This window comes from Ammospiza nelsoni, chromosome 4 (assembly GCF_027579445.1).
Source record: "Ammospiza nelsoni isolate bAmmNel1 chromosome 4, bAmmNel1.pri, whole genome shotgun sequence".
NCBI classification, from domain to species: domain Eukaryota; kingdom Metazoa; phylum Chordata; class Aves; order Passeriformes; family Passerellidae; genus Ammospiza; species Ammospiza nelsoni.
Genome location: NC_080636.1, coordinates 75,599,155 through 75,743,333, shown reverse-complemented (window position 1 = coordinate 75,743,333; position 144,179 = coordinate 75,599,155). Strand labels below are relative to the sequence as shown.

General features: G+C 41.8%; 4 protein-coding genes across 5 annotated transcripts; 2 read left to right on the top strand and 2 right to left on the bottom strand.

Annotated features, from left to right (window-relative positions):
- Positions 1 to 33,252: 33,252 nt before the first annotated feature.
- On the top strand, positions 33,253 to 41,136 carry SCRG1 (stimulator of chondrogenesis 1). Its single transcript, XM_059471003.1, has 3 exons — positions 33,253 to 33,288; positions 37,839 to 38,104; positions 39,644 to 41,136. The coding sequence occupies exons 2-3, from the start codon at positions 37,866 to 37,868 to the stop codon at positions 39,696 to 39,698; spliced, it is 294 nt and encodes a 97-aa protein (XP_059326986.1). The 5' UTR covers positions 33,253 to 33,288; positions 37,839 to 37,865; the 3' UTR covers positions 39,699 to 41,136.
- Positions 41,137 to 43,024: 1,888 nt separating this feature from the next.
- SAP30 (Sin3A associated protein 30) lies at positions 43,025 to 50,066 on the bottom strand. The gene is made up of 4 exons (XM_059471002.1): positions 49,481 to 50,066; positions 48,116 to 48,238; positions 45,399 to 45,497; positions 43,025 to 43,358 (listed from the first exon to the last, which is right to left on the bottom strand). The coding sequence occupies exons 1-4, from the start codon at positions 49,787 to 49,789 to the stop codon at positions 43,236 to 43,238; spliced, it is 654 nt and encodes a 217-aa protein (XP_059326985.1). The 5' UTR covers positions 49,790 to 50,066; the 3' UTR covers positions 43,025 to 43,235.
- Positions 50,067 to 61,044: 10,978 nt separating this feature from the next.
- Positions 61,045 to 63,442, top strand: HMGB2 (high mobility group box 2). The gene is made up of 5 exons (XM_059470375.1): positions 61,045 to 61,269; positions 61,690 to 61,859; positions 62,027 to 62,172; positions 62,260 to 62,434; positions 62,911 to 63,442. The coding sequence occupies exons 2-5, from the start codon at positions 61,710 to 61,712 to the stop codon at positions 63,058 to 63,060; spliced, it is 621 nt and encodes a 206-aa protein (XP_059326358.1). The 5' UTR covers positions 61,045 to 61,269; positions 61,690 to 61,709; the 3' UTR covers positions 63,061 to 63,442.
- An 8,866-nt stretch (positions 63,443 to 72,308) lies between these two features.
- On the bottom strand, positions 72,309 to 143,967 carry GALNT7 (polypeptide N-acetylgalactosaminyltransferase 7). Of its 2 annotated transcripts, none has more exons than XM_059470771.1 (12): positions 143,730 to 143,967; positions 112,610 to 113,064; positions 98,154 to 98,320; positions 91,174 to 91,304; positions 90,861 to 90,940; positions 88,482 to 88,664; positions 85,100 to 85,217; positions 83,056 to 83,178; positions 80,804 to 81,022; positions 78,571 to 78,669; positions 77,169 to 77,297; positions 72,309 to 74,550 (listed from the first exon to the last, which is right to left on the bottom strand). In XM_059470771.1, the coding sequence occupies exons 1-12, from the start codon at positions 143,853 to 143,855 to the stop codon at positions 74,413 to 74,415; spliced, it is 1,968 nt and encodes a 655-aa protein (XP_059326754.1). In that variant the 5' UTR covers positions 143,856 to 143,967; the 3' UTR covers positions 72,309 to 74,412. The 2 variants fall into 2 exon arrangements, with proteins under 2 accessions (XP_059326754.1, XP_059326752.1); XM_059470769.1 differs by lacking the exon at positions 88,482 to 88,664 and adding an exon at positions 88,162 to 88,344.
- Positions 143,968 to 144,179: the final 212 nt, after the last annotated feature.

Below are 144,179 nucleotides of genomic sequence, written 5' to 3'. Positions count from 1 at the left end.
CATTGTGTTATTACAATAGTAATACTGATGTTAAAATGATCAGCAAATGCTAATTTCCAAGAACATTTTTTGAGATGGATCAGTTTCTGACTTCCAGTGCATTGTGCTATAAATCCCAATACCTAGCTGAGTTATTGCTGGTTTACACCAGGGTAACAGAGAAGATTTTGGTCTGGATATAGCCTGATGAGCAGTAATCACATCCTTCTGCTCCCATACCACAGGCCTCATCACTCCAGCTAAAGGAAAATTTTCATTTGTTTTGATTAATGCACAATTCTTGCTCAGGACTAATTTAGACCATGCAATGCTGAGAAGGTTCTAACCCGACCTTTCAAACACACGTGGGGGAGGCCTTTTGGAGAGAAGCAATTTATTTTACCTGTAGTTACCCCACAATTCCAATTTTGTGGAAATTTTGTGTCCTCTCACAGTTGAACAGAAAATAAGAATTGGAAAAATGAAGTTTTAGCGGTATTTGCCCTAGAAAGAGCTCAGCATTTCAAGTTCCCTACTTGAATACTTTATATCTGTCATGCATGTGTATTTTGGCATGCAGAGAATTATATTTCAAACCCAAACCACACATTTATCTCCAGTAATCATCAATCTTTGGTAGACTTAAATCTGAACTTCCATCTCATTAAAAAAAGCTGAACCCAGGTGGGGTTTTGCCTGGTTTTATGTTTCATTGTAAAAACATTGCATGCCCATACTCAGAAATACTCAGTGAACCAACCTTTAGCAGGCAAGGCTTTTTTCTAGTGGTCAGGGAAATAAGGTTCTGCTCAGCAGGGATGACAAGCGCACTGGTTTCTGTCCTTCCTTAAAATACTTATCTTAAAAAACATCAAGACTGACAATATTTATTGCCAAAAATAGAACTTTTAACCTATCCTAACATGTGAAGATATTGTGGTTTCCAAGCTGATACTTGACTTATGGGTTTTCTCCATAATTTTCTAGATCACACTTCCAGCTGATAGGCAGGATTTGAGTGCTTGACTCCTCTGATCTGCATCTGATATCTCTGGGTGGACACAGCAGGGTCTCTGCAGCATAACTGCATTTTCAAAATTCTCTCAGGGTCAGGGTCTTACTATTTACCTCTGGTACCCTCAGATTCTTCCTAATAAAAATTGTGAGGACTACACTCTGGCACAAATTAGAACATTAACACCCTCCCAAGACACGGACATTTGATTTTTCTCACTTCTGCACAAGAAATAATATTTTGTTCTGTTGGTTTGCATGCAAAAGCTGGGATTTTAAAATTACTGTTATTATTGTTATTTGAAAGGCCCAAGAAGAGAATTTTAAAAATATTTTAGGATGCGGGGGCACATATTTTCTTTAATTAATCCAGTTCATTCAGATTGGTGAAAGGTGTTTAAACCAAGGTAGAATATTTGACAGGCTTTGGAATCATGATCAAAAGTGTGTCCCTCTTCAGTGCAGGTTAGAAGCAAGTTAGAGCAGCAAAATGTTCCTTTACATTTCAAACACATCAGAAGGCATTCACACCATAGCACTGAAAAAGCAGAAGAATCTATGTAGAGTAAGGCTGCATTCTGTGCCTTATAAGTATCTTTGTAAGGTTGTCCATAAGGGAGAATTAAAAAAAAAAAATGTTTTAAGCCTCCTTATGCTTGCTAATGTGGATTTTCACTGATACAAAAGTGGAATTTGTCTTTGGCAAAGGGAATTATGCTCCCATCTACCTTCTGAGACTAAAGAAGAGTGATAAATAGCTCTTCTCTGAAGAGTTTGCCTTAAGAATAATTACCCAAGACCAAGCTGTCTTGCAGGATTGACTTTTGCAGTGCTTTCCAGTCTGTGGTATAGCTTTACCCCATCTGTATCACAGGCCAGTCCATGGAACACAGAAAATTTAGTTCTAAATAAGGGCATTATTCAATTATCTACAAGATAATTGTGTGACATTAATACCAGTGCTGTAAACCTGACATCCCCAAAAAAGAAATTTTAGTCCTATTCAGGTTTAAAGGTGCTTTCTTGGATTTGTTTTCTGACTGGTTCCTGAATCTGTAGTACACAACTTTTACTCATGAAGAACCAGGTACCATCCATGGAGTATCTGAACCATTGGCCCAGTAGTAAGCTTGCTTTGAAAATACTATGTTTGTAACAATTATAAAGACTTCATTCTCCAACATTTTAGTGGGGCTCTAGCTGCAGGTATGGTAAACTGATTATTGCTATTGTTCTGCTCTTTGTGCTGGGCCTGTGTAGCAGTGAAGTGATGCATAGAATACACTTCCAACTTTTCCCTCTATACTTTAACGTTAAAATTAGATAATTGTGGGCAATATCAACATAAAGATGTATTAATTACCCCCCCCAAAAAAGTTACTGAAATGCCCTATACTATGATGGTCCAACTTAAAAGTAGAGGATTTAACAACAGAAAATCAATTTATTAAGGCAATTCTTATATGCTCTGTTACTTATATTGACACTTATTTCCTTTCCTGTTGCCTTAAGAAAAGAAAAAACTCTTCTTTTCTTCAAAAGCACAATGTGTGCTCCAAAACCATCCCAAACTCTCACTGCAGTGGAGAAGTAGCAGCCAGAAAAACAGTACAGACCAGATTTGTGGTTTGTACCTCATTAGCGGGAATGATGAATGGGATCAGGAAGTCCCATATGAATCAGATGGCCTGAGTGATCTCTCCAGTGTTCTGGAGAGATGTTGTGTTCATAAACATGCAACCCAGTTGCCATAGTGCAGAGATCCAGCGTTAGCACATGGGCCTTATTTATTTGCGCTGAGGCCTGGGGCCGTGTCAGAAATGAAGACAGCAGTGTTCGGGTTCTTCACTCAGATCACTGATGGCATTGCTGCTTGATCACTCTGAGTGGCGGCACAGCAGCCCAGTTTACTGAGCGCAGAAGGCTCAGGGTGCTCCAGTTCTGCACCCCGAGAGGGGCCCAGCTCCTGTGCACCGCTGTCTTGGCTGAGGCAGCTGAGTGGCTCCACAGCTGCTTCACAGGCAGCGCCAAGCTGCCACCTCAGAGGGCAGGGAATAAAAAGGGAAATCTGGCTGATATTTCAATTTCATCAGACATTGACAGCGCTGATCCTGGATAGAAAATAAATCTATGCTTCACAGCCCCTCATAACAAGAAAACAGGAATTTCGTTACCTGAAATATTCCATAATTTTACATACCAGAGCACGTGGAAATTTTGTGACAGTAGAGGATGACAGAACTGACTCACCATGAATAAATAATTCTGCATCCACCTTCCCAGGTTCCCATAGTTTCTAAAGCTTCCAATGTGCAAAAGTTTCACCATTTTCTAGAGCTTTAGGACACACTTACCTTCTATTTAATTTTAAATTTCTGTCTTTTAGGCCATTTACCAAAGAAAAATATTTGAAACTTGCACGCCTGATAATAGCCTTTGGCTCAGGTTTTTTGGCCATTGTTACTGACTTAAGGACTGACTGCTGAAATCTGGTTTGAGGGGAGGAAAGAAAATAGGAGACAAAACACGGCAAAAAGCCTGCCAGGCATAAATTTTGCTTTCCTGAATGTCTGTGCTTGCAATCAGCACCTTAAAAAGTTCTGCTATGATCATCAAGAGATGATGTCTATCAATCAGTCTTTAAACACTGTCCATTAGGTTCTCCTGTTGAGGATGTAACTGAATCTACAATTCCCTGAAGGCTGTTTTCAGTCCATTTTACAGCCAAAGGAGAAATAAGGGAAGTTCTTTTGCCTTCCAATATATGAAATGGTGGGGATCAAAGAGATTAGTATCATGGCCTAAAACATTATTTTTTAGAGCTATAATAGAATCTATACTGCTACTTCCCCCCCCCCCCCCCCCCCAGAATAGTTTAAAAAATGAATCAAGTCACATGGTACTGATGTAGAATATATTTGCAGATGTCACCCCTTAGTATAAAGACTCGATTTCTAAGTGTTTTATTTTCTGGTACTGTAGGATTTTATACATTCATGCGAAATGCATTATATTATTCTCTGAGTTCAGATTTTTTCCAGATGACAGGTGTTACTTTTATGATGCCCTGAATGGAATGACAGAGTAAACTGCCCTGATTTATACTCCATCACAAGCAGTGATACTGCTGTCACGACTGCTGCTCTTTCTCATTACACCACGTCATGCACTCCCTGGCCTAGCAGTGAAATAAGCTGCAGCATTCCCAAATGCCAGCAACAGGAGTTGATGCCCATCGTGTGTCCTGCTCATTCACCCTGGGAACTTTTCCTTTTCAGACCTCAGTCTATAGTTCCTCTTACGGATGGTTTCCATTCCATTGCCTTATCTGGGGTACACACGGTATCTCATTCTTCATTTTAGATGTGCTGTTTGGAGACAAGCACCAAAACAATAAATCATGGGGCTCGGTTATTTTTAGGCCATATTTTCGAATCAACATTGAGACTTTTTCTGAAGAACCTGCACAAGGAACTTATTGTGTGCATACACAAATAAATGACACAATTCAATGGTTTAATACTATCTGCCAAGTTAAACTACTGCAGAGCAGCTGTGTACATTTAAAATGATCCCTGGCACTTCTGAAGAGTTCATAAATCAGCAGCAACATACTTTCTTCCAATTAAGAGGGTTAAAGGAAAAAATCAGAAATTAATGTGTCTAGGACATAAATGACATCTCTATACACTTGTGAATGTGAATCTGAAGAAAAAAAAAGAAGAAAGCACTAAAGCACTTCTTTTTACAGTACTAGGATTATAATAATTTTAAAATACCCATTTTTGTAAATGTTTCAGTTGTTGTCAGAAGCATTGTTTTAAGGAGGCTTGCTTGAAGCAAGCCCTTGACATTAACCCAAATCTATTGAAGAAACGAATGACAGTCATCAGCCAAGCCACAGAAGTACTACACCAATGCCTCAAACTGAGGCTCCTTCCAATAAGAGTAACATGAGAAATACACCCTGTATGGGCAGTCACAAGTCATCTCTTAGAACTCTCTCTGAAAGCAATTACTGAAATACTACTTATTGCTCTAAAGAATCACATTGTCTAGTTCCACTGTCTAAACTTTCCTGACAATCTGCTGGCATCATTTGAATGTCCAAAGTTGAAGGGCCTTGAAGGGAAGCCAAATAAGGAGCAGCTGAGGTCACTTGGTCTGTTCAGCCTGGAGAAGAGGAGGCTGACAGGAGACCTCACTGCAGGTACAATTTCCTCATGAGGAGAAGAGGAGGGGCAGGCACTGATTCTCCTCGCACAGGTGACCAGTGGCAGGACCTGAGGGAATGGCCTGAAGTTGTGTCAGGGGAGATTTTGGATGGATACCAGGAAAAGGTTCCTCACCCGGAGGGTGGTTGGGCACTGGAAGAGGCCCCTGGAAAAGGTCACAGCACCAAACTTGAGAGAGTTCAAGACGTGTTTGGACAAGGTTCTTGGGCACATGGAGTGACTGCTGGGGCTGTTTTGTGCAGGGCCAGGAGATGGATTCAATGACCCTTCTGTGATCCTTCCCTCTCAGGATACCCTGTGATTCTGTGGGCAGCAGCAACCACCACACAACTGCTCAGTGACTGTGCCGTTGGCTCGTGTGCTGTGCTGTAGCAAACACTGGAAATGCAAAGGTGCAGGGGGATACAGTATAGGTAAATGAAGGTGATATAGAGTGTAATCTCATCCCCCAATGAGTTGCAGCTGGACCAATTACTAAAGATTAGGAGCAGGCCTGATCTTAACAGGCCACACCTGTAGCCAATAAGAACAGTGGTATAAAAGAGTGGATTGGCAGGATCTGGAGTCAGATGGCTGCTGCGAGGACCAGAAGAGTCATTGCTTAGAGGTGCTGCCTATGGGAAACCTTGAGGAGGTATGAAAACTCTGAGGATATGGAGCCCTTGCACTATAACGAGAATAGAACTCTTGATATATAAGACAACACAAAGGCATCACTGAGTCTTTACCACCTATGCCAGTATCTTCTATTTGCACTTCTTGCCTTCTTCCTGTGCTCCTGTGTCCTTTCACAGCAGTTAGTTGTTCTCTTGCTGTAGCTGGATCTTCTTCCCAATCATATTTGACGTAGTTTGTCTCTGTGACTACATGCATTAAAAATCTGTGTTTACATCTAGTTTGGACCTCACTAAAGGAGGCAGAAGGAAGAATAAGCGCATTAATAAAAAAATATTTTACAATTTTAAAAAAACCCTCCCCTTCCTCCCTTTCTCCACTGAATGGTGTCTGCAACAAGCTTCCCACTTCTACAGTGCTGCAGGACACACTGCTCCTGCACAGATGCAATTTGAGGAACACATAGGTTGGGAGGGACCTCGGGCATTCACCTAGAACATTCTCATGCTCAAAGAGGGTTTTTAGAGCAGATAGTGAACACCTTATCCAATCAGGTTTTCAATATCTCCAAAGACAGGGATTGTACAACCTGTTCCAGGGTCTGACAACTCCTTATACTGAGTTGGGATTTCCTGTTTTCCAGTTTGTGTCTGTTGCCTGTTGTCCTTCTACTCTGCACACCCAAGAGGAGGACTCAATCTTCTTTATACCTTCCTGTTAGGAAGTGATTCCCAGCAGTGGGCATCACAGAAAAGAATGTCATTTGTACAGTTCATTTACTCAAAATCTAGTATTTCCATTTAAATACTTCCTAGGATCATAATTAGCTCTCTCTACACTTTAGAGAAAGGATATCTCCTTTCACTCTGTGCTCTGGCAGAGGGGAGAGCTGATATATGCCTAATTGTCAGTGTGTCTGGAGCAGGCTTGAATCTGTTTCCTGTTAACTAAACCATTATTGCACATTTGAAACACAGAATCCATGTTGAAGTGTGTCCTTTTGTTTTAAACTTATAGCAATGCAAGCCATTTTTGTGGTAAACCAAGCGTGGAATGGATAAGGTTTGGAGAACTGGGAGACAAGTCTGGGTCAATGCTGCTGCACATTGCCATAATGAGTCATAACATCATTTAGCTGTAACCCTTCAACCAGTGCATAAAAATTTCAGCATAGTATGATGCTAATTTAATAAGAAATAAAAGGCTGGCTTTAATACAGATTTGTAAAAGGTTTTGCAAAAATGCTGTATCATTTCTTGCATGGCATTATTTCCTGTGCCAGCAGTCTCTGGTGACAATGATATGTCTGACAATTCAGACAAGGAGATTTTAGGCCTGGAAAACTCTAGGAACTGAAAAACGAGACACTTCCAGCCAACAGCACAACCCTCTGGAAAGCTGTCAACCATTCAGGACTGCTGTGGTACACTTTGCACGTTCTTCACAGCTCTTCATTTGACAACAAAGAGTTCCTATTCTTCAGGTGAAAGTTGATTTATGTACATAATATGTGGGTGTTATGTGGACACACTTCAGGGGGGGAGTCAGGTGAATCCCACCCATCAGCTGGGAACATCAGTGTGTCCCTCAGGGCTTCTGTGGAGAGGATACTGCTCATTAAAATAAATGGTTTTCATGACTAAGGCTCTCTCCCATTGCTGCACTCTTTTCCAGCCTCTGCAGGAGCAGTCAGAGGATTTGCCTCTTCCATGCTTATGGGGACAGACCAGTCATGGTGTACTCTACAAGCGTTATAAAAATGATTGCTGTCATCTTTGTGTGGTTTCCCCTCCACCTTGGATCTAGTCAACAGAAGTTTCCAGAGGGGGCATCCTGTTGCCAGCAAACCAAACTGGGTAATGATGGGAAAGCTAATGGAGTTTGTAAGTTTCCAGTGACAGAGAAGTGGACAGACTGGGTGTATCACTAGTACAAAAGTAGCGGAGAGGGCTGAGACAAGAAATGGGCTTAGACACCTCAGTCGCCACTGTTAGATCCCTTTCTCAGCTGCAGCTTGCCCAGAAGCAGCACATTAGTACCTTGGTACCCCTGCAACTTATCAGGCCAGATCTGGACAGCATTGACCTGCTTTAAATAGAGAGCAGATAGGCACAGATAGGCCGGGTTTTTATGTAGCTGAGCCTAGCCTCTCCTGAATTCTAGCCAAAATGTCACAGGTCAGGAAACAGCACAGAAAGCAGAGTTCAGGTGATACATTGCTGTTTATATACAAAACTCTGGTTTCACAATATTTGCTAGGGTGGGCCCTGTAACATCAAGTTCAACTGCCTTCCTGCTTTTAAAAAAATTTTTACAATTCCCTGGCAGCTACATCTGCCAGGATTGCAGGAGGGCTCAGCTCCCTTGTTAGCCAGCCAGACAAACAAGCATCCAGAGAAATTAGTGCCCAGATAAGAGGCTGCAGGAGGCCCACAAAAACCCATCCTACCCTGTGGCCGGGCTTCCATTCCTCACCAGCAACAGTGCAAAGTGCCAAATGGTTCTTTGTGGTGCCTTCACAATTACCCACTAGGGCAGTGCTTTTTAGTGTCTTTACCCCCATTGCTGGAGATGCACCTGAGGATGCCATGCAGAGGGGAGCCTCTCCTGCGGCACTGCAGGAGGACAATGTTTAAGATCCCTGGTGCTCTGTGTCTAGATGTGCATGATTCCAGTTGCAGGGTCTTCTCTCCTAGGCCAACCCAGCTTTCTCTGTGCACTGCCTGGGAAGATGGAGAGCATGGCAACTGTCCCAGAGAGCAGGCACCTAAAACTCCACAGCCAGGTCCTCCTCTGGCCCTAATAGTTAGGAATCAAACTCCCCCTTGGGAAGAAAAAAAACCCCAAACGCCTAAAGTTTAATGTGATAAAATGCTTCATACTTTCCAGTAACTAAATGAGTAGGAAATGGAAGAATTTCCATTCTGGAAAGTTGAGGAATTGTTATTAGTAAATGCCAGTAATGCAGAGTTTAAATTTCTGAGTAAGTCTGTGTTTATCTTGGGGAAGATAGTAGAGCTGATGTGTTTTCTAGATTTTCACGGCCCTGATGAAGTAATATTTTGCAAATGTTGTTTACAGTTTCTGTCTTAGGAAGCTGTATTATGTATATATGTACGTATACGTATATCTCCTTAACAAGACATTCTATAAGGAATCCAAATAGCATGTAGAAAGCTAAAAATGCTTTTGTAGATTATACATCTTTCTTTGCCAGCAAGTGTCTGACAGAGATAAGAGGTTTCTGTTATTTTTATGGTTATTTTTTTACTTTACTGTCACAGCCAGCAGGTTTAAGACACAAAATTTCGATTAAAGCACAAAATATGCAGACTTCCACATAAAGAGTAGAATGATAAACTCAAAATGCTTTGAAATTATCATAATTATGCCCAGTTTAAAAAAAGGACACACTTCAGAGCTGTAGAGCAGCACATGGCTAGATGGAAAGAAAATTCCACCAAGTATTTTATCAGCTGGCTGCCATTCTCTGTATGTGAGCCAATAAAAACGGATAATTTTATTGAGAAGCAATAATTTCCTCTACATCAACTCTTGCAAGCTCTATTACATCAAACCCCAAATGTGCTCACAGAAACACAACACCCTTTTAAATGTTTTCCCAAGATATGATGCAGCCATTCCATCTATCATTTGGACCCCATCATTTTATCCAAACATGCTCAATACTGAGGAGGCAGAGGGCTGAGCTGCAGATAGCAAAAGGACTGCAAGCTTCATAAGGCTTTACATAATTTGTTTGTTTGTTTTTCATTTTGGGGTTCAGCATAGTGAGCTATCTTGGATGTGCTGTAACACAGCTCTAAAAGGTAATGGCAGGGAGAGCACAATTTTATTGAACAGCTCTTGTTACTCAGCGAAGGGATGTGAAAAGCTTTTCAACACAGGAAGCCGTAGTCACTCCCCTGACCAGAGGCATCACTTCAAACCAAATTAAATACAAGTTAGCTGACTGCAAGAGCAGCACCTGCATGTTCCCAGAACCAATAAGCTCTTGGTCTCTGGGACCTGACCATGTGAACCAAAATGGGAATAAAATAATTTCTGATGACCTTGGAAGGCATTAGACCTGGCCAGCAACCATTTATGCCTTTATTGCAAAGCTTTGCTGATGTGTGAATTTGAATATTCTCCCATTTTGCAGTTGGCTGAGATGGATAAGAGGCTGTCTCTTTGACTCATTCCAATCCATTCTTCATTTATTTTTTGTCCATACAAAACTGCACTAACTGCAGGCACTTAAAGGCCTCTGAAACGCTAACTCAGGAGTTTGGTGGAGGACAAAGTCTGTGCTATTGAAGCTGACTGAACCCATGGAAACCATGAAATTATCCAAGTCAGTGCCGCGCAAATGTTGACTTATCTCACCTGAAAAACCTCATTCAGCTCTTGTTCTTGTTCTAACTGCTTACCACGAAACTACCCATCAGGAAACAGCCCCAAACCCTGACTGGCTCCTGGAACTACATGTCAGCAGCTGCTCAGCAGCCAAGGTGCTGGGAAATCACACTGTATCCTAATAGGAGAGTGCTTAGGAAACTCTGTTCTTAGGGTCAAGAATTTACACTTGTTTTCATTAACCAAAAACTAAACCTTCAGTCAGGATTCTTTGTTTAAAGCCCATAGAAGGAAAGCCACAATGCTTTTTACAATATTTGTGGCCAAATATCTATCTCCATCAGGAAAACCCCCTCAAACCTGGGAAAATATGCAGCAGGAAAGTATGTCTTTCTTTGGTTTTGATCAAAAGCTTTTGATGCAGCTGAATCAGGCACCAATAAGTGAACACTGATCATACCAGGAGAAGGAAAATAGCTGTGGACACCAATATGAACAGCCCTGCTGTATCATCTTGTTTAATGATCCCCTGCTTTTCACTTGATATTTACCTCTGTGAAGCTGAGTTCCATCCCCCAGTGATACATCTTCCTTTCTTCTTCCTGCAGACCCAATATACATGATAAGCTTCATTAGTCAAAGCAAAGTTTTCTCCAATTTGTCTGCAGCTGCAATTCCTGTATAACATAAAATTAAATAAGCCATGCAGTGGCTTATTTAAGATTCCAACAGTACATAAGCAGAGTACTCAGTTTTCTCAAGGGTACCTAGCCTGACCATGGGGACAGGGGGATGGAGCCCTATCACTGAATCCCTGATCTGTCTTTACAAAGGCCCACAGTGATTTTAAGAGGTGCTGGCTCTGTTTTAGCTTGACTTTGAGCCTGTATTTCATGGTGAAATAGGTCTCCATGAGCACTGGCAGTCACAGTGTTGTCTCTGCACTGATCATTGCAGGTAACTGCAGTGCCACTGGCAGGAGAGGGCAAACAGAGGCAGTGAGAGGAGCTGCCATCCTGTTCTGCCTGAGAAGAGAGAGACAAAGAGGAGGAGATGCTCCAAACGCTGGGCTTGGGTGTTGCTTTCTCTTCCCTTCACCGGACTGAGCCAGATTTAGACACACAGTGTTCTGAAGGAAAGTTAAAAAAACAAAAAATTTAAAAATGAAAGGAGTTTCTGCAGAAAAATGTTGAAATTAAATAGTCTGGCTTTTCAAATGTTTCCTTCATTTTTTTGAGTGAAAACATTGCTAGGAATTTAACCTAAAGCCTCAGATAGTTTCAGTCAATCCAAACCTGCATTTCAGGGAATAGAGATACCTAACATATGTCAGTGCAAGGCTGCTGACCATTTTTCCCAACAGAATACTGGAGATCTCATATGTCACTGAGAGCTTAGAGTAAAACAAATTTCTTTTTGTTTTTAGCAATTTCCTTCAGTGCTCAGCGGATTACCCTGTCACACATTCAACAACTTGTTTTCATATTGCTACAAGGAATTGTGCTGTATGAAATTAATGTAATAAAGTGTATTCTCAGCTTTTATTAAGCTCTCTTGGCTGAGGAAATATCAATACTTAGTAGGAAGATGGGGGAGGGAATGTAGGCACAAAGGTTTCACTTTCCTCTCTTCTATCTTAAAAAAAAAAAATTAAACTAAAGTATTTAGTTTCATGAATGACAGATCAATTCAGCTGGCCAGATTCTGCTGAGTACCAGTTGCAATCACAAAGATTTCAAGCTTCTTATGCTTTGAAGTTAACAGAGCTGGCACAGGCAGTGCTATAAAAAGAAGCAAATAACCTGAAAGAAATGTAAAGGCTACAAATACTGTTTAATGAAGTGACTTTGGAAACGCCTATGAGAGCAAAGTAATTAAAACCCAGGCAGTAGGGAGAACAGGAAGAAAACTGAGAAGAAGTAATTAATTTAAAACATTATGATGCTTCTTGTTGAAAATTCTGTAATTTTCACAACACAGCAGAAGCTTGAAGTAGTGCCTTGTCCCCTCAGGATGCTGATCTCTGCAGGATATAGACACCTACCCAATAAAGTATATATAATAGATGAATAAAAGAAACAATTGTTTCTACTCCAGCATGATGGTGTGAGGGTGAACTTTGATGGCATCCTAGTAAAACACATAACATTTATTGCTGTGATAAACTGCTCTTGAGGGAGTGATTTCCCTGCCCTCCCAGCTGGAGCTGTCGTGCTGCAATGACAGAGTGGGTAAGGAAGGGACGGAACAATAGAGAAGTCAAGGAGCTGGAGCCTGACCTTAACAGAGTGGGTGGTATTTGCTGCAGTCCAGAAAAGCAAATAACTCACTCAAAGGTGATAGATTTTACTGGGCAGTGGAAATAACAAAGCTGAGAAATAAAGTGGAGCAAACATGGTATGAAAGCATATTAAAGTAATTGAAGGAGGGGATTTACTTTTCAATAGATTTGGTTATTCAGGAGAGAGAGAGAGGAAAAAGCAAAAGAGGGGTGAGAGAACAGAGGAAAGAGGAACAGAAAAAGAAAAAAAGAGAGAAGAATGAAAAAGGGGGGAAAAAGGAAAAAAGAAAAAAACCCAAGGCTCACAACTGCAAGGTGTTCTTGATTAAATGCATCACTCAGTGACATGTCCAAAACACACCAACCCGCTTCATGGAACACCTCGCCTGACAGCAAGGGTGTAATTGAGTAGTTGGTACTGGAAAATTTGTTTCTGTTTTCCCTTTTTGGGACTAGAGACTGCAGGGACCTACAGCCTACAGGAGCAACATCCTTCATGGTCTCTATCTCAGTCAAGAACATGCAGGAGCAAACCCAGGTTTCAAAAACACGGGGAATTTTCATTTAATTTTTTTTTTGTTTGTTTTGCACATGAGTATGTGTAGAGCTGGTAGTTACCTGTCTGTTTTACTCATTCTTTCCCATTGCCCTCTTTTCCTGAGCATGAGAAAGGGCAGAGTTCTACTCACTGATCTAAAAATTTAAGACTTGCTTTGGTACCAGTGACTTTAATCCAGTTGCATTTGTTGTGTGCAGACAAAACATGATATGGATTGCAATATGTATGTTGTGAACTTGAAAAGGTGTCAGTTTTGCAAAGCTGAAATAAATCAGTGACTTGATTGACTGAAGAGTGGTATTGTTCAAGGACATTCTGTTTGTTTAGCAAAATATCACGCTTTGACAGGAAAAAGTAATCTGACTGAAAGAAGGCATGGAAGTTCCAATAAATTACAGATATGCAAAGAGAATCAAAGAAAAAAAAAAAAGCATCAATGTAGTGAAGTTACAAATTTATGTCTCTCATAAATGATTTTAAAAGGAAGGTAGAGAAATTGATAAAGTATCCTTTGTCTATTCTGCAGGGGCTTTTTTTCTAAAATGTGTGTTATAAAAGATTCTTTCACTCAGTTTGAGGCACTTTTATAGCTCCTGTTCATATTGCATTAAAGTGCTTCAAAACAGAAAGGTATTTAATTTTACAATGTACTTTTGAGAAGCAGATGTCTCTTTTGCCTCCATGTTACAGAGGGGAAAACTCAGAGAAATATTCTGAGTCAATGCAAGATGGGATATGTACACTGATAAAGCACAATGAATCTGGAAATTTCTGGGTGAGAATGTGATTTTCTGGTCACCCTTTCTCCAAGAATAAAAGCAACTGCCTGTTTGAATCCTTTATTATTATTTTTATTATTATTGTTATTGTTATTACTACTACTACTACTGTACAAAGGTGTTGCTGGAGCCTACAGATATCGAAATGTCTTCAGACCAGCAGACAGGAAAAAGCTAATGCATGAGATGTTGATAGGGCATGACAGCTTATACACTGTCAATTCCCAGGGGATAAGGACCATGAAGCAGCTGCTGGCCCCTGCAGAGGCTGTGTTTTGTGGCAGATTCCAGTGCTTTGTGGCATGAATCAAACCTAAAGATGGACTTGACTGAAGAGAATTAGAAGTAGTGTTACACACTGGGACTGGCAAATTGTCATCATCTTCAGACTGTTCTTTACTCAGGGTGATGAAAACCAGGGGCTGTGCTGATGGTCACTGAAGGGGTCCTCAGATTAGATGTTTCTAAGCACATTGAAAAGTTTTAACTTCCTTGTGTTCTAGACAGAATGATAGGGCAGGAGAATTATTCATTAAGTCACATAATTAATTATAAGGGTATGGCCGTATACCTCTGCTGTATAACTATGCCATGATTAAAGCAGTGTCTCAAAAAGCTCAGTGGCAACCAGCAGCTTTCTCATCTCACATGCTGCTCCATGATCTCCTCTTCCTCCCCAGGCTCGGAGGCATGCAGGGAGTACTCAGCCACCAGAATGCTCTGGAGCAGGCTGCAGCACCCACACTACCACACTGTGCCACTGCATTCCCAGGGGTGGTCTCCCCTTCCTCAGCAGCAGAGCTAGCCCAAATATCCTATCTTTAAAGGAGGGAGGGTTAATGTTAGTTGGGACTAGGGAACATTTGGAGAAGCCCAGTGAAAGCCAAGGCAAACACACCTGAGATGTGCTGCTCCCCAGGACACTCAGAGGCTCATGGCAAAATTGCTTCTCACACACCCTTGTCTCCATCTTCCTTTTCCCTTACCTGTCAGCTTTGAGAATCCCACTTCTCAGAATATTATCCCACTTCTCAGAATATTATCCTACCTTTTTTATTGCAATTACCCTGCAGGTCAGCCACAGGCTCCTTGTCCTCCACTCAGAAGCATAGCATGGTATAAGCAACCTCTTCTGGAGAAAGAAAAAAAGAGAAGATCACAGCAGCACAAAGACATAGATGAGATGTTCTGTGCACATCTAAGAGGAGCATGACTTCCAGCTGCAGCAAGACAGCATTTTATTTTGCATCTCTAGATTACATTAGTGCATCTTGCACTGCAGAGGCAGTGCTAGCAGGTTGCTCATTCTTTGTGCAAACTGCAGACACCCACCAGGCACAGAGCTCCTGCAAGACCTCTTCCCCTTTGATCCCCACCCCAAATGGTGTGCTACAGCATAGCTCTGTAAACATCATCAGTCAAATCAGCACTTTTTCTGTCCAATTAATATAATTTTCTTTTTTTCATACTCTATTTTAAAAATAGATGAAATATATATGCTTACATATTTATTTATTTATTTATTTATTTACCAAAGTAGTTTTTATTAATGAATTCTTTATGTCTTACAACTCTTCTGGAGCTGGTAATTTGCCAGAAATATTATAATGGAAATATGCCATGAAATGCTTTAAAACCAATTTATAATTAGTTTTTTGTCTTTGCACACAGTCATACAAAGACTTTAAGTGTGCCAGTTGTTTGAACCAAGTTCCTTTAATCTTTTCATCTGTACCAGAACCAAATCTGCACCCAATCTGAGCTGCACCAATAGCTGTGACTGCTTAGGTAAGTCATATAGTATCGTCTTCTCCAGTGAAAAAGCACTTCTCTGTGGAAGGGAGACATAAATCTCCCCAGAGAGTGAATTTCAAACCTCTGGGCTGCTGGACCACCACAATGCTTGCTAAAAGCAGACATGAAGTAAAGAGCCTGCATTTAGGAATGGCACAGATGGCTGAGACAATTCCTTCTCCCCTCCCGCTCAGCTCACTCCAGGTATTGTTCAGCCTTGGACACACTGACAGTCTCGGGGAACTTGTCCTGTCTGATCTGGGCTGGCAAAGCTGTTCTGGGCTCTGGTCCCTCAGCAGGACCCCCTGGAGCAGAGGGAGCTGCAGGTGAGGTTTCTGTAGGACACAGCCCCTCTTTCTCAGCCAGCAACCAGCCTGCCTGGCAGGGGAATCTCAGCACGGTGGGATGGTTTTCCCTTCCTGGTGGAAGGTGGACAGTTTCTCTGTCAGAAGCACTACACTGCAGCCAGTTCACTTTTAATATTATTTGTGTGCACATGTTCAGTAGGTCCTTGTGAATGCCACAGTGAGACTGTGATAGAAAGTACGTATAAACCAAAATACGCAAAATAAGTAATTTTTCATAATTCAATATGACATCCTTCCTTTAATTTAAACCTAATCAGGGAATAAGAAACTAAAACCAGCTGTAAGCATTCACATTACATCTCTCCAGGGAAATGTACATAAAGTTAGGATTTGTTTTCACCCAATGGAAATTTCGCGATTTCACACAGCCACTCTTTTTGTTTAAGCTGCTTCTTTATTACATTTTCCATAACAGAATTTACAGCCTCCACAAAATAAAAAGCAATTCTATGGCATTTTCCTTGCCTTACCTTCTCCTGCTCAAAACATGAGAAGATTAAACACATAAGTGTTTCTAGTAATCTGGCTATCTCAGCCATAAATTCAACAGGCAGGAAAGATTTTTTTTATCGGTAAGATGTGCCTGGAAACTCTGCATGGCCCAGCGTGGTACACACATTTCTTCTTTTTTTCTTTTTTTTTTACAATTCTTAAGGTAAATAAGCTTTTAGGAAACCACATCCAAGGGTGTTTTAAAGCTCTCTTCTCCCACCTACACCAATCTTGGCCAGCAGTGCAGAATTAAAACCCGTGGTGAGCTCAGAAACGAACACTCCCAAAACTTAAAATGTTCCACGGAGCAATCCAGTAGGGAGAGCAGGAGGGAATGCCAGCCCTGCCAGCACAAAAGCACACAGCCCCAGACCGTGGCCATTCCACAATTGCTCAGCTGTTGAAGGCAGCAGGGAGGGGCCAGGCTGCAGCGTGGGACAAGCAGAAGCCTGTATCCATCCAGCGGGAAGCAATAATCTGATTACAGCCCTCAGTCCCTCTGGAAGCTGGTCCCTACGGAAGCTTTAGGAAAAGTGCTCTGCTGTTGAAGCTTGCTCAGAGAAAGTACACAGTATTTGGGAACAGCGATGCCTCATGAGTCCAAAGTTAATGCTGGCAACAGCCTCTTAATCTGTGCTTCATAATCAGGCAGAGTGAAAGGCTGACCCAAGGCAAAGTTTAATGATCCAGGCTGGCAATTGGAGCTATTGGTAACAATTAGTTTTTCTGCAAATGCGCTTTCCATGGTGGGAAGTGTAACTATTAAATTTCCAGACATTTTTAACTACATTTTTAAAAATGTGACATTATCATCTATAAATGCTGAATGAGACCATTCCCTGAAGTTAAATGCAGGAGTAGTGGCAAGACCTTGCAGAGAAAAACAGCAGATGCAGTTGTGACATTTGGCTATGATCACAGAAATCACAGTGTTTTCTTCTTCACATATGGGAGGAACTTAGGGGAAAAAATTTCCCTCACGACAAAAGGCTTTGAACATGACATTGTAGAGGAGGGAAATCACAATGTAACAAACTGGCATTGCCTGAGAGCCTGTTGCCAGGAGTGGTGCTGTCCAGGTTTAGCAGAGGACAGACACAGGTCTTGCCAGACTAATCCCCCAAGGCAGGTACCTGCTGAAGTTAAAATGAGCACAGAAACAGGGCCCATGTGCTGTGTTTGAGAGCCCAGGGCGCGACTTTGGTGCGAGGCAGGGGGAATTTTGCAGCCACCGATTTCCAGGGGAGCATCAGGCACGGCTGGATGCTCCTCCCCACGCCCGGAGGCGCTGCCTCTTCAGGGTTGCAGCCAGATTACACCAAGGCTTTGAATTTCTGACACACTCAGGGGACAGAGTGAGGAATGAAGGTGTCCCTCGCACTCGGCAGGACTAACAGCACCCCGCTGCCCCATGTCAGTGTGGTGAAATCCCCCTGGAGGTCACTGGAGCAGCACCGTGCACCTCTTACTGTACACCTGCAACAGTAATGCTGGAACTGAAGTGTTGACGTGCTTTTCACTAGGACAAAAAAGTGCTTGTTGTTGGAGTACAAGACAGTTGTGGGAGGAAGTGGGAATTAGGCAGTAGAAGGAAAACAAGAGAAAGACACCAGCTAGGAAAGGCCTGGCTTTGCCCTGTGTATAACAATTGCCCAGAGAGTATTTCAGGTTTTATACACATGCATCATAAAACCGGTGAATTTTTCTTCTGTGTTTGTGGAACCTCCTTTTGTCTTTTTTTTTTTCCAGCAGCAATTACATAGTTAATTCTAAAGGAAAATGAAAAGGAAAGAGAAATGGAGAAATATGAAAAGTAGACACTCTAAAGCATATTTTCCAAGATCATTAATATATGCCTGGAGTATACAGAATAGCAAATTTGGACTGGAGGCAAGAATTCATGGCCTCCTAAAATACAAATTATCATGTCTTAAAGATGTAGTCTAGAAGAGTTAGATTTCTAGTTAGAAAAGACAAAAACATTTAAAAAATTCAGATAGCACAAATGCATTTTAGGTATGGTAGTGCATAAGCTGAAAAATACTTCTGACCTATATAATAAAATTAAATTATTGCTAAATTAATTTGGAACCTATCTAGGCTGCAGAATTGTTCTTAAGAAAAATATATACACTTGTACATATATATATATATATAATAGGCATAATCCTGTGTATGATACACAAACATTTATAAGACTTTGTCAACCACTACTGATAAGGTAGCTTCTCTCAAAAATCCTAATATGCATGTACCCCATGTAGTTCGAATCAGGACAAGTAAATCAAATACTATTCATGAACAAACACAGGTACATGCAATTCTTAAAACTAGTTTTATCTATTATTCGGACATTCCCTCTTGTGTGGGTGGTTGTTTTCTCTGTTTGTGTTTTCTCTTTTTTTCCTTTTTTTTTTTTTTTTTTTAAGCCTGGAAACTGCCACAAAGAAGTCTGGCAGCTATAACCTCCAGCTAACTACTAGCAAATGCTAACATGCTGTAAAGTGGAACGTTTATACAAGATCCATCTGGTGCATACAAGTAGGATTCCAAGATTTAAAGCCATTACATTGTGCATGTGCATTTACACCTTCACCAAAGTTGGCAAAAAGAGTAGATTTTACCCCATGACTCCAGTAGTAAAAGGAGTGGTGTGAAACATGTGCTGACCTACGCTCCTCCATCCAATTGTAGTTATTATATACTGCTCCTTGGCATGTTACATCCCAGGCTTCATGCCAGGAATAAATTAGTTCAGTCCTGAACTTGCCTATCAGAAATTAAATAGTACAAGAGTGAAACATGCCTATAAAGGATTAGAGTAGCTGAGTGTTTTCTTTTGATCAGTCTCACAGATTTAAAGAGGCACTCCACCGGGTCTGGTAAACCCAGCAATACTCCCATCAAAAGGACCTCTCAGTTGATTCTTTTTGCAATAACCGAGCAGTAAGGAGGGAAAAATGGCTTTGAGCTTTTTGCTATTCCTCGTGAAACTTAGACTTCCTCAGCCATATGCCTCAGTTTTTAGTCTTTTTTCAGCGGGTACATTCCCGTCCCCTCCGGCAGAATAGACCTGGGTTTGTCTGCAATATTTTGCGTTGTGTTTATAGAGGAGGTAGAAAAAAGAAATGTGAAGAAATTAAAACAAAGCATGCAGAGATCAATGACAAATCATTGATTTGACAAATCATTGACACTACCATCATGCTAAAAAGAGGAGGGGGGAAAGATTGAAGGGAAAGGGTACATTTACACTAGCAGAGAAATTCAGGCTCCCATCAGAAGCAAGCCCCGATGCTTAAGGCATTCGCTCGTGCCCTCTGCCGTCTGTCCCGGCGAATTCCAGCGCGGACTGACCGCCTCTCCCGCGGAAAGCCCAGGGCTGTCTGTGTTGGGTGGGTGGGTTCCTTGAGGAGCGGGTTGGGTTTGCCCGGCTGCGGGAGCGGCGCAGCGGAGCTCCCGCACGGCCTCCCCCGCACCGCCCCGCACCGCCTGTCCCGCACGGCCTCCCCCGCACCGCCCCGCTCCCGCACCGCCCCTCACTTCCCCCGCACCGCCCCGCACCGCCTGTCCCGCACGGCCTCCCCCGCACCGCCCCTGCACCGCCTGTCCCGCACGGCCAGCCCCGCACCGCCCTGCACCGCCTGTCCCGCACGGGCAGCCCCGCACCGCCCCTGCACCGCCTGTCCCGCACGGCCTCCCCCGCACCGCCCCTGCACCGCCTGTCCCGCACGGGCAGCCCCGCACCGCTCCCGCACCGCCTGTCCCGCACGGCCTCCCCCGCACCGCCCCGCTCCCGCACCGCCCCTCACTTCCCCCGCACCGCTCCCGCACCGCCAGCCCCGCACCGCCGCTCCCGCCCCGCTCCCGCACCGCTCCTGCATCGCCTGTCCCGGCCCGCACCGCTCCCGCACTGCCGGCCCCGAGCCCGCTCCACTCCGCGCCCGCCTCGGCCGGACACGCCGACACCAGGTGGCACCAAATAACAAGTTTCAGCACCGTGCACTGGTTTAGCTTGTTCTGTTTCATGGTTTTGTTGGTTTTTTGTTTTGTTTTGGTTTTTTTTTTTTTTTCCCCTAAATTGGTGGAAAGGTCCCGCAGAAATGTGTGATAGCGTAAAAAAATAGGCAAAAAAAAAAAAATCCAAAGAGACAAACAAAACCCCCCAACCAAACAGGCAAACCCAACCAAACAGCTTTGTTTGTTTGCCCTAACAAACCTCAGAAATAATCAGCGGTGAGCTCACCAGGAGCAATGCCTTCCTCTAAGTGCTGACTGGGGAGGGATGGAGGGGCAGACAGGCAGACAGGCACAGACAGCACATGCTAAAAAGAGGGGGGGAAAGGTTGAGGGGAAAGAGTACATTTACACTAGCAGAGAAATTCAGGTTCCCGTCAGAAGCAAGCCCTGATGCTTAAGGCATTCGCTCGTGCCCTCTGCCGTCTGTCCCGGCTTTACCTGCCTGTGCAGATGCTCATTCCAGGACATGGAATGATAGTTACAGCAGTAACTATCTCAGCAGCTCACAAAAACCCACATATTCCTCCTGACTATCTGCTACAACGTCACCAGATTCCTGAGTGGAGCTCTCCTTGCCACCACCGTTTGATAACACTGCTCAATCAGATCTTACCATGCCAAAGAGAGCAAGGCCAGTGTTTTGGGGAAGGAGAAATCCTGCTTTTGGGGCATGGAATTGCACATGGGACATGCTGGACAGCCAGCAGACGTGATTTGTACCTGTGCTTTGGCCACCTGGACAGTTCATTCTTTGCAAAGCTGAAGTGCATAACTTTACATGCAGGGCACAAAAATGGGTCATGCTCTCAAAAAAGGGTGCTGCTTTCTCCCTGCAGGATATTGCTCAGAAGACCAATGGCACAGGAGGATGAAGTGGCTGGTTTGCTTCTTCACAGAATCATAGAATAAGCTGACTTGGAAAGGACCCACCAGGATCATTGAAGTCCAACTCCTGGCCCTGCACAGGACAGTCCCAAGAGTCACACCATGTGCCTGAGAGCATTGTTGAAACACTTCTTGAGCTCTGTCAGGCCTGGTGCTGTGACCACTATCCTGGGGAGCCTGTTCCAGTGCCCAACCACCTCTGGATGAAGAACCTTTCCTTAATATCCAACCTAAACCTCCCTGACACAGCTTCATGCTGTTCCCTCAGATCCTACTGATGGCCACCAGAAAGCAGATATTGCTGCTTGCCCCTCCACCTCTCCTCTTGAGAAAGTTTTAGACCCATTTTCCCAACATTTTCATAATAAACTGTAATTTTAGAAGCACTGTAACTGTGCCTGATATGAAGGCATTGCACCGTGGGTGTTTCACAGAACCATGAAACTATTGAAGGGGACTTTTGGAAGCCACAGACTGCATTTGTCTAGCTGAAAGAAGGGTTAACTTAAGCTAGACCAGGCAGTTCAATGTCTTCTGCTATGAAGTTTTAGAAACCTCTCAGGTGGAAATCCCACAGCACCTCTGCTTTTTTCAATCAATATAATGAATAATGCTATTCTGGTTGGACTCTGTGTGTGTGTGTGTGTGTGCACAAGAAAAGCACACTCAAAGACCACCATGTTGGCTGTTGAAAAGTCACAGTACTGCTGCAGGTGTACTAATGGCAAGGAAAACCTGATTACACAAGGTTAATAAAATTATTTTAATTATTGTCTTTTACATGTGCAGGTGTTCCATCTGATATGAATGATTTAATTTCATTTCCTTTGCAGGATGCAAAGGGGAGCGATCAGAATTTAAATATTCACAAATTCCATAGGACAGAGGCTTCTCATAAACTCATAAGCAGAGACTTAACCAGTTTCTTACAGAAAAAAAAAAAAAATTAAGGTGTTATTAGAGACTGTCCAACAGATGAAGCTTGGATATCCCAGCTGAGGGTTGCTCTCCCTCAGAATGAAAACACAGCCTGTCTTTAGCAGCTCTCAGAGGATTCACATCCCCATTGCCTCAGGGCAGAGCAACAGGGAGGGCTGGGCTGTGGGAGGCAGCATAAAATAGACATTATCTCTAAAATATGGATGTTTGTACTATACACACACTCTGTATGGCCACTGTGCTATCAGACTAACCCTATGGACAGATTCACATTTATCCTGATGTAAGTTCTCCAGGCAATGGAAAGTCTGGGGTGTGATCAGCACTGTCAGAACAAGCAAAGAACCAGCACAAAGTCACACATGAGCCACCTGTCTGATCAGTGAAAAAGGTTGTGTTCAAGTCAGGCTTTAACTAATAAAAACAGCTTTAAAGGAGAGTTAGTTCTGAATGAAGTCAAACAGCCTGTTTAAAAATGTCATTAACGAAAGCTAGTTCTAGATTTTAATACTTACCTGCATTTGAAGATGAAGTTGTTCAAAGCTGATTATACAAACCTCATTCACTGCCTTCTCATGTAGTGATGAGGTACAATTTCTGCAATCTGCTTCTTGTGATGCCTCTTTTTCCTTTCTTATTTGCACTGCTGGGGTACAATTTAAATCACAGCTATCAGAATCTCTGCAAACTAGATGTCTTCAGGCCATCAACTAGACCATGAACTTTAATTTATTTTTTTAATCTTAATGAATAATCAGGTAGGATTACTTTTAATTTTAATTTTGTTTTCTTAAGTGGCAGAACTGTCATCCTTCCCAAATTCAGTACCATTAGGGGTTCTCTCTCTCCACCACTGAACAGACAAAGTGCCCTGCTGTAAATTCCTCCCTTTAAGCAGAGGTTCAGGAAGGATGGAAGGAGTGATGCAATTCTGCAGTCTTCAGGCTTAATACCTGCAGGTCAGGATCACTGTTCAGGGTGATGGTGATGGGTATAAGAAATTGAACACCAGCTTCACTAAATGGTAACTTTTTCTCCTGTGGCAGTTGCATTTTTCTACAGCGGCCATTAATATCTAAAGCAAATAATTATTTAGGTTATGTTTTTACTTTTCACAGGGTGAAAAAGTTTAAAGAATCTCTTTTCCTTACTAGCCCAATCTCCCACTTTCCTACTCTGAAATTGTTTGGCTCTCCAACAAACAAATTCTGCTCTCCCTCCATCCACACATAGTTCCATAAAAGACAAATTAAAATAATTTAACATTGCTTACATGAGGAAAAGGTGGCAAGATTGCACACCAATCACACAGTATGGAGAACTGGGGATCAGATTCCTCTGATAAAAGATCAAGGGCGTATTTCTACAAAGCCTGAATGAAAAGTTCAAGCAAATCAAATAAAGAACTTTTCTCAGAGAGCTATTTGCATGAACATGACAAGACCATGTTCTTGTGTATTACGTGAACTTAGACACTTTCAATGACAATGATACTGTGTTTGCCTCCTGGAATCAAAACATTACTTTATATTCTACAGAAACTTGCTATAACTTATCACTTTTCTTTGTAAACAAACCCAACTAATTTTCAAGAGATGTTTAATAACATGCACAAAACTAGCTCTGAGAGCCCTGAAAACCCTAGTATATTTAATCCATAAGATCTCACATGATGGACATAGACTTTATACCTTCCTGAACTCTATAGTCTTTCTTTACATTTTAATCTTGTGCAGGAACACCTCCTCCATCATCAGGCAACTGTATTACACGTTACACTTTATTCTTTATTCACAACCCCTTTTTGTTAGAAATCTCATTTCTTCAGGAAAGCCATCAAGGAAGGAAGTTCCTCAGCATTCTGACTGCCCCTTTCACACATGTCTTACATACTTTTAACAATGCTAACAGACCAAGGGCATCAGTTCCAGGGAGCTGGTGTGGGGTAGCATTGTCCCTCTCCTCCATTAGCCACCCCAAGCAGAACCAAGCCTTGGGGTTTAAATTTAAGACAGCCACTGAGCAGCCAGTGCCAAAACAACCCTATAAATGACATGTAACCTCTTCAAAGCATAAACTGTGAAAATAAAAGCCCAAAGGAATAAGTGACTTTTTAGAAAAATCATTACCCACCTAGTGATTAAGCTTTACCAGCTAGAGATAAGTGGTGGTCACTCCAAGGCTGATTTATTCCTCTCAGAATCCACCTTTGGTATGCTCTGTGCTGTTAACAGCATTCATAATTTTACATTTTAAATGCCTTGGGCGTCTGGGTGGTGTTGTCTGAGCTTTACATGTGATAGGACAGTGATAGAACTGGAATAGCAAATAAAGATAAGAAAAATTAGTAAATCAGCTATGCTTAGGTTTGTTTTCCACATTCAATTAGACTCATCAACAAGTCATATGAAATCAGAAATGAATCCTTATCCAACAGGAGAACTTATGAAGTCATTAATTAGGTTAGATATAACATGTAGAATTTAAGCAAAGAAAAGAGCATTGCAGTAAACACTTCAGGAGTATTCAAACCATAAGACTTCACACTTTTCATGAAATCCAGCTTTATAGAATACAATTAACAACAAATTACTTTCTTACTGGATAACTAAAAGCCCTCTAGAACTGGCAGAATGAGAGCTAGGATTTATGTAAACCTTTCTATGTTTATTAAGTTGGTGAGAAAGCAAACCCAAGAAATTTAATGCAAAGAGCCTTCAATCATGAATTTCTCATGATGACTTTATAAACACTGAATATTCAGCACCTAGAAGTCAATTTGCTGCTTTGAATGCCAATTATTTCCAGGTTTGCCAAACTGTACAAGCTCTTTTAGTGACAGTTTATATTTCAGGGTACAAAACCAGTCCCTTTTGTGCATGCTAATGTGCTGGTACTGACAAAAGCAATCTGGTAACGCTGACTCTGAATTACACAAGTTCAGCAGTGAGGAACAGCATTGACAAGAGGGGTTAAAAGGAAGTACGACTCAAATAATCATTTTCACTTTAGTTGTGAATCCCAGGGAGACATTCCCATTACAGCACAACAAACCCAACAAAAATATGTAGGAAACAGGGACTGGGTAACCTTTTGAACTGTTTTAACCGGCCCTCTCCCTAATGAGCATGCCTCAAGAAATGTGAAGAATTCTCATGCTTGGGTTGTCACCCTGTGGACAGAAAGACTTCTCTGCAATTCTTTTTACTATTAAAATAGAAAACATAAACCAAAAAGAGCCACAAAATGTTAATCATCTAGTGGGAAATCTACTGCAAATGTATGTCATACAGACTATTACATTTTTATGCTAAGATACATGCACAAAAGCCAGATGAAACTGTTTCTATAGTTTACTCCTATAGAGGTGTCTGGCAAATCTGACGATGAAATATTTTAAGGAGAAAGGCAATAAGCTCTTGGATGACCCTGCTTGGCAGGAAAGTTGGGCCAGATGAGCCACTATGGTCCCTTTCACCCTTACCCATTCTGTAACCCTCTGTAGGAAGTCCTGATTAATTTGGTGGTGAATGGGCTTAAGGGGATATATAGAAAATATTAATTTTATATAAACATTTACATAAATACACACATGTCAAATTATGTTTTTTATTGTCCATGTGTTGTGTATATCTTAAGCTTAATAAAAGCCAAGGTTGCAGAAGACAATAGTAAATAGTTTACTTGCTTTTGCTTTATGTAAAGCTGTCCTTTTTCTTGGGCAACTTATTGTCAAAACAGGCTGAACTCTACTAGTTCTGTATTGAAGAGTTGAATAATGTTCACCCAGCACTCTACTGTAAGGTCTTGCTAACACAATCAAGAGGCAGTGCAAAGATTATAAAGCAATAATTCAGTTTTAGATATTCTGAACATGATGCTTTAAATCTCTCTTGAAGCAGGGAGAGTCCGGAAAGCATTTTTGACAATGCTTTGGATTAAATTTTCAGTCATTCCAGCAACCAAGGAAGACTGCATAAGAAGCAGCTGAGGACCTGTGTGTACACATATGTTATATACTACATAAAAGATATCTTGTGAAGATGCATATTATTTTCAAACCTTGTAAAACAGAGATCTACTGTAAGATGATGTACAAAATTAAATGCAAAGTTAAAAGCTCTGCAAACTGTCTACAGTGATAACAAGAAACATGCGACAATGAAGTAGTCACCCAAGTACTTTTGAAGGAAGTATCAAGACCACTGCTCATGGAAACCAAAATATACTTTATTGACTTAAGTATCACCAAAAGAAGCATATAAATACATCATTGTATGACTTGTTTTCCTATTGAATTACCATATATAAATATTGAAAAATAAACTTATATCAGAAGAGTAATACACTTAACCGTAGTGACCAAGGGGAACAATGTAAAAAGTATTGATTGCAAGTTCTACACTCCAGCAAGAGAATAATTGTCATCCCTGTTCAGCTTCTGCTCAGAAATAAAGATTGATTAGATGAAATTAATTTTTCCACAAATAACATTCTTTGTGGACTTTTCTGTATTATGATGATGGTAAACTACACAGTAAGTGATCTCCTTTAGCAGTTAAAGCTGACTAAAAATCAGCTGCACTGACATATGTTACAAATAAGGCCCTGTTATTTTTCTCTGTTGAGTGTCAAGCCTAATATCATTCAAAAAAAGGTTTCAGCTGTGATTTACAGTTTTGTTACCCAAAAGTCTAGGACCACTCTTTCTCAATGCAATTTGTAGCTTGTACATATAAGACACTGAAGTTTTGTTTTGAATAGAATAAAAGTCTGAAATTAAAAGTGATTTCAGCAAAATTCCTCTTCATTCATTACATTAAAGAATAAAGGCAGTATTTATTTCACCTAGGGCCCTCAGTATACTTAACCCAGCCCTTCCAGCAGCAAAGCACTCTGTCTCTCTTCTCATGGAGAATGAGAAGTGCTCCTTCTGTGGAGATGCTCCTCCGTTGATTTCCATCCTCTGATAGAGCCACGTCTGCCTGAGAGCCAAAGGCTTATCTTTCTAAAATATGTTTCAAAGAGCTGCAGAATGCAGTGTCAGCCAGCAGCAGTAGTGCTTGGGTGAAACCTCCAAATTCCTTGTGGGGGGCTTCATTTGGGGTACACACATAGGTGTAATGAACAAGTCTCTACAGACTTCATCTCATGAACTATGAAACACCAGAGACACCATTAGCTCTATCAACACCAGTGGACTTGCTAGCTATTCTGTATTATCCCCAAGCTGGTAGCATTTGCTATCATTAGCTGTAGGATTCATAAAGACCTGAAAAAAAAAAATACCTGCAGCTCTGCTCAGGAGCTACAGCCCTTTACAGGTACAAAACCTTTGTAAATAAATTTGAAGCTACCAAGGGACCATGCAATTGAAGCTAAGGGTAATAATTCCTTGGATGAAAGAGTCCAGAGGGACAATTTTGCAAAAATAAGGCAAATACTCAAGAATTGTAACTATTACTCTATGTTAGTTATTAGACAAACAAGTCCTTTTCCTGTCAATAAAGATCTAAAATGAGCTCATTATTACCTATCAACAAATGAAGAGGTTCTATTGAGATTCAAAGGCAGAAGACCTTTCAGCTTTTATACCCCAAAACTATTCCTGGCAGGTAAGGCAGGTGGAAGAACATCACTGTGAGATGAACTGTGACTAAGTCTAAGAGTCATTCAGCTTTTATCACAGCATCTGCAGTTTTCAGAAAGATTTTGGAAAAAAACCCTCATCAGAGGCTCCTAAGGAAACTAAATTTTCTATTAATACTTAATGTTCAGAAATTAATGATGGCATACACAATCACTTGCCACAACACAGGGAAGTTGCTGCTCTTCCAGGGCATCTGGGCTGTGACCTGACAAAAAGTGATAGGGACAAATAGGGAGTTTGCAAACAAAAGATTTGCTTTGTAAAACCACAGTTACACAAGCTCACTCAAGATGGTGCACTCGGTACAGGTGATTACAGCTCAGAGCCTATGCTGCACTGCTAGCTGATTTTCATTGGAGTGAGGAGCTGAAATCACAGAGCAGATGAGGTTCAGAGAGACCTCTGGAGACCAAGCAGTCCAACATTCCTGCGGGCAGGGTCAGCTACAGCAGCTTGGTCTTAGCCTGAATTCAGCTGAGGTTTATATCTCTGAGGAGATCTCCACAGTCTCTGTGGTCACTGTTTTATCCTCCTCACAGATAAAAAAGTTCTTTAGATTTTGAGGTGGAATCCCCTGTGATCAAGCTGGTGTCCATTGCCTTTTGTCCTGTCACTGAGCACCACTAAGGAAAGTCTGGCTCCTTTTTTGCCCAATCCACATCAGGTATTTTTAGATGGAGAGATACACACCAGATCCTTTCTCCAGGCTGAAGACTCCCAGCTCTACCACAGGCTTTGTACAATAGATGCTCCAGTCCCTCAATCACCTTTGTGGCCCTTCACTGGTTTCCCTCCAGTTCATCCACATTCCTTTCACACTAGCTCACTCAGATCTGGACTCAGCACTCAGCGTGTGTCTGACCAGTGAAGAGGAGAAGGATCACCACCCCAGCTTGCTGACAGCACTCCTCCTCTTGCCAGGGTACTGTTGGCTTTCTTTTCTGCAAGGGTCCACTGCTGGCTCATCCATGCAGGCATGGATTTCTAGACATCACACGAACAATATCTGTGATGGCTGGGCATAGTCTCTCAATTAAAAATCATTTTTCAATAACACATTCAGACTCATTTGCCAGCTTGAGACACCAAACTTTCTATATACACGCTTAAAACATTGACTCATTTGGCCTGTCTGAAATTAATGCTTCATTACATCAGCAGGTTCTGAGTATACTGCATCCTCTTTGCCTTCAGAGAAAAAACCAGCAACAGCCTGAGCATGCCAAGAGGCCATTGATCTGAGGAAATACACTAAAAATGCCTTTGATAGCCCAGTACTTTGGGTTTCCATTTTAACCAAGCACAGATTGCAACCTGCAGAAAAAAAGTTGTGAAAACTGACAGTAAAACCAGTAAGCCAAAAATCAGAAAGAGAGAGAGGAAACAAAGGGGTTTTGCAGAAAACAGCAGCTGGAAGTAATGCAGTGCCCAAAAACAAAGGCATGAAATAGAAGAAATGCTGGATGAACAAGAAGTACAGAACAAACAATGAAGGTGTTCCAGAAAACTCAGGTGAATCCCCCAAGCTAATGCAAGTACAAGGTATAAAACAAATTATCAGATGCAAGAATTGCAAAGGCAATTGTAGAGTATTTAACAGCACACTTTCTTTAAAATAAAAGAAAAAAACAAGTGAACAAATGAAAAAAATTACACAAAATAAAAGCGCAAGAACAGCTTCCAATTACTTTTTCTGACCGATATAATAAAATTTGAGTCATGAAAAATGTGACATGAGGGGTGTAACGTGAGATACATTCGTTTTACACTTATGTATATTTGCAAAATGAACACATAAGACTTTTATCTTTTCTTAACAGCCCATTGTGCTGATGATAAAATCCCAGGTCCCTAACCCGCTGTGGTCTGTAACAAATGGTGACAGCAGTTAATATCTTAGCTCTGCTGGCACTGTCATTACCACTGGCATTATGTCTCCATTTATGCATCCCTACAATACATATATTCCTTTATAATCTTCAAGTACAGTTTTAGACTGCATCATCTGCCAAAATCAGGTTCTGGGGCTCCTTACAGATCTCCTCATATGAGCTCTATGTATGAATGAGCCAATTAACTCAAAGGTAAAGTGGTATCTTTTAAGGAGATTTACTGTGAGTGGAGATGCACTGCTATTTCTCACTGTCAGCCTGAAAAGAGCTTAGTGTTGGTATCAAGGATACAAATAAGATGCAAAGTGGTTTTCATTGACAGCAAAAAGCTAAACCTGTGTGGTTCACGTTAAAAATGCAAAGCACATTTTAGAGTGCACTGAGTACTTAAAAATAAAAGAAAAAAAGGAGAAAAATATCATTTTCCCAGGGCATGTTACACAAACTTAGTCTAGAATAATGCTACATGTCAGAGACAGCCATGCTTTTGCAGCTGAATTTTAATGCTGCCTTTTCTTTCTTCTGTCTCACCCTACCAGGGGCCATTCTCCTTTGAAAACTACTTCTCTCTTACAGATTGCTGCTGCTACCTTGTCACACCCCCTCCTGCCTCCATCTGCCACTGCCTCCTCATGGGCCATCACTTCTCACTGACTTCAGCCTGGGGAAGAGGAAAAAAAACCCCAAAGGAGCTCTGCTTTGCATCCTACCTCTAATAATGCCATAGCTCTCCAGACACAAACAGGGATACGTGTACATCTAAAAGATTGTCTCCAAATAAAATGAGTCAAACACAGCTCAGGATTTCTCTCTCTGCACAGATGAAGGAGGGTGAAAAAGCAAGATTTCCTTCTGGTTCTCCTGTAGATCCCAGATGCCATGGCAGGGAACAAAAAGGCTGCTGCAGTTTTCAATGGCCCTCTGTCAGAGCTGGCGCCCTGCCAGCCTGTGCCAGACACCGGCTGCTGAGCCCACCGGGATGTGGGGCTGGGCAGAAAGGCCCAAGGAAACTGAGAATGAAGAAAAGGCCTTCAGGGCTGGAGAGACAAGGAGTGAGACAGGCAGCAGAGAAACAGATATTCAGGGCAGTGGGTCAGGGGCAAAGAGGAGAAAGGGAAAGAAGGCAAGATCTGGAAGTACTGCTATGCACTTTCTCCCAGTGCAGGCTCCCCAGCCCTTCCAATCATTTCCCACACCCCACTTTTAACTCCTTAAAGAGCTGTTTTACAGCAGTCATAGTGACTTCCTTTTGGGTTGCATTTCACTGATGAAATTCCTCAAAACTTTCACTTCCTCCAGATCCCACTTTGCTTCTCAGTCTCTACTCCGTAGCAGCATCACAAGGGAGAAAACTTCCTCTCCTTCCTGGAAGTTTTCAGTGACTGAAAATATCATACATGGAACTATGGAGGAGAGCAAAAAAAAAAAAAAAAAATTACCAGCCAAACACCAACTTTGTTTGAACTGTCTTTTCTCAAAATGCAGCAAGACATCTCCTGAAGAAAACTATCCCTCACATACTCCAATTTACAGACAAAACTGCCAGCTCACTGGACTGCTGTCCAGACAGGGCTCTGAAAAAATGTTCTGAAAACACATATGTTCCCTGGAAAACACAAGAAAACTTAAAAAGAAAGCAAGTTAATAATCCTAACACACTTTTATTACACCTTCTGACAAAAACTTCAAATTATCCAGACCAGAATTTATTTGCAAGTAACTAAAAAGGCATTCAAATCCAGAGCTTCGGCACGCTATGCTCTCTCTCCCTTCTCCAAGTTTTATCCCTGCTGCTGTGCTTGCCCAGCAGGCTCCCAGCCTGTTCCCTGCTTGCTCCCACGGCCAAGGCTGCCCTGGAACACCGCGTACTCCCGCAGGCATCACCGTCATCTCATTTAGGGCACGGAACGCTGGGGCCACGCTCTGCACCAGGGAGGAATTTCTGGAGCAAGGCAGAGGCAGCAGCAGGCATTTTGTCACCCTGGAAAGGCAAGGCTGTCCTGCTCTGACAGCTGCTGCCTGCAGCTATCTCCTCCCTCCCCTTTAAGGTGCCATGTTCGTGTAACCACAGCGGCACAAATGTCCTTCCTCACGTTTCTAACCAGAGGCAGAGGCACAGCCATGCACCTTGCTCCTCCATCCCAGCTGCCCATCTCCAGCACAGAGGGGGAGCACGCTGCTGGATGGGAGCACCATGAGCAGGCAGGCTCAGTTTCCAAAGGTTTGCTTCTAAATAGGTGTGCCATTTACCCATTCCCTTTGCTGAGGCAGCAGAACATGGGACGTGCACTTACAGAGGCCTCACTTCTGAAGGAGGGTGAGCAACCACCAATAAATCAAGCTGAACAAGCACCAAGACATCAGATTGTAAACTGAGCCAGCTGAGCTGGGGCACCTTTTTGCACTCCTAACAAACCTCTGTACTGGAAGCAGACCAACAGACAGAGAAAACTAAACTCTTACAACATAACATCAGAATCAAAACAACACGCACAAGAGAAATATAAGAATTACAGCTCAACAATCATCCTTCTCTATTCCCATGGTAAAATAGGTCCAGGATGGCTGCAGTAGAACAAGAGATAAATTGCAAGAGAAATATGAGGACACATGCTTCACCCTCAAGACTATTTTCTCATTAGTACATAATATTTCAATTCCATTTAAGATTCTTGTTTTTATGGTACCAGATAATTTGATTAATCTGAAATTAGTCTAAAATAACTTCCTCTGAAATACTCTTCAATGTAATGCTTTACCTCTTGATTAAACATTGTTCAGCAAAGAACTTGATACGTGGCATCATTGAGCATGCTGTACTAGAAATCTGGTTAAAATAATCAAGGGGTTTTTTTTATTATGTCATTTTCAGAAAACTTGAAAGGATCCCAAAATCAAAACTTAAAGCACTGCATGAGGTTGTTGAGTAGGTCTGTTCTTGTCCACCAAATGCAAAATAGTACACCTGCATAGAAACCATGTTTTTCTGGCTGCACAACCCCAGAAAAATGTTCCTTCCCATTTCCCCCAGCCTGATCACACTCCAGAAGCAAGACACAGGTATTCCACAGAATCTTTCCTCTTCTCTTGTCCTGGGTGTTATTCTCTTGTCCTGCTTTGCTCTTTGAGGAGACACCTTTGCATCAGAGCCTATACGAATTACCTGTTTCCTGCTGGAAGGGGTGTGTTACATTTTTGCCCCAAGACTGGGCTGGCAGTGACTGAGAGAGGAGCCCATGCTGTGACCCACTGCTGGAGAACAGCGCTCGTCACTCACAGGCAGAGTAAGGACAAACAAAGGGCTGTTTGTACAGCGTCTCCCATCAGCCCTCCCTCCCTCCTCTCATCCCAGCTCTAGCTCTCTCTGGGCACATCTCACAGGATACAGCTGCCAAGAACGTGGAAGGGAGTGAACCAGAAGATTAAGGTACGTTTTGCTACTGCAATTATCCTTGTCTACCTGCTCCTTCTAGTTACAGATTACAGAATTAGAAATACATATGGGAACATGCAGAAGAAGATTTGGGAGAAGCTGTTATATTGCAGGCAGCAGGTACCGTTCAAGGCAGTTGCATGGCTGGGATCCAGATCAAAATAATTCTTTTACTATCTTGCTTTTCTTCAAGGTTGGATACTCCATACGAACATCTGAAGTCACTAAATATACTATATTGCCTCCCAGTGCTCAATATAATATGGAGAGAGGTGTCTTCACAATGAATGGCTGTCTTAAAGAAAACTAACTGAGGTTTCATGAGAACTCAGTTTCTGGAAAGAATCATGGTATTGATGACAATTACAAAGCAGTAATTCAAGGAATTCGTTCTCAGTGGAATAGCTGCTGTCCTTACAGTGCACCAACTGTTCAAGCAAAATAGATGTAACAATTTCTTTTAATGGAAAAAAATCCTTCACAATATTATCAATTATGCAGTTCTTGTGTAATGATTTTTTAGTAATGCACTAATAAACCTAACTATCAAGCACTAACACCTAAATACTAAATACTCGGCATTTTACAGGTGCTTGTGAAAGGCAAATTTGACAAATAAATAAACACCAAAATACATTTCATTTTGAATAAGTGAAACAATTTTAATATATATATGCTTTTGAAGTGCAACTTGTTAACCTGGCACACGCCACTGGACAAACTGGAAAAGAACATACACCAAAAGTGTACACATTAATGTATTTCTTGTTTTCAGCATTAGGCAACTAGAAATACAACCTATTTAAGGGGGAAAGAATGATATATTTAATGAAGGATTGATATTTTTAATGGTTGATGGACCCACCTAAAAATATTTCTGTTTTCCCAACCACGCAGGATCTCTAGAAGTGCTGAAACACACATTTTGTGCCATTTCTCAGTTTTCTCTCTTTCTAACACCTGAGCTCCTACTGATACTGTGTGACCTTTAAAGGACATCACTTCCATGAACTATTACCCTGCTGTTCTTGGACAAGGAGGCTGAGACTTGGGGTTTTCTCTTCAGTGTGATTACCTCTGCATCTAGCGGATCCAAAGATTAGATGGTGCCAAATTGCCTGGCAAGATCCTGCAAACACTCTCAGCTGAACAAGCAAAGACAGCACTAATTCCTGACTCATCATGCATATTCCCAAACTAACCATTTTCCTCTAGGAAAAGCTCCAAAGTATTTCAAAGCACTTGTATTCCCAGGTGCATTTGGTGTTAAATCTTACTTACACCACGTCAAAATAATCAAAATAATTAAATGAAAAGAATTTTTGCAAATACAAGGAGCTCATTTTCGGTATTTTTATATGGCTCTACTCCTGCTAGAATTTGAAATGATAAAATCTTGATAGAGCAAGCTGGTCAGGCTTAGCATGCCTGGCATTGCTATCTTTTCAGAAGGCTTTATAAAATAAAGGACTTTAAGAGGATTCTTGCTGGCAATGAACGAGTCTCTGAGCCACATTAGTGATTGGATTCGTTCATTGAATTTTCCTGACTTGTTTTATGAGAAAAGCCTATCTTCTGTGCTATGCAACAGCAGACAATGCCTTTGACAGTCATTTTGAAATAAACATGCACATACTAGCTCTGTTCTTCACCCAGGCAATCAGTGACACTCCAACATCTGTTCAGCAGCACTCAGGAAAAGAAGTTGCAGCAGTGTGTCAGAGAGAGATGCTGCATCTGAAAGGTCTGCATCGATCCTGTGCAGGGAGCTGATGGAACACTGAGCTCCTTGGCAATCCTTCATCTGCAAATAGGGACTGCGCTCCCCCAGGAAACAAATACCCTTTTGAAGAAAGGCCTTTTCACAAAAAGTTTCTGTTTGGTTATGATCTACAAAAAAAAAAAAACAAACAAAAAACAAAAAACAAAAACAAACCCAGAGGAAATATTTAAGCAGAAACAAAATTATAATATTTTTTTCTGAATAATAACAATGTTTATAATTGGTAAAATGCATAACTGGTCAGAGGAGCTGTCTATCCATAGCTGTCCTGCATGTTGACTTAGCTAATACTGATTTTGGCACCCACCCATAGAAAATCTTCTGATGACACACTACAGCAATATCCTATTATTTTTATTAAATGGCAAGTAGTGAGTTACCTTAAAAATCACCTTTAAAATGTAGGCCATGATTTTTGAATCTTGCAGTTTGACAGAGTACAGAGAATGCACCTATTTTCAGGATGAATGTGCCTATTTTTCAAGAAGTGAATTCCTACAAATTTTGAGGAGGTAGGCAGCTGGCAACAGAGTCAAATGAGCATTTAAGTTGAACTCCAGGTAGGGAAAGATCACCAGAATTATTAGAAATTTAAAAAAATTCACAAGAGCAAGGTATCATGAATGCCTCATCCTCAGTAGAAGAGCACAGAATAATTCAATCAGAGGAAGCAAAGGCATAAACCCCCGGCTTCCTAATTTTCTCTTTCATGGAAATTTTCTTCCATTAAATACTTAAATAATTAAGCCAAACTATTTGAACAGAAGATTAAATTTTACTCCCTGACACTGGCATTTATCTAGGTATAGTATCAATAATTTTTTCTCTTTACGCATTAGACTTCTCTGAGCAAAGCCCTCATAACTTAAGTGTTTATACTCCTACAAAATAAACCCATGAATATAATAATACAGATTCTACACTCAAGTCTAAAAAACACCAGGCAATGTTTACTTTATTTGAGTAGTAGTTTTGAAGTCTAAAACTAATAAAGACAATATGTAATTCAATACTGCACTCTGAGGTAATTAAAAATAGATCCCCAAGGCTCCATAACTAGTAGTTTATAGGAGTCTTCTACTAAGAGTTCCCATACAAGTTCATGGAAACTAAAAGGAATTATTCAATGAATTTTGCTTCTACAACAGAAGCCAAAAAAAGCCCCAGAAGAGCTTATTCTCACTTCACTCATGTTCCTTAATATATTGGCCACTTTTTAATGTTTTATTTTGCTACTGATGTTCAAAAAAACCCAAGTTTAAATATAAAAATAAATAACCAAAAAGCTTTGAGTTTTTGCATTTTATCCCTAATATGAATTTCAATTTCCAGATTTTCTTACATTTTATTCATTGGCTGAAGAAATGGAAGATAAGATAGCTATAGTGGCAAGAAAACTACCTGAGAAAAATGACTAAAAAATACTGTAGATTTATATATTTAAAATTTTACTGTTTGTTTTTCAAGGGTGATCTCAACATTTTTTACAAAGTAATTCATATTATAGTCACATCTACAGCTGGCATTTTTTTCCTTATCTAGATAATAGCTCTACCATCTTAACTTCACCTTTGATAGTCTTTGATTAGATATTGTCTTGCACCTTCATAGTCTTTGATCAGATGTTGTCTTACACATTATTTTTGGGTTAGGCCATTCTAATCTTCAGCCCCACAATGAAGACCAGAGCTGGCCCATAACATTGTGTCAGAGCACCAGTTCCAGAGTGCCAACAAGATGAAGGACAGCAAAGTCTTCCTTAAGTCTTACACAAGAAAAATGAGTATACAGGGAGAGTGCTGGGCAGAGCTGGTCATTCTTTATTTTAATTTTCTGAGCAGAATTCCTGTTTAAATTCAGTTAAGATAACAGGTCCGTTTTGTTTGAGCATAAGGAAAGGTAAAAAACCCACTCTCCTAATATCAATAAAAATTCAGCTGAAATATTGTTCAAAAGCCTATTTTGAAAGTGAATGCAAGTTCAAGGATCCAAAGCTTTGTGGCATGGTCAGACTGTGCAGGGCAGCACAGAACAGCAGAGCCCACATTAAACAAAACATTGGAAAGCCTAGTGGCTAGCAGGAGAGTTTTGCAAGGGATAATTTATCCCACCTTTTAAAAAGCCAGTTAAACCACAATGACCTCCAGTAGCAAGACTCAACTAAGCAGTCTGCAGTACTAAAGAAACCCAATAAGGAAGATTCTCCTTAGTGCTGTATGATACCAGAGGCCAGGACAGCAGCACGTGGCACCACTGCAGACACTGCGTAATGCCTCAGCTTCTCATGCAGCCCATGACACAGGATTCAATCAGCAAAAAGGTTTTCTACAACTCTGATGGGGAAGGATGCTATTTATTTTATGTGAGTGACTCTTGTTTTGACAGGCAAGGTGGCCAGGGAGGCAAGGACACCCAGCCAGACATTTCCCCCTGGTTTGGTAGCAATCGATACAATCACTTACATCGCCAAAAAAACACAGCCAGCTCAAAGCAATTTTCTCAAGGCGAGAGGCCAAAGAAACAACAAAATTGCCAGCATCAGAAGCTTCAATTGGCAATGAAAGGATTCCCAAGGTTGTACAGAAAGTAATGAATATCAATTCTGCTGCAATATTATTTACCTCCTAGGAGAGTACACTCTCCAGCACTCAGGCTCAAATGACCGAAACTTCATAGGAAAGAGAAACGCAAGGCAGGAAGCAAACGAGGGAAAGAGCCCTGTTCAGCAGCAATAGTGTGTCACATACCTGTTTCTCTTTAGCACCCTGCTGTGGGAAGCCTGGCCAGCATGAAGATGCTCTGGGTGCTGCTGCTGGTGCTGAGCTCGGTGCCGGGTGCCCCCGCGGTGCCTGCCCAGCGCCACTCGTGCCACAAGCGGCTCCTCCGGGAGCACGGCTGCCACAGCGTCCCCGCGGGCACGGACAGCCTCCGGCACGTCCACGATGCTCTGCCACACCACTTCTGGGAAGGGAAGGGCTGCCAGGTCATCTGCTACTGCAACCTGAATGAACTGCTCTGCTGCCCGAAGTAAGATCACGCTCATTTCATGTAAACTCACATAGTTCTTCACAACTGCGTGTTATGTTTCCATCATTTTTATTTCCATCAGTTTCCATACGCAGAATAGGCTATCATTTTAAAGCAATTCCTCACTTCAAATGGTTTGAAATGATATCAAGATATAGCCAATTTTCTGTTACTGTCAGTTTTGAGGATTTGTTTTTCAGGGGCTCACCTAGGACTTGCTTAGCATATTTTGTAAACCTTCCCGTCCTATTAACAGGGAATTCGGCATTTGAATCACCCAACTTTTGAGTCCTCTGTTTGATCCAAACTAAGAATAACTACATCAAACACTTATTCTGAGCATTTTACAACGAAGAAGTTTTCAGGACCACAAAAAAAATCCTATTTGGTTCCTGCTCCATGGAAGAGAACTGTATTGCTATTCTAAACTGCATGCACATAAGCTGAACAAGTAATTCTGTAAAAATAGCTGTTAAAGCAGAAAAAACAAAAGAGGGGCACAGGGGTTCACATACACTTGTATAAGGCAAAGCAAAGATTGAGCCCAAGAACACCAACACCTCCCTGGCTTCCTTGCACTGCCGACAAAGTTGAACAGTGAAGTTCTCACTGAATTTTGGTTTTTGTTGCTGTTATATAGAAAGAACATTACTGAGTTAAAGAAACACCATCAGCCCATACTGGTTTTAGGTAATAAAATGTATCAAGAGGTGTTATTTCATTCAGCTCTTCAGCAACATCTTTTCTTCAGTAAATTTGGATTAGAAATATCAACAGTTCAAAATTTACTAATACTTCAGAGGCACCATATTGTGATGGCATTATATATGCAAGCAAAAATTATTTTTTTATATATGCTCCTCTTAATACTCATTTCTCAAGTCTCCTAAAATCCAACAAGGACAACTTTTCAGCACTCCTGTAGGGGACTCAAGTTGAATCAAACGGGAAAGACTTCTAAAGATAAAAACTTCAAACTGAGAGCAGGGTTTAAGTAAGATTTTCATCTTTCACTTTCCCTAAAACCAGATATGGTGTCCTCACCCTGAATCACACTTTGGGTCTCTAGCTTCAACCCTTGAGCAGCATAGTAAAGCCTCTTCCTTTGATAAAAATATGGAAGAAAATACTCCTTCCATCACCCTGAGGTACACAAGACCTGCTTTTATCTGTGCTCTCAGGACAAACTGCACTAAAACAGTATGTGTGCACATGCCAAAGTCCTTTATTTTGATAATATAACCTATTCAGTAAGTTTATTTTCTTAAAGTTAAAATACCAGGGTGGAGCTCTGCCACCCATTCAGCCAATGAAGGTTTGGCCATTGCTCCCACAGCAGGCTGGCAGAGGTAGAAATGCAGGATCTTCATCCAGACCTGCAGCTGCATTTGCATTGCTGGAAGGACATCCCACAAACACAGTAATCCCACATATATCATGATACATGCTAAAAAATATCCACAGTGGGAAATGCATGTCATATTAAAGCTCTAATAAACCAGTGATCTAATTGTTTAAATATGTGATCCTATCTTTCAGGGATATTTTCTTTGGACCAAAGATATCTTTTGTGATCCCCTGCAACAGTCAATGATTTGAGTCTGCAAGTGAAGATAACAGACATCATTCTACCATCATGTAATCATGTTTTTAAGGGTAAAACAAAACTACACCAACAAAAAACCTTCCTTTCTAATCACAAGCCATTGCCTCATTTTATACTGTAAAAAGAATTTCCTTTATAGAGTATCAAATACCTAAGAAATTTTCTTTTCTAATCTGGTAGCTGACCTAATTTCCATAAAGCCATTTCCATGGTTTAACAGACTGTACAAGCTCTTAATGTATCCTAATATTGCATACCCCAGCAAAAAGCATAACTCTTCTTACTCAGCACAATATCCTTAGTTAGTTTGGACAAATAAACTTCAAGCCTAAGCCTTCATGTTGTTAGGAACATGACTCTCACAGCAACTTATGGCAGTGCAGCTTCCTATTCCATTATTGCCATCACACTTTTAATGCCATTTTAAGCTGAAGCCACTCAATCCCCAGCACTTCTGAAGTAAAGCTCCCATGTTCTCTTAAGGCATCTTAAAATACATGCACATACAAAAGGCCTGTACTTCCATATCTGAAAGTATTTCACTGAAATAAAAAAAAAAAAAGAGTAAAAATTGACATCAACAGTACTAAAGCACACTTGGGTCTTGTGTCTACCTGGTCACCTGCCTTGACTGTGCAATCTCTAAACCCTTAAATTGCTTAATCTTAGCAGTGAATGTTTAAAAATATTAGAACAATATATTTTTTATTCAAGCTCTGTTTGAAATACAGTACTCCAAAGCAAGTTAAAATGCTGGCCTTTTTAGGCTAGCCCTGTAAGGCAATAGCTACAGAAAACACAGAGATAATCATCTTAATATTTAAGAGGTATTGTGATCTATGAGATAGATACAGAGAGATAAATTTTGACCATTATATGGCAATCTGTATTGGCAGGTGTTGAGAGGTGACCACATAATTTTAAGCAGTCACCTGAACAAGCCAGGCTTACAGGCAGCAAGCCTGACTTGCTGCTTTACACAAATAAACTCTTTAGCTATCAAGCCAGTCCCATGGAAAGTGTGCAGCACTGAAGGAACTGTGCAGTCATCTACCCAAAAAATGTACTTGCACTGTTCACCCAATACCCTTAGACCTTGGCCCAAACTGCTATCACCAGCTTACCATGCTTCCTTCGCGTGTCAGTATAAAAGATCACCATGACTGTTCTTGTTAGTAAACGAGGGTTGGATACTGGGGCAGGGGGTGATTATACACAGCCAATAATAAAGTAAATCTGTGTGTACTATTTTTGCCCTACTGACTGTTTAACAGTTTGTCACCAGGCTTTTTAAGCCTCATTTGTGTAATTATTCAAGCAGAATAATTTGGGCTTCCTACCAAATAATCAGTTGATAGTAAAATAAACCCCATAACTCTGGCAACCCAGTGAAAATATCCAAAGTCAGTGCTCTGCAAAAAAAAAAAAAAAACCCAAAAACTTATGGTATGTGCTCTTGTGTAAAGTCCTCTACAAGCTTCTAGCGTAGGTAAACTTCTGTTGTTTGTGCCATCTAGTTTCTACAAGAATCATGTTGTATATGCCTGGCATTCACAGCTTGGCAAACAGCTGTAGCAAAAAATGTTAAGGTAGATACAAGGCTGGGTACTAAAGTTGGTGGCTTTCAGTTAAAATTTCTTCCAAGACTCCTGGAAAATCCACAATCCACAACTTTGCCACTTTCCACAGGCAGCAAGATAGAGTCGCTTAAGTTACTACTTTAAAACTGACAAATAGAAACTTGCTTTTGTTTCTTTCCCTACTCTTCCTTCCCTCACACAATTTCATCTACAGGTCCTGCCAGGCCTAGGTGAGAACATTCAACCCTGTCATGCATTCAGAACAAAACTCTTTATCCTTTGGATGTCCTATCCATGACTAGGTTCCCTGGCTTTTTATGCAATTTGCACTTTGAAGGTAAGAAGCTTGAAAGTGTTCAAAGGACATTTAGTAAACAAATTGACAGTCCCTATAGTGAAATGGCCATGAAAACATATCTTCAAAGAAGCAGCAATTTTAGCTGTCACTAGCTAGATATCACTGTCCTGAACTTAGGCCAGCACTGCAGAACTGTGTTGTGGAAATAGATAAAGCAGTACAAGTGAAAGAAATCACACCATTGGGAAAGCAGCCAGTCTGAGGTTAGGGTTTATCATCATTCAGTTCTATGCAAGCCTCACAGGTCAAAAAAAGCAAAGTGAAGCATCTTAGTTGTAGTGATGCCTGCAGAGTAGTAATTTACAAAAAAACTCGAAAGATTAACATCAAGCAGATTAGATCACAGACATACTGCTTTCTTATTTTTCCCAAATTAAGGAAAAGCTTATAAACATCTGATAAGGTTGGGAGTTGCAATGAATGCTAACTGGACCAGCTGAAGCCATGTCCTCCTCAGTTTTAAGATAAAAACTATTTTCCCTCAGCTGTTCATTCATCCTACATGCTTAAGTAGAAAGAAATAATTTTCCATACACCACACATTTAGATTGACAAAATAGTTGCAATACAAGAAGTCATTCATAATACCATCTTCAACATCAGAGATTTCTAAGACAATCAATTAAAAGCCTAAGTATTGCTGGATATTATTCTCCATAAGCTACCATGGGTTCTGGGTTTATTGAGAGGGGGTTATTCCTTTTAGACAGGCCTGAGCTAATCCATGCAATGGAAAAGAAGCAGTGTGCCTGTTAGAAGAGGCTGTATTGACCCCACACAGGCTCAGCTCTCATTCTCCAATTAAGTTCTTAGCAGCAGTCCATGCAGACAAATGGAGAAGTCAGCAGGTAAAGGATTTCTTACCGAGTCAAAGGATTTCTCAGCACAGCAAGCTGCAGCAGTCTCTTCATCTGTACTTACAGCTTTGAAATTCAAGAGCTGCATTTTTTTCCATTTTAATATAGGAGCAGGAAGGCCTCAGTGCTTGGAAGCACGTATCTCAGCAATGACACAATGAATAAACAAATCAAAAAATCCTCCAATACTTGTTTCCAAAGGGGGAAAAATTTGTTACTCAGCCATTTCTGCCCAGCTAAGAACAGAACTGGCACTTAAAACCTTTTACCTTAGGAAAAAGAACTTATTGCCAAGTCTGCTACAGTTGTTTTTTTTAAAGGCATTGCATCATAAGCACTTGAGGCACACTTATAAATATATCCTTGGCACGTTTCAATTGAAAAATATTTTAATATTATTACATAGTTCATTAAAGCTTAACTATTAGGTACAAGTATCATAGAATCGCAGAATATGCTGAGCTGGATGGGACCTGTCAGGATCGAGTCCAACTCATTAAAATTACAGACACACCCATCTGAGCAACAATATCAGTGATATTTATTTAAAATACTTTTGCTGAGGAAATTTGTTTCATAAGGGATGGTTTTCAAACAAATCAGCAAGGTTATGAAAAAAAAAAACAGACAAACTCTCTCAGGAGAAAAAGTTACAAAGAAAGCTTTTGCATATCAACAAAACCTCAGTCTTTTCATTTGCAGCCTGAGTCTCAGTCCCAACCTTTTCTGCCTAATGAATCCCACTATCCATCTTTAGATCTGGTTTGTTCTTGTCATTCTTCACTGAGTAGATGAAGTATGTTAAGGTGTCCTTTTCATTCACTGGAATTGTCCTAAAGTGGCAGCCAATTATCTATAAAGGAAGAATGCAAGGAAATTAAATAATCACTCTTACATGCATAAACTGAAGATTCGTATTTAAATGTACTACATTCAAGTTTAAAAGACTGATTAAGAATTTACAAAAAAGGAAATTCTGCCTCTCTTCAGAAGTCTTCAGTAGTCATAAAAAGGTAAACAGGAACTATTTTACTGATAACTGTGAACTAAATGTAGGAGATTGTACCCCTAATTTCCAAAGTAAAAAGCTGAGAATTTTTTCAGGGGAAAAAAAACCCTCAAAGCTATCAGAACAATCAAGGGACTACCATTACATTTGTTTAGTTAGAGCTTGAATATAACAGATAATCACTACAGAATATCAACAGTGACAGTACAATTATGAGAGGCTACTGCTCTCCACTCAACTTGGGAGGTGGTGTCTGCATCAAATCACATACAGAAACACTTAACACAACACAAGAATTACCAGAAATTTATAACTGAACATTCAGCACTTCAAAACAAAGCTATTAATGAAAATTCACCATGCTGTAACCATTGAAATACAACAATCCGTAAGCAGTTCTTGAATCACTTGTCATTTCATCAGTCTTTCCCTTCATCAAAATAAACACCGGCTTTAAAAGAAAGTTGCAAAATATTGTAACTGAATCTGTTCTCTGGCTCTTTGCCAGACTGGTAGATTAAAAGGATGAAGTGAAAAACATGGGACTGCTCACTTAAGCACCACAGGATATGTGTGGGATAAATGGATAAATGTTCAGCCTAACTAAAAAATTCGGAAACTTTCTAAACTCTACCCCAAAAGCATTCACAGAGAAGCAGTTTGACACAGTAATTTGATGAGAACTTCCAGTAACAGCTAGAGCAGTGTCCATGGTCTGTTGGGACAGATTGCAAGGAATCAAATGTACTGTGTATTAAGGAAGCTCTGTGGCTACAGCTCACAAATACCTGCAGGTCAGTCAAATCAAGCATGTGGCAGAACAGCTTTGCCCATGCACACCATGCACCACTGGAATAACCCAGTGCAAGTATCCTATGAGAGGTACCTATAGCAGACCCTGCGAAACACCAGTTGTGCAGAACAAAAACTGCCTGTGATTTTTCAATTCACAGTCCTTCTAACTCAAGAGCTAACCTAGATATAAGAAAACGGAAGACTGATTTTGCATTCTCACACTTAGTGGCAGCAGGGCTATTCCTTTACAGTTCAGCCTTGAGATCACCCACACCTTTAAGAGCCTTGTTTTTAATCCACACAGATTAAGGAGAGATGAAAACAGTGTCTGCACTTACATACAGCTGAACGTATCACTGCACAAAAGTGAAAAATCAGTAGCTATACCTTCCTGTTAAGATCACCAGCCCTTCCACTTATTTACATCAATGTGCTGTGACTGCACCTTTGCAGCACTGAAGAATTCCTATAAAACAGCACTCATGCAAAGCAAAGATGCTATCATACAGCTGCACTGACATGCAGCTTCAGCACTTTTGGAAACAGTAAATTCCATGTAATTCCAGTTTTCTGACAGCAGATTCCAGTGGTTTTAACAGAATTAATTATCAGCAGAAGCATGTTTTTTCAGGCTTCTGTACTTTACACATACAGAAACCTACGTTTGCAGTAACTAGCTTTTTAAAGCAAAGTCTGAACTTCACCGGAACCTCACTGACAGCTCTCAGTTTCTAGTTCTTTCCAGCAGGACATTTCAGGTGAAGCTATGATTGATGCACAGACAGAATAAACCCATGATTCTATGACATTCAGGGGCATGAAGACCATCTTACTGCTCCAGCTTAACACTGTGTTTACAAGCAGCACACACTCCTTTTGGAAGATGAGAGTCCCTCCTCTGGAAAGAGCTTTTACTTTTGATTTACTTAGCTCAGGAGCTGTGGCCAATGAAGGAAGCTAGATAAGCAGCTCCCTTTTGTTCTCTTAAAATCCAGATTATATAGGCACTTTATGCAAGGATCACAGTGCATAGAAAACCACATGCCACAGCAAGTTGCATTTTCTATTATGGGAAACACTCATACATACTTCAACAAGCTGTGCTTTGTTAAGGCCCGGTCTGGTCTGTAGCTTGAAGTGTCTTTTGTACCTTCGAAGCGTGTTTACTTGTAACTGATATAAATCAACCTAGAAGAAAAGAGGGGGAAGGGGAAGAAAACAATCTAATATAACTGAAAAAAATTCAGTCATTAACAGTTCGTCTCGCAAAAGCATTTTGGAAAATCACAGATACACAAGTGTAAACAGTCAGCTCAGCAGATGTCATTTTGACAAAAAACAAACCTTCCAGCAGAAAGGAAAATAGCCCAGCTCAGTTTAAGAGTGTTTTGTTGTTACTGAGCATGCCTCTACCTCCCTTTAGCTGTGGACGTTATTTTGAATTCACTATTGTATTTGCATCCATTCTGGAATTTTGTTTCCTTCCTACTTCCAGCACGATAACACAAGCCCAATAGCAACTTTTATATAACATCTATAAAAATGCTAATCCAAAGGAGGATCAGCATCTATACTGTATATTCAGCCATTATTTCATTACCCTGTACTGTAATTTAAGCCATTAAATCTTATGAAGATTTCATACAAGACACCATGCACCATGAAAGATATCTGCACCATGAAAGAGCACATATTAGAATCAGGACAGAGTCCAGAATGCACAAGTATTCTTGTCTTTAGGTGACGAAAGAAAACAACTGGTCTTGCTCTCCAAATGTATCCCTGCTACACAAGCAATATGCAGGAGTTATGTGCATGGGCATAAACGTCCAAAATTCTTTCTCAATGTCATTCAGCAGTTGAGAGAATTACACAGAGTCCTCTCAGGGATACAAATACACAGCCTTAATCCAGTACTCTGTCAGTTTTGAATCCTGTGTACTCTGATCAGTCACTTCTCCCAGCAACAGCTTACCCTTCCCATCCTCCCTGACAACCTAAGAGAGCTTAATCAGATGACTGAGTGGGAGAGCAGGCTCAGAAAGCAGGCTGAGTGAGAAATTCTATTAGGTCAGTTGCAATTACAGAAGTATTCTCCAAACTCACTGCATTAAAGATTGATGAAGGCATTCACCTTTGCTTTAAATTCATTTAACAGCCTCACTGCAGAACACTTAGAACAGCAGTGCTACTGCACACTTGGCAACCTGGCCAGGCCTGAAGTGAGGTCACCTTGCAAGATAAAGGATGGTATCCCTTAGTGTTTCTAAAGTTTACATGGCATTAAATTACCATTCCCAAGCCACAGTGGGGTAGCCACCCTTGCAGCATCACGCAAAGGACGAGCAGCAGCTTTTCACCAAACCCCAGAAGCTACCAGTACTGCAGGAGTTTCTTTTCCTCCTGTAGGAATCGTTTCCAACCAGTAAAGATGGGCATGACTGAGATGGAGCAGGAGAGCCTTACAACTCTTCAGAAGAATGACACTTTTTTCCTTAGCAAACTGGGTAATAATTGAAAATAAAGGTGGTCAAGGGCAAACAAGTATCTAAGGCATACCGGAATTACAAGGAATGAACATACTGCCCTTGTCCAAACAGCCAGCTGACACTCCTCAAAAACAGTTCCCAGTTTTCTTTTTTGTAATACTACTGTTAAGGGAAAAAAAAGCTTGTTTTCTTATCTGGAGATATCCATCAGTTGTGACATGTTTTATAATCCTGGCATAAGGAAACAAAACAGGCTTCCAGGAGAGCTGCAATGACACAGTGTCGGAGAGCTACCTGAAGTCACTCATAGCACTAGCTTTAGACAGAACTTTCCAAGAAACAATCCCAGATATTTAACAGACAGACAACACCACCCAGCATCAAACTACTTGCAATCTCCTAAAATCCTCTTAGCCAGAGCCTCCAGACTGGAGCCTCGGGCACAGATTCCTGAACAAAGTTTCCTGCTTACTTGCTGTTATCTGCAGATGCTGACCGTAAGGATGCCATTAAATTAACACTTACAGAGCAATTTCTGAAGAATGTTTAAACAATCCCTCTCAGAAGGGACCACGTAGGCATAACAGCCTCTGCTCAAAATTAACACTGTGGAGCACCTGCTAAGCAACGTTGTAGCAAAAATAACCCAGAGCACGTGTAAGAAAAAGAGAGCCTTATGTTAAAGACTGACCCATTATACCATGAAAAAAGTTGGATGCTTTAGTTCCCTTATTTTAATGGGTCAGATTTCACTGATGTGCAGGGGAGAAAATAGGTTGAAAAGCCACGGTATTTCTCTACTCCACTCCTTCACAGCAGAGCTCCCCAAATGGCTCTTCCCCCCACAGCGGGGCAGAAACAAAGCTGCCATCATTAAACTCTCATCTTTAAAGTGACTAGGGCAATGGAATAATTGCCAAGAACCATCTGCAATACATTTAGCACAACAGGGACAGAACAGAGAAGCATTTATATCCCAAGCATTATGTGCAATTCCCTTCAGGTTGTGAGCTCCTGTAAAACATAAGAGCTTGAGCGCCAAGGAGGAGGAAGCTGGAAACAGTAGATTTCTGAGAGAACCATCAGACACTTAAAAATAGAGACTCTTGTTCATTGTACTCTGCACCATTTAATCACAAAACATTCCACAAAACTCAGGTAAATTCTGTTGTATTAAGAACAATGCAAATCAAAGATCTTCCCTTTCCCACATGCAAGATAAGCTGTAAAAGTGGGAGGGTGGTGTTGGTGCAGACTCGGTGTCATTAAGAAGCTTAACACGGTAACTCGAAAAACCCCAAACAACTGTTTAGCTACCTCTGGAGTGTCGATGTCTTGCACTGGTGAATCACCATCATCATCGCTGCCTTTCCTCTTTCTTCTATTTCTCACACTCTGAATTAAATTTTTGTGGAAGTCACAAATGTACAGATGTCTTGCCTAGAAGAATAAAACGGCATCTTTCAATCAAACCCACGGAGTGTATCCCCCAGACTAGAGTGCACGAAGACAGACAATGCTGAGCACTCACAGCCACTTAAACTGGGTTGAGGAAGCTTTTTTACCGGCTTCTTCTAAAGGGAGAGCGCGCTGCACTGCTGCAATGGGCCGATGCAGCAGTGCCAGGCTGTGGAGCCACGCAGCACAGCCCGCCCTCCTTCCCTCCCTCCGGCCGCGCATCGCACCGCGGGGCCGGGCAGCACGCAAACAAAAAACAACTCTCCGCGTTCTCTGCAGGGCTGAGAGAGGCTCTCATTTCCCCAGCTATATCCGCCCCTCCTTGTTTTACTTCCGCTACCCGGCGTGGTCACGCAACACACTTATTTTTACTTTCTTTCTTTTTAACAAGTTTCCCTTTCGTGGGGATCTGCACGCTTTGGCAGATCTGGGCCCGGGGCTGCCCGGAATCCCCAGGTCCGCGTGTTTTGAGTGCAGAAGAGAGCACGGGGCAGCGTTGGGGACGGGCTGCACAGCGGGGCCGGGGTCTCTGGGGGAACACGCAGCCCCGGCCGGCGCAGGGCGCTCCCGCCGGCCGCCCCACGCTGCAGCCCGCCTTGCCCTCCCCTCCCGCGGCACCGGCGAGGGCGGGCGCTGCCCCGGCTCCCGGGCAACCCGGCCCGCAGGAAGGCGGCCGGCCCCCGCCCTGCCCGGCCGAGCCGTGCCGCGCAGCGCGGGGCCCGATGGCTGCCGAGCGGAAGATGGAGCGGCACGGCAGGAGACGCGCGGCGCCGCAACACGAGGCGGGGCGGCGAGCGCGGCCCTCGCCAGCAGCACAGACAAACTAGCGCGCCGGAGCCATGCAGGCTGCGCTCCGCTCCGGCCGGCAGCGGTGCTTCCCGGCCACGCTCAGCCCGCTCCGCTACAGCGGGGCACACGCAGTCGGTGCCCGGGCTCCTGGGGCTAGAGGGGACCCCAGGGGCAGGCAGGAAAGGCGGGCGCTGTCCCCCGCCCGGAGGGACTTTCAGCCAGCGCTCCTGCCGCGCCAGCCAAACTCGGCCATGCCACCGAAAAGAGCTGGGAAGGGGAAACGAACACTTCCCCGCCGCCAAACACCCCTCCTTCCCCACTAAACTTGATTAAAAGTCCCCCGGCCAACTAAGACACAGACGCAGCGACCAACCGGCCGCTTTTGTCCGCCCGCCCCGCCGGCTGCCCTGGCGCGTCCCCCCCTCGCGGACTTACGCTCTTGTCCAGCTCGATCTTCACCTTCTTCTGCGAAATACTCTTCTGGATGCGCTTGCTGAAGCTGGCGTTGCCGGCGGTGCGGCCGCATCGCTCCCCCTCCTCCCGCAGGCAGCACAGCTGCCCGGCCCCGGGGCCGCCCGCGCACCCGCCGCCCGCCGAGCCCGCGGCGGCGACGGCGGCCGGACCCAGCCCCGGCGGCGCTGGCGGCGGCGGCACCTCCACGGCGGAGCCCGCATTGCCCACCACCGGCGCGGCGGCGGGGTCTGCCCCGCGCTGGGTCACCTCCTCGGGGGCGAAGCCGTTCATACCCGGCGCCACCGCCGCGGCCGGCGGGATCCCGCCCCGCACCAAACTTCCCCGGCGAGGCGCCGCGGCCCGGCGGGGGGCTCCCCGCTCCCTGCCTGCCTCGCTTCAGCGGCGGCACCGGGGCGCAAGCCTGCCCTGCAGGGCGGTCAGCCCACGCGTCGCGGGAAGGACCCTCCCGCCAGCAGCGGCCGGCCGAGCCCCGCGACTACCGGAGCGGCAGCGGCAGAGCCCCGCGGGCCGCCCCACTTCCTCCTTCCCCCCCTGTCATGTGGAGACTCTTCAGCTGTTTCCTATGTAACAACAGCAACCTGCCGCCCCGCCCCGCCCCGCCCCGCCGCGCATGCCGGCTGCCGCGCGCGGCCCCACGGGAAGCGCAGTCCCTGCCCGGGGCACCGCGCGGCGGCGGGAGCGCGGCCCGGGCACCGCCGGGGGCAGGACGCGCTGCGGCAGCCGCTGCTTTACCCGCGCCGCGCTCCGCTCCCTCTGCCTCCCGGTCTGCAGGCTGGGCCCGCTGCAAAGTCCCGCGCGTCAAGCTCTCTTTTTCTCCCTTCCCGCGCCTCCGCCGTGGGATGTGAATGTGGAAGGGCGGCCCCGGAGGGTGTCGCGGGTCGGAGCTGCCGACGGCACGGCCGAGAGCGTACCCGCGCTCCTAGAGAAGCGACGCGGGGCCGGCGGCCTCCGCCGCCTCTCGCGGCGCCTCGTTGTGCCGCAGCGGCTGCCCCTGTTCACTTGTTCTCGCTGTAGTGTTCTAGCCGCAGCCGGCACTGCTCGGGCTGCTCGTTCCGGACCGTCTGTCTCCTGCCTTCCCTCTCGGCCTCTTCCTTCCCTGGCTCCTTTCTTTCCCGCTGACTGTCGGCCATGGCCGGCAGCGGCTGCCGCTGCCCGAGAGGACGGGCGGGCTCTGTGCGGGGCTCCTGCCGCCCCGCTGCGGGAGGCAGCTCCGCGGGAGCCGCAGCGCAGCCGCCGGCTCTGCGTCTATCGGCGGAAAACCAACGGAGCTCCGGCCTTTGTTAGAGCTGATTTTACAACACGCGTAGTCAGGGCTCCGTCCTGTGTTCCTGTGCAAAACCCTCTGAAAACAAAGGCGACTTAGAGTGAGAGTTTCCAGTTAAAAAATCCATTTAAAAGGATTTTTTGTTGGTAAAGGTGACTGTAACAACTGAAAACCCTTGAGAATGCAGAATTATTTTCGCTAACGATGAACCAAGCAAGACCTTGCTGTGCACACGACAAGGTAAAATAGACGCTCTGAGAATACTTGACAAAAGCAGGTATTTTTAGTTTTGAGGCTTTACAAAGCTACGTAAGAGATGCGTTGGCATTAAATCATTTAACAATTCAGCTATTGACAGCAGAGTGGCAAAAGCAGCAAGCTCTGATCTACTGTCCTTTCAAGCACATTCAAAGGAGGCACAAGGAAGGGAGAGGTTTTGCTTTCCCTTTGAACTACCGCAAATATTCCCTTAAATCTCAGAAGCGGCATCTGAGCTGAGCGTGCTCAAAGCGCAATGATTTAATCGCTGAAATATTTGACCGTATCGCTTGCTGTGCATTTCCAACTTGAAGGAGAGAAGTAGCAGGGAGGCTGGTGAATAATTCAAGGAGACACAGATCCTGCGTAAGCCAGAGTTCTGCCTGAGCCGGGAACACGATTATAGAGCAGTTTCAGTTTGTGCTGCAGATGGCTCCTTAATCTGATTGCGTAACCTGGTATTAGAGAATAAGGGTCGGTCCCACAGCCGCAGCTGAATGAAGGATACAGTAACTGAAGCTGCGCTGAGCTAAAGTCACAGCAGCTATCCACGGGACACGTTTCAGTGATTAGCAAAGGGAATAGGAGAAGAGGTGGAAAAAATACTGAGCTCTGCTTTGTTGTCAGCCAAGTTGAAGACTGTATAATACCTAGGTTATTTCCACGCTCTGCTGCTGAGCAATCTCAGGCAGCAAAAGTTTAACTGACGTTTTGAGTTCCTTGTGACTTCAAACTTTTGAAAACTGTAATAATGTTAAGATAAAAAAGAACAAAAACCCCAATAACAATCATAGTAGACGTTAAAATCTGGGAAAAGTGGGACAAGGGTGAGTTCCAGGAATTCTTCAGTGGAAATCTGGGTCATGAATAGCAATTTCTAGACTCTTGGACTATGTCTTTTGAGGTTCTTTTGGTTTTTGGGTTTTTTTCCAGATGGATTTGACCTTACTCTGAGCATAAAATATGTCTATCTGGGCCTGGCTGTTGTTGTTTGGTTTGATGGAAAGATCACTTGTGCATTTTAAATGTTTCTGATCCTCTTTGTACAGTTTGGGAGCAGTTAAAAGCCTGATTATGTTACCCAGCCGTGCTTGCCAAGATGCTAATTTATAAGTAATTTCAAGTAAAGTAGTATCATAGTTTCATGATTAGGTCACAATAAGAGAGTCGTGGGACTTAGAAAGATGGTTCTGTTTCTGCTGTAAGCTGCTCATTTTCACACCTGTGCCTCTTTGTGCCCATAAAAACATTGCTGTGGCTGCACAGCAAACTCTGTTGGGTTACAACTAGGCTAGCAGCAAGAAAAATCGTTTGGACTTTCCTGCTCAGTTGCAAGATGCCCCAGCACTCAGGATGGTGCAGTAGGAGGGCAGGACTGTGTGACCACCTCATTTGGTAGGAATGCCTGCATACAGTTACAAAGAAATCATGTTACTTTTAATCTTGCATCACATGTGGGATGAAAAATACAAAGAGCTGCAGCTACATGGGCTTATCACAGTATGAAGCTTACTTACTACAAAATGGATTTGCAAACCTTCATGAAGCTTGGGCTACATGAAATGAAAACAAAAATCATTGTGGAGTATATTGTCTAAAATTACAATTTTTTAACATAAACTGTAGTACTGGGTACCGTAAGTATTCAGATATAAATAAAGCATGTATGGGACAAATTTTAAATTAACACAAAAACGTGTAGTATTGCAACCATATACTGATTAAACTTCAAAAATTAAATCAGTTCAAAGGAAACAGGAGCTCCAAACCAACTATCCTGTACATGACATGTCACTAGTACTCACAGCAGAGCTGACTAGTACAGAAGGCAGCAGTAATCTGTATCCCTTGGGGGTGCCAAGAACACAGCATGGATGACTTGTGAGTGACATGCAGAAAGAGCAGGAGCTACAGCATCCCAAAAAGTCTGGATTCACAACTCCAAGGCTCTGAAGTCAGCGGGACTCAGTGGCCCCTCCTGGCACCGAGGCAGGCCAGGCACAGGTGGGAGCCCAGCAGCTTGTTCTTCTCTGAGATGCCATATGTCCCAGCTCCTGTTAGCTTTTGATTGATGTGTTTTGTAATTTGAGAGAAAAGAATGATAATCAGATACATCACCTTGGATATATTGCAAGCACATTGCTGGTGATCACTCCTGGAAGATAAATGTGGCTCTTGCAACTTTGTATGCATTTCCATGGCAAAAAGTTCAGCTGGGGAGGATGATTCCTTCCCCAGCAGGTACCATTCACTTGAAGTCCAAGGGTACGTTCATGCACTTGTGTTCAGCACCTGAAATTATCCTGTTGGCAAAAGGAATAATAAGGAAAACTATTGGTAGACATTTTTCTCAGCAAATACACATTTTATTTGGTATGTATTATAACTACTTCAGTGAAAAAAGATTCCTTTAAAACACTTGAAAAATTCTGCAAATTCCATGACACACCCTCGTCATTTTAATAAAAAAAACAATCTACTTGATAAGCAAGCATTCATAGGCTGTGATAAAGAACACTGACCAAATCTCTCCTTCCTTACCAGAAACAAGTGCTATTTTTTTTATTTTTTCTTTTTTCCTGATTTTTTTAATATCTTATTTTCTTTTCCCACTCCAGCACCACCTAACCTGCTACTGCCTCTTGCTCTGCTTCTAATTTATTGCCCGAATTTGTTAAAGCATAGACCCAAAGCATAGGAATATTGGAACTTGCCTACAGACAATTTTTTTTACTTCTTTACATATTTTAGGCTAGGATAGTAAAGTATGATTTCACATAATTAATTGTATAACAAAACATAATCTGTATTAGTACACATAGACCTCATTGTATATGGTTCAAGAAGTACAGTAATAGAAAAAAGAATCATAACTTTAACCAGAGTTATCTCCAGGTCTGAATCCAGCTGAAGCCAGTCTTTTTTTTATAGGCATTTGGCCTTGTACAATGGAAACTCAAGATGTATGAAAGAGTATATATAACAAAAGCTTTTATTTAAAGATTTAAAGCAGTAAAGAAGGTCCAAAACTACACATTTTGTTTTAAGAATAATTTAGGATTAAAACTATTAAACCCATGTACTGTAAGAGCTTTAAAATTTTGTAATGGTTTGTGCAAATTCTCTTTCATAATAAGCTATTAGTTACAGGAAGCATGGGAGGATCTTCTGGTAGAAGGCATCGTTCTTATGTGCAAAAATAATGTTATGTTCTTTGTTAAATGTACTTGACAAATTATTTGTTAGTGGACTTAAACAATGAAGGATGTGTTAGGAGAGGAAGTTCAAGTACAATGACCACACAGAAGCAAAGGAGCCAACCTCCAGCTTTGCCTTAGGTACCCCTCAGTTTCAACACCCCTCCTCCTCCTCAGAAGCCTCCACTCAACCCAAGCACCTCTATCGGCTTATTTCACAGTCACTCATCTCCTGTTCATCCAGGTTGCTTTGATTAACATTTTGCTTCATATTATATGAGATTGCACAGTTAGAAAGAGACTCCATTAAATCATCACTTATGCTCTTCAGAAATATAAAGCAGCTATCTGAAACATATTGTGGAAAAGTATCGCCCCCAGAGGTTTTGTGTAATGCAATAAAAATTTAACTACTAGTAATAGACCAATGTAGTATAGTGCTTAAGAATTATTCTTCAATCCTTTGAAATGAAATAAAAAACTTGCTCAGATTTTTTTCCATGTAAGATAAACTGTCATATCTTTTCAGTAAATTTTGCTGGTCTCTAATGCACTCTTGATGCCACAAAAAGCACTGCACATACTGTACTCTGTGCTACAGCCTTGCATTTTGTGAGCTACTGTTTTCTTGTTATAGGAATTCAGATTTGACAATGGCTTGGACCTCTTGCTTTGTATAACACATACTACACTATCTTCAGATTTCAGGTTTTGTCAGAGGATCCTAGAGTCTACAGGGCTCTGTTACACCACCATATCCTCTTCTGATACATATTCATTTTACAGAAAGGAAAACAGGAAAGTTCTGCAGCCTTAAGAGCCTCTTTGAGTGCCCTTGTCTTTGCAGTACAGTTATAACCATCTCTAGGTCTGACTTAGCTCTAGTTGAATTTAACAGCTGGTTTTAAGTGCCTCTTGGGAGCAGGTGAACACTTCTTCCATCAAACCATCAGTCAGATACTTGGATTCCCTCAGTAAAAACAACATAGTCTGGTACTAATGCAGACACTTTCATAAAAATAAATTAGTAAAATTACAAGTGCATTTGGGGTTTAAATGCTTTCCTGACCTCCTGCAGAGTTCCTTCTGGATAAAAGATACAGATAAGATTATATTCCAACAAACTCAACCTCCCCTGATACTGTAAAGTTCTTTAGCAGTATAGGGTAGGGTATGCAATGGGGTGCTAAGGAAATGATACATTTATATCATCAGGTGCTGGAATATCCCATGGGAACCGTGACTAAAAATGAGGCTGATGATTCAATCAACAATTTCAAAACTTCATCAGTGTTTTCTTTCTAGTCTCAGATCACCTGTGTATCCTGTGGTCATTTCTATGACACACATCACAGCACTAGTTGCCAGAAGTAACAGAATAAATTATTCTCCCAACAATGTCTACATGAACAATAATGCATGACCAACACTTGAGACCCATTGAAGTTTAATGAGACCCATTGAAATGAATTTAAGCTTTTCCACTGTCTGAATGCAAGACAAAGACCAGTATGGTGATGAACATCACAGTGCTGACGAGGTGCTTGGTTGTTACCAGCCAAACCTGCTTATCTCTGCTGGCTCCTTCCTCTTGCAGCGCAGGACACACAGCCTTGTCAGCTCCCACTATTCTCTTCCCCAGAAGAGTTTAGAGCTGCAGTGACATAGCAAACACATCCTGCTGGCGGGTTCAGCCTCAGTTCAAGTTTCTAGCCCACATGACCACAGAAGGAAAGAGTTCCTTAGATTGGACAAAGGAACAAACAAAGCATTCTGGTTAGTCAATATTTGTAAGTCACCGTGGGTTGACAGGGACTTCATTCTGGCAGCAGCAAGCTCCAGCAGCTACTGTCAAACATGACTGTTCAGAAGCTGGACTGTTACTACAACCTCTTTGCATCTCCTCACTGGATGTCATACCTCCAGGGTCAGATGCAGTCCAACCCTTTTTCTTACAGCTTAGAAGGAGAAAAAAAAGTTCTCAAACTATGCTCTCCAACTCACAAAAGACAGAACAATTTTATTGGCAATTAAATTTAATTTCTTAAGAGTAAGTTGTGTATATGTTTCAGGCAAAGTACCAATGTTAGCAACACTGGAAGAGTTTGGAGGTGGGGAGAGAAGAATAGAAAGTTTTTTTTACCCATTTAAACCACATTCTTGCTGCAAATAAGGGCTATCCACATTTTAGAGCCCCTCTAAGCTGCCTGGGAAACTATCCACTATATAAAGACAAATTGCTGCTTTCTTCTCACACCTGTAAAAAGAGATTAGCAGTATAGCAAAACAAAGAAACTTTCAGATATCTTGAGAGGAAAATGTTGCATGAGTATTACTTTGAATGTAAACAAGAAAGTGAGTGAAAGCCAGGTGAACAGAAAAGCAAAAACGTTTTAAAAATTTAAAAGCTTGTAAACTCAATGCAAAAAAAAAAAAAAAGTTACTGACAAATTAAGACTGAAAAAGTTCAGGTAACAATTATTGTGATCAGGAATTGCTATTGTTCCTGATATTATCTGTGTTAGTACCAGACGAGATTTGCTGTGTTTATTTCTTAACATATGACTGCGGCAGTTTGAGCCTTTGCTCTGCAGCTGTCCCGGATAGTGTCTCCTGCAGGCTGCCTTTGTTTTAGGTACTGGGTACACAGCACAAAGTCAAAGCAAGCTCTGAGCTTTCAGACTAACCCAGCCTGGTGTAGCTAACACAGCTGCATTTGCCTATGAGCTGCTTAACTGGTTATGCAGGCTTTACACTGGCTCACAATAAAACCCTCGTGTTTAAAGGGTAAATATGTTTCATTTTTACAACATACATATTATTTACATGTTCTACAACACCAAAAAAAACCAACCTGGGGAATTTCTAACACACTGTCTTAAATGTAATTCTTTAAGATACTGACAGAAATACCAGCTTTGTAAACTTTTAGGCAGCAGCAGTTATATGTGTTTTTATCAAAGTTCAAGAAAATAACTCCTTATAAGTGGTACACTACAACAAAATAAGTTTTGTGTTGAACTTAGATAAGCAGTAGCTTAAATAGTTTTGATTTTTGCTTTTCATCCTAAAGGTCCCACCACATATCTAGTGAGAGATGCTCACAAAAAATAAGCCTAAAACATTGTTGCTGTCTGTAGACTTTGTAACTCGCATTAAAAGGGTTTTCAAAGCAGTGACCTACTTAAATGTTTTGTGTCTTGAATTTTAATCTTTTTTTTCTGCAACAAAGAAACCTGCTGATTAAAACTAAACTTGCTTTCTTTCAACATCTTCCATTCCTATTAGTGAAGTTTGGTTTGATTAAGCAGTTTTACCTTGCATTCATTATTCATCCACTGATTTTTCAGGCCCGGAAAAAGAAATTGCCTGTCGGTTTAGAGTGATAGCCTTCCAAAGCAGAATTTTGCTGCCTAATTTTAGGCCACATTAAGGCATATTCCATCCAGGAATTTGGATAGTAGGAGATTTTCTGGGAAGTGACAGCAGGCCTTCCTTGTCCAACTCACTGAATTAAAACTGACAGCATCACTACATAAATCCACCAGAATGCAAGTTTGGTCAGAGCTGAGGTCACACAACTGTAGTTTGCAATCTCCTCAGCTGAACAGTATCTGTTGTAATGGAGCTGCTGATGATTTAATTCAAATAAAAGGCCTTTGTTCCTTTCTTCCCTTGCTTTGTCCACACTGACACCACTGTCCAGAAAAGCTCTAGAAGCAGCCCACAGAAGCCAAGAGATACAGTATGACAGAAAGCAGCATCACTCCAATCACACATTTTTGTTGTCCATGACATACTTTTCTTTAAATCCAATTCTCAGCTCCGTAACCTGGTCTCACCCATCTGGTCTGTTCTCTACCTTCTATCCAGCATTTCTAGCCTCACTGCTTATCTCTCTCTCTTGCAGTTTACTGAAGATTAAGCCAAGTTAACAATAGCACCCCAAATTGTGGGGCAGATTAGAGACTCAGAAGGGCTCAAAGCCAGGGAGCTATAAAACCAAAGAGCCATTCCATGAGCAGAATTATTCACACTGAAGTAACTCCAAGTCCCGGAGTCTGTGCTTCTTCCCCACAACTGTCATGCACATGTGGTTAATAAATTAACCACGCGTACCGACCAAAGTCAATACTGCATAGATCACTGCTTTACAAGAGCAACAGTGACTGAATCCCTGGAGACACAGATTGTGTTTTTGTCTGAAAAGGAACAGTGTGGAACAATGACAAACAGTGACAGCTTATTGTGGAAGCACAGAAGTGCTTTTCCAGGCACGAGGGCACTGGGAGGAAGGCACAGCTTTGGGAATGACAAGTTCCTAACATCAGCATTCTTGTGTGGTGGGGCTTTCAGCATTGGCACTGCTGTGGGCAGCTTCCAGTATCATGTTCAAGCATGGAAAATTCTCAATACTGCCTTCCTTGTTGGAGGACAGACAGATGTTACTTTGATTTCTCATGTGCCCTGTGTTGTATGAGACAGCATGATGTAACACACTGTGGGTCTAGCAAAGTGTACAAAAGCTTTCATTTCCAGGTAAGAAAATTTAAAGATCCTAATTTCTTTCTTAAAACATTTGATTAAATTATTTGAATGGCAGATCTTATTTTTTCCCATAGCAATAATTACACTTTCTCACCCCACCTGCTTTTCCACAATAATTTTCTTCATATTCTTAGAGCAGATATAAAAACAGATGCAACAGTGGAAGCCTTACTGCAATTACATCACAAAATTTCCAAAGAGTGTTCCAAAGTAATTTTTTTTCCATGAACGTGCTATATTCATGTTAAAAGAGTGAAAATGTTAATAAAACTTACCTAAAACTTTTCCCCCCCACCTCCCCTCCAATAACTGTCAGAGAGGTCTAGGTCAGTCTGGCATACAAGGAATGCTTTTACACCACAGATACCAATGGCTTGGATTCACTCACACCAGTATTGTAAAATTCTACCGTCTTCTACAAAATTACTTTATTAACAAGAACATACTTCACAAGTAGCTTCTATACAGAGGTAGTTCACCACAAAGTAAATGGGTGACCCATCTGGCAGCTTAACTCATGAAATAAAATAGTGCTTTCCGTGTAAAATATGAAGTAAAAGCATTTTTAAAGCCACATGACTAAACAACTCTCTGCAAAGTGGACAGACAGACCTACATAGAACTCAGAACATTCATTTGCTACAGAGAAGCAGTGGAATACAGCAGTAACAAGCCCAAACCAGAACATGAAACATTCCCCATGTAAATGTTTATTTTAGGAGGTAAGGAAGGCTAAGCTTTATTTGTATGCTAAACACTATCAAAAGTACTAGCCACATTAAGTGAACTGATACAAGGTTTTGAATAACTGGCTTGTGAAGGCTTTGACATCTGCAGAGGGAATGCATAATCTGTGGGTTGCTCTGGTAATTTACCTGCCAATTACCCTCTTCTGTAGGGGATTTTGGCTTTTAGGGCTGCAGTTTGGGCAAACACACAAAGCTTAAAATGAAACAGGGATAAAGGAGGCATTAACTACCAAATTAGTGAACTGCTGCACGTGAACCTATACTTGTCAGAAGGAAAGGAAGAAAAGCTTGAAGCACTGCACATAATAAGTTCTTTTACTGAGCAACTCTGAACTGGGGAGACTGGAGATCAAGACATTGGCCACTGTCACTCCTGCAGCTACTCAATACTCTCACATAGCTTAGGGATTTGTTTTTTCTTACCATCGAGGAAGGTTAACATGATGAAAGTTCTACTGAAGGCACTGCATCTTCAGTAAACAAAGTAATAACCTGCTTCTCACTAGGGCTACAAACTACACCTGAAAAAAGAAGAGTGTTAAAAACCACTTAGATTACTAAGAATATTTACCCAAAGTTGAAAATTGGATTAAAATAATAAGACAGAAGAAAACCAACGTCAGCAAAACCAGTATAATGTAGTCTGGGGTGACATGGCAGTGTAAGAGACTGTATGGAAACTTCAGTTCTCTGCCCAAACCCAAAGGGCCAGATTTGCTACTAGCGGTACACTTGAAAGCATTGATGCAAACCACGGGCGTGGCTTGCATTAAGACCTCAGTTCGACCGAGACTGGGTCCCCAGCTTTCCACTGCTGCAGCTTGCGCTTAACAGAGAGCGCCAGGCTCGGAGAGCCGACACCTTCCCTTCCCGGCCTGAGTGAGAGAATGCAGCGCTCACAGGCAGCCCCAGGCTCTTCCAGGCCCCTCTAGCCGGGGAGAGGGGAGCAGGAGCTCTCTCTGCCAGGCATCGCTACAAACCACACACTCTCCTTCCGCGGGGAACCCGCACCGCAGCCCCTACCCCGCGGCGGGACGGGCCGGGCCGCTTGGGGGAACCCCCAGGGGCTCGCCTGGACACCGAACCCAAATTTCAGCCCAGTTTTACAGCCAGCCGCTCCTGCCCGCCAGACCCCCGCCTCACAGAGGGAAGGACGGGGGCAGAGGGCAGCGCTGGTGCCCCGGCCGCCCCGAGCCGGGCAGGCCGAGCTGAGGGGCAGAGCTGAGGGAGCCGCCGCCAGCCCCGCTCGCTTTGTATTTTTGAACCGCGCTGCAGCCCCCCGCGCTCCGCCCAATCAGATCGGTCGCAGCCCCCCACGGCCAATGGCAGCGGCCCCCGCGGTTTTTTAAACCGTCCCTCTCCCCCAATCGCCGCCCAGCGCCCTCCGCCCAGCCCCGCCCCCCCGCTCTCCTCGCCCCAACCGGTTCCAACGGGTATAAGCGCCAACGACCCCCTCGCGCTCGACCTAGCCCGGGAGTAGCTCGGCCGCTGACGTCAGAGCGGCAGGCAGCCAATCCCATCCAGTCTCCGCGCCAAGGGGCGGAGCTTCGGGCAGTTTGAACGTGCGCGGCAGCCAATGGGCTGTGGCGGGGGGCGGGCTCTCGGGCGCCGCGGGTCGGGTTGCTGTGGCGGGCAGTGCCGCGGAAAACAAGAGGCGGTAAGAGCGCGGCCGGGCACCATTCGGCAGCAGCACCCGAGGGAGCAGCGCCCGCGCCGCCCGCTCCGCCCAGCCAGGCAAGGCCCGGTCCGCAGGGCGGCAGCGCTCCGGTGGGACCAAGGGAGCGCGGGGGGGGGAGCGGACACCAGCGGCGGTCCCGGGTGCAGAGACAGAGAGGGGCTTCCGCGCCTGGCGGGCGGCACGCCCGGGGCTGAGGGGAGGATTCCTGGCGGGCGGTGGCGGCTCCGGCCCCGGCGGGGCGGGCTGGGGCGCGGACGGCGGGGCCGGGCGGGCTGCCCGCCGCAGCCGCCGCGGGGGGCGGGGAGAGGCGGCCGGCGGGGAAGGGGCCGCGGGCCCGCGGGGGGCGCGGGCAGAGGGGCCGCGGCGGGGGCGGGGCCGGGCGCGCTGGGGCGGGAAGGCGGCGGCGGGCGGGAGGCGGGAGCGGCCTGAGGGGCGGCCCCGCCTCACGCCGCCTCCCCACACGCCGCCGCCCGCAGGGACCCGCGCCGACCTCGCCATGGGCAAAGGCGACCCCAATAAGCCGCGGGGCAAGATGTCCTCGTACGCCTACTTCGTGCAGACGTGCCGCGAGGAGCACAAGAAGAAGCACCCGGACTCGTCCGTCAACTTCGCAGAGTTCTCGCGGAAGTGCTCGGAGCGGTGGAAGGTGAGCGGGGCCGAGCCGAGCCGTGCTGAGCCCTTGGCGGGCCAGCCCCCGCCCCTGCTGCGGGCTGCTGGGAAAAGATCCCTGGGAGCAGCTGCTGCTTAGGCGTTAGTGGGTCAGTAGCTGCTTTATCTCATCCAGCCTCTTCTTTCCCCTCCGTGTGCCCACAGACAATGTCAAGCAAGGAAAAAGGAAAGTTTGAAGAAATGGCTAAAGGAGACAAAGCTCGCTATGACAGGGAGATGAAAAACTATGTTCCTCCCAAAGGCGAGAAGAAGGGAAAGAAAAAGGACCCCAATGCTCCTAAAAGACCACCGTGAGTGTTTCTATGACTCCCTTCCCCCACAGAAAAAAGTATTCCAATAGCTTGATACTTAACTTTATTCACTGTCTCTCGATGTAGATCTGCGTTCTTCCTTTTCTGTTCTGAGCACCGTCCGAAAATCAAAAACGACCATCCTGGCTTGTCCATTGGAGATACAGCAAAGAAATTAGGTGAAATGTGGTCTGAGCAGTCGGCCAAAGATAAACTGCCATATGAACAGAAGGCTGCAAAGCTAAAGGAGAAGTATGAAAAGGTACAGTAAAAGTAATACAACAAATTTAAAGTTGTGGAGCTCACTGTAAATATATGACTTGTGTCTTGCACCCACACCATAAGGGGCTTATAACCCTTAATGCTTTCTGTCAGCCTTTAGAAGACACGGAAAGTTTGGCAGGGCAGGTGTCTGGAACCCTTACAGTGAGACTGGATGTGGGTTTGCATGTCTAGAGATTTTACCAGCAAGATGCCTTACTACCAGAAAACAGGTCACCTGCTTGCTAAAATAAATGTAGTCAGACTCCAAAGCACCATGGTCATAAAATTCTTAAAACTGTCTGCATTGCATGTTCTTTTGTTTAGATTTAAGCATGAAAGTCCCAAGGTGGAAATTCTGCTGTTTTGCATGCACTGTATCTGACCTGTGCAGTACAGTAGCATTGAAATACCAAAGCAGTGCAGATTTATCTGCAGTGTTCTAGTGCTAGCAACTTAAAAGCATTTTTCTTGCAGGACATTGCAGCATATCGTGCCAAGAGCAAGAGTGATGCAGGAAAGAAGGGCCCAGGTAGGCCTGCAGGATCTAAGAAGAAAGCAGAACCAGAGGAGGAGGAAGAGGAGGAGGAGGAGGAAGAGGAAGAAGATGATGAGGATGAAGAATAAATGAATGTCCTGCTGTAAAGATTTGTGCTCGGGATCCAATATTTTGCTAAGAATGTGAACTCAAGTGCAGCTCATTGTTAGCTTCAGTATAAAAATCTGTACAGAATTGTGTATAGGTCATGTGGTTCTTTGTAGGGAGACTTCAATTTATAATGTAAGCAGTAGCCAAGGGCTGCTACAGTTCGGTATGGAAAAACAAAAGTTGTTGAATGTTTCTGCTGTTTCTGCATATTTAATGGTTTTATTGAAATTCAGTGACTGATAGCCAGGTGTTTCTTTTTAGCTAAGTAAAAGGTAGCTTAATAGCTGATCTTATGTTTTGTAGTATTTTGTTGCATTGTATTACTTTTTTAACAGTTTTGTAATAAAACGTTGTACATGATTCTATTTGTGTTCATGATGTTTCCGAGAGGCTGGGCACCCCCAGAATGCTGGAATCCTCTGTGGGAACATGCAGTGTTCCTGGGCTCTTGCTGTTACTGCAGAACTGGCAAATCCCTTAGGCATTGACTCCTGGAGCTTTTGCTGCCACTTCAACTCCTTGAACTGATTTCCTCTCCCACTGCCATTCCTTAAAACTGATGCTTTCCTTACAGTAGCCTTTGCCTGTGTTACCTTGTGGTGAAAAAAAAAATCTCTCAAGTACTGAAGTTCTGGATAATTACTCCTGGATTATCTTTCCCCAGGCTGCTGAAGCACAGGCCTTTGTTTTGCTTTAGGAGCTGATAACGAGTGAATGTTTGGAACTTTCTCTTCCAGAGCTCAGGGTCGCTGGCCTTGGCTGTAAGACAGATGTGGTTAGAGGCATGTCTTCCCAGATGTTGCTACTCCTTCCCTCTCCCCCTGGCTCTAGTATTACTGGCTTCTCATAAAATACACAGCTTGCAGAAGTGCATGAGAAATGTTGGAATGATTCCTGCATTTGTAAAGAACAAGTGCTCCTGATGCGTTCCTGTTCGTGGTTGTAACAGTGTCACCAGTTACGCTATTCCTTGGCTCTCACTTATTATTTTACTTCAATATATATAAAGGCTTAAATCTAGGTACCTAACAATATTTTCAACTGGGGAATTTGAGATCCTACAGCTAAACTAAATAGCTCAAGTTTAATTTGTTGAGCTAAATACCAGAAAATAACTTTTATTAGCCCTTAAAAAGCCCAGCCCTGAAATGTGTAATGTCTAAAACATTAAGTAATATGAAGGGTAAGCTTCCAAGATTTTGTTTAAAATGTGTCCCTCTTGCCCATTAGCTTATGAAGTAAGTTTGTGTCCCATCATTGTACTTTGTGTAAGATAAAAAGTGTTTTCAGGACTTTACTATGGTAAATGTCACTGAATAGGTTAAAGATAACAGCACTTTCTGAAACAAGAGGCTTGAGAAAAACAGTATATTCTTGTGAGCATGGAAATTAAGTAAATGTAAAGGCAATTCAAATCTTTTTATACTGGAGTAGGTGTTAATCTTTGAGAGCCTTAGAAGCCCAGAATTTCTTTGTCCTCCCTACCATGCCCCTGAGATATTTAAGTGCCATCAGAAGGATTAGCTGCTGTTTTACATGTTGGACCTGCCAGAGATAACTTGGCAGAGGTGAGATCAATAGCTCCATTTTTCAGGCTCAGATTTCCTGAAGCCACAGGCATAAACCAGAAGTGGGAGGCCGAACAGCACCTCCAGCGCTCAAGAACATTTTTTGCTATAGAATTTGCAGTCCTACAGCACCTGTATTCTTAACTAAAAAAATCTATCTAGAGGCAATTCCCTGTTACAGTGTGTATCCAAGAGCATGCTGATCTTGTTACCACATCTGTTCAGACTTCCCACATCCTCTCACTTCCAACATTCTCTCCCTGGGCAGAACAGTGATGCTTCATGGAATCTTTCTGATAAGATTATTTAAATTTTTTGCAGTGGAGGGGTAAAGTCAGAGTACATTGACTAATTTGATTTTTTGAAATGTTTCGGGTTTTTTTTAAAATTGAAACAAAATATAACCCTTCAGGTGTCCTTACAACTTGCACACCAAAAACTCTGCACCAGGCTGATCTATCAACTGAGAATGTTGCTATGACTAAAGATAATGGACATTAAAAAAACCAAAAAAAGATATTTTGTCCTTTTTGCAAGAAGGATGTTCAATATAAGGCAAATGGAAAAGAGTACATGAAAATTAGTGCTTTCAAATTAAGCTTCAAAAAGTATGATGTGTCAGGTCAGGGATTTCATATAATGCCCATTTGTGAGCACTTGCTGAAAGGAATAATAAGTAATCAAAGTTTAAGGGGAATGTTCAGTAAAGATAAGGCCATAGAAGAAAAGCTAAATTAGTTTTTCACATCACTGCTCAATACGGACAAACTTAGGAAATAACTCACTGGAGGTGAACTGGGAGATCTAAAACCAAAAGTAAAAGGCATGCCCAAAATGGTTTGCAGGCACTGGGAAGAGCTCTCACATTGCACTAGACATTCAGCATAAAGATCCCACACAGTAAAGCAGACCAAAAGTCCACCAAAAATCAGTCTGAGGTGGATAAAGAGGAAGAATGAGAGAATAACAAATGTAGGAAAGCAGTTTTAGAAAGTTCAAGTTATTTCTAAACCAGAAAGCCAAAAACACCCCGCACATCAACAGGCCAGACACAGCAACATGTGGCAAAGCAAAAAAAGAGCATCAGAGCAACATGAGAAAACAGACTAACAACTTTCAAACACATCTGTCACGTCTGATCTTAAACCAGCAACCAAGCCCCACGCAGCCACTCGCTCCCCAAACAGTGGGATGGGGGAGAGAATTGGAATGGTAAAGGTAAACTCATGCCTTGAGATAGAAGCAGCTTCATAATTGAAGTAAAATAATAATAAATGAATAAATTATACTAAAAAGGAAAATAACAAAAAGATTTAAAAATGCAGATGAAGTGATGCAAATGAAAAACAAGCAAATAATGCCCAGCCAGTTTCCAAAGAGTGTCCTTCAGCCAGCTTTCACCCCAGTTATATGCTGACTCTTATGGCATTGAATTTCTGTTTGGGCAGTGGTGGGGGTCACCTGTCCCAGCTGTGTCTCCTTGCAGCTCCTTGTGCACCCCTGGCCTCCTGGCTGCCAGGGCAGCATGAGAAGCTGAGAAGTCCTTGGCTAAGTGTAAACACTGCTCAGTGACAATGAAATCAACATTACCCTCCCCCTAAATCCAATACACAGCACTGTACCAGCTACTGGGAAGGAAATTAACTCATCCAAAGCCTGTGCATCCACAGAACCAAGAGGGCTGCCAGGCTGTCCCAGGGACAATGCATGCTCAAGATACAGTAGGAATGCCTGGAAGAAAACTTTTTAACCTTGTAGAGGGGTTTCAGGCAGTTTTCATGACAAAAATTTTTAATGGAAGAGGCATGGTGAAGCATCTGTCTCAAATCCAAGTGTAAAAGAACTTGAAACAAACTGACAGGACAGATGGTATTCATCCAAGAGTTCTGAGGAAATTCAAGTGATGAAATGGCTGAACTTTGAACCGTACTTTATATTTTTTTTCATTTAAAACTGTCTTAAGTGCTAGATGAATGGAAGGTCACAAACAAAACACTAATTTTTAGAAAACATTCAGTGGAGATGCAGAGAGCTTTTGACCAGGGTTGTCCACATGACAAGTTGGTAGGAGCCACAGTACAGCTGAGAGCTGCTGGACAAATGGCTAAATAGAACTTGTGATTTCACAAGGGGAAATCATGTTCCATAGAGCTGTAAATATTCTTTGAAGAAATCTGCAAACCTTGAGGTAAAGCAGATCAGGTAGGTTTGATCTACTTGAGCTTTTCTGGTCTACTTCTCATAAAAGAAGTAAAATCACCATGGAAGATCTTGCATGAATAACAAGAGCTAACAGTGAAGATGTGCAAGGCCAGCCTGCAGCCTGAAGTGACAGAGCAGTAAAACCAGCACGTGAAATTGTATTACATGTTAATATGTGCTCCCCTATCACATGGGAAGGGGGAAAAGCAGGCCTAACATTCAAGTTTTGGGTAATATGGGGTAATATTACATTAGTCTGGAGGAGATGCTGGAGCTGTAACAGATAACTCTGTGAAGACATAAAGAATGTTTGCTAGAAAAGCAAACAGCATGTTAGGCATTATCAGCTAAAAGAGTTACAAACAAAACAGCTAAAAGAGTTACAAACATATTCAGTATTGCCTTATCATTTCCCTAGAGGAATTGAAGGTTTCCTTTTTCTTAGGTCATAGAAGAACAAAGCCTATTTACAAAGCTGGTCTTATTTTTCCAAAGCTAAACCTATGGTCTGGAAAATTACAAATATGCATGTGTGTGTGTCCTGATTAGAACAGCTACAGACCTGGTAACTGCATAGATTCAGTATATATAGGCTTTAAAACTCCTAGAACACTAATTAAGTTGCAAATGATTGTGGAGAGAAAATCAGAAAAAGAATGAAATAGGAGTTTTACCTTTGATTAGCCAATGATGTGTTGAACTTTTTCATAACAGTTTATCATAGGCATCTGGTCTATAACACTGGTATACATAATCTAGTATATATTGTTCAGTCATGGATTATTTGCTGTGCTAGTGATGGTTGCTGATCCCACTTCACTTGCCTTAGCATAGATTTTTCTGTTTGCTTTCTCATTGTGCCTTCTATTTCTTTACACATCCTGAAATACCTAAGTGTTTGGCCAGCAGGCTCTGCATTTCCACAAATTGCTGGGCCTCTTGTTTGAGCTGCATCACCACCCATCTGCTTTGCTGAGATCCTATTTGAATCCAGTGTCAAGAATCCCATAACAGAGCCCAGATGCTGAGCTCCCTGCTGCATTCTCCAATGCACACAGCCCCTCAGGGATGCATGAAATCTCCTAACTGTGGAATAACATAAGATTCAGATCCACCTGATTAAAAAAATTACTCCCTACACAAATTCCTCAAATTACATAATTGTCACAGGGCAGCACCAAATAGTTAGTGAACCTGTACATTGCTCTGATTATCCTGCCATCCTGAAACCAACTATTTCCCTTAGCCTCAATGTTGGAGAGGCTCATGATATTCCAGGACTGAATATGAAGTCAACCACCAGAAAGGTAGCAGATCCAGTGTTCCACCTGTAAGTTGTATGGCTATTGTCAGAATTTCCTGGCCCAAACATCCAATGGTAAAGTTTGTACCCATAAATTATTTCTTCAGCAGAGCTGGAGGGATGGTTGTATGGACAAGACCACAACATTCTGAAGGCCCTTTGAAAAATGAGTAGTTATTGATGTTATTGTCAGTGCTGCTACCTTGAAAGCAGCTCCTGGCTGGCTGAACTCTGCACTGACCCAGCACTGACTGCCCCTTCAGGAACTAGGGCTTTTAACAAGCCTTCAAAATTCACCTATATCGGCTGATTTGTCAGGAGAGGAGTGCACTGCAGAGCCAGCATGCCTCTTCAGAAACATTAAAACTTTTTGCATAAATCAGATGACACATGACTAAAGTCTGCCTAGACTGAAGCAGCAGTTAGAGGAATTCAGTACTAATAAATAGAAATGTCATCTCTAGTCAGAAAGTGTTTGAGTTATATAATGCCAGAAAGCAAAGACAAGGTCATACAAGTATCCTTGCAGCATCCTTTCACTCTGCCCTGCACTCTTTGACCACACTGATCCTTCTGACCTCTGAGTGAGATAGGCTGCTGTGCTACCTGGACTTTTGATCTGATCTTGCATGTGCTTAATGTTTTAATGTTACATTCAGTTCTTATCCGAATTCAAAATATTTTTCAGCTTGCCCACGATAATTCTGGAACATAGACCATAAACCATTTCTCTTATACTGACTTGGAAGATAACGGGATAATGTTACAGAAAAAAACCACCCAGGAGTGTTTCTTATCTCCAGCTGGAAATGGCCCGTTCAATATCACTTTCTCCTCAAAAGCTTTAGTATCAATGGCAACCAGACCCCACTCTGCTACAGGGTTACACAATTGCTTTCCTCAGCAACACCCCACACCATCTTACCTTCCCTCCCAGATGGCAGGACAGACAGCTTTCCTTCCCACTGCCAGGTTGATCAGCTGTATCTCCAGAGATTCCTTGGCATCTTCAGGACAGGCAGGACTTCAGTGCATTCCTCAGGGCAATCAAAAGAGCAGCATGAATAGCAGCACTTCCAGCACTGGCCATGCTTTTTCTCTTTTTCTCAGCTTTTCCCAAATCTCTGCTTCTTATGAACTCACAAGAATCTTCCAGAAAGCTTCTACTTTCATCCAGTCCTACTTTTCTTCCGCAGTTTCCGCCGTCTGAGAAATAAAAACACAAAAACCGCATTTGTAGTAGCCGTGTGTTTGGTAATTGTGAGGGCTCTGGCAAGGTGCTGCAGCCATCCCCCAGGCTCAGGCTGGCAAAGCTTGCATTGCCAGGCAGGGTTTGGGGTCTCCTGTGCAGAATGACACAGAGGGACAGAAGACATTGTACCCAAAGACCAACTCCTGTCTAATCTCAGGGCTTCTAGAAAGATACTGCCCTACATTATTTTCCTGGGGAAATCCTCCCACAAATTTCAAGGGGAAAGGCTTTATTTTGATTCCTATTTCCACCTTAGTGCCTTCACATGGTTCAGAAAGACCATTGCAAGCTGTGCTTCTTCATCTGAAGGCTGTGGTTTAACAGCAGTCTGGGCATGCTGCCTTCTTAGTTGACACACACTGCCACCAGCAGCCCTTTCCAGGGAAGTAAAATATCATCTCTCCCTTCATTTTCCCTTTGCCAGGGACATTCAGCCAGAAGGCTGCTATTGCCATCACACTCATCTCAGGCACTTGTTTGGTTTTTATTATGAGTTAGAGTTATGCTGCATCCCCCACCTTTCTGTTTCTTTTTTTTTTTTTTTTTTATGTGCAGGAGGCATTACTCTTGCAAATGAAACATCATTTGAATGTTAGATCACTGGAGGCAGATCTGTTTTCACACTGAACAATTGCATTCACGAGAGCTGCTGGACACACCCAGCCCTCAGCCCTGCTTTAGCTGCTCTCCACATCAGAGAGGACACTGTTCATGTCCCTAAAACAATCATGTTTCTTTGATTAGTAAGAAAAAGTAAGGCTCTAACATGCAAACAAACCTTTTCATCTTGGTGTTCCAGCAGCTCTAACTCCTCCTTAAAGACTTGGACGCTTGTCACCTTCATTGACCTGTTGACTGAAGGAACATGCATTTTCCATCAGTCAGTTCAGACCCATCAGCCAGCACAGATCACTGCTTGGCTGGAGAGGCTCCATCCACACTGATCAGAAAAGCCACAGAGCAGTGCAAGGAGGTAACAATCCCAAGGGCTGTGCAGACACCTTAGTTTTAATATCACCAGGCCCCCCGTTATGTGGTCATGGAACACTTCATTAGTTCCTCCATATAAAGAATGGTTTAGATTGTTAAGATTTTAAAAACCAAAGGCAACTGAGCATTACCTGGGTTACCGGGATATAAAATCCACATGAGCTCTTGTTCCTGCTTTCCCACAGCAGCTCCTGCAGCCGAGGGTGACGCGGGGGACAGCTCACAGCCCCGCACACACCTGGGGCACCAGTGACCGAGGCTCCCGTGACAGGAGGGCCAAACTGCTTTCAGACTTCAGGGTCACTCACAGTTCATGCTTTGGGTTTTATTCAAAACCCAAGGGAGCCAAAACCACCTGCATTGTTTTTGACAGCCTATCACTTTTTCTAACAAGATTCGTTCTATGTAGAGAGTCCTTTTGTATATTGCCAGCCAAGCCACACAATTTACAGATCCAGCACTGCGGTTCAGAGGAGTCTTGCAGGGTTGGACAGCCAGAGGACCAAGTGCTGGCAACCACTTCTGATGTTCCCTGAAAGTACTTATTACCCTGGAAGATAGCCACTGACACTTCTCAGATTATTCTCATCAAAGTAAGCAGGGTAGGATTTCAGAACACAGCAAGAGCTAGCATTCTCATGCCTTTCACGGGAATGAGAACAACCAGAAATAGAAACATTTCCAATTTGTTCTCCCCTATTTCTTTACACCTATTACAGCTGATGGATCTAAACTCACCAGCAAAAAACATGCAATAAATGCTTTTACAGAAACAAAGTTTGTGTTTAAAAGTGTAGATAATTTCTTCTTCATGTTCTTAAGCTCTCCTTATTACTTTGCCTCCATAGATTCTTGCATAATTTGATGTTTTTTAAAGTAAAAGGAAAATTGTGCTTTATATACAGCAAAAATCTACCAAAGCATCTTTTGTGTTTTTTACAGGCAGCGGTATGTTTTGCTTTTTCTTGCAAGAAGGCTCACAGATCAAGAGCATAAAATTTTAACATCTCTGGCATGCTATAATAGATCTCAAGTTTCTTGATGTAGTTTTAGAGCAGTAAGTTGATAAGTTTTGGCTTTAGGGACTGCAGTTTGGAGGCAAATGGTGTGGAAGAAGCAGGCAGTAGTGAAGGAGACTGACTGGCAGTAGGGAAAGAGAATGCACTGATTCTAGGAACCCATTAGTGGGGACAATGTCCTTGGTACTCCTGTGGGTTCTGCTGTAGATTGTCCTGGTGCCAGCATCTCTGGTAATAAAGAAAGATGTCCTCTCCTTCCCATTGGTCCCTGTTTCCATGCATAAAAGTGTGTTGCCTACATGAATAGTCTGTGATATAACTCCAGGGTTTTGTCAAAAGAGCTTTTTGAAATCTGAATACTCAAAAGTGCACTGACAGATATGGCTGGGAAGCAAGAATCCCATTTCTAAAAAAAGCCCTGTAGATTTCAGGACTTGGGTTCACTCTTAGAACTTGTTTCTTTCATGCCCTGATTTAATTACATCCTCCTTTGCTAAGGAACCTTCTCAGGAAAAAATGAAGTTAGGTTCAAACATGTTTCTTAGTGGAAACATAAATGAACTAAGATAAGACAGTAAAAACAATACAAACTAGACCTGGCCTTTGGTTCTACTCTCAGGTTGATTTTCTATGAACATATTAAATCTACCTAATTATATCAGGCAGGTGATACAAAAATCAAAATATGTCCACGTGTCAGTTCTTAGTGGGAATTTAAATTTTTCATTTCACTGGGAAAAAACCTGAGTCCCCACAGATGCAACAAAAGGTACCTAGATAAAACTTAAAATAAACTGCATTTAATATTTGTAAGTTTGTAACATTGAAGTTTCCTAGATTTTGAGATATGGGGGTTTCTATAAAGGAAATAATCCATTTTTACTCTGAAAAGTATAGTAAAATGAAAAATTCAAATATTTTATTTACTTCACCTAAAAAACAAGCAACCCATGAGTAAGATATACATAAGTTTCCCAGATTTTTTCCCTAATAAATTTTTTAAAGATTTATACAATTTCTACAGAAACACACAGTGTATCAAAATCTGCATAAATCAAATTTATAAAATGTGTAGAAATGCATAGTGATATTATCATCAACTTACAAAGCAAGAATATGGGAATTATTTTTTTCCAAGCCGGCTATAGTAGGAAAAAGTCATTACAGCAACAGCTTCTTATGATCTCATGTTTTGTAAGGTTTCAGTCTCACATACAGATTCATATTCACACACAGCATCAGCTTTCAATGAATTGCACATAATACCCATTTAAAATGCACACCCGCACAATCTATGTGCCACCATTCTTTCTCTTATGCATAGTTGTATGATTAAATTAATCTACCCAACACACAAATGGAGTCAGTTTTCACACACACAAGGAACAAGTACCAGCACAAAACCTTATTTTCCTTTTTTTTTTTCCAGTTTCTCCCTCCTTTATTTTCTATTTTTCATAGCTCCGAAAGGATAGATGAGAAGTTTAAAGAAACTAGGAAAGATCCCAAACTAACAGATCCGTGCTGACAGCCCTATCAAGATCCAAGTCTGTCACCAAACATGATACATAACCCTTGTTAACATCAATGGAAGCTGCATGCAATGCTATTCTAGACCTCAGGGAAGCATTTAGTCACACTTAATTGTGTGACGTGTTATAGGGACAACAGTTATGGAATCAGTACACTGATGTCAACATTTAAGGTACAAAATCTGGACAAAGGAAGTGAGGATAAGTCATTTCCTCTCCACCTCTCTATTTGTTCAGAGTCAATATTTATATTCCTAAGGGAGTTTGCATCAACTCCTTTCCAGAACATTTTTAGAAACAACTTCTTCTCATTCTACTCTGTACACTGTAGCACCAAGCAGTTGGTTTTTCGTGTTTGTAATCCCTCCGGAGAAGTTGTGAATGAGATAAATAACAAGAAGATTAGTACCAACAAGTGTGAATTCAGAATTTCCATTTCTCTTTTGGAACGAAAATCTGGCATCCAAACTGGCTGACAGATGTCCTTGTGATGAATCAGGCAGATGTGTTAAGTAGCTGGATGCTTTTTTCCTAATTATAAGTTTTAGTCCACCTCTAAGTGATTTTCATTCAAAATAGCAGTATAAATGAAGTATTTGATTCTTTCCAAGTTTTACATAATTGTGCAGCTTTTTTTGTTGTTGTTGTTTATTTTAATTATTTTTATGTAAGGCATGGTTTAAACAAGCAAATTAGTGCTTACAAATTCTTAACTGGATTTGTGAGGGTGCTTACCTCCATCAAATTGCACCACATTAGCACTAAAGTGGACAGTCTTCCTTGCACTGTACCAAGCACCCCGTCGAAGCAGAGCAGCCAAACTGGCAATAGAAATTTGTCTTTGTTAGCACACTAATTACACAGGGTGGTATGGCAGGTCCCGACCCCTGGTGACAGCTCAGAGCAGCCCACTGCAAATTTCCAACAAACGCTTCCCTTGTGAAAGAGAGAAATGAAAGAGGCACTAAATATGTTCAAATTCATCTTCCAAAAAAGCAGCATGATTGTGAGAGAAGGCCACCCTGGCTAATAACCTGTGGCAGTGCTTAGTAAGATGTAAAATTAAATAAAAATATACAACAGGTTGATAATCACCAAGTTCTATGAAAATCTGATTACTACAACCTCTTCAAGTGTGTGTAAAAAAACTGCCTTCAGACCCCTGAGTGTAATCCCAAAGAAGACGACAATGCTTTTAACTATGTTCCTATGAACCATAGCTAACAGCACATTAATTTACCAACATCTTGAAACAAAAAGATGTAAACATCTACAGAGTTTAAGGTAAAGCAGTTTTGTAAACATTAACTGCGGATGATAATGTTATTGTAATAATCACAGTTCCTCTATGTCCTTCATCCAAGCCAGGAGGCTCACAGCTGTACAAAGTTAATAACTGCAGCAGTTTTCAGGCTATTTTCAGTCCTGTACAAATGAATGCGTCAGTAGGTAGGTTTTGTCTGTCTACACACTAAGGATGTTGTTCATTTCCCATTTTTGTGTTGCTTTACTGGAGTCACACTCTGAAATGAAAACTTGATGCAGGACTTCGGAGCGATCCAAGCACTTCCCTGACGGAATGTGAGTAAACCTGTGCAGATTCTGAAAGACAAAACCACCAGGAAAATGTGTTGGGTTTATTTTCATTTGTTCTGGATTTTTTTTAACATTTCTTTACATCTGCAATATAGTGATTTACAAAACCAGGTTTCAGCATCCCAAAACAGATCAGTTCTACACTCATTTTACTATTTGTTAAACATAGCACTTTGCAGACTTCATATTAAATCTTTGCTTCCTGTAGGTCATCTTGAGAGACCTCCTGTTTCTCTTAGGCAACAAACTACTAACAAAATGAGCAAAACTCTATCTAAAATGCTTCTAAGCCTTTTCATCCATCCTGTAACCAAACCAGAAGATTAACTCTTGAGGACAGCTCTATGAGGACTTCACTGGGCAGCTCCTCCTCCAGTCAGCCCTCAAGAAAACAAATGTACAACACCAACATTAACACCTCAGGGGTAAAAAAAGTACTAACTTGGCTCCCTGTTTGGCTGGCAGAAGGAAGAGTAAAGAGTATGAGAGTTAAGTCTGGCTTCCAGAGCAGCAGGAGGCTGCCCAAGGAAGCACAAACCTATTGCACCAGGCACGTTCAGGCTGACTCTGGCACATCTGTCTCCTTCCACACCCACCATGCTGCCATGCTCCAGTCTCCTGCCTTTGGTCTGTGGCTCCTCTCCTGCTTGCTGACCCCCTGTGCCAGAGGCAGCCCTGGCTCTGACTGGCTGCATCCAGTGGGGAGGAAAGGGAGCAGCAGCAAGCCCATGGCACTGCGGGGGCTCTGCAGCCCTGCCCTGTGCACACACACACACACCCCTGGCATGGGGACCCCCTCCATCACCCCACACATGTGTGCACAGCCACAGATCAATACCTGGCTCCTGCTGTGTGACCAGATACAGGGGTCATCTAGCTGGAGAGAAAAATGGGTGTCTAAACAAAAGCAACAGGCAGACCACCAGCAGCCCTGTTCTCGATCCCCGCTAGTGCTCAGTGCTCAAGCAGCACGTGTTACACTCAGCAAACTGGCACACTGCTTGTTTCAGAGACAGCCAACAGACCAACCAGATAAAATCTCCTTGCAGCCTTAATTTACAAAAGGCCACAACATTTTTCAGCAGTCCACAAGTGTCTCATTCCTCACACCTTCAGCGTTAGAAGAAGCAGTTGTACCCTCTGCACTGCACAGCAGTGTGCCCAGTTCCTGGTATTTGGTTACACACCCTTGGTGGTCCTTTCATTCTCACCCTCCCTTTTTTTTCCTTCTAGAAGCCGGTGTTTTGCTCTACAGCCCAGACTGTGCTTAGTGAGCTTCCTTATAACTTGTGGTAATAAGCAAACAATTACACAACCAGTGCTAGTGCAGAGGAAATGGATCCTGCATAAATGAAATTCTTAGAGAGAAGCCAAGTAACATGCTGGGACAAACTAGAATGGCTGGAGAGTTAAAAACTGCTACATATTATTCTCCTGAAATATTAAAGCTGAGGTTGGCCCTTACCTGCCACTGCTTACTGATTTTTACATTCCAGGTTTAAAGAAATTTGTCTGCCTATTCAGCACAAGGAAGCTGAGCTGGATGGAAATGGCATTATGGTACCTGATATTTCCTAGCTCTATGCAAACACCAGAAAATGTGGAGTAGCTTAAAGGATAACAAATAGATTTCACTGCACTCAACTGTGCATCTTTCAGACAAACAATAAAGAATCCAGATAACCAGGTTATGAATTAATAAATATGCAATATGCTAGCTATATAAGCTGAAGAAAATTTTACATGGAATAGTTTTGTAGATGTAGAACCAAGCTATATGTGGCTATATCCAAGGATAATTCAGTCTCATTTTCTTAAGACACAAACAGAAATAGAAACGTAGGCATTTTTTAAAGCAACACTAACAAAATTTACCTGAATAAAGAACTTACAGATGTAATGACTAAATAGACTGTAGCAGCCCTCACATGTACATCAGCCAACATTCCAAGTCCTTATTAAAAATTTATAGATTTTGCAACAGCATTATACCAGTACCACACCCAGGATTAAGAACAGAGCATGTTATTGTTACTAGAGGATGCCTAACGAACAGGAAGTGAAATACTGAAGAAGACAAAGACAACATGAAAAGGCAGAGTAATCTTACATTTACCTGCTTCTATGCAGGCTTAAAAATATCTTGTCTTTAAACAGAGAAACACTTCATTTAGACTGTCCAAATGAGACCTAATACTGGCCCTAGCTTCTAAATGCACTCCAGCAGAGACTTTCTTGAAACAGAGGATACAAGCAGAGAGGCTGATGGCACTAAAAGCCTTTATAAAGCCTGTCACTAGGAGCAGACACGCTCTTTGCTTCCTCTGAGACGTGCTAACTCCTAATATCTCTGTGGCAACAAATGCAGCCTCATGGAGTTTTCCTTAAAGATTTTGCTACAGAAGACAGCAACTAGATTCACTAAATAAAAGGATCTTTCACTAGAGGAAGTTTCTCTAGCATGCGTGTATTTCTGTGAATGTGCCATTAAAAATTTACTCAATTCAGTTAACCCTGTCACAGATCTTTAATTTCAGATACACATAAAACAAATTTTAAAGCTAAAAAAAACCCACTGAAAGGAAATCTAAAAGTGTATTTTCTTCCATATATCTGTTGCATACCTTGAAGAATTGCCACTCCTTGAATTCATTCTGATTACAGTGTGTAATCATAATTTTGGATCCATCTGGTCCTTTAGTTAAGCACTGATCGTACTGCATGAGCTGATTGGCTTCATTGATTCGGAAAAGCTAACAAAAGAAAAAGCCATTTTCACAACAGTTGACTCAATGAGCATTCTATAAACACTGCAAATACAATGAAATTACAACATTCAAAACATTTTCTGGTTTTATTACACCTGTCTTTCAGGAGGGTTCTTTATTTTGCATAACACACTTTTACTATCATAATACTAAATGTCATGGTTAACTTTCCTGTAGGACTTAAAAGGCCAAGAACTTAAATAGAAAGACAAAAATTGAAAGGGACTCATATTAAGGAGACTTCTAAAAGTGTTTAATTACAGACCTTTGTATGATTTGATGGCCAAACAACCCATTATCTTTATAAAAGCCTGGTAGCAAGTCCTTGATCCTGGACAGTAACTTCATGTGAAGACACTAAAATTTTGGCATTTTACCCATGGAGGAAATCAATCTAATTCATCCAGATACAAAGAGATTATCCTAGCTACTTCTTACAGAATAATTGCTACAGGGTTTTTGGGTAGCATATGAAGAAAATGTAGTTTAGGGAACCTTTTCATTAAATATCAGAATAAAACAGACATTTCCAGGGGCTACTAAGAGCTAAACCATATAGGATTTCTAAAAAAATCATCCTAAATGCAATTTTATGATTGCCACAAAAAATTGCCTGGTTTAAGTTTACATGGGCTTAAATAAGGACTTTAATTCTGAAAAAATTTCCAATCAGAAAAGAAAACATAAAGACAGAACAGCATATCTGTGTGGTAGTGTGGGCAGGTTTGTGAAGATACAGGTCAAACACAATAAAAGCTTTGATTGCTATCATCTAATAGTAATTATGTTCTGTCAATTAATTTGTAAATGAAGCAGAGATAAATTTCTGCTCATTTTCTTCTCTAATGTGGTGGAAGATGAATTACTGCACAAAAGTGTTTTAGCTTGGACCAAAACAACTTCTTTACATACTTGAGGTGCAGTAAAGGTTTTTTTCCTGAAGGATTAATTATTAAGTAAAGGTAAGTGGTGAATCAGGAGCAATGCTAAGAGCTGAAGCAGTGATACTGGTGCTTTTTCATGTACCACTTTCCCTGAAGAATGGATTATGAATTTGCCTTCAATTTCATACCATTTATGTTTGAAATGGTATTTTCAGACTGCTGGACTTTAGCAATGCCAGTATGCTTACAGAAAGCCCTAATTCCCACCTTTGTAGCTGGCACCTAGGTGACGATGTGCAGGCTTAACAGAAAACCTGCCTGTTATCAATCCACAGCACGCGCTTCTCCTTCAGACTTGCCTCCAAGCTCCTTACCTGATTTCCTCCCATTCTGTGGCACGGCCCAAGCTCAACAAAGCCACCATTGGTGTGCCCCATGCTGTCGATGCAGTAAGAGGTTTCAAAGCCTCTAATCTGGAAAAGAGGTTTTGCACTCAGAGTTAGTCTCAAGGGAAAAATAAATACTAAGGAGTTCAGAAAATTCTCACTTAGCTCTCAAACCAGAAACAGGTATCTGACAGAGAGATTAGACAAACCTGTGTATGAAATTTAAGTACTGATGTTAACTGTTCTGGGAGATGGAGCTTCAACCTGCCCGTGCTAATTTGCAGGCTATTCCATGACCCAGAGTATGCTGATAAAGCCAGAGTTGCAAAGCTCAATTCCAAGTTAGTAACACCTAAATATAGGACTGCCGAGTATTTTAATTTATGCACTCTCCTATCAGAGCAAGTTCCATCTCCCAGGTCTTCATAAATAAGCTCAGGAGCTCAGGTAAGTCGCTCTCACTTGTGGATGAAGAGAAACAGGATGCAGAGGAGTTATGCACAGCAGCAATTACCCACAGCCAGACACAGCCCACTGACCCAGCTGCTCAGATGGACCTTCTGCAGCAGCAATTACACAGGAAAAAAAAGAAATAAAATTGATGAGGGACAGGCACAGGGATAAAGAACAGAAGTCCTGTCATAAAGCACGTCTCAACTGCTGATTGTCTCACTCCCTTCTCAGAAGGGCCAACAAGCAGCCTTACAAAGACTTTATGACACAAATAACGTTTTTTCCAGACCTATTTTCATTGCCAGAGCCTCTTTCCTCTTTGTAATGGTATAAAAAGTCTGAAGGACTAAGCTTAGACTCTTCCAGGGAGTGCTAGGGAAGATGAACCCATACTTTCCTACCCCAGAGTGTGGAAATGCAATCAGTGTGGTGTTACAAATTGGGGGAGGAGGGACAGGACTTCTCAGATGGAGGATAACTAGCAGCCTGTGAAGAAGAGTTGAAGAAAACTTCAGAGAAGTCTCTGAACTCAGAATTTTCCTGTTGCTTCACCAGACCCACTTGCTTTTATCAGGGATGATTTCCTGCAAGGTCACCAGTATTATTTTACACTTTTCTGATGCTTTCACCTTGGTGAACAGCAATATTTAGTGTACCTCCCAAACCCTTTATGTAGGTACCTGAGGAGGTCTAAGGCTCATATAGTAGCTGATGCTTTGTGCTAGCTTTTAGGTAAGAAATCAAGGTGGCATTGTTAATCTGGTCTGTCAGACAAAAGATTATTTGTACCTCCATTCACCACACACATGCTCTGTATCACTAATTCTAGCATTAAGAAATTAGAGGTGATGCTTGGTGATAGGAGACAGCAGAGATCTGTATTTCCTAATGTGCTTTTGAAGCTGCAAACCCATGTATCATCTTCATCATATCTTGGGGAAGAAGGTTGCTAAATTTGGGGGGACACAGGAGTTCTCCTCAGCTAGCAAGAAGATTTTCTTAATTTCCCTCAACAGTCTTCAAAAGTGAAATAAATAGGAGAGACAGGGCAAAAAAATAATCAATTGCAGAGGGGGAAAAATTTGAAAGCAGGCAGGAGACCTGCAGTATGTGCTTGCCAAGGTGTGGGCTAAATGCCAGAATGAGACAGGCAGAGTTCAGTGAGGGGTCCTGCACTCACCTGTAATATGCCAACTTTCTCTGCCAACCACTTGAAAGTGCTGCATTTGCAACCACATTCTTAATTTAGTGAAGTTAGAATTGTACACACCGATGTTGGAAACGATGGTGACAGAATCATATAAAATCATTACATGCAGGTAAGGAACTAGCTGAGGCTGTAAATGCGTGAGTACATGCCAGTCTAGCAAACACAGGCAGAATAAACTCCACCTGGATTTAATGATCTGTTCTCTAGGCTTTCACACAAAAGATATTTTCACCTATTAATCTTCACCAATACTCCTATATGCAGGACTCAAATGTTTTCCTTTTGAAAAAGCTTAAATTCTAATTATAGAAAAAAGTGCTTTGGACAGGGCTAGACATAAATGATCCTTCAAGGATCTGTGGAACTAATTAAAAAATCACACCTGCAAAAGTAGATATAATTTTTTTCCTGGGTTACATCTTTATAGCTCTCTGGTTAGTATCATATAGCTTAGTGCAGAAGTAATCAAATAGCCTGTTCACATGGCAAGTCACAACTGCTTCCTGTTGAATTCACAGTTTTTTACAAAAAGCTCCTAAAATACATAGGTGTACCTACCTCTCCCCAGTCCACGTTTTTGGGTGGTAAGGGGTAATATGAAGTTATATCATATGCTATTTCTTCCATAAACCACTTAAAACTCTTGCAGTTGTGATCTTCACGGAATTTCTTCAGCTCAGATATATCTCCGTAGGGCAGCGCCTTTGTCTCCGGCCGGCTGGCATAGAAGTAATCCTTGTATTCATCCCACCACACCTCTACAACCCTGACATAGTTCTGTGAGGAATAAAGACACTGCTGTGACCTCAAAGCACACACAAACAGGCCAGAAGCAACTCCTTGTTAATAACAGACATTTAAGGATTTATCCTCTTAGAAAGTGACAGCATAGTATTATTATATAGCACTAATAATCTGTCACTATCAGCACACTAAACAAGACACATTAATATTATTTTCAAGGGATAGTTTAGGACTGAAGCCAGCAAATTAAATTGGGCTGCTTAATGAGAATGCAAAGTCTTTTTCTAAGATTAGAGATTGTTTATTTGAAAATAAAGACTTTTCAGTTATGGGTGCAATAAAACATTGCATTTATTTGCCTCTGTCAGAACTGCAATTCGTGGTTTCTATTCACCTTCTACAATTTTTAATGAAGAGAATGATATGCATTGGTCCACTAACAGGGAAAAAATTCAGTCTTAAATGGGTCAGCTACTTGGAGAAGGGGGAAAATTGGATAGCTTACTTGATAACAAGCCTCTTCCTCACATCTTATTCTCTTTGATGACTCCTATCTCTATATGATCTGCACACATTCTAGATGCCTCACTTTGTTAAATTCTTCTAGTGTCAATTACCTATGTTAACAGAGTCTTAAAAGATTTGACTGAAGGCACAAATTATTGAGACTTTAACCCACATCTGGCATAAACCGAACAAAGCTATAAAAAAAGGACATTTACTATGAGGACAGGAGGGTGCCTGGAGAGGGGGAAAAGCTATTTCTACATCCTGCCTTGTACAGAGACGGAACTTCATATTTAAGAACACTCAGCAGTGCTTTTTACATTCAGTAAGCAGGCCAGCAGACTCATGTAAGGCGTTAAGATATTCAACAAATATTTTTGATCATCTTTTAAGAACACTGAAATGATTTTTATTGCTTCAGACAAGGCAAACTAGCATCTTGCCTGCACTGAGCAATAGACCTATCATTTGATATCCTGTTGCCCATTCCTCTGTCTCTAACCCCGGATGTGTCCCCCTGGGCTCCCTTGTACTGGTCCCAGTCCTTGTTTCACCAAAATGTTCATCAACTCACATTAATGGTAACAACTATCCTGGCATACACACCCCCACAGCCTCCCAAAACGTCCCGCGTTTTTGGGGGCTGTGGATGCCAGGATAGTTGTTACCATTCAGCTAGGCTGGGACATTGCCTTTGGAACTAACTGTTAGGTTGGCTCAAGCCATACTCTATAACCCTACAGGTATTCATTGTCTAGGAAGATTGTTCTGGGATTGGAATTAATCACAAAGAGCTGGGTCTTTGGGAGTGGGATTTACTGATGGCAGAACAGAGCCCAAGAGAAAGCCTAAACTGGGCAATAGAAAAACTTAACAGGAGGGTTGCCTTTCTTCCTGCTGGTAGATGGAAACTGATATAAACAGTTTTTCTTGATTCAGATTCTCTCTTCAGATATAGAGCTGGCTCATTTGCTTTCTGGAATTGATGTCTAATTTTAATTTCAGGGCTTGAATAACACTTCTACAATCTGCAGCGTACCTGTGGAGCTGCAAAGCCTCATGATGTAGGGCAGAGCATACCATCTTCCCAGGTGTCATTTGCTGCTTCTTAATTAAAAAGTGCAGACACAAAAGTCTGAGAGATGCTAGATTCCGGAATTCACTAACTTGGCCTAGTATCATATCCATCTTTATCAAGATAAAAGAGGATTTCAAGCCCATGATATCTCCAGGAATGTGTAGAGTTGTTCATACATACTTGGGCACAGTGCAGCAAAGGCTGGAGGTGACGACATTAAGTAATAGGAAGTGCTTTTGTACCTCAGAGATAGCAGGGCAAAGCTTTAGAGCAAGAAAGTGGGTTCTAGGATTCTCTACTCTTAGTAACAGTGGGATTAACACAGATTTCTCTCCTGTGGGGATGACCATCCGAGTCTAAGATACTAAATCACTTTGGATGAAGAGCTCTCTAAGCTGTTACTGGTAATTTAAACGCATTTATCTAAAACTGTTCTTATCTGAAATCAAAAACCACCCTCCAGGTTGCTTCAGAACTGTACCTTTAGTGTAGGAGAAGAGCCAACGTAGACAGGGGGTGGATTTCCTTGCCAGCCCTGCAGACGGTAGATGTGTCCAACACGAGAGCAGGGGACAAAGAGCAGCTTTCCCCCACACTGCCAGATCTGCAAGGTAAAACAAAGGTATTATCAATATATATACACAGGAATTTAAGACAGACAAACAGACAATAAATTATGGAAGAAACATCAGCTACGTTTCTTACTATACTATCATATGTTTACATACTTTTTACTCCAGATGTAAGCATAAAGAAAACAGGTCTTTGAAATGAGAGGTATACTGAGTACACTTTCAACTCAGCCAGAGTTACTCAACTAAAGCAATTTTTAAAAAAGCTTTTTAAAAAGTTGGGCATCTCCTTCCATCACTATTTCAGAACAACGGTAATGAATGAGTGCCCAAAATCAGGAACTGGGTAATTTTTATTACGACAGAATTATTGATATTTTTATTTTATTGAAGTAATTCACATGCCATCATTAAGATGGGTTTTGGTTAGATGCCCATTCACATTTAAGTTTTTCTTAATAAATATTAGTAGGAGATAAGGATGTGTTAGGTAACTCATTGCTCCAAGCAGAAACAGATATTTGACTATAGTAGCTAAAAATAAAAAAAATATTTGAACTATTTGAAAATAAAAAAATTCTGAAACCATTCTGAAATTCCCTCACTCCCACATATCTTTGGATAATCCCTTAATGGGGAAAAGAAAATATACTAAAATCAGAATTTAGTTGCTCCTAGTTTGGAGAAGTTTAATTGTAGCACCAAATTCTGATTCAAGCTAACCTTGTGAATGTTTCAAATTAGTCTAAATTCCAGATTAAAAATATGATTTACCAGTATTAGGAAAGATGGGCAGAATATCTTATTGTCTTCATTGCATCATGATATTAATTTTCCTAAGTTTCATCAAAAAATCTCCTCAGGTATGCAAGGATATTAATTTTATTTGCAATCTAGGAGTGATAAATGTTTAGTTCTTCTGAAGATTGGTTGTGATCTACATGAAACCACTTTGGAGGTGTCTACATAATGAGCATTTCAATCACAGAACTACTGTAAGTAATTTCAACCATGATTTTGATCTAAGCAAGATGGAGAATTATATGGATAAAGACCCTGTGTGCATAACCCTCAATAAATACCCTTTGCATATGGATTTACAGCTGAGCAAGTGCACTCAGGGCTTTCCTCTAACTCACAAAGAGCTTTCCACTGTTATTAAGAGTAAAGAACTCAGAGCAAGAGTAACTAGGGGAGCTCTGAATGTACTTTTTGTAAAATTCAGCTATGATTTCACAGATTGCTGCTATAAGACATCTTCACTCTGGTCTATTAATTGCGCCTGATTCCTGCTGCCTGCACTTGTGTCATCACAAATACTGAAGCTACAAGAAGCTAATGACGATCATCTTGTGTTCCCTGCAAACTGAAGAGCATGCACATGCCTGGGAGTGAAAGTAAAATCCTCCCTGTGATTGTGAATGATGCAGTTAGCATTTCAATTATGAAGACTTCTCTCGAAGAAGTTCTTGAAATGCTGAAAAGCATATAAAATAATTTTTCACTCACAAAAATGGCAGGGAGGAAGCCGATTACTTTTTGTTGCACCATTATATACTCTCCAATGCACATGCATAAGCTGAGGACTATGAGGACTACTTGTTCTCTGATATTGCTTTCATTGGAATTTTTTTTCTATACTCACTATGAGAACATTCATAAAATTTCCAGTCTGGTTTTATATTGGACATTTGTGCAGTTAGGGGTGCAATCCCAAACTGTTTACAAAATCTAGATTATGCATCATTTGAGTTTCAGCACAAAGCCACCTCTCTGAACACTTCTGTCCCAAAGTCCACAAGGAAACACTGAGGAGACACATCTCTGTCACATCCCCTCACATCAAAACCTGGGCTTCATGAGGAAGAGGTAGGTCTGTCTAAACTCCAAACAGAAGTATTTACAGAAAAGAAAATCTATTTAATTGAATTAGTTCTCAAATATTGGTGTTACCTTGTAAGAAATTTCAAAATTTTCACCACCCCAGATTTGAAGCCCTGGATCATAGAGACCCAGCTCAAAGAAGAAATCTCGTTCGATGGCAAACAATCCACCAGCCATGGCAGGAGACCTGCGGAGAGGAAGACAGTGTAACTCCTTCTGCCAAAAGGATACAATAGCACTCAGAGAAAGCTTTAGGGAGGAAAGCAATTCAGCTAACATGTAGTAAAGATCAGGTAAATGGCAATACACTGAAAAGTCATAAAGCTTTGTCATCAGCTTGCAGCAATTTTCTGAAGTGACATCTATATAATTTTTAGGGAGGTCACAGTTTCTTATTATGTTGCGGGTTTTCTTCTACAAGTAATTTATTTAATTAATGAATTTGATGATAGAAAATCTTGGTCTGAATTTTCCATTCAGGCAGTCAACACCTTTCTATTAAAATAAAAAACAAGATGAGAATCAGTGTGATGAGATGTTTCTCTCTTAAATTTTTTTATAGTTTTTGAGATAATATGAAACTGCAAACAAGTTTATGTTCTGAAGGACTGCCACATTGAAACACACCGTCTATTAAACAAGTAACAGAGCTTTTCCAGCTTTCTGATCTTCTAGCTCCTTTTGTCCTATTAGGAGGCACTTGACACTATACTCGGTAAAATTTTGAAGAGTGTCTAGATAAAGCAGTACAAGGTTTCCACTTTGGTTTAGTCTTTTTGCTGTTACCCTTTTCCTTTTAATGGCTTTGTAAATCCCTTCCCATATGCCATGATTCAATTAGCAAGTTTTAATGTGTCAAAAAGATGCTGTGGTCTGGATTACAGCTTGTGCTGGTTTTGGCTAGGGTAGAGTTAATTCTTTTCCCAGTGGCTGGCATGGGCTGTGTTTTGGGTTTGTGCTGAACACAGGGCTGATAATGGGGAGATGTTTTTGTTATTGCTGAGCAGGGTTGCACAGAGCCAAGGCCTTTTCTGCTTTTTGAGCTGCCATGGTGGGGAGGGGACACAGCCAGGACAGGTGACCCAAACTGAGCACAGGGATATTCCAGACCATGTGGCATTGTGCTCAACATATGAAAATTGGAGGAAGAAGGAGGAATGTTTGGAGTGATGGTGTTTGTCTTCCCAAGTTCCCCATTGCATGTGATGGGGCCCTGCTCTCCTGGAGATGGCTGAGCACCTGCCTGCCCATGGGAAGCAGCGAATTCATTCCTTGTTTTGCTTTGCTTGGGTGTGTGTGCTGACTCTCAGCATAATTAATTATTAGTTTAGTTGCTGTGTAAATTAGGTGATCACATGCCAAAGTACTGCAACATGTCCCTTTCTACTTGCTGCCTACAGTATTTTCCCCCAACACTGTTTTTGCATCCTGGGGTTAAGAAGCCAGAAGACGCAGCAGGGGAAAGCACTTTGCACAGCACAGCACCACAGCTTTCCTGCACTTTGGGTTTTCCTCAGCACCATAAAGACTTGGCAAGTGGAGAAGCCTCAGACACTGCAGTTTCAGGCTTGGCCTCCAAGATGCTGCCAAGTGTGTTAAAGAACACAGTAAAAGCCAGGTAAGCTCAGCAGTGTACTTCATAGGATACAAAGAGGCAAGCACTGTTACTGAAAGAAGGATTCAGCCCTGGGGCAATTCTCACGTTGCAAAAACGTTGCCTCGCTGCTTTAAGCAGTTGAGGATCTTTTTGTTCTCTTTTTAAGCTAAGCAATCTTGGCTATGGTTTCAGCAAGACTTTTACTTGGTCTTACTTGCCTTGGTATTGCTGCAAGAAAAGGCACACAGCCTAGAGACAAACAGATGCAGGGCATGTCTCTTTTTAAAGGAAGCACTGTAAATCTGAAGGTATTATTAAAAATAAAGTCGTCTTTTAAAACATTCTGAGAACATGTGTTCTGTGTTTCTGGGAACAGTTTAAACGATTTTAAGACCTGTTTGGATGGCAAACACAGAACACTACAGCGATGTTTGAAATAGTTTATCCCCCTCTAAGTGAATATTACAGTTCCAATGTGGACAGCCTCATCAGAAAATGGTATTATTTAAACTGTACACAAAACAGATCAAAGCTTCATAACTTTGCTTGCATGTGTTGCCATTTTAGCAAAGAACAATCATGGGTGGGGATAGGGAACTACCAACATCAGCTCTTACAATGTTTAAATCATATATAGAAGCAAGAGAAGATATTAGATTCTGAAGATGTGAAGATTGCTTTCAAATGTAGTAACACGATTAGTTAAGTGTGAAGGGGAAAGTAATAAAAAACCAGCAGAACCACAGTCTCCCAGTATTGCAAACCCATCCAGAAACCATAGTTTCTAAGCTAGGGTTTCTAGGCAGTTTTTGTTTTCTGGGAAGAAAACATACCCCACTACAAAGCATAATAAAAAGGCAGGAATTCCATGAAAATTATTGGAGTTTTCTCACAATAAAAGGTGTTGTTTTTATCTTTCTTTTTTTTTTTTTTTAATGTTATGTGTATTAAATTAAAATTCTTAGGAAACATCTAGCCAAGATTCTTAAACAGTGTGCTTCTTTGTCAGATGTGATCCATTGTGAAGCAAGTGGCAGATATATGACAAAAGGGATTTTTTTTTGATACACATGCATAATCCTCCAGCTGTATGCATGCATCAGGCCATGACAGCAGGCTACAGATTTTATGCATTACCATCTATCAGAAATACTTCCAGCATGCTCGTTATTTCAAGCCAAATTGTTAAACAAGCACTGCTGTTTCCAACAGTGCTTGAAAAAAATATCACAGCTTATTAAAGTTTTCCCTGGCAACAAAGGGAAATATACAATTACACAATATTTTGCCAAAGAGAACCCAGAAATTCTAATATGCACCCTATTAACCACACAAGAGCAGGAACAGAGAGGCAACACAGGGTAGCAAATATATTTAGAGTGAATAGTCAGTTGTGGCAAACAGGTCTGACTAAACAAAGCAGCTAGTGTGGTTAGAAACGTGAAAGTGCTCAGGCTAGAAGTACATGCAAGTTTTAGTGGATCAATATTGACTTCAGAAAAAAAAAGAAACGGGTAAGTGATTTAGTGATTACCGATACGGTTCAGTTTTTGTCTTTCTGCTTTCCTTCTCTCTCCTGGTCAAGGGAACCCTCTTCCATAGCATACTCCAATCCCACGCTCCTCTAGCAAACCCATCTTCGTCACCACCCCCTTGAGGCACAATCTTAAAAGAGTTGCCATCTATGACATCTATGAGCGGCACCGTGCATGTGGTTCTGCGGGCGGCCGGCGCGGGTACGGGCAGGGCACGCGAGCGCCCGCCGAGGTTCGTGGGGAGACAGGGGGAGGGAAAAAGGACAGGGTTTAGACAATCATTCCTTAGGATTCACAGTAGGTAAACAGCTCTCTTTACCGATAAGGCTCAGTTTTATGCTTTCGTTTGGACTTTTCCTTGTGGCTTAACGGAATTCGTTTCCATAGCAAACTCCAGTCCCAGGCCCCTCTGGCAAAACCATCTTCATCCCCACCTTGTTGTGGCTCAATGGAATAATCATTCCCATCTATGTAATCTATTAGAGGTACAGTACATGTAGTTCTGAAACATTTATAGAAGGGAAAGAAAGAGCAAAATACAATTTAAGAAGAGTAATCTGTCTAATCTGAAATTCATACCTTTAATTAAGTTTATAGAACACTGCATATAAAAATTCACTTGTAAACATACTATAAAAAAAATTAAGCCTCATTAGAAGAAAAAAGAAATGGTCTTTTCTTTACATTCTTTAAAGATGTTCTGAAAACAGAAAAGTTAGGTCTGAGGTGCTAATATATCAATTGGTTTATCAGTACATTTTCCTTTACGTGGACTTCTTGATACCAGTCTTCTAATAAAGCACTGCTGGAGGCAATGGAGGAGACCTCATGGGGCCAGGGTTTTCACAGTATTGTTATTTCCTGTAATTTCTATGCATATCAGATCTTAGCTGTCAGCAAGTAAGATAAACACTTAGCTTTTACTAGTGTTAACACAGATTTTCATTATACTGTCCTATTCAAATGCCCTGAAAACCCACCAAGTTCTAAGGATAAAAAAACATTACTAGTGCTCCTCTAGAAGCAGTTTTCAAGACAATTCTTCCTGTTTGATTTGCAATACCCTCCTCATTGTGATCTATCACACACAATATCCACCAAGGAAAAGACATTATCTTGTTTTTCCTCCCACATATTTCAAATGAGTTTCCCAGTGACCCAGGCTGGAGCACTTCCACCTTTTTAAAAGAAGCTCCAAGAGATAGGAAAGGCAGGGGGGAAGAGACATGTTAACACCTTGCTGTTCTTTGAGGCAGAAGCAGCAGCAGGCAGCACCCTGGGTACCAGGGCATGGAAGGAGGCTGCCAAGCACTGTCTGCTGGCACTGTGTGTCTCAGCACCTCTGGTCACCATCCTGCAGCCTTCCCCTCTGTGGGCAGTGCTGGAGGATGCCTCTAAACCCCCCCTTCTCACCAGTCTTTGTTGTGTGAAACAGCAATACACACTCAGTGGGAGCACACAAGCGTTTCCATCTTCTCCCTAGTGTCCTGTCTGGGTTTAGTTACAGGCCTTAAAACACACAAACCCAAATTCTTCACGACAATTCTGGTAGCACAGCAGGTTAACAAATAGTTTTTAGGATTAAGAAGCAATTTTATGGGATTAAAGAGTTTAATGCTGTACGTGGTTTCCTAAACACACATAGCACTGACCACACAAGCCAAGAGTGCAGTGGCACACAGCAACAACGGAAGGAAGGAAGGAAGTGTCGGAAGGAAGTGTCGGAAGGAAGTGTCGGAAGGAAGTGTCGGAAGGAAGGAAGGAAGGAAGGAAGGAAGGAAGGAAGGAAGGAAGGAAGGAAGGAAGGAAGGAAGGAAGGAAGGAAGGAAGGAAGGAAGGAAGGAAGTGTCGGAAGGAAGGAAGTGTCGGAAGGAAGTGTCGGAAGGAAGTGTCGGAAGGAAGTGTCGGAAGGAAGTGTCGGAAGGAAGTGTCGGAAGGAAGTGTCGGAAGGAAGTGTCGGAAGGAAGTGTCGGAAGGAAGTGTCGGAAGGAAGTGTCGGAAGGAAGTGTCGGAAGGAAGGAAGGAAGGAAGGAAGGAAGGAAGGAAGGAAGGAAGGAAGGAAGGAAGGAAGGAAGGAAGGAAGGAAGGAAGGAAGGAAGGAAGGAAAGCCCTGGGGATGTCTCTCCTCTGGCACCCCTGACAGGCTCCCAGCAAGTGCCAGGGTCAGGGGCACAGACAGCTCCAGCCTGGCCTCCCTCTGCTGCAGACAATGCTCCAAAGCACTTCAGAGGAAACAAATAAGATCATACATCAAGACCAAAGATGAGAAAGTTATAAACTCTTGAGATCATGGGGGCTTTAAACTCCTATTAAATCAAAACATTTATTGCTACTTTTTCTGTACCAGAAGCCATACTTTTTTGTTATTTTGTGCAATCATGCTCCTTATTCAGCTAGAACATTTCAATATCAGTGTCTCAGATCATTGTAAAAGACAAGGATTACATATAATCTGCACTAGACAAAATATTCAGTATGCCTATTAAATTAAACTGCCTGGAGATTAATTGCTCTGACTATATTCCTTCCTCATTATGTATCTTTTATGCTGGGAGATAATATAATCATCCCATGGAAAATATTGATGTCTTTTGATATAGATATAAAACATATCGACTGTAGTTTGAAAAGTGAGGATTGTTACTGTGACTTTTACTTTCTAAAAGGCCAGACACTGGAAGTAACAGGAGAACATTACCTGTCCTTAGATATAGGAGCTATAAGTGGTGCATACCAATTAATTCCCACCTCACAATGGGCATCAAGGTAAACCAAAACCTACAAAAGGAAAAAAAAAAGTAACTTATATTTCTGTATACAACATTGTTACTTAATGAAGCTTCCTTACATTGAGATACATTCATATGATAAACAAGAAAATTAAGATTAGATGAGGGAAATGAATCTCTTCTTAAAACAATATCAATAATTTCCACATGTCTGTTGAAGCCACCACAACCTTTCTCCCCAAAAAAGCAAAAAGACAGACTTGTGAGTGAATTGGCTCCTACCTGTCCAAGTTTAGCCTTCTGGGCTCCAATGCTTCTAGCTTGGATCAAACCTTCCCTCCTCTCATTTCTAAATACCTTTACAAGGCCATTCCACTGCTTTATGTAGTCATCCAGCCTCTCTTGTAAGTGTGCTACCAGATAACAAAGAAAAAAATTGGGGAGGTTTAATAATAAAGAGTGTTGTTCTCTTAATATAAGCCAAAAATATCTACAGACATTTACAAGAACCTTTAATCACCTACTCACAAACACTAAAACTGAGGAGATCAAGACCACTGACCTCATGGCACAGGTTTGTGTCTGGCACATCTGAAGAAACAGCAGCTGAAGGGGTTGGCCACCCCACAGGGAGCTGGGTACACGGTCACTTCTACATATCACAGAGTGGCTTTCAGCTTTTCATCTGTACTCCAAGCAGCCAGAGAAGTGTCCACACTTCAGCACACATCTTTCCTCATCAGATGATGTCACACGTACAGCTGAAGGCACCACTTTTCAGGCAAACATTTCCCTTCACTCACTTTCACCCTCACAAAGTTTCTGTCAGTCTATTAATAATCTGGAAACCTGAGGCAGAGTCTCAACATGTTCAAATTATTGCCCTCCTTCATCTAGATCTGTTCCTTCTTGTGGAGGTTTTAGGATGATCTTCTAATGAGATTAATGAGAATAATTGGAGGGCCAGAAGTGCATCATACTGAGGAGACAACAAACCTTTAGCCAAAGGGACTTCCATCAGTAAAAGGATGAGTAACCACACAAGAATCAAGATGAGCTATGCTTAAAGGGTTTCAGATTTGTATTTGCAGATTTGTATTTGTCTGGGCCAAACCTCTCTGGAAACCACATTCCTGCCACACTGTTTGAGAAAAGGATCCTAATGTTGCTTAGCATTTTTGCCCAGATGATTCTGCTGAGAAAGCTAATGAAGGCAGAAAGGCTGGTAATCAGGTGCCTGCTGTTTGTGGCTGTGCTGATTTAGCTGCTGGTGTTTGTTAAAAATCTATTTTTGTACTCAAAGGTGTAAGGTTTTCTGTGAGCTGTTTAGGTGGCCTGGAAAGGCCCAGGGATGGCCTTGGAGAGCCGACGCTTCAAAGGACGAGGAGAGACTTCTGATCTTGTCTCGGTCTCGGTGTTTATTAATTGTTTATCTAAAAGATTTTCTTTCAGCCCGACAGAGGTCTGCACAGCAAGTCAGCCATGGGCACACTCCGCAAGCCCCCGGGCGGTCACTTATCTTTATACCCGAAGTTACGTGTACAATATTTATCATTTCTCCCCAATACCTTCTACCCTTATTAACCGGTGCACTTTTAGTAATGACCAATCCCAAAGTGCCACCACCACCACAGAAGATGGAGGCCAAGAAGAAGAAGAAGAAGGACAGGACACGCCCCAATTCCTCCATCTTACTTCTTTAGACTCCCCTGTACCAAAATCCTAAACCCTGTGTTTTGCACTTTAACTAACTTATCCCTTCACCATTCACCCAGTGAATTCCTCCCATCCTCATACAGGCGTCGTCTCCTGTGTAGGATCAAAGTCCAGCCACCAGACACTTCTGGCAACATTCCAGGATTCCCGAGCCCCCCAAGGGTGGTCTCGGCCTCTCTGCACCTCCATCCTGAGGTGCTGAGATCCCACACAAAGGCTCAAAAGAATTGCCTACAGCTTCAGTTTCTCTCAGTAGGGAACCAAAACAAGCCACCAAATCTACAGCTGAGGCACCCATGCACTGGTTTGCTGTGCACCAGCTCCGAGGGGCTGATTGCCACTATTGCCACTATCCCTGTGCTTGGGGCCTGGGAGTGGCTGCCTGGAACAGAGGCTAGGCAAGACTTAGAGAACAAAGTTGGCATTTACGAAAGGCCTTCTACAGAGACACCTTGGGCAGCCCAAGCCTCCAAGAGAGGCGACACCCGAGGTGGATGATGGTCATGAGTTTTTCAGACAGATATAAATTTGGTCCATTTAAAGATCAGGGGTTAATGCTCCAATTACAGCTTCAAGTGATGAAGTCATATTCCCCCAGTTTGCTCCTCCCCAGTTCACTTTGGTTTATACTTTTGGTTTATACTTACTGAGGCTGTAAGGCACCCTTGAATCTCAGGCCCAGAGGGATTGTTTTGTCTGACCAAAAGTGAAGACAATTAACTTACACTTCATATGGAGTTTAGAGTTATGCACTAATGCAGTACAGGATTTGAGAAATATAAAGGCTAAAATCCTAAGGCATAGTGCTGATCCAACAGGATGGGGGGGACATGCAGAGGAGGATGTCCCTTTCAGCAGCAACATGCCAACAGGTTACTTCAGCAGAAACACTTCCTGCAACCTGAATGAAAATGATGAAGTCTAGAGACTTCCACAACTTATGCTTCAGTAGGTTTTGTATTCTTGTCAGCAGTATTAAAAAAATACTTTGAAAAAAAGCTACATGTAGTTGAAAAGGAAATGGTGTTTCTTGGAAATGAAGTTTCCAATATTGAAAATTCAGCAATTCTACCAAAGAACAAAGAAATCACTATCTTTTGATACTCTTATTATCCTTCCTCTCCATCTTTATAAAAGAAAAAGTTTTCTCAACCAAGTTTAATGTATTCTCCTTTCCCACACACATTTAAAATTTCTTTTGTAAATCATTGTGCATTAGAAAAACTTCAAGGTTACACAAATGTCAAACCAGAGAAAGAACAATTTTATCACATATGCTGTATAGAAGAACATGCCATGTAATAAATAGAGAATATATTATTTGATAGCTGTGATATAAATTTTTATAGGATAAAATCAACAGAGTTTTGAGGTCATGCTGAAGTGGTACTAAGAGAATCTTTATACCACACCATTATTTATGCTGCAAATTCCAAGTATGTGTTACAGAAGGACTGTCGGGAATGTTTTAAAGATTTAAAACCTGAAGTTATTTCCAGCTCTCCTGCCTATGAAGCCAAATGTTTTACTTATCAAATGTTCAACTATGTAAGGCTCACAGGGAGCTGTAAAAACCTGTCATATTGATTGTGTAAAGATTTTCTACAGTACAAGTCTCAGGACTTTGCAGTCCATTATCTGAAACCATGCCAGGGTTAGCAGCAAGTGCTGTTTCCCACAGGAAAGCTGAATTTTTCCTCCTTCCCATACTACAAAGCCTGCATGACAGTAGTGTAAAAAATCCGGATACTTTTACAGTCAAAAATATTGTTTGGTCAGCATTAAATTCTGTTCACCTAGAATGTGTATTTATGACATCTGTCAACAGCCTTACAGCAATCTGGTTTTTTTTTCAAAAATGTATATTTTACCTTTCAAAATATTATAATCAGCAATCTGGCCTTCCCCTGTTTGAGTTCCTCTCTCATGTCTAAGTGCATGATTAAAGCATGAATCAGCGTCTTTTAAAAACACATGGTTTCTCCAAAGGATCTTAGGCACTGCAGATTACAAAGGGGGAGCAGCAGGAGGAGGAAAGCAGTTTTTTTTCCCCCTCAACTCATGGACAGCAGTCTGAGAACCAGAATAATGGTATCAGAGGTGCTCCCTAGAGCAGCTGCCTGCTGCCTGTGAGAACCCTGGGCTGTAATGCTGCTAAGGTGGGCTCTCAGCTCCAACACAAGCACTGATTGCTGCTTCACCTTCCCCAGGGCAAGCACCACTACACAGCTTAACAACAATGCTGCTGCCTGCCCGTGCTCATTACTTCCCCTTTGGTTATCTCGTGGGATGCTGCACCAGTTGGAAACACAGGGAACAATAAAGAACATATAAGGAAACACAAAAGCTAGACAAAGCCTTTAAATGCTACTAGGAGCACTGGTATTTTTTACCTGACAGCCACCCTTTACAGGTGCATGGGCTACAAAAGCAGTTCCAGCTGAGATACTGGCTCTGTGCTTCAGAAAACAAGCAAGCTGGGCCCAAATACATAACAAGTGCTGGAGACCGATACACACAACTGTAATTGTAGGAAGCTTTAGAAAATACAGTTTTATGAATTCTCACTGCCTTTCCAGAACAGCTGTTTCCTTCACACAGATGGCATTCACAGAAGAATAAACTGCTTCTATTGAGAATAGAAGAAAAATTGGGGGAAAAAACCTCCCCTGTGAAACAGCCTGGCCTCATTGACACTGTGGTAGAAATTGCTGCAACATTTCTTGGACTCTAACATGAATTAATACAGAGGTCTCCATAGAAAATGGAGATAGAATCAATCAATTAGCTTGGCAATCTTCTTGTTACTGCTCTCTTTGTGCTCTGACATAGAAAAAAACACCAGAGTGGAAATCAGCACATATCTCTGCACAGTTCTCCACAGTCCAACCCCGCTGTTTGCAGGAGAGATAAAGGAAAGAGTGTCATTCAGCTAAAGTACTGCTCCCAGCCGACTTTATACTAAGAATTATAATGGAAAGGACATTTTCCAAGCATTGCAACTGTTCCTCCCTGTAAGACACAACATATATAAGCTTCTATGCAGCTGTAACTCCCTTCTGATGAAACAGGATTTCTCATAAGGAAGGACAGGCAGGGGTTTTTAGGAGCCAGCCTTTAGAAGTGTTTGCAACTGCTGTGCTCCATTTTAACTTCATGTCACTTGAGAGGGCGGTAGCTAAGAAATAAGGATAGCCACTCTGACATGAGCAAACATCCAGCCAGCCCAGCACGTGTGGCTCCAAGAGCAAAAGGTGGTCTGCTGGGTGGAAAGGCTGACATGAAGTGCAGCCCGAAAGCAGGTGGGGAAGAAGAAAACCCAGTCTCTGTGCTGTCAGCATGACTTTTCTTCTGGCTGAAAAAGCAAAAAGCTACCAGAAGCTCTGCTGTGATTGAGTGTTTGTATTTTGCAGCTCTCCTAACGACTGGAGAACTCTTCAGGCAGCTTGGCACGCGTTGCAGCCCATACTAGTTCATCCTTCTCTCTAAGGAGAAAGAAGTAGAGCAAGATTCTGCTCTCTTGGCCATTTTTCATCTAGAACGTAAACTGAACTAATGAAATTAAGTTAATTATATTTACCAAGTAATAGCCTAAAGCATTTTGAAGAATTATTATGGTGAACTAGTGCAATCGCAGTGAGGTGTTCAGAGTAATTCCAGTCCATGCTTGTCTTACCAGCCACCCATACCTGAGAAAACTGCACCTTGAGCTTTCTTAGCTTTCTTTATTGAATTTTCTGATTTAAGAAAGTTATCTGGGAAATTGAAGTGTGAGAAATGTAGAGTCAAGGGTCTGCTGATCTTAGGTGCAGGCTAGCTGTGTCTGCTAACCATTCATTTATGAGCAGAAAGCAAAAAAGTTCTGTACTAGGAAAAAAAATCTTTAAAAATACTGCTTTTGTTTAACAAATGTCATATATTGGGAAAATAGTACAAGCTCTATGCCAGACAAACTCAGTCCATGAACAACATATACACAGCACAGAGTCAGCTACAAGTCATGTGAAACCCAAATATTGAGACCTATCATTAGTAAAAAATCTGGTAAGTATTCTAGACACAAGCAGTGTCACAGTTACTTTATACAGCTAAGTCAGTCCTTGAACAGCTCTGAAGGAAAGCTATGATCCCAGCTGAAAAGCTAAAACACAGCATATGTCTGCTGACTGAGTTATTAAAATTATATCCCTTAGGAGAGAAGATATTTTTGGTTTATAGCATGTGTGTATATCTAAGCCAAATTCTCAACAGCTGTTAAAGGATACAGAAAACTATAATTTAGCACTCAGTGTCTTTACTTGACTAAGCCAAATGTAGTCAAGTTTATAATACAGGTAACTTGCCCCCTCCTGTGAAAGCAAACAAAATGATATCTACCTATCTATAGGAATGATGCATAAAATAACACACAATAACTATTTTTAATAGTGGCTTATACTCAAAAAAGGCTACCTCAGCTATGTGATGAGATAATTTTTAAAATTTGTAGTGAATACACCCATAGAAAACAGCTCTGGAACTGGAAGAAGTCCAGATCATTTAATAAAAAGGAGAGTTTCAGAACAGTCATCTGTTTGTTCTGCCACCACACAATCCATGTGAAAACAAAGATGAGGGTATCCTGTGACCATACTTGCCTTTGCTCACAGCCATCACCAACATTGTCTGGAAGAGACTGTTATCCCACACAGTCAAAATCATATTTTTGTGTCTCCTCTTTTTCTCTGTCAATATCTCTTCAAGAACCGTGCTGCAACAAAATCTCAGCTGCTCAGAAAGAGCAGCTTTGATGCACTATTTTGAAATTTGTTTAAAGTTGAAAAACAGCCTGTTTTCCCCTATCTCAATCAACTTCTCTCTCTAGGAGATCACTTTCATTTCCTCTCTGTATTGAGCCTTGTATTGCATTAATGCTGACAATACCACCATGAAAGAAAAAAAACAAGCACAACAGTATATGCTTACATTTATAATACAAGTACAAGTACATGCATCCTGACAATAAACCAAGATCAGAATGTAAATTACAAAGGAAGAAGAAAATCTCTGGACTTCTGTTGGCAGGACTCAAAGAAAGGCAGAAATTAAAACATATTCAAATTCTTAAAAGCTTTCTTCCCTCAATAAGAAACAATAAGCAGTTTAATCTGATGTTTAATTAAAAAGGGATGTTAGAAATGAAGAATATATTGAAAATTAATCTGGATAATTTGATAGCCTAGGTAGGTTTTTATCATAGTTAAAAAAAGAGACATCTGTATTACCTTATGCAATAAAGGAAGCCTGTTACTCCTAACAGGCTTAACCCCTTTGATACTCTTCAAACTTCTTGTTTTCACAAGAGCTAAGAGAGACACTAGCTATCCCAGCTTTCTTCTGCAGAGCACCCAAAACTGTGGTAGAGAACTCAAAGGACTGTGAAGAAGCAATCTTTTCTCCCATTAGTCAACTCAAACCATGGCAGGCAATAAATCAAAAGAAAACTATTTCAGGAAAATAAAAAAAATTCCTTTTCTACAAGGAGTGTGTTAATATTTCAAACGTACCTTTGTTGCTAAAATCATCAATCAAAACAATTTCTGCCAAGTATTTTCTTGGTGTTCTCTTGATGACACTGTGCACTGTCCTCATGAGCGTGGACCACCCTTCGTTGTGGAAGACGATGACAACGCTGGAGGTGAGCAGGTTGTCATCATAGTGCCAGTATTTGCATCTGCAAAAAGAGTTGGTTTTATTAGTTTTCACACTGGCATTTACAGAACTGCTTAACAGCATCCATGTGCAAATGAAATCTTCACTGACAGCTATCCTTCAGAATTAAGAGAGACAGGATACAAAAGGTAATACAGCTTAAGTGCATCACAGATACAGAAACAAATAAAATTAAAAAGCAGACTGTCAAATACAAATAAAAGCAGACTGGTCCATTTTCAGTGGGCTCCTTCCTTGAAAGATATAACACATGGGGAAAAAATGTAAGAAAAGAGAGAGATTAAAAAAACCCAAACAAAACTAGTGCAGAAAACTCAGGTCTTTTTTCCTGAAGGGTCAGAGATGATTTAGGAACAAGCAATGTGAGTACTTCCAATACCTTCCACACTTTCCAATACTTCTAAATCACATTTATCAACAATGGATTTAATTTCCCCAGTTGCACCCCTAAGTGAGACTATTCACTCCCTACAACCAGTCCAAGTATTTCCTTAACTGGAAGTTTCCCTACCTGATCACTAGCCCCTTTTCCAACTATAATAGTATAGTTCCTATCACCAAACATAGAGACATGGCACTTTTGATTTCAATGGGAAAAATCCTTCCTTTTTTTATCTTTCAGCAAATGAAGTCTCAACTAGAGAGATCCTGATTTTCAAGGACAGCTGTCAAGTATTAAGAAATTATTAGTTACAAAATCAAGCTCCTAAACTTACAGATGCACACGCCTCCCTAGTTGTAGTTCTCTTTACACAGTAAAAAGCTTAAGTGCACAGAAACATTGCTGCTTTTGAAAAGAATTAATCATCAGAGATCACTGGAGTTTCTGAAACTACATTCAGTTAAACATGGAAAGAACTCACATAACAGATCCACAGGTATCTAAAGAGTTTCTCTAGTGAAGGATGCATGTCACTTCTCAATGAATCAATATGCATTTATCACCTCACAGAAAATAAAAGACATTGGTGGAAATATACTATTAATTTTGTTTCTGTGGGAGAAGAAAATTACAGAATCAAACCAGACTATAACAAAATTTTATCTAATAAGGCATTTCACTTCTTAGGTGTGCTGTAAACAACCTCTGAAACAGCACAATCTCTAAAAGTACAAACTGCTGACTAAAATCCCTCAGCCCAATAGTTTTTATGCCTGAAGTAGCTGCAGCTAATCATAGTTACCAATAAAAAAGTGCTAGACTGGCTGTTTAAAAGGTTCGGGCCATGGATGCCTTCCTTCTACAGATCCTTCTCAAAGACTGCAGCTGATTACAGGTGGCAGTACTAACATTTGTAGCACCAGCATTTAAGCTGTCAACAACTTACTTAGCAGCTGCAGAGATAAAATGGATACCCTCCCTAGGTGTGTTAAGCAGGCTGTGTAAAAGGAAGATTTAATATGTTTCATAACAGATTTATAACAGAACAGTGTTGCTTCACACGAATATTCTCAGTATTAATTTTGGTGATATGGTAACGTTAAAAGGTATAAACAGGGTGTTACACTTTCAAAAAACCCAGCATACCAGCTGAATGCCATTCAGGAGCTCCATGCAGAAGGTAGCAGAATTGCACTTTTGTCTCAAAGGAGAAGGCAGGAGCTGATGCAGCTTGCCCTGTGCTCCAGACCTGCACCTGCTGCAGTTTAGCTAGGAAACATTTTTGCTTATTTCTGAATAAAAAGAGAGGGACAGCTACAATGTTTCATTCTGCCTTCAAGGACGAAAACAAAGAAAACCTTGAAAAAGAACTCAAATCTTTTGGTTGCTTATTTCTTCCACTTCCACAAAAATTTAATATATTCTTGAAACATAAACCCAAAGGTCTAGACAGGCTTTTTGCTACATAGCCAACTTAAATCTCCTCAAATTGAGTGTTGCTAAATGTGCCCTTTACAAGCAGTGAAGCACTACATTTATATCTCTAGTAAGATCACGCTTCCAGCTTTTTCCAGACACTTTATTTCACTTATTAGACAGTCCACAGACCAACTCATCAAGCCCATAAACTGTGACAGACTGCAGTAATTCCTGTGCACAATCTTCTTCCTCATCAGGAATTGAGAATTAGAGGTTTGAAATAAAGTGGTTGTTTTAGATATGTGCAATTAATAAATGTTTTAATCTCTGCGGCTGTTTTTTTCAAGAAATGTGAATGCTGCTGAGGTATTTGAGTGACAAAAGCCAATGCCCTAATTTCCTTCAGATCTGCAGGGAAGGAAGCAGGCAAAGCTTTGCTCAGTGGAGCCTTTCCTCAGTGGAGCAGCACTGACATCCAGTGGCTGGCACACCACATACCAAGAAACCGTAAATGCACTTTCCTTCTGTTTGAAGCTGGATTTTACAGTACGGGTTTCCCTGCAGATTTTAGGCACCAAAAAAGGAAAACAATATGCCTGAATTTCCAGGAACCTCTTCATTTTTAAAAGAGAGAGTAAAGTAGATATGAATGTTTATGCAAAAGCTTCAAGCTATTGAAAACTGGCACAAGTAGATTCAAAGTACAGAAGGGTCTGTGACAAAGAGGATTTAAATGTTTCAACCTCTAGCTTCATCCCGTGGGTGCTTCATCCCCTGCCCACATACCAGCACAATGCCCTTTCAGATGTAGCCTGCAGGCCAGCTGTAGCAATACACTGTAAACCAAATTAGTGAACAAAATCACTTAAAAAAGGTATTTTGAATTCTTATTGATGGAGCTGAGAGGATGGCACATTGCAGCAGATATGCAGGAATGACAAGGCAGCATCCTTAAGCCAGGCTTGCCTCTAGACACTTCACATCACCTTTCCTGAGCCCTGTAAAGAGCTATTGCACGGGGAAAGAGGAACAAGCAAGCACAGATGTACAAAGGGCTTCCCTGGGCAGCGCTGCAGGGAAGAGCTGCTCTGTTTGTGTGCTCTTTCCTTGGGGAACTCATGGGAGAAAGGAAACAACACCTTCAGATCAGTCCACGAATAAAAAATTTCCATTCCGCAATCAGCGCTGGCAGTGCTGGGGAAAAACAGGACTGACTCACCAGTGAAGCAAGATGAAACCCCTCAGAAGGCACAGCTGTGATCTAATTGAGACACGGTGAGTAATGTTTTTTCTGTCTATTAGCCTGCATACTTAGGATGTGAATTAGTTCTACTCCCTCTCCACCCCTGGAGGGAACAGCTCTGCTGGAGCCTGTGCCACACCAAGGCCCCTCATCCCTCAGTCACAAACTGCACCAGCCAGGCAGAGAGCAGTGCTTTCACAGGAGACACTCTGCACAAGAGCTGAGCATCTGGGCTGGAGTGCTCCTTGGCCTGAGGAAATTCTGCTCCTACAGCTTTGTACTCCATTCACTGGCTGCTCTTAGGATGTCCTGGGGCCCCACAGTTGTGATTGTGGGTACATGGCCCAAGGCTGGCATGGCCATACAGGCTCCCTGTTAGCTACCACTGAACATGCAGATATAGACTCAAATTTCCTCAGGCTCAAAAAAAAAAGCCAGAAGTGGAGTCTGCTTTTCTTGGAAGAGTAATCAAACCACCAACAAAAATGCAAAAAATTCAAAAAAGCTGAAAAAGGAGAGCACCTCCACAGCCATTTAAGGGTGAGCCCCATCAGATAGACACTTAAGGGCAATTGAAGATCTTGAGCCAACAGAAGTGTTTCTCCTGCCATGCTGACCCCCTGACTGTGCCAGCATATCAGCGCCTAAGCTTCAGAAGAAGTAAGAGTATCATGACTTTGTATCATGACTCTCCATCCTGATACTATTTTCCTCCTGCCAGCTCTCTAACTTGCACCTGCCCGTACCAAGGACTCACCAGTATCCTCTGGATTTTAAAGCGCTGTACTTGTGTGGTAAGAGCAAAATGTACCAGCACAGATTCCTCCAAGAGGGCAGGCAGCTGCCATCACATTCCTGTAATCACTGCAGTAGCCAAAGGAGCTCCTGAGAAGCTAATCAGCTGTTGCTGAATCAGTACAAAGCTGAAGGTCTCAATGTATTATTTTATTTTTTATTATCCTGAAATCATAACCAACATTAAAAAATGGAATTTCTCTTCTCCATTAATATAGAAATGTTGACAACTTTAAATTGCATTTTGAATTTTATTTCATGTTTAAAGTGGTATGAAATTCATAGTTGTATTATCATCTATTATAATTGCTTTATAGAACATGCATTTTTCTCAACTCTTCGAGAGAGTCCAGCACAAGCAAATCCCAAAATTAAGTTAGGAGATCTGCTTTCATTTTCAGTTTCCTTTTCTACTAAGTCCTGTTCTTATCTTACAAGGGGACAGGCATCCAGCTGACAGCTTGATGTTTATATACTTTTACTACTGGATTCAGTGCTCCTTGCTATTTTAAATCCCCAATTTATTATGACTACTGCAGTGAACTGAATCTAACCCCTAGGAAGATGGATGGGAAATTTTTTTCACAAAACACCTTCAAATGTTTGCTCATCTGTATGGTTGACATCCCCAAGGTCATAGCTGAGCCTGGCTGCTTAACACATGCAAGTCAGAGGGATCATCGCCTAAGTCTAGAGTAGACAGGATAGACAGAAACAGATCACAGAATTTCTCTGTTAGGATACCACAAAGTAAATCTAATGCTAATACTGGATTTGCTACCTATGAAGCCTTGTGGGGCATTTTTGTGCATCAGCAACATCAAAATGAGATTATAGCAGTGGACTTACAAAACAGGGTTTCTGGAAGAGAAGTAAACAGACAATTCAAGAAAGACAAATTGATCAGCTGAATAATTTTTTTCCCTTCAGCAGACCGCAGCAAAACCTCTATTACACACTAACAAACAGCTTAAACCTATGCTGAAACAGCATTTGCTATTTTAGAATAGCTACAAGCTTTGCTCATTTCCATTCCTGAAGTAACTTGTGAGGCTATGTAACTACATTTTATTATTAGTGCCCTTGGAAGCAAAAGCTGTACCTACTGTTCCTCTGAAAGCATCATGATCCAAATCCAGGACAAGGTTTGCACAGAAACCCAACAGTAGGGGTAACAAGAGATTGAAAGGAATAACATTTGCAATTTTTCTAATCACAAGATTCTTGCCCATACTATCTCTTATCCAACATTGAAAAACTGAAGCAGTAACAACACAGGGCAGGAAAGCTGGGGTACCTAGGTGGGTAAAATAAAATCTTTTCCTTAGGGAAGGGGAAACTCCCATAGGAGGAGATGGAGCAAAGGCCCTCTGCTTTCCTGCGTTGGTTCAAGGAGAAGAAGACCTCACAGCTTTTGAGGCGTTCCGCAGCCCTGTGACAGACTGTGGGTATTGCAGGGAGGCTGTGCCTAATTTTGGATTTATCAAACTTTTGCAGGCTTTACCCAATGTAATAAACATCTAGATTAGAACTTGAGGCTGTGAGCTCAGTCTCACAGAAATACTGTATTCCCACCACGCCTTGCTCATCAGATATTGAACCTTGAAGTTCCTACCCATGCTTATCCAGGCTGCATCATAACTTGTATCATACATATTCATTTCAATGCTCTAGCACAGTACAGTCAGCTTAACAGGAACAAGACAGAGCCTAAGAAGTGCATTTCATTTTTCAGTTTCACATTCAGGTTACAATTCATTTGACAAAATGATTCCTCCATGTGCCCCAGAATTCCTACGCTGCAGGTTGGCACCTGGAGGGTTACACAAACAGCTGCAGGAAATCGCTCCCACTCTCCTCTGCCCTTCCACTGAAGTCAAGGTTTAACTCAGAATTTAAATATGCTCCAGGTGCTGTGCTTTATATATGTTTTTGTTGAGTAAGAGGTCATGTTCAGAGCTTGGCCATCTCATTTCAGATGCACACACAGAGAGGTAAGTAAATCCAGCTACAGATAACACACCTGGTGCCTCTGTCAACCTCTTTGTACTCTCTGGGTTAATTATTTCTCCCTCAAAACTCAACATTTCAAATGCTAGCAGCCAACACTAAAGAGACACAGGATCCATTTTCTCTGTAGTTTTCATTACTGGGACCTGAAATATTACCAGAAAATGCCGGGTTTTGCTTTAAGGTGAATGCCTGGAATTTAAATCTTTCCTGACCACATGAGATGTTCTCACAATACATGCCTAATTACAATTTAAACATCATTTTTTTTCTCCCTTCAGCAGTCCTGCCAGCAGAAAGGCAGTTGATAATCTGCAGTAGAAAGCTAGCCTTCCTGATTTAGTGTGACCACTATAATTCACCTGATTCTTGACTCCAGCTATCACTGAGGTGCACAAAAATTTATGTGCACATTATAGAAATAGTTTTCTTTGTTACAGAAGAGTTCAAGTGTATTATGTGGCATTGGAATAAAAGTTTTCCCAGGGTGCCGTGTGAAATTAAACCAAGTCCCTAATGTTTCATTTCCAATGATAGAGATACCAAAAGTAATTACTGAAATCCTTTTTCTTGTAACAGTATCAAATATGTAATTTGCAAAGTGCTATAATTAAGGAACTAATCACATTCCTGAAGAAAGCAGGCTCCACTCCAGAGCCTTTGTATTCAACATTCTTAGCTACAACGAGATTGACTGGACTAGTAACTCCTTACTGTAAGAGAACATATTAAATTCATGTTATTTGCCCAGAGTAATAAGACTGTCCATTTCCAATGAGGAGCTAAGACTCATCTGCCTTACTTCATTACAAGTAATCAGTTAAAGCTAAAGATTTTTTTTTTTAACTCCAGTCAAGCACTAACAATTCAATATTTTGGACCATAAAAAGTGTCCAAGTTGGCACTATCAAGCTATGATAGTAAAAATATCTTTACTAACAGCTCTGCCTTGCTATCACACAGCTCTGCATGTATGTATTCTTACTAAAGTTATAAGTCTGTTTTTGGCAAGAATTTCTTTTTTTAATGTTAAAAATAATTGAAAAATAAAACAAACACCCTTTAAAACTACATGTGCGATTTAAAAAAAACAAGCCAATTCTCATTCCCTTTTGCTTTATAAAATAAGCTGCAAAAACAGTTGTCCAAAAATACCTTTCTGTATGCACACAACATTGTACTCAAGCAACAAAGAGTTACCTTTTCAGATTTTTCAACAAAAGCTCATTGCCAGTTGTTCTGTTTGAAGTCAAAGGTGACCGGTGGCAACAGATCCAATTATTCAAGTACAAATTTGTATGGCCCAGGGGTTATGCCCTGTAACATCTACAATGTCCTTATAAAGGAAAACTCAAACTGGATAATCCACAGAAGGAAAAAACACTTAAAAATATTTATTCTGCCACAATCATACTGACAGATGTGTGTGGGTGATGCAGCTGAAATTCTAGCTCACTCTGATGAGTAGACAGTAGCTATTTATTGTCATACTGAAAAAAAAAAATCTAGAAGGAGATTAATTTGTCTCATGCCATAAACATTAATGATGTTTCCTCTCCCAGTCAAACTATTCCAGATAAAATTCCTTCAACATCTGTCAAAAGAAGCTGTCAAAAATTCTAGCTTCAATAAAGTCATAAGACTAAAACCTTCTGGGTCAGTAAGAATACTTTGTAAGCAAATCTTCCGAGGACTGGATAACAACAGCATATCAAGTCTGAGCAAAGCATGTTGAGCTTTAATGCTTTCTTTCAGCCTGCACAGTTAATTACCCTGGCATGAAATCTGATCAGCACTACAAACATCCCTGGCTTAAGGGCTCTACAGAAGTGCAAGTTTGGTAATAAGAGAAATAGGGAGTTTCACAGTGCATCACTTAAAATATAGTGTAAGAAAATGCTTCTTGACTTCAAAAGTGCAATAAGCATGTCTCCAACCCAGCAAAACACAGGAATGGAAATGGCAGGTGTGGACTGGAGTGTTCTACTGTGAAAGTGGACTTCAAAAAGGAAAACCTACATTGATTCTCAGTGCTTTTGAGCTAGAAGTACAAAATGAGGATACTGCAACTAATGCATCCTAGATAAGTATTTTTTAGAAATACTGAATACAGATTGCTTGGAACATCTTGCACTGCTTTGGTCTTGTGTAACCAGGTGCAGCTCCTGTGAGCCATACACTAAACAGCCTCTTCTCAGAGCTCTGCATCTGTGGCATCAGTGGCTTTGTCCATCAGGCAGCTTTCTCTCCCCTTTTGATTCTTCCATGCATCATTTACACACCTCCTTATATCTGCCATAAGAAGTTAAAGATTTTGGGTGCGATAACTTTGTCAAAAAGGGTCCAGGAGTGGCATCTTTGAGGATAACCTCCCCAAAACACAGGAGCCACCCATTCCCACATGCAATAGGTCAAACAGGCATGGCAGAAAACCCTCCTAGCTGCACCAAGAACTCCAGAAGGTAACTAGGGAAGGTAGAGGCATAGACTGGCTACCTAGAAGGAGTACAGAAATAATGCCTGAGCCCATGAAGACAGCATTAAAGGCAAAGCTTTGTAGAGTTGAAATCCATAAGATGGAAAGGGCAATGAGAAGAGCTTGTAGGCTAAAGAAAGACTACAGAAAACATTAGTTTAACTATAAAAGGGATGAAATTTTGTGTCAAAGGACACATAAAAGACCGAGACACTCAACATCTGATTTCCTTGATTGTTTACTTGCAAGGTTTGCTGTCACACCTCCCAAGTCCCTGAGTCTAGGGGCAGCCTGCAGGAGAGAAAGAATATCCACCACAGAGGTGAGTCAGGGACCACTTCCCTGGACATACCACAGCAATGGGATACAGACAGCCCAAGTCCATGGGACTGGATGGATGGCACCAGAGGGCACTGAAGAAGTTTGCGATGTCATTGTAATATCTTGCTCTACCATATTTACAAGGTCCTGGTGCTTGACAGTGGTTCCTGAGGACTGACCAAAACAAATTCCTGCCCACCTTCAAGAAGCAGGATCCAGGAAATGATGACTTGGAATTCATTAGCACTGGGTGAAGTTTTTGGAACTGATTAACTTTAGCTAACTCTCTCTAATCCATGAAGGACTGCTTTCTGCCAGAATAAATCAGAGCCAGTTTACTAGAGTCTAGATGTGCCAGGGATTTTGTTCAGCATGAGGACAAGGGGAAGCCATCAACAGAACCACACAGAAGTATTGGATGTCCAAGAAAGACTAACTCAGCACCTATGAATGGAAGATTCATGATGTGTATGGAAGAACCAGAGCACCTGACAGGACAGAAGACACAGGCAGGAGACACCTCCTTTTGAAAAGGGGAGCTGTGAAGAAGGGAAAGACAGCATGATTAAAAACCAGAGGCTGCTAGCAGTAAGACATACATTCTTTAAATTAACAGGATGGTGTCCAAACAAGAGAAAGAGAAATGAGCATTAATTCAAGCTAAGTGCATGTAAATAAAGAGGTAGAGTAAAAAAAACCAAAAAACCACCAAATCCCTCAAAACCCAAGTTGGAGAAATAGCTTACTGAAGTATGAAAGCTGCTATTGAAATAATTTTTTCCAAACAGCAGAAGTAGGATGCCTGCCAGAAAGTCTGTTGGGCTGATACATGACCAAAATGAAAAGAGACCACTTCAGAAGCAGGAAATCTAAATAAAGTCTTTCCATTGAACTCCCAGCAGTGCCCAACGCCAGATACCCTTAGAATAGAAGAAAATAAAGGGCAAGTACACAGTGACACTTCTTACTAAATAGTCTTGTCTTCAGATAATCTGCACCATAGCTTCTACTAGAATTTTCTGCCATGCTGCCTTACTGCCTTTTTTAAAAATAAACCCAGTATTTCCTAAACAATGCATCATGAATTAACAAACTCTTGTACTGAACTGCTGACTCCAGTCTTACACAAACAGAGGAACACACAACACCAATTTTTATCGAAGGGCTCTGGGGTTCTAAAGAATTGCAGACCACTAAGTCTGACTTCTGTGCTGAATAGAAGCTAGTAATAAATAACAAAATTAGTAAACCATAGACACAGCTTTTGTGGAAAAGTATTACCATCATTTGGTAATAGAAAAGAAAAATATTACCATCTTTTGAAGAAATCAAAAATTTTGTGGACATGAGTGAGGCTATAAATACAGTAACTGAATTTCCAAAACATTTGGTGAGGTTCTTTGTTTTCTTTACAGGTACAGTTCTTCAAACTATGGCAGATCTCTTAAGGTAGTAATTGCTGAAATTGTAAGCAAGTTTGTGACTTTAGCAGCATAACTGTGCTGGGACCTAAGCAGTCCACCTCTTCTTCCAGGTCATTGCTGAACAATAGGAAAGTTCTTGGAGTTGCAATTAAAATTACTATAAACAGCTGCAGAATAATTCAGGAATGCTATCTAGGAAATGAGCCAGCAGAAGAGCTCAGTGCAAGTGGAAATGATTGTATATGGAGTGTTAGACCACTCAGTGCATAGCCTCAGTGACAGATCTTAAACTCTGCATTTCCACTGGAGGAAAAAAAAGTTAAAAAAATCTTGGAGTCAAATGTGGAGAGGTCTGTCAGAATTTTAGCTCAGAGTTAATGAAAAGGGAAATGAAATAGCAGGAATAATAAGGATGGAACATGAAACATTCCTGTAGGAACTTCATGGAGCTATCTCTGATATTCCCACATCACAGAGGCACATAGCAGTATCTGTATCTGGGAGAAGAGGTTAAAACAAGCACCACATTCTGCAGTCACTGACTCAGGATGTCATTAATTTCAAGACTATAAATGCATTCAAAAGACAAGTCTGTGCACAGAAAGAGGTCTCTGAAGCATGACAACCCTGTTGCAATTTTTGGCTCCAGTGCCCCAGTGCACTGGTTGCCAGGAATGACGCTTATCCATTCTTGTGTGTTTTCTCACCCGCATATGTTTTTGGCCAGAGCTAAAGTTGTCAGGAGAAACAATCACTGTTCAAACCCAGTATAGATGAATTTTTAAAAATTAAATTTTATTTTAAAATACTCTGGGGAGATGGATCATGTACTGGTTAAACAACTCAATTCTTGTTATTCTTAGCAGCAATACTCCACAGTTATCTCTTGGGTTTACTTTTTTTTTGAGAGGACACACCTTGTTACCCAAGAGCATTCACCCTCAAACCTAGGTCCCTTTTCATTTCCTGGCACAGTGTATTTATCTTGGATCCAAAATAATCCAGAAAATTTATCACTCTATTTTTACTTCAGCTCTACCTCTGTGCAGGCTCCTGAATACAAAAAGCAGGGAGCAATTAAATTAATATCCTTCTTCCCAAAAGCTAACAATTATTTTATTGCAGGTCTGCTAGGAAGTAGGGATAATATGTAAAATCCAGTATAAATGATTGCTCTTAAGGGTCTGTCACCTATCAGGATGATAAATATAGATCAAAAAAAGGTAAAAATCACCAAATTTAAAGAAAAAAGTTTCTTCCAGCTACTGTACAGAGGTTTAGACAGGGCCTGCTAAGCCTGCTCTACTTCTTTGCTGCTAGAAATAAGGTGGAAAACAGGTATTTCTCTACTAATCCAGTTTATGTTCCCCCTGGCATTCTTTCAGAGTGCTGAAAGACTGCAGTGAGATGAGCCATCTTCTAAATTTTGTACAGTGACTTTTAGATACACCCATATATTCTTGATTTTTTAACCAAACTTATGACTCGCTCTATGTCAACACAAGTGCTGGGCATCAACACTGAAATATATTGGTTAAAATCCATAAACCAAGAGTATGTGGTACTGGAAAAATGGAAATAGTCTGATGTACCTGATGAAAAACTTGAACACACCATCCAGTGTCATTCCTCCCCAGGGGATACAGCAAGAATTAAGGCTTTTTACAGCAGCTGAGACTGCCCAGAATCACCAGCAAAGTTCCTCCTGAATCAATAAAGGCAGCTGGCAAAGCATCCTGGCAACATGTCAGACTACAAAGTCAAATCCAAGCATAGCAGAATTGAATTTCCCTTTATTGGCATTTCTTTCCTCTTCTCCCTCCAGCAGGGACAAGCCCTGAGGCTATGTGGCTTTTAAGCTGAGAGAGACAGTTCTTGCAGCACAATTTCACTGTTGCTAGCACAGCCTGGGAAAGCATTTGGCAAACTTCACTGAACAAACCTGACTGCACTGGGTAACGCTTCAAAATTCTGATGCTCGAAGAAAGAGAGGGCTGAAGGGAGCTCTACCTACCTGTGAACCAATAATTCAGTCTTTACCAGAAAGATCTCCCTCAATTAGCAATGCCAACTTACAATTAACAGCAACAACAAAAAATTACTATATTGCTCTTTGGCAGGATTCAAGTGAATGTTGAGTGGCTTTACCAGCCACAAAAGTCTTTTTAAATAGATCAGTGGAAGGAAAAGAAATGGTGCATCCAATAGGTAATCTGCTACCTTTTGCTGCATTTCTCTCTGGTATTGGGGAGAGCAGGAAAGTGAGCATGTGGGAGCCTGAAAGCATAGAGCAGTATCAGCAAATCTCTCACTGCTTCCCCCTCCTCTGTTCCCAGGAGACACACAGAAGCTATAAACCTTCAACCTACTTAGGCAATTGCAAGCATCTCAAGCATTCAATACATAAAGTAAGGGATATAATGTTGTCTGAAAAATACCTTCTGTTCACGTTGGTTTTTTACGCTGTTTTGTTTGCTTGCTTAGAACACGAAATCATTAAATACTAAAACCTAACTGATTTGAGCTGGTGGCTTTGACCTCAACAAAGGCTTATCTGCAACTGTGCTTGAAGGAAACAGTTTCCAAAATTCACCACTTCATGGCTGTCCCTCCTCTTCCTCAAAGTATTTAATAATTTTTGGGAATATCTATTTATTAATGTCCTTCAGAACAGAAGACAAATTCTGAGATCACGTTTTCAGGAACCTACAGGTGTGGAACTATTTGAGAGATACCACAGGCTGTCTGATGCTCTTCACCTAAAAATGAAGGAGAAGGAATACTTGAGTTCTGCTGCCAGAACTCAGCAGGGCAGAGCCAGCCCAGTCCCACCTGCATGTGTCACGTTGCCACCTCAGATTTGCTGTCCTTACAGAGGGAAGAAATGCCTCAGCACAAGCAGCAGTGTCTAAGGAATAACCTCCCAAAAAGAAAATGCTGACCTACACAGGCTACCCAGAACATTCCTTCCCTTTCAGAAAGATCTCTTTAGTACAAAGGACCAACTTCTGAGCGCAGCAAACAAAGAAAAGCAAAGTGCACCCCAGGACAGCTGGCACTTCCTTGCTACCAACAGCACACAGGCATGGTCCTCTCCTCTGACTGCCAGGGAGTGGAAACCTTTAGTCAGTCACCTGAGGAACACAGCACAAAGCAAAGTGAAATGCTGTGCTCATATGCTTCATTTGCTTTCAGGGAGTGCACACCACATAGCAAATTCAAGCAGCTGCACATGCATAGGTATGAGTCAGACCAACAGCTGGCCAGTTCTCTCCTACCTCGCAAAAAGAAAACAAGACCCTCCATAAAGCCCAGAGCAGACCCCAGTAACCAGCCAATGAACACCAACAGATTATTTACCACACCTGGAAACATACAGCCCAGAGACTGGCACCCAGTCCAGCGATCAGCATAGCTCCATTGCTGGGGATGAGGGGGAAGTGAAGACTCCAAAGTACTTAACATCATATCTAACTTCATACACTGCCCACAAAGCCCCAGCCAAAAAACAGACTAAAAAATACCCTGCCATTAAATCATTTTGCTCAGAAACCCATCCCTGATATTTAACAAGGAAAATTATACCACATGCAGATTAACCTGAGAGCAAAATTGCCTTCAACATATATCAAAAGTCAGAATAGACTGTGTAGACCTGTTAGTAACTCCTGAGCAAATGTTAGCAACTTTCCAAAATTTTCCCACAACAAATTATACACCCTTTCAGCAAGTAAATAAATGTTTTTTCTAAGACTGCTTCCCTCTTTAGGGCAAATGCTGTGAGAAACTGTTGGAAGATTACTCCAATCATCACTAGGGCAGATCCATACTTCTGTTACTGCAGGTAAACAGGCCGTGTTTTAAAGAGAACAGTATTTCTTTATTTCTGTTCTCTATTTATGCTCCATTTTAAAGGCATCAGGGCAAATCAAAACTGAGTAAACTAACTAGCAGAGGGATGTCTAATAAAGATAATCCTTCCTGAAGGCAAATCTTATAAAGTTATGGATTAAGAAAAGACATGACAATGAAGACTATGGCTAGCCATGGAACATACAAATCTATGCAATTTGACACTAAAACAGATGACTCCAGAGATAAATCCTATCTAGATACTATAAGTATTCATGGAAGGAGTCATTGCAATAGGATTAAGAAGAATATATGGAAACGTGGTATAGTACAGCACAGAACCAAAAGAAAACCAAAGGTTTCCTTACTCTTCTTGGCGCAGGTCATTGACGCTCCGGTCTAGTGAGATCATATCACTTGCCACCATATTAAACCCAAACTCCTTAATGCTGGCTTGAACAGATTCTTTGTAGTCTGGTCCTAAGACATATGGCTTCGCCTCCTCTCCAGGGCCACCAACAACTCCATGAGGCTCAGGCTCTTTGGGTTCAAAATTACCAAGGACTCCAGGTCGTAACACAGGGTCTGGGTATGAAAATGTCTGAGGTTTGAATGTGAGATACTGCCTCTGGAGGATGTTTTGCTGCTTGTTATCAACACCATGCTGATTTAGTTCATTTTTGGCCTTGTTTTTCCTTCGAATGGATTCCAAGTCCACTTCCACACCTTCAACATGAGGCCAAGGTACCACAGGTTTGAATTTCTCATTTCCGAGTCCATGGTCTCCTTTGTTTGGCAGGGGTCTGTTGGCTTCTTTGTCATCCTATATACACACACAGAGAAACAGCAGACCATATCAATTGATGATCCTTTATTTATTTGTATCCAGTAGCTTAATGCACTAAGAGTTGGTACTAAATATATGTTGAGCAAGCATGGAGGAGTCTGTTGAGGGGTTCAATGAACACATTTTACTAAAGCTACTACTGCTGGAGAACATCACCAGCTGTTGTCCACACTTACCTTGGTGAGCTGGTTCTAGAAATGACTGAGTGCCCAAAGAATTCCCAAAGACCAAATAGCCATGCAGGACCTGTATAGCTGAATGTAGTTTGAACTGTAGTTCAAACTGATGTGCAAGGGGCACTGACAGAGTGTTTTATGAAGGAGAAGGTGACACGGAGGCAAGCAGTGCCACAGCCCACAGCATGGCATCCTTGGCCCCACTGTTGGACAAGGAGTGTTTCTGAGGCTGCCCTGGCTCAGACCTCTGCAGGGTCCCGTGGTTACTAGAGACCTCAGAAGAAACCAGCTGGCTGGAAACCAGCCTCAGCTGGGAAAGAGAGCTGTAACCATGAGTAATGTGGCACACTCATCTGTGGCAGCCACGAGCCAAAAACCATTCCTGCCCTCCACACACACCCCTGTCCCCCCAGCTCACTCCCACCAAGCTCCTCCCTCTGCTGCAACAGCTTTTTTACAGCTGGGAGGTGACACTGGTGGCACTGGGGACAGCAGGCAGAAAGGAGATCAGCTGCATGGACACAAGCAGTCCTGCCTGGAGAGGCAGTGCTGGTGCTGAAGAGAACTGCCATGGCCATTGGCATCTCCTGCATCCTTGTTTGAAACAATTTAACCGCACTCCTCCCTCTCTCCACACTAAGAAATTTGAAGTTCTCACTGAGAAGCAGGGCTGGCATTTTGAAAACTGCTCAGCATTTTCAGTGATCAGTGGGGCTGGTGGGGTTAGAACAAGGGTGGGTGATTTTGGAAAGGCTTTGACGTGTCTGAGTGTGAAGTCTCCAGAATACAACAGCAGCACCCATGAAAGCACTCCAAAACTCACAATCACAACTTTTTCCAACACTACTGTCCAAGAGTATGACAGGGAAATGTTGCTGAAGGTTCAGATATCCTGCTTAAATTGTTTATTTGTAAGCAGGACAAATGTTAGATTATTCAGAAATCTGCAGAAAACAACACACATTTTAGCAATGTCTCAGATTCAAACAAAATTTTGAGATCAGAAGGATGTCACCCATTCCAACCTGCTGAAGGCAGGTTCACAGTGAGGTGGGGTTTCTCAGAGGCTTGTCCAGTCACACCCCTTTGTCCAGTTTCTCAGGACAACCTGTTCCAGTTGCTTGACCCAGTGAAGGTTTTTTCCCTCATACTTCAGTAAAAGTTTCTCATATTGCATCTTGTCCTCTCAGTCTGCATGCCTCAGAAGATTTTATTTCCTTTGCTCTGCAACTTCATTTTTTTAGGGTGAAAAGATGCAATTAGATTCTCCATTCGACTTTTTTCCAGCCGAACCCAGCCTCCCTAGCAGGTCTTTGCTAGGTCCTCGCATCTGTGAACATCTCTCGTGTGTTGGGGTAGTGTGGGAGGAAAAAGCACACAGAGCTCCAAACAGCTAAGCTCTTTCTAGGGCACCCACCCATTATGCACTCTGCCTTTACTGCAACAAGGGTACAATCCTGACTCATGTCCATCTTCAATTAAACCACATAATACTTCCTACTACATCACACTATTTTCCTTACATCAATCCGCTTAAAAAACCTGCAGAAATTAAGAAAAACACAGTATACAATATTTCTAGGTTAACATGGTAACAGTGGGAGTCAGACTGGCTCCAATTCAAAATAAGGAGCTTATTCAAGAAACATTCTGAGTTCTCTGTTTGTTATAGTTTAAACAGGGAGGACATACAACATGCAGAAGTGTTAGAATATTCTGTTCTTCCATCATCATTTTTTCAGGAAATCAAAAGTCAGTATTGGAAAAGGGAAGTTTAGGGCATGTGAAAAGGCATATTTTGCAAGAAAGTCAAAGGCTGTCATGGATCTAAATAAAGCCCTGAGAGGACTTTTGAAGAGAGCATCATCTCACACTTACCCTAGAAATCAAAAGGAAGGCTTTGCCACTAGACTGTCAGAACACTGCTGAGCTCTCAGCTCACATCTAATTCCTGCTCTGAGTGCGGAGGCAGCTATAAAAGCCAACAAAACAGGCAGCATCATCAGGAAGGATGCTTAAAGACAGCATAATTTTGACTACATAAAATTTGATGCATTCATGTATTCAGTAATATTTAGTTCTGGTCTCCACATCTCAAAAGGAGTCAGAGAAAGTACAGAGTAGGGTAACCAAAATGAAGCAGAAGGTAGAAAGGTATCTTGGGATGAAAGACCAGAAAGGCCACTCATTTTTCATTTCCAAGACCCTGCAGCTTGGAGATGCAATGGCTGAGGGGTACACAACTGAAGTTTAAAATATCATTAAAGTCATGGTTAAACCCAAAGGAAACTCACTGTTTACTGTGATGGATGACAGGTCCATAGGGGGACTGTAAAAGGGTTGTGAGAAACCCTCTGAAAATCTGAATTAAACAGCTGTAGATGCTGGAAGAGTCCAAAGGGAAGGCAGCATAGAAAGTAGCCAGGTTTACACACTGCCACACTCAGTCAACCACCCTGGATCATCAGTCTCAATCAGACAGGAATTTCTTATTCCCCTGGTTTGTGTGGAATTAAATAACCTTTCATTACACTTCCATTAGCTATAAAACAGTAATGAGCTTCTACTTTGCCAATTCTTTGACTGAAGCATAACACCTCTGAAAGAAATTTGTTTGTTTTGCTGCTGTCAGAACTGACTTATCCTTTATTAGGATAACATTAGTATCCTAACATTTATTAGGATTACATTTAGCCTCATTGTAACTGCTATGCACAATTTGCATTATAATGCATTTATCTGTAGTTTCCTTCTATGCACTAAATATATTCCATATTCCTTATTTGCTGGCATGGAAAAATATTTCATAAAACAAGGAAATTAAATACACAGGCACACTCATTGACCCCATTCCTCCAATATCTATGCTCAGAGGACAAATCAGATAGAAAGCATTTGTTGTGGGTTAGCCCCTGCAAGCAGCTCAGCATGACACAGCTGCTCACTCCTTCCTCCCTAACCCTGCACACAAATCTAAAACACAGCAATTACAGGGGATGCTATGAAAAAAATGAACTTAATCTCAGGATTTTATGGACATTAAAAAAAATAGAAGAGGAACTAGCAGTGCTTAGGTGCATGGTCATTTCTCCACAGATAAGCGAGACAAGGATTTTCCAAATACTGTCTGGAAAAAAAGCAAAGTCAAACCACAATCAGAGAACTACTTCAGTCACCATATAAACCACAATGCCTTAGTTAGGAGCTTCTAGGCCTTCCCCTCTCTTTTATGAATTATGACCCACACCCTCTTTTAAAAAAAAAAAAAGTATATTAAAAAAAAAATTTAATCAGTGTTTGTCCTTGATTACAAGTTTGGCTCAGGCAAAAGCAGTCATACAATAACAGCTAAACTAGAAGGCATGTGTAGGAAAAAAAAGATAAAGCACAACAACCTTCCCAAAGTGGCAAAAATAAAAGGTCTGGAAATTATTTTAAAAGCTTTGAAGGACATAGTAGCAGCAAAGTGAAAAAGTGAATGGAGGGCTCAGAAGAAGTGAGCACAACATGCACCTGAATACAGCACTTCTAGATTGTCCAAAAATGAGGGGACAGAAGCAAACCTACGAATTCTCTCACATCTGACGACAAATAACAAAACCAACAAAACCTCATTACATCTTTATAAAAAGGACACATAATACAGGAAAAAGCTTTTTCCACAGATCATTATCTTTTCCCATAGGGTTGGACCTAGGATTCCCTGCCAGCCTCCTAGATCCAGTTTGGTGCATGCTTCTTTATTTTTTGAATGTTTTTTTCACTTCTTAGGGAAATATTTGTGAGTAACTGCAATGGGTGTTTCCGAAACAGTGACGTGATATAAATAAAGTCACTATCTTACTTGCAAATAAAAAAAAGGGGGCTATTCATTGTCATTTTACTTCACAAAATAGGTGCCTTATTGCAGAAAACAAGAATGCAGTTGAAGGTATAGAAAACATAACTGGTTCCCTTTGAAAACACACCTATAAATTATACAAAGTAAAAGGAAAGACTGTGAGAGGTCTTAATAAGGCTGCAGAATCAGTCATCTGGTGGGGGGCTGGAGCTGTAGCTGGCAATAAAACTGCCAATGTGAAAGTTGTATAATCTGCTTTTCTTCAGTAACTAGTTCAAGACTGGCAACTCCCTAAAATTCTCTATTAAATAATGTTTGAAAAAAAAAATTTTAAAAAAGTGGATTTGCTTGAGAATTTTCTGTTGAGAATTTCAGAATAAATAAAATAAGCAACGATTCCCTCAACACAGTTGTCTGACTCTCAAAGGGTTCCATCCCATGAGACTTCACACCTCCCACCCCTGCCATGGTAGCCTCCATTCGAGCAAGCAGAAATCACACCTACTACAGCTGGTCCTGCAGACCAAAAACACACACAAATGGAAAAACACCCAGCTTCTCAAACAAGGATAAAGACAGAACTTCTGCTGTCACTTAAAAAAAAAAAAAAAAAGCAAAGCCTTTAAAATCACTACAACTTTTTGCACAAAATAGTCTGTTTCAAGCTCCACATGCAGCATTGCTTCTAAATCATATTTTGTTAAATCTTCCATCAAACAATTTTGTCGCAAGATGACCCTGCTGACTCAAATTGAGGCTGAAGTTGGACTGTGAGAGTTCCTACGTCAGATATGAGCAATGACATTCAAGCCATCTGGCTTGAAAGGGCCATTTGCTGTCACAGTGCCTGGGCAAAGCAGCCTCCATCCTGCTATGACTCCTCTCAGTACATTGCAGAGTGATGGAATGCTGCTTACATGCTCAGTAGCTCCTACAACGACTTTTAAAACTTGTGGAAAATTAGAATAGATCATTTATGAGAACTCCAGAAACACAGAGACAAGTACCATTTGACACCAAGTTAGAGAAAACTTTTGAAGTTTAAAAATGCATGCTTGTAAAATTAACAGATTGCTAAATCCCTCCTTTGCATGCTTTGTGCAACCCAAGTGAGAAACCATGCTGTTGATGGTGTTTGTCACCAGCAGTTTCAGGAAAATAGAATTCTGTAAGTTATATTTTTACTTTCACAGTCACCCTCCATTTGGACATATACTGACAATACAAAAGTCCATTACACAGTAAGTGCTACCTCTCCATAGTAGATTTCTGCTCCCTTAAATATCCTGGGGGAAACAGAACAAACTTAAACAAGATCAATTCAAATCTACCATCCTGGAATAAATTTTGGTACACAGAACTACCAGGACTATACAGCTTTGAACCACAAACACACTGCAGTGATGGCATCTCTGAAGAGCAAGTAATCTAATCCTACAAGAAAACAACCACATCTGTTATTTTTTGGAGTCTTCAGCATGAACTTGGTCAGAAGCCACATATGAATCACAAGTCCAATGAAATAAAAAGAAATTTGATTATATAAACAAGCAAGCATTACACTATATGCATATTTACATATATATAAATATATAAAATATATTTATATATTAAAAATATAAATATAAAGATATTAAAAATACATAAATGTTCTACTCACTAAAAAATACATAACACTAAAGTGTGAATGAGGTGCAAGAGCCACAAGCAGCTCTGGAGAAATGAGTATTGAGCAGTACTTTCATACTGATGTGTTTTGTACTCCCACTTATATCTGAGGAATGGCAAATAAGAGATTGTGGGTGGGATTTTATTTCTTCTTTTTTTTGAAATTTAATTAAAAGAAAAGCAGAGCAACTTCCTCCTTCACCCGTTTCCTAGATTTCACAGCATCTATCGAGCTGATTGACGCGTGATACACTGCTCATTGCCCAGCACTATCCTTTATCCAACTTGTTATTTTGTTTTAGATCCCAAGTAGCTCTTGGAGAGGAAACAGTTTTGCCAGGAATAGATACCTGTAATAGAGCTGCTAGTCGTCAGCACTGAGAGAAATCCCTTTCCCACTCACTCCTTATGTCCTGTGTGATAAGGCACAAGAAGGCAATCAGTAGCACGTGTAACCTCTGCAGTACAGAAGTTACTGAGTTTTCAGTGGATATCAGCAGACCACAGCCATTAATATTGACTCAGCCCACTGAGAGAATAGTAAAGTAACAGCACTTCTGAGCCCCCAAATGACCTGGGCTAGCCAAGGCAAAACAATTTAGTGGGGAGTAAGATAAACAAGTTTATTCTATTTTATAGCTGACATTTCTGAGATAGGAGAGCGTTGCTTGTGGAAAAGTGGAGTGTCCAAAAATAAGAAGGGCACATAGTAAAGGAGAGGAACTCTTTGTAGAGATGTGAATTTGGTAACAGCTCAATGTTCTGCTGTAATGAAGGAGTTTGACAGAATTTAGCATTCAAGTTCCAACTGCATTAATCTACATGAGCCTCTGTATCACGGATTCCTATTAATAGATAAAAACAACCTCTTGTTATCTAGTAATGAGTCTAAAAATTAACAATATTCACTAACATCTAAGGCCATCTCTGCTGGTCTTTGAACCTGTGAGGTCAAGAAAGACACTGAGGAAGATAAGGCTTAGTTCATCAACTTTATTTCATTTTTCAAATGATTGCTCCAAGAGTTCCCTGGGCAAAAAGACCCACTAGCTCTTCCTGTCCTCTTGGATGTCATCTACTTTGTCACAGCACAAGCATTTATCTAGGACAGTGACTTGAGGCTAGTGCTGCATACTGCCACGCTCTGCAGCCAGCACTTCACAAGGTCATCCACGAGGCACAGCAACTGCTACTAAGCTATGGAAGCCCTCAGATAACAAATCCTATGGAAGAAGGAACAATACCTTTTTCAGTCGAAATAACCCAATTCCCTGGTTGTTTACCTAACAGAAGGAACATAATCAATCCTGAGTTCCACCTGTTTACTTGCAGAATATCTTGTTTAAAGACATGCCCACATTTGGATGTCACTATGATACCCATCTAAGCTTCCCATTTAAATGAAATTGTTCTGTTGTGACATTATCTCTCACTTGCAAGGGGAGCTAATGATACTTCTGTCATCCTCTTTGGCCTTGCTGTGTATGTGTCATTAAAAACTCATGCAAAGTAATGCAATCCTGCCACAACTGCTCTTTCAACTTGCACTGCTTTACCCCCTGTCCCTGCTCCTCACTCCATCTTCCAGTGACGCTGCTCTCCCAGAATTTACTGCTGGATATGTCTCTCTTGGAGTCTGGATCTTCTACAAATGCAATTGTGACATTCACGTGCTTCTGGTCCAGACTCAGCAATCCCCATTGGGAAGTTCAGACACCTCCATTGAAAGCAGAGGCTACCCAGAGAGCCGGCCAGAGTGCTTGTGCTACATTCAGTCTCATAAAAATGCTGCCATTGGTCACCCAAAACTTGCAAACTTCACACTCTCACCTTCAGGAGATTTCAGAGCACAAGAAATGACAGAACATGGCCTGTACCTTACCTATGTTACATGATGGCTCCTGAGGAGAGGTGCAGTACTCCTCCAATTCCTGTGTGACAAGCAGTTTCACAATTACACTCTGCCTGACTGAAAGCAAGTAAAAATAAAGACACCGAGTGCCTCAGAACAAATTACTGTAAAAAATAGCAGTCCAAATGTCCTCATCTTCACTAGCACTCAGTGCTTGGGGAATATTGAACCAGCTCTTAAACCTACCAATCTCCTTCCTGATTGCTTGAGATACAACTCTTCCTCGGCTTTTACACATCCCATCCTGCCATTCCTGGGCCCATCTGTAATTCAACAGTCACAGTGTGCTAAAGAAGCCCTGACAAAGATCCATTTCACTCAAAGCCCCCACTTATGCCCAAGAACTTTGCAGAGCAATCACAGACTTATAGAATGGTTTGGGTTGAAAGAGGACCTTGAAGACCACCTAGTTCCAGCCCCCCTGTCATGGGCAGGGGCACTTTCCAGGTTGCCTGGAACTACATCCAGCTTGGCCTTGAATACCTCCAGGGATGCGGTGTCCACAACTTCCCTGGACAACCTGTTCCAGCATCTCACTGCTTTCACAGGAAAGACTTTTTTCCTACTCTATGGAGAGTGGCTATGGAGAGTACCATGTAATCTGGATAGTAATTAATGAAATCTAAAATAGAAAGTCTCAGATAAATACCTGAATAAACTGATATCAAAGAAATCTGACCTTGATTTTGTAACTTAAGGCTAGTTTTGAAGCAAGCAAAACAGTCTCTTATCATTAAGATTACAATCACTTCCAAGTAAAAGAAATATTCTTAAACTAAATTGCAAATGAAGCTGCTGCATTACCTAAGGGGATGTATTTCAGTCTCTCCCACACTCTAGAAATGAAAACATGTTGGCACTAGTAACCTGTGCAATAAAAAGAACACAAAACCATATCTCTGCAGCTGCTTGCTGCAGAATAACAGAAAAGCTGTTAGAGGACCCTTGATAAGACAGAAGTATGATCCAAAGCCTCTTAAATCCTCTCCTTACAGACAACACACTAAAGATGACAGAAAAACTTTAAACTCAGAAGAGCAAGAATTTATTACAAGTTTATTACAACTAGACCAATCGCCATTTTCAGTAGAAGAAAGCTGAAGCAATCACAGAAACACAGAATGGCTCGGGTTGGAAGGAACCTTAAAGATCTCTCAGTTCCACCCCCCTGCCATAGTCATCTCCTACTAGACCAGATTGCTCAAAGCCCCATCCAACCTGGCCTTGATCACATAGGACAGAACACAAAGAAGCACAAAAGCAAGTATCTTCCCACACACTGCATCTTTTCAGGTGTGGTTTTGCTCCTTGCTAATTAAATGGCTTCTTTGTTTCATCCTAGTTCAATTTGTCTGGTCCCCAAGGAACCAGAGACCACAAGAGACCTGCCCGCACTGATCCTGGCTCTCTTCTTGACACAAACTGAGGAAAGGCAATACTGTACATCACACAAGCTAAGTCAGCTTAGGTTAAGTACTTAAGAGTGATCTAATAAACCACCAGCTGACCCAGTGACTGCAGAACAGTCTGCCACCAACAGCTTTTCAACCACCCATAGCCTTCCCTCCTTCTCTGCCCAACAGATAAATACATTTCTGCATGCTGCAGCCTACATTGTCATTAGGATGTATTTAGCATGGTAGTTCAACTACGAACTTCTGTAGAGTATCACCCACATTAATTCATTCTTAAACAGACTGCAGTGACTCAGAGCTCCAAGCAAGAGAAAAGCACCTGTTAGTTATATTTACCCTCAAATACACCATATGGGTTACTACACCATCGATGAGACACCACACAATTAAAAAAACCCAACCAAACTAATTTGTATGCCAGTTGACTAATTTCATGCTAAATCCAGCCATTTGACATTTTACTGTATTTTAGTTGCTCAGAACGCTGTTGTGACAACAGCCAAGCCCCACGAAGAGGCTGAAGAGAAGGAGAGCACCAAGCCCTGGGGTACAGCTCTTCTACTGCAGCACCAGGGAGAAAATCTGTTCCAGGTAAGCAAAGCCCAGCAGACTCTGACCCATCTTTACAAAATAAAGTCCAGTTCCTTGTCTAGTCTTGAGAGCAGAGACACTGAGGACCCAATCAATTCCAGTTTTCCTTCTTTTCCTGATGCCACTCTCCACATCAAGTCTCAGTAGATGTCAAGTTGCATCCACACACAGAAAGGCCAACACCTATTGCCTAGAAAGTTAAACCTTTTTTCACTTAAAAATATAATGAAAATAATTCTTTTTCAACTCCTCAACCTGGAGGGTGCCTTGCTGCACAAGAGGATCAGCAAGGTGACTTGCTCCAGAAGCTGATGTGCCAGCAGCTGTAGGTATCACAGGAGGGCTAAAGCAGCACAAGAACAAGGCATTTCTGAAAAACAAGCGCATGAAACTGGCTTCTAGGGACACAGCCAACTCCAGAACACTGTTTAAACAGATGAAGGCAATGGGAAATCTCCAAATACTCAGAATTCTGGTCAATCTAATCAATATCATCATTGCTCATTTTTGTAAACATTTACTGCTATGTACTTAGTTCAAACGCCACGTTCTGGTCTCCTTTTCATTTCTCTCAAATTTCCAGTTTTGTTTACAATGCTGTGATGAGGACGATGCCATTACTTACCCTATTTGAGAAGGGCAGAAGGTGAAGGTAAGAAATTTTTCCAACTCTTTCTTCCAGGCAAAAGACAAATATCAGGAAATCTCTTTGAAAACTCGACTGCAGAAATGATGGCACAAAATGCAGGATGTTTTTATCCTGTCTCCCTCCTCCAAATGTGATTAGGAGCACCACATTTGCCCAGGGCTACGTGGCTTGGAGCAATAGAATCAGATTTTGAAAACAATGTTCAGTCAGAATCATACTTAAGCTGTAGCAAATTGCTTCACAATACTTTGAATAACTAACACCTTTTCAGCCTATGATGCAAGAGAAAAAAGGGAAATATATCATAATTAGACAACTGTCCACAGCTTTTCTTTTTTAGAGGGATTTTATGAATGCTTAACTGGAAAAATTCTGAGTATTAAGAACACAATGGACAATTGCATCATCTCTATGCCGAGTTGAGTGTAAGATGTAAAAGGGCCTCTAGATTTCAGGTCTTCATGACTCCTGGAGTATGTCTTACCCTCTTTGTTAAAAAATGAAGAGGTTAAGAATGAAATTTTTTTACTGTCTTTGCACTGCAATGAGAGGCTAGAAAAAGAGGACTTTTTTTTTAGTAATGTAGATATGCAACTTTATTGATTAATAAAAATTAAGAGGAAAAATAGCCTGAGTACTTGAAAATAGTGTTGTATTGATGTCTTAGCTGATCCATGTATATGCTGATCCATGCAGTCTAACTTTTTCTACAGTATTATTCTACTGATGCCACATGTTTACAGTGTCACGTGCTTGGCAAACAACTCCTGCAGTTTTTGCAACCAAATGGAAGAAAGAGAAAGCGGACATGAGAACAGAATAATTTGCAGCAATATTGCCACAATCCAGAACACCAACACCTCTCTCACTTGGATGTTTTCTCTGGTGATTTCTCATTTCACTCCTGTGCTCTGTGATCCTCAGCAGCACCACCCTGTGTGCCCTGCCCAGCAGCTCGTCTCAGCCAGTACCACTCTCACACTCAGCGCTTTGCTACAATTGCTGAGAACTTTATTTCACAGCCCTTAATAGCTCAGCAATAACAAACATCTCCTTCCCGTCCCAAAAACCTCCTTCATCCTTTTTTCCTGGGAAGCTGGGCTCTCCAAGATGAAAAGGCTTGAAACACAGCATCACTCAAGAGCTTCAATACAAGATTTGTTCTCATCACTACATTTCAACATTAAATGAAGCTTGTGACCTTTCCAGTTGAGTCATTGTTCCTTCCACATTCCGTTTCACTCTAGGAATATCCTTCATTTTATGTATATTTTTCAATGAGATCTTAAAAATAGAACTCATGTTTATTCATATGGACGTTAGGAATTATTAAGAATTTCTAAGATGTCCTCTGTCCATTTCATTTTCTTCCAAAAAGCAAAAATTATTTTTCTTTTCCTGTGTAACACTATTACACAGTGGACTAGGAAATAGCAAGGCTTTTAATTTTGCCAAGACAAAACCCATTTTATAAATGTTCTCTATAAATTGAAGAAAGAAATAGATAAAACTGTTTCTTTTGGACTGAAACAATCAAAATTTAAGTAATTAAGTTTTAAGCTGCAGAGTTAAGCAGGTAAAAACAAGCTGTGCTGGTTTTGGCTGGGGTGGAGATAATTTTCTTCCCAGTGGCTGGCATGGGCTGTGTTTTGGGTTTGTGCTGAACACAGGGCTGATAATGGGGAGATGTTTTTGTTATTTCTGAGCAGGGTTGCACAGAGCCAAGGCCTTTTCTGCTTTCCATAGTGCCATGCTGGGGAGGGGACACAGCCAGGGCAGGTGACCCAAACTGAGCACAGGGATATTCCAGACCATGTGGAATCATGCTCAGTATGTAAAGTAGGGGGAAGAAGAAGGAAGGGGAGGAGCATTTGGAGTGACGGTGTTTCTCTTCCCAAGTTACTGTGATGGGGCCCTGCTCTCCTGGAGATGGCTGAGCAGCTGCCTGCCCATGGGAAGCAGCGAATTCATTCCTGTTTTGCTTTGCTTGTGTGCTTGGCTCTTGCTTTCTGTATTAAACTGTCTTTATCTCACCCTGTGAGTCTTCTCACTTTTACTGATCCAATTCTCTCCCTGATCCCACTGGTGGGGGAGAGGGGGAGCAGCTGCCTGGGGCTTGGCTGCTGACTGAGCTTAACCCACAACACAAGCATTCACTTTGTAAAAACAAAAGAGTTACCATATATAACCCATAACTTTACTATAGATAAAATCCAACTTCTATTACTTTTCAGAAAAAGCTTCAGAAAGAAACAAGAACTATCATCAATTGTCACATTCTATGTGGCTGATGCCAGCTTCTCTGGCTCCTCAGGCATCAACAATGAACACTGCACTGGTTCAAGCCTGCAGAGGAACTTCATTGTTGTTCCTCAATCATCTGGGACAGGTGGATATTTAAAAATCATGCATTTCTTTTATATAACTCAGCAAGTAAATGACATTTACAATACAATAAATCCATCACTAATGGACACGCTTGATCAAGAGATGCACTTTTCTGTGCTGTATCTTGTCTGCCTCAATTTTTAGAGAGAGATATGTCAATCTCATTTCATATTTCTTGCTATTAAGGAGCAAACTGCATGATTAGATTTTCATTTATCTTGAAATACTGTAATCATTCTCAAGCTTTACCATAGTCTACTTCTGTCTTTTTTTAAATTGCTTTTTAGAATTTGATCAACTCTACCATTTTGAAAGCTTCTTCAAGGAAACAGCCAGCTAAAGCAAAAAACTGCATTGTACACAACTTATACATACAGTCCAAAACCCGCTTCTACAAGTTTCATCTGAACTCCCAGAAGATTTCCAAAATTCAGAGTATTATTGTAATTTCCTTGTGTACTGCTTGACTAGACAAGAGAAGGGAAATAACTTGTGATCAATTGTGTTCTCTGTGATTTGATCTCATCTTTCCTTGGCCCTTCATTCCTGGTCTTTCCTACATAGGAGAACGTGTGTGGTGTTTGCCAATAAATTAGTTATAGTCTACTGAACCATTGAGGTAAGACAGGTTCTTATCTGCACCAAATACTTCAAAAAACCCCAAAAATCAACACAGCACACACATTTGAAGCATAAAAAGGAAAAAAAAAAAAAAAACAACCCTGCAGCAACACTAAACTAATAAAAAACCAATATATTGAACAGACAAATCAATCTTGGTAAATAGACTGCTCTTTCTGTGACACATACAGCTAGTGATATTGTTTGTTTTGCTGTGAGGTAAACATGATGAATTTAAAAATCTATCTTATAGCCCTGCTTTAGAAGCTACATAATGCCTTAGCACAGCTGGGATATCCGCATCTTTTAGATAGCCAGCAAGAATGCTATAATATAATCCACAAACTTCCTAAATGGGCTCCACTAAACCAGCCTGTGCTTCCAGCTTTGCACATTTCTCTGCACTTGCCATGCAGTATCTTTTATTTGGAGCATGGAAGCCACTGTGGGCACCTTGAGACCACAGGGCTGATCAAAAAGGTGGCCATGCTGCACCTGAACTTCAAGTAATGCACTGCCCTGATATTTACTCTGTCAGTGCAGATGATCCATGGTGGTGCCACAATATAAACTTGAAGCTGTGTGAGACTAATGATCAAAACATCACTCTACAAATCAACACTGGGAACTGACATCCCACTGCCTTCTCCTACCACAGCACCAAGGACTAACTTCTAGCCCTGAACATCTTCTGAGGGACTTCCTTTCATCTGGCAGATCCTGAAGAGACTTTTAACATGACCTTTGTGCTTCCAGCTCAGGTACACTATGGCTGGCATTTCTGACCTCACACCTGGGGAAGATGCCAGTGGACAGCATTCTCCCATCTGCACTGACTCCCTAGCAATGGCGCTGTAGCATTCCGCTGTTCAAATCAATGGGTGTACAACACACACAAAGACACCTGAAGGTCCTTCTTGGTCAGAAAAAATGGAAGTCAGCTTTCTCAGCACAGTGCCTCTGTCTGCAGGATACTCTCACCATCCAACCAGCATAGCAACACGCATTTCTCTGCAGCAACACAATCTTTTCAATAAATGTTCACTTCTTGTTAGCACATTTGTTATGAAATCTGAAGTCCTGGCAATTCAGACTCTCCATGTAAATACTGAGAATGGAACATTGGCTAAAAATTGATCTCAAAATGTCAGTGAGCCTTTCCTCAGGGTATAATCACCCCAGTAATGCTGTTTCCATCTGGAGTGACTTCCACAAGCCCTAGGCATGTGCATTACTTGTGGTTTTCAAACAGAGCTGCTAATAAATGCATTTATGAAAACTGCGCCCTTCACTGGCTGCATCTTCCATAGAAGAGACCTTACAAAGTCTACTTATGATCTATCCAGTTCATTAAAAGGGTGTTTAAACTGGAACACAGTTCACTGAATCAAGACCTTTACGTGCCAGCCTTGCACTTCAACTTCTAACAAAGACAATTTTGTTAAAGCCTGTCAGAAAACTCAATTCAAAAGCTTTCTGCAGTCCCTGGGAAAGAGAGTCTGTTGTCTCTAACACAGCAAAATCTGGCCTGTAGCTGGAAAATGAAGAGTCAGTAAGGCAGTTCATACTTTAGTCTGACTGGGGAGTGAGCCAGTGCCTCCCAGGAGGAGGAACTGCAAAATAAGAAAATTGTCAGTATTGCAATCTCCAATATTGAAGAGAAGCTACATACATCAGGCATCAAATACCACAGAAGGATGAACTGGCAAATGTACCTGGACAGGACAGTAAACAGTACAGGACTGTTTACTGTACATCAAAACAGAATCAGCAAAAGAAACCAAAATCCACAAGAATGATACTCTAATCAAAATACACTCACACACACAAATCCACTGTGTTTTGCTACTGTTCAATAAACTGCAAAATTCTTATATAGAAAATGGTAAAAGAAAAGCAATATAAAAGAGCTTCTTCTGTAGGAGACCCTACATTCCCATGTTGTCAGCCATGCCAGCATTACTACTGTCAATAATCAGTCACCTTTTGGGATGATGTGCTTTCTTTTGAGAAGTTCTTACACACAAATGACAACAGCACAATATAAGAGCTCTGTTTAAGACTGCCATATGCAAGTTATCCAAACAAACATTTTCTCAATACATGACTTTATCATCCGATACAGACTTGGGCAAATATTGTAAGTTAAGATAGAAAAAACCAGATTGATTCACTCTTGCACTAAATAGTTCCAGTAAATTATATAAATAAAGCAAAACAAACAACACAAAAATTCCACCACAATCTGAAAATTTTCACTTTTCAAATCACTTCAATTAAAAAAATAACAGCTTAAAAATAAGGTACTAGGCACCTTCCCATTTTTAATAATTTCAACAGAACATGAACAGCATAAGTCTATGCATTAGCTGTTGCTTCAGACAGAGTGTTTTACCTGGATATAGCGTATTTTCCTGTTGTTTAGTATAGCACTTCCAGTTCTGCAATTCCTGACAGTATGGCAACTGCAGATTTGTAAGGGATGTCAGATTTAGATAAGATGTAGCAAAGGAAAAAAAAAAACAAAGAACACTTGCCCATTCTTCCTACAGAGTGAAGAGGCTCAAAGCTAACTTTCCCATTTGATTTAAAAAACAAAGTTTGGAAGGCTTCTGAATGTCAACACTGATACATTACAGGGATGTTTATCTCCCATCACTGCAGATATACAGCAAAACCTGAAGGGGATATTTTCCATCTCTGCTGCAATGAGAACTGTAGAATAGCAGAAATATGAGTTACAAAGATGCACCTAGTTCTTGCAGACGATTTATGAAAACTGTATCTTTTAGCTGCTGCAGATGAGCTGCCTTTAAATTTTTGTTTTTACTAATTTGTTTTGGATTTAAACCTTTGTCTGACAGGTGCTGGATATTTCAGGCTGAGGCTATGGAGCGGGATGGCTACATTTTTGCAGTTTACTTCCACTCCATGCATTTCTGTCCTGTCTGCGTGCCAACGCGAGCACCTTGACACCCTTTGCAGGCTGAGCTGGATCAAGGACTCCCCACAGACAGCTGCGCGAGCACACCAAATGGATCTGGCATCCATGAACAGGGCACACAGCAGCGCTGAGCTAGCTCAGAACAGGAGTGGGGCAAGCTGAGGGGTAGCTGAAAACCAGAGTGCCTGGAAGGCGCAAAACACAGAGAACCCTGCTGCCTGCCCAGCTGTCCACAGCCATGACCTGGGCACAGGCACACAGGGGCTCGGGGCTGCCTGTCCTCAGAGCCCCTCAGCACCCCTGAGGGACAGCAAGCACATGCAGAGTGGCAGGACAGCAGCTGCCTGGCTTGGGAGGGTTGGTCCTTCTGTACCTTTAAAACAAGACTACACAGCTCAACTACAACACTACACTGAGTCCAGAGGAGGGCCAGAGGGATGGGGCATCTCTCCTATGAAGGCAGGCTGAGACACTGGGGTTGTACAGCCTGGAAAAGAGAAGGCCTTGGGGTGGCCTCAGAGCAGCCTTCCAGTACCTGAAGGGGCCTACAGGAGACAGGGAGAGGGACTTCTTACAAGGACAAGGGAATGGCTTCCCCTGAGGGAGGGCCAGTTAAATTAGATATGGGGAATTAATTCTTTACAGCAAGGGTGGTGAGGCACTGGAACAGGTTGCCCAGAGAAGCTCTAGATGCCCCATCCCTGGAAGAGTTGAAGGCCAGGCTGGATGGGGCCTTGGGCAAACTGGTCTTGTGGAAGGTGTCCTTTCTCATGGCAGATGATTTTTAAAGTCACTTCCAATCCAAACCATTCTATGGTCCTTGTGAACAAAACAAACACCAACAAACCTTCCCCACCAAGTTATTCTCTTTAAGCATTTCTCCTCTTTTGGAGGAGACCCACTTGGCTTTGCTGAGAAACCAGAGGCACAAAAGGCAGAATACTTACGGTCCTAAAGCATTTAGGGTCGGATGCTCATGGTGTATTAAGAGCATCAGAAAAAAAACCCAGCAGAACTGCTCAGCTGAGTGGTTTATTGAGCCAGCACACCCAAATCCTGTATCAGAAATAATCTAACTGGAAATAATCCAAGTAGGAGAAGCCCACAACAGTAAAACAGATGGAGTGGTCTGGGTGAGGGGTGCTGCTCCTCTTCCCCAGGAGCCCATGTGTGCTCTTCCAGGGATTCCTCTGCTATTAATGGTAATGCAGGAACACTGTTATGCTCCACAAAACAAAGTATGTTTCTGTTAAGTACTCTTAGTGATATGGATCTCCCTTTCTTCTTTCAAGCCAAATCTACACACATAGGATTATTTTATCTCTTACTACAGAATGAAAGAGAGAGTTGCATGTTCTTAAATTCATGGAGGAGAGGCAAGATGTGTATAACCAGAGGCAGCCCTCCACTAGGAGAGGGCACTTCTCTGTTTTCAGGAAAGCTCTGAGTATCAATAGAGTTTTCATTAAAATATATATCCATAGAACTGGTGGCTTTTCACAGCATGATGATTTGAACACTATTTCTACGTGTCCAGAATTACCCTTTCCTTAGAAATGTCAGGCAGAACTCCCTTCCATGTTCTTTTTCACTCTTGTATCCAATCTTTTATGCCACTCCGGCTAGATAAGAAAGGATATTAGGGAATGTGTCAGCCTAGTGCTGGTATGTCTTCAGTCTGCAGACAAAATAAATTAAGGAACCAGAACTTTAGAATAAACACATTAAGGTAAAGGAACATCATGGAAGTTAACACGCACTGGGATAAAATCAGCACCAGTTATAAAACATTTGAATTGCCAAAACGGGTCTTTTTCATTTAGTTTAAAGTTTCTTTGAATACTATAGACAGTTCAGTATAAAAGCATTTAAGGAACATTAAGAAGTGACAGAATTAATAAATACATGTAGGGCAGAAAATGGACTTCCTACAGGAAAGCTGTTGGGGTTTGATGTTAGGCTATGAATAGATCTACTAAAAATACACTGCTGAAAAGTTTCCACATGTAAAGCCAAAGTGACTTACAGAATATCAGAAATCTTAACTTCCTCATCAGTAATACTCAGCTTTAAAATAAATGCCCATGTATTTTAAGAAATATATAAAACATATGATGCTCTGCAATACAGAAATCTCAGCCTGGAGAATAAAACAAGGAAAAAACCCAAACAATTATTTCTGACATGCAAAAGCATTCTTATCAATGAACATGTTAAGGCATCAGAGTGAAGGTTATTTTTTTAAGTGAATAAAAAATATTTTTAAAGCATATTTTATAGCTAAAAATTATAATGAATTCTGCTTGCAACATTATGCCTTTGGTAACACTAAGTAGTACATTATGGTTGCTAGATAAATTATAGATAAAAGTTCTGTCTGTTTCTTAGAAATTAACAGCTGTGAAGCCATTCTTGAAAAATTATGATTGTTGGAATTAGATTGCAAACAGTATTTTGACAAGTTATCAGTACAGAATAAATTCTTGCAAATATATGAGATAAAACATGTTCAAAAATCTGTTCAATTTGCCCCTCCTTTACAGCAATGCTAACTGGCCAAGTCTATCAGTAAAAACTTCGGTGCTTAATGTTTAAGGCTCTTTAATCATAGACATGAATTGTAGAGTTTGAAATGAAAATTCAATTTTTGCATAAAACCCTTAGCATGTGACAAACCTGTAGGAAAATATATTGCCTAAACTATTATCAAGTCAAGAGGAGAAGTCTGACCATTTATCTTTCTTCCTTACTTCCATGTCACTTAATACCTTACTGCAATGCAGAAAAATTCTTAAGCTGTTGAACAGGGGGTTGTGAGAATAAGCTTAATTAACTCCCCAAATTCCCACACAGAATGAATGATGAAAAAAACCAGAATGAACAGGAAGAAAAGAAACAGAGTAAAATGAGGTATTCATCCTTCAGATGAGGATGAGATTGGAATAAGAACATGAAATAATCAAGATATAAGCAAGAGCAGTGCAGCTCACTGCACTAACACGGACTTGTGCTGCCTGCAGTCAATCAGTGATCACCATCAAGGCTCCTTGCAAGGGTCCAACCATGCCTTTGTCGCCTGATGCAAACATGCAGGATTATTTTATAAAGTTTATTTTAAGGAAGAAAACCACATCCTTGTTTCCAGTAAATACAAATGTTAAAAACTGAGCATCAGTGTCTCACACACCTCACTGTGAGTCGAGCAGCCTCTCTCTTCTCTGCTTAAGGGCAAAATCATAACTGGGTACCTCTGATTACCTGCAGTCCCTGTGTGCATCTCACCACACACACACATGTGAGTCAGCTTTGATTTAGAAATTATGCACCTCTGGGAAATATTACCAAAACAAATGCCTCCCAAAGAGGCACAAGGCATCTCTCAATCACAAGATCTAGGCGTATGAGAATCAGAGAAAAGGGGACATAGGACAGATGAAGTGTGCTCAAGGACAACAGATTTCAAAGAATTCTAATTATTTTTAAAGTAGGCCAACCCCCAGGACATATCCATTTCATCCAGAAAAATTAATCCAGCCTGCTCCCTGCCATCCTCTTTTCCCAAGGCCCCTCAGGCATACACAAAGATTAAAAGCTACATGAACTATCCTGGCAGTCTGCTCCCTTTTATCACAACAGCTTGACAACTCCCCTGTCATCACCAGTCTTGGTAGAAGATAATAATGGGAGCAAAACTTGTTAACTCCCTGAGAGGTGACTGATGTGCCTATTCATGCAAAAGGTAAGCCTGCTCTCCAAGACAAACTCTGCATCTTGCAGAGATTTCTCCCCCACTGTTTCTCTACACAAAATAATGGTGATGACTTTGACACTTTGCACACCTACTCACTGCTCTGTCAATGAGCACTCAAGGGTCTCATCATCCACTGCCAGATGGGCCAGAATAACCAACTAGAGTCGCCCCAAGTTTGGCATCAAAGTCTTGTCCCAGACCTGATTCCAGTGTCATGGACAGCTGCTCTGGCTGAGGATGGTTGTCAGATGATTTGAAGGATGACATTATGCCTGGAACTGCTCAAAGAGCTTGACAGCCTCACTGGCAGGTTAACATTTCTTGGCCTTTCTTAGCCCAAACTTTCCTGTAGTGTTTACATAAGTAAAAAAATAAGCACATATTTAAGGAAACACAGTGAGGGACAGAAGACTCACCAAGATCACATACATATGCATCCAAGGAACCAATTCCAACACCCAGGGCTGAAATACCTCTGCAGAGAGTACTCGATAGTACCTCTTTACTAACTTGGTAAATCTAATGCTGTAGGAGTACCTTACTTGCATCGACTGAAATGTCAGAATTTGGAGCTGAAGATGTCCAAAAAGCTATCCAAAAGGAGCAGGAGATTCTTACCACTCACCAACAAGAGCTGAGGCACAGGAAACCCATGAAGCATTGTTCTGCATTTGAGGGCTCTTGGCTAAGAACTCTGTGATTAGAAGTGAGTGATACATTTCCTATGGCTAGAATCTCATATTCCATCAGAAGAAGCAAACAACAAAACCCCACCTACTGCACCTTTCTGTCTCTGCTGTTTACTGAGACACTGTTCTCATGCTGTCACTACTGCAGGTCCTGGCTCTGCACAGGCAGAACAAACTGCACAGAGGGGACGGAAATAAGGGTGGAAAACATGGAAGGGGCGAGGAAAAACCAATATATTTCATAGCTGTGTTTTAAAGCTTCTCATAGACTTGGAAATGTTAGAATAACACTGTGGGAGATGGAATAGCAGAGGCAGAGCAGGAGAAGCAGTCCAATAAAAGCAATATATTACAAGCCTTGAAGAGCTGACTTCAAGGCCTCATTTAACTGAGAGTGTAGCAAAACTTGTTTCAAGACTAAAGCGTGCAGAGAACAATTAATTTCCTCTGAAGACCCCATTATCTTAATGCTTTCTTTCTTGATCCTCTTTTCTCAATTGGAAAAAAGAACTTTTTTTAAGACGTAGCTTCGTTACTTTTTTAAGGTTTTGCTTCAAAATGTTATTACAGATGAGACATTTTCTACAGCAAATTTAAAACGGTAAATAATTCTCTGCCATAGATAGAAATCTTAATAAATAACTCAAAAGAAAGACACTGCTTCAAAATCTCAAAACCATAAAGGCAGGAACTGAGAAATAAAATAGGATGCTATGCTTTGGCCCTTTGTTCATTTATTAATGCTTAAAAAGAAAATGTTTTACTGCAGGTTAAAACCAAAGCAAATTTTAATCCCCAAACTGTGGCAAAAATGCCTGAATATGAAAAAGACTATACTTGATTTCATTAAAAACATTGTATTTTCTCCTAAAACAAGAATTTAAAATAATACCTTTCTGCCTTATTAAAAAGATCAACTCCAGTCAGAACAGTTCTTGCTGAGCCATTTTCATTGCCAATTTCTTAAAAGACAACAAAAATAAGTACGAAACTTTGTGGGCTGAGCACCATCTGCTCATGCTGTAATTTCATTAACAATTATATTTTGAGACTGACACCTGTAAAGCAAGTTTTCCACATGTAAACTGGTATACTGTTTTTACCTTTTACCGTCCTTCAAATCTCTCCTGCTGCTCAGAGGTTCACACATCAGGGCTGACTGCCGCTATTTGCAACTGAACGTTCACCAAGGAAGTCAAAGGAAAATACACTGTAGCCTAGGAAAGCAAGAGCAATACTAAAAAATGTTACTGCGTTCAGGGATTAGAATGAGGGATGCAACAAAACACCATAAGAGAAAGAGCAGCATGCAATTAGTTTACTATAAGGGAAAGAAAAAAATAAAAGAGCAATTTGTTCCCTTGCAAAGAGGCATGCTTATGCAGGGAGAAACGGGCTTAATTCCTGATTAATACAATTATTTTTAAAGCATCATCTCTTAATTACAAAAGTAGTCATTTATGTTTTAGTAATAATGTCTGTATGCAGCCTGGTAAGAAAATTATTTCATTTCCACATGGGAAATCCATGGATTTTCAGAAAATAGGAATTTTGTGCTATAAAATGCACGTGGAAGGAAAGCAACAACCTATTTCAAAAACAGTTTACACTGTTTTGGGTTTTTTCAAATTTCAGAACTGCTAATTCAAATGATATTCCAATGAATAAGCAAACATTTCAAAATTATTTGATCCCAAGCAAGGGGAACACAACAAGGATGTTTGTTTGAAAAGCAAAGGTAGAATACAAGTATCAGCTTTCTCCTCCATATCTTTGTACAGCTATTAACAACAAAATACCTTTTCCACAAAAACACATATCTCCCCCGCAAGCTCCTTCACAGAGGAGGAGGCTATAATTAAACTGATAAATCCTAATCTGCCACAAAGCACAATCTTAAACCATTTAAGTTTATAGAAACCCACTGAGTTTAATTTTTAATTCTACAACCTGTATTAATCTGAAAATCCAGAAAAGCCCCAAATCCAAGCCTAAACAGTAGCAGAGGCTGTGAGGACATGCATGCTGCTGGCTGCTAACTACTCTCCTTTGCTGGGGGCATCTTCCTTCCTCAACACACCCCCTAAGCACCGCACTTAGAACTGGGGGGAACCTCACCCATCAAAACCGTGCCTAACCTAAGGCACCGTGAGGCAGAGGTGCACTGCTAAAGACAGATTCAAGCAAGATAAATTCCCTTTGATTCACAAAAATATTAAGGAGAACTGATGGAGGAGGTGGCCTTTTGACCAGCATGAGTTCTACTGGAGTTGAAGCTGACCAGAACTGCAGGGGACAATAAAATGATTTCCTTAAAATACATTGTCAAAAGGCAATGCAGAAATGACATCAGCCTGTTACAGGAGGAGCATGGTGACCCCACAGTCAGGGATACTGACAAGGTGGAGATGTTTAATGCTTTCTTTGCCTCTGCCTTCAACACTGATGATGGACTACCCTGACTGTGAAAATGTTAAACTGCCAGTTGACCCTGAAGATCTGAGGAATCTGCTGCTCCACCTGGATCCATATAAATTTATGGGGCCTGATGGGATTTATCCAAGAATGTCATCACAAAGCCTCCCTGGGTGATTTTTGAAAGCTCTTGGGAATCTGTAGATATCCCAGTTGACTGGAAGTTGGTTAACAATGTTCCAATTTTCAGAAAGGCCAAGAAGGAGGACCCTAGAAACACAGGCCTGTCAGTCTCATTTCAGCGACTGGTAAAGTTGTGGAGGTTATTCTGGGAGGTAATGAAGAATGCCTGAAAGACAACACAGTCATTGGTCACTGCAAGCACAACTGCATGAGGGGAGCAAAACCCTGCTTACCAAATCTGATTTCCTTTTATGACAAGGTAACCCAAGCAGTTGAACAAGGGAAGCCAGTCAATGTAATCTTTTAGGATTTTCCTAAAGCTTTTGGTACCATCTATCAGCATCCATCTGGACAAAACATCCATCAGACAGCTGGAAAAGCACCAGTGGTGACATGACCCGAGGGAATGGCCTAATGCTGTGTCAGGGGAGGTTTAGGTCGGATATAGGAAGAGATTTTTCACCCAGAGGGTGGATGGGCACTGGAACAGGCTCCCCAGAGGAGTGCTCACACCACCAAGCCTGTCAGTTCAAGAAGAGTTTGGACAATGCTCTCAGGCACATGGTGTGACTTTCAGGGACTTTGCAGGCTGGGAGTTGGACCTGATCACCCCTGTATGCCCCTTCCAACTCAGAGTACTCTGTGAAGATTCACAGAGTATGTTGCTAATTCTAATGTTGCTAATTTTAAACTAATCGTCCAGAGCAGACATTTGTTTTCCATACTCACAGAGTAAATCTAGTAATTAAATATAACTGTTGCCAGACTTAAAGTCCTCTCAGATTATATGGCCTAGTTACTGTAAAAAGCATCCTCCCAGCCCCTCCCAAGGTAGAAGTCAAACCTATTAAAGTAACAGCTTATCCTGCCCTATTTCCACTTGGCAGTCTCCCGTAATGCTGATTTAATATCTGACAAAAATAGGACAAAGACGCTGTCATTTTTGATTAGAGAACGTCAGCTCAATACAAGCAATTTCAACTCTGCTGAGCCTGGGTTAGGGAAGGTGAATGCTGCTTGGCCATTTGGAGAAAAATCTACATATCTACTTCTGTCCTCCTGATGACCCAATGAGTTTTTTTGCAATAATGAAATTTACTAGCATAGAATTTCTACTACTTTAGCTTAGCCATCCATATTCAGTAGCTTTAAAACTGAAAGTTAACTATTACTTGGAGTTTCATTTAAAAGAGGAATTTATTACATGTTATTTTCAATGCCCCACTATTTGGCCCCTAAGCAGCACAAATTACCACTTCTATTTTTTTTCTCCCAAAAACACAAATTACAGACTACCCAATTGATGGTGCTGATCCCAGTTACTGTGGTGTTACTCACAGTTTATTCATTAGGTACTGCAACAGATTAATAGTTTAACCTGTGTGATCCCCAAGACAGATACAACTGCTACATTTCTGTTGCATTATCTTACCTAAGTGTGCAGGGTCACCTTTCATCCTATGCTGAGGATGCTGCCAAACATTCCCTGGATGCCCTAGATCACTCTGCTCCTGCAATGGGATCCTTGAAAAGCAAATGCCAGTCTTAGCTTAAGATCTTTGATTTTTCAGCTGTTCAGTTCTCTTACATTATTCACAAACGGTAACACCTGGGGCTAAAATAGGACAAAAGGAATCTTGTCACATACATAAAAACTGCCCTTTGAAGAGGAGCAGACATATACATAATTAACAGTCTTGAGATAATGAGTTCTTTACCTAACTTAATACAATGGTTTTTGAATGACAAGAGGGTTCAAGAAATTTTGAATATAATTTATATATGTGTACTAAATTGTAGGTATCATACAGGCTTTCTTTTTTTCCCCATTTTTTCACATCTGTGGTCATTGATTCTGCAACATAACTGGAAGCGCTTGTCAAAATTATTTCCCTTTGAATATAATAGGGATTGGGGTTTTTATACTCTCCCAAGGGTGTCAGATTTTTACAATCTTTTTCAAAGCAAATTTAGATAAAAGCACATATTAAAAAAATATAATTTAATATCTCAAAACATTTTGCCTATTATTGTTGCTGGCAACATAAAAATTCCTGTCAGAAGTGAGGATTACTTTCTAAAACAGCAATACTTTGGCTATAGCAAGCTCATTACCTCACTGTGCACAGTCTTCAAGCCAAACTTGTCGAGCATGAAAAGTTTGCCAAGGTGTTAATTTCTGGTGAATGTCACACAAGAAGTGGTGACTTATTACAGCTCTGATTGTAGAAGGCAGTGTGGCTATATCTAGCCCTGCACCTGAATAGAGCTTTTCAAACCCAGCTGATGAATGATTGTGTTCAGCTTTCAGATAATGCCAGAGTAGCAGAACTGATGCAGTGTCCTTTGTGTTGGTGTCACTCAATTACAGAAAGGCAAACCAGTTTTAAAAGTGACCTATGTATAGATAACTAAACATAACAATTGGAGAGAGATTATTTTGTCATTTAATCACTTCTGTACCACCAGGCATCAAATTTTTACCAAGTTCAGAAAGCTCACATCCCTTCACTACTGAACACTACTGCCCCTTTTACATCTGATTTTTTATCTCATTCCAATTCCTGCCTTTCCTCCAGTAATGATATCAACTGCAAATTGCTGTGTCTCAGTTTCTGTTCTAAGCACACTTACTCCTTAAGGGAAAGTGAACAATTTCCTCTGGGACTTCCACACAAAGAATCTAATTTAAACCACAATAACAATTGAAATTCAGTCTGCAACTTGTCATTAAGATCTCAGTGACAATCAAGCCAAGGTATACAGGATATTAGCAGTCCTTAAAGTGGGGAAGAAGAGGTGTCACCAAAAAGCTCAGAAAATGTCCATTCAGCTTTTATTTCTTCTTATTTTTCTAAAGCTTTTGCCTCCACATCATAAATTCTCCATCTTCTATTGACCATGTGGGAATTGTAATGTTTAAACTTGGCAGTTGGTGAAGGTCCACAGCCCCAGCTGCAAGATCATCATCTGGTTTCCTGAACTAGAGGGATGTGCTGCAATTGCCACCTGACCGGGGCACTCAGCAAAGCCTCCTGTCCCTATCCAAGGGCAAGCACTCTTCCCTCACTCTGGCATGGCTGCCCTGGCACCTGGCAGCAAGGACAGTTAGCAGCCCTGGCAGGGAAATGGGAGTACAGATGTCTAAGGGCAGCAGACTGACCCCACAAGCTCCTGTTGAGCACATCTGGTACCAAAGACATGCACACTTTCAGGGGTGGTAGGAGGAAGGGGACAGTTGTTGCCCAGCTACTCATGCACGCTTTGAAAAAACCCTTTCAACATGGTCCAGAAAGTCTGACAACTACTGATAAACAAATAAGACCTAAACAAAATCCCAGTAAACCATGTCACCTACAGACACAAAATTAAATGCCTTCAATATATGGCAAGTTCATGGGTGGCTCAGGTGTTGTGGTTATGGAAAATTCTGAATTTACTGTAATGCTTCAAATCTGAAGCACCAGGTTCCCAGATATAAGGCCAAGCAGCCAGTGCCAAATTTTCAGGAAGTTCTCATTACACCTGTGAACAGGACAGACTATGGAATTTATTTGTGGGTTTAGCAGTCTCATCACTACATTTCTGCCTTGTGCAAGGTCAGGCACACATTTCCAGCAAATCTTTGACTACCTTACTAACCTCCTTCTGGACCCTAGGAACACACTGGACACTCTTCCTTACTGTCCTTCATATAGACAAATGAATAGGGTCATTTGTAATTGGTCAGATCTGGAGAGATAAAGTCGACCTACAGTACATTTACTCCTTTAAATAAGCTTTCAACTTTTCAGTAACAAATCTTTCTTTACTGTTTCAGCCCATTGGTTCTGCCTGCTGTACTACCTACTCCTTGACAACAGCAGCTTCAAGGCTGTACCTCTGAGGCTGATCATTAGCAACACATCTCGCTGGAGAACAACAAATACTGTAGCTGGGATCCCTACAGCAATCTTGTTACCATGAATGGCCTCAGTGGTGTGATTGGAACATGGTGTGACTCCTGAGGTGTCCTGCACAGGGCCAGGAGCTGGAACTGATGATCCTGATGGGTCCCCTCCAACTCAGCCTATTCTGTGATTCTATGATTCTCAGTCATTTCCTGCTGCCTCCAGAACTGTGACCCCTTGATCCAGAAGACCAGAAGGTATCAGAAAGCATCCAAAAGACACAACATAGTAATCAAATCAATGATTCTACCCAATTTTTCCTCACAGCCTTGCAATCCCTACTATCAGATAGCAGGTATCCTTACTTACACAAAAGCAGACAAGCACTGCTTTAAGACTCTGAGAACAGACCTTCATATATTTTCATTGTTTCAATTTGATTTAGATTGGAAACTGAAAGTTCTTAAGGATCAGAGTTAGTTTATCTTTAGATACTTCTGAAAATGCAAATGAATACTTCATCTCTCACTCCAAATCCCACAAGAACTTTTTTCTCAAATGGATTCTTGGAGGAAGTTCCAAGTGAGGTTACCCAGAGAACAGTTCTGTCCTCCCAGCTTCTGCATAAGCATCAGTGAGAGTCTTCTATTGGAAAGAAAGGCACTGTCTGCAGCTATGTGTAATACTGTTAGTACCACTTGGTTGTCATTTCCTTCCTACTTCTCCACTTTCATTTTTGTTTTGAAACCTCTCTGTACATTAATCATTTTAACTTTCTGAAAGGCCTCAGAAATCTTTTAAATCAGTAAAAAAAACCCACCACAATATTTGAAAGGATATTTTTTTAAAGGTTCATATCTATAACACTGAAAGATTTTCTGTATTGCCTATTGTCTGCTGCTGTGGGCAGGGAAACATTGAAGGTTATAAACATAAAAAAGAACAACACAGCAAATCTTTTCATCTTTGCATCTTTAATGCTTTGTTGTTATTAAAAAGTGCCCAGGGTTACACTGCAGAGAGGAAAAGGATACTGCCTGAAGTTAGCTTAAAAAGCTAAATTCTATTTTAAGCTGGTACTGTCTGACAAGGGATTTCATATTTGTTGGTTAGAGCTTTTAGCACAAGAAAAGGGAGGAGGGTGTTGTACGGGAGGAAGACTTATCTGTCAGCTTTAGCTTAACAAACTTTTGGGAAACTGACAACAAAGCAAACACACATTTCTGCAACTGAACAAAGAGCACACCACTGCACTCCTGAGAAGCAGCCAAGATTAAACTCCTACTTCCCTTCTGCTGAAGCTGTACCAAGGCACACACTGCTCCCAGGTGCTGCAGGGAGCACACTCCAAGATATCAGCTGCTCCTAACACAATGCAGGGTATGCAGGTCCTAACCTCTGGACATAATCCTGGGCTCTGACAGCTTCCCACTCATATGCCAGAGCACTACTAGTAGCAAACAGTCATTACTGTTCAATTCATAACCCTTACCTGAGCAGCTTCTGAGGTGGAAAGCACTCCAACCCAAAACATGAACTCAGTAATAACAATAATGTTCCACAGAAAATTATGAAGCAGCATGTATTACTTTCATATATATCACAAAGGCAAGTAAACAGCTGATCTAGCTAATTAATCAGATATTCTGTTTAGATTTCATTTTTGACAGTGTTTACTTAATATAATTGTATTTGTTCTCAACAAAGACTGAATTATTTCCTGAGATGGCTGTCACAAATATTTCCTCCTCAGGTCAAGACCAGGTAATCAAGGGGCTTTATCAGGGGCGGGACTGTAAAAAGTCTTGCAATTCCTTTACTGGTACACAAACCAGCTAAAAAACACTCCTTAATTAGACCTCACATGTGAATGGAGTGAATACAAGGGCTCAGCTGAAAAGTCTCAGAGCAAAAGCCTTTAGGCTCATGAGAAAGGCAGCATGATGCATTACAGCACCGAGTAAGCTGCCACAGCACAAGCACACCAGGGCTACAATACTTCAGTGGTCACCCCAGAATAAGCATCTGAGGATGCTCACTACACAGCAATGTAAGCACAACTTTCTTTCCCCGAGATTGTCCCTTTGAATGTCTGTTCACAGTCCTTTCCTGAGCAGAAAAAGTAATTTGACCAGTTTTGATGCAAAATGTCTACTGCCTGATATTTTCTTCAGAGGTATACAAATAAATTCCTGAAGATTTTTCCACACACAGAAAATCCCACATTGTGTCTAGAAGAACAGATTACAGAAACTTCACCACTTAATAAACTGCTTATCTTCAAAAAAACCGCTGTGGCCTATTATCTCACCAGTAACTGCCAAGATACAGCAAACTGTAACAGCTTCAGAAGACAGAGCATCTGCTGAAGGAGTCCAAAGTCATTTCTAGTTTTCAAAAACAAGAGTTACGTCAACTCACTAGCACTACACAATTATCCAAAGCAGCCCACTGAGAGGTCCAAGATCATTAGTGAACATATAATAAAAGACCCCTTTTTAAGATAATCACTGGAAAATTTTATGACTTTACCAAGATTATTTTAATCTTGGCTAATCTTACTTCAAGCAGATCTCTTAAGTCCAGTTATGCTCCTGAGCTCTAAAACATCTGGTGAAAACGGAAGAATTACTTTGACTCCTTCTAAGACCCTGGTGTCAAAAGGTCAGATTATTTTCACCTGACTAATACAAGGCCACGGCAAGACTCATACTGCAGATCTGTTCGTCTGACCTCCTGAAGCCTTTCTGGAAGTTAGCTGAAGCGCTGCCCGCCTCGCATATCACCTGTGCTCCCACCATTTCGGCATGGGAGACCTGCACCACCAGCCGGGTAAATCCAGCGCCTTTTGGCTTTCGGTGCGCTGCTCTTAAATTACCTGATCGGCTGCTTCTGCTCGGCCAAACGTGCCCTTTGGTTAGCAAAGCGCCGGGAAGCCGATCCGCGGCAGCCAGGTGAGTTGGCGAGGGAACACCTGCAGCCTTTGTTGAAGCTCTGGGGGACCTTAGCGGGACTCTCACCCAGGGGACACCGGCGCGGTTATTGAGGGACGGAAAGCCCCCAAAGGGAAGCCGATCCCACGCGTTTCGGGGGCCCAGGGCACCGGCGGCGGGGAGGTCCCGGGGAGGACGGGCCCCGGCGGGACGCTGCCCGCACCACCGCGCGGGGGCGGGGGGGCTGCGGCGGCTCCGAGCCGGGCGGGGCGGCGCGAATCGGAGCTCGGTCGGGCTCGGCCGCCCGGGGCCCCTCGGAACACGGCGTCCCCGGGCCCCGCCGCGGGCAGCCCCAGAGCGCGCCACCGCCCGGACAGGGACGCCGGCTCCGGGGGCCGGATGGGGCCGGCCCCGCCGCTCCGCACTCCCCTCTCGGGCCTGCAAGGCTCCGCAGGCCGCAGCCCGGGCAGCCGCCCCCCGCCCGCCCGCAGCCGCCGTCGGTCACATCCCGGGCGGCGGCCCCGCCACCCGCTCCGGCGCGCCCGCCCCAGCGCCCGCCGCGGCCGCGCACTCACCCGCGTCCGTCCCGGGAGATCCGGCTCCTCGGCGCGGGGCGACAGCGAGGACCAGAGCAGCAGCAGCCCCAAGAAGCTGCCCGCCAGCAGCACGGCGCGCAGCAGGAAGCCCAGCTTCAGCCGCATCCTCCCGCCCGCCCTCTGCCTCCCGCCGCCGAGCACTCGGCGCCCGGCCCGGCGCACCGGCCGCCTTCCGCCCCCCGCGGCACCGCACGGCGCGGCCCCGCCGCCGCTCCCCCGCCTCCCCCGGCCGCCGCTGCTCTCCGGCAGCCGCCCGCCTGCGGAGGCTGTCCTCTCGCCGTCGCCGCACGTACAAACTTTTTTTTTCTTTTCTTTTCTTCCTCCCCCCTCTTTTTTTCTCCCAGCCCCGCGCCGCCCCGGTAGCCGCGGGCTGCGCGCTGCCTCCCCGCCGGGCGCAGCGCCGGGGTGATGCGGAGCAGGAAGTGGCCG

Excerpts from the sequence above, each read along its gene's own strand:
- HMGB2 (XM_059470375.1), top strand. The coding sequence starts at position 61,710 with ATGGGCAAAGGCGACCCCAATAAGCCGCGGGGCAAGATGTCCTCGTAC. Across the intron at positions 62,173-62,259 it reads AATGCTCCTAAAAGACCACC|ATCTGCGTTCTTCCTTTTCT; the intron begins GTGAGTGTTTCT and ends CTCTCGATGTAG. Across the intron at positions 62,435-62,910 it reads TAAAGGAGAAGTATGAAAAG|GACATTGCAGCATATCGTGC; the intron begins GTACAGTAAAAG and ends TTTTTCTTGCAG.
- SAP30 (XM_059471002.1), bottom strand. The coding sequence starts at position 49,789 with ATGAACGGCTTCGCCCCCGAGGAGGTGACCCAGCGCGGGGCAGACCCC. Across the intron at positions 45,498-48,115 it reads AAGACATCGACACTCCAGAG|GTTGATTTATATCAGTTACA; the intron begins GTAGCTAAACAG and ends CTTTTCTTCTAG. Across the intron at positions 43,359-45,398 it reads ACAAAGCACAGCTTGTTGAA|ATAATTGGCTGCCACTTTAG; the intron begins GTATGTATGAGT and ends CTTCCTTTATAG.
- SCRG1 (XM_059471003.1), top strand. The coding sequence starts at position 37,866 with ATGAAGATGCTCTGGGTGCTGCTGCTGGTGCTGAGCTCGGTGCCGGGT. Across the intron at positions 38,105-39,643 it reads GAACTGCTCTGCTGCCCGAA|GGATATTTTCTTTGGACCAA; the intron begins GTAAGATCACGC and ends CCTATCTTTCAG.
- GALNT7 (XM_059470771.1), bottom strand. The coding sequence starts at position 143,855 with ATGCGGCTGAAGCTGGGCTTCCTGCTGCGCGCCGTGCTGCTGGCGGGC. Across the intron at positions 98,321-112,609 it reads AATGACCTGCGCCAAGAAGA|ATGCAAATACTGGCACTATG; the intron begins GTAAGGAAACCT and ends CTCTTTTTGCAG. Across the intron at positions 77,298-78,570 it reads ACAGAATGGGAGGAAATCAG|CTTTTCCGAATCAATGAAGC; the intron begins GTAAGGAGCTTG and ends TTCTTTTGTTAG.